General features: G+C 40.9%; 2 protein-coding genes across 2 annotated transcripts; one reads left to right on the top strand and one right to left on the bottom strand.

The window, feature by feature from the left end:
- Positions 1-59,162: 59,162 nt before the first annotated feature.
- LOC124172748 lies at positions 59,163-102,812 on the top strand. The gene is made up of 3 exons (XM_046552234.1): positions 59,163-64,022; positions 101,009-101,220; positions 102,523-102,812. Exons 1-3 carry the CDS (start codon positions 59,163-59,165, stop codon positions 102,689-102,691), a joined length of 5,241 nt encoding a protein of 1,746 aa, XP_046408190.1. The 3' UTR covers positions 102,692-102,812.
- Positions 102,813-118,280: 15,468 nt separating this feature from the next.
- LOC124172747 (chaoptin-like) lies at positions 118,281-128,227 on the bottom strand. The gene is made up of 4 exons (XM_046552232.1): positions 126,861-128,227; positions 121,327-121,975; positions 120,753-120,766; positions 118,281-118,449 (listed from the first exon to the last, which is right to left on the bottom strand). Exons 1-4 carry the CDS (start codon positions 128,225-128,227, stop codon positions 118,281-118,283), a joined length of 2,199 nt encoding a protein of 732 aa, XP_046408188.1.
- Between the last annotated feature and the right edge of the window lie 15,952 nt (positions 128,228-144,179).

Here is a 144,179-nt window from a genome sequence, read left to right as displayed (position 1 = left end):
GTGCCTTTAATACCATAAGAAATTTTTTGGCATCGATATATCATCCTATTGAAGCAATATGGATACGTGTTTCTGATCTATAGCATGAATCCATTGTTGTTTACTTACATAACATTAATGTAATTGTTGCATCGCTCATAACCCAATGCAACAAAGGAATTCGTTTTTTTTAACCTTTACCATAGAGAATACCTCAAAGTAAACGGATTAAGGTATTCAATGGTAAGCCTTATTAAATAAAAAAGATATTGGCGAATAATCGATTTCAAGAAAAGTCAATTTAATGTAGCTTGTAAGAAATTAAATCAAGTATTATGCCTCCCATTTTCAAATGAGACCTTTATAATAAAGACCCTCTTTGCTCGCTGGGGGGGCTCTGCCCCCCCTAACCCCCCCCCCCCCCGAAAAAGGCCTGCGGCCTGTTATGCTCACTGTAGGAGGTCTTACACTTTTTGTTTGCTACTTGTTACTTGAGGATCGTTTACTTTTAAGCTCGCTAGCTTAGGTATAAGCAATATTTCCACTTTCATATAAAACGAGCGCATGGTACGTAGGCTACAATATGAATGTAAATATTTCTAGAAGAGAAACGTTTTTCTGAGGGGCTAAAAAAGTAAAATAAATTTCTACGAGTTTCTCGAACTTATTCAATTGAAATAGAAAAAACGTGGAGACCCCGTTCCACTGTAACACCTAATGCATACGTAATATCATAACATAACGACTTTACGAATTTCAATGAAAAACACGTTTATTAATTATTTTCCACAAAACTCAACCAAATTCTTGATATGCGAATAAGATGTAAAAGCTGTTCCACTTCGTAAGCGAATTACGTTGGGACTGAATATCAATATCTAGAAACAAATGCACCTTAGCATGAATTGGGGCTAGTATGACGAATTTTATCGAAATATAATTTATCCTGATCGCGAATGATTTCACTTCAGAAATACCTCTAATTAAAGTTTTAATGAATCGGGATACACAAATATCTCAGCTTAAATATCCAACGCAATGCGTAATAAAACTGGTTAGTAACGGATCACAGCCATTGGTGTACAAGACACTGTGAATGTCAAGATTTCGATAATTTTCACAGTTCAATAACTTAGTTACTCGAGGAAACGTGATTTTCGCAAGACAAATAATTGAATAAGAAATACCTTTATTTGCACTTATCTTCCATATTGTGTTATTCTCTGCCTATTCACTCCTGCAGCTCACGGATAACATTGTATGTACATTAAAAAGGACATTAACGGAAAAAAGAACGTAAACAAAAATAAAAAGTTATCACTATCACAAAAAATGAAAATAAAATCCTTTTTACCTACCTATATTATGTAAGACTTGTTTGAAAGTTTTTATACTACAATCGTGTATCCCCAACCAGATGCGAACTATGGTAAACAGTACAAATCATATTTCTAAAATGGCATTTAGTGCACTTGTTAAGTTTGAAATTAATAACCACCACACTTTCGATGTATTATACCAAAAACAACAACTAACTTCCTACGTTATAATTCTCCACTTTTCATTTGAATGTGCTTTAATTCAAACGGATGTTTGTTCTTGCGGAAAGAAGACGAAAAGAAATACACACTTAAAATATTATTTTCCTTATTCCCTTCCTTATATTTATCACTTTTTCGTTTTAATTCCTTCATCTTATTTACCAATTTAGATCCTCTTGTTTACATAAACAAATATGTTGCTATGATTGTTCGTTGTATGACTGCCACGCCGCCATTGGAATTTGGTGGCTAATTTTTGATCTAATCCCAATACTCAATTTTATATGAATAGACAGATAAATAAATGTAAATTTAATGTTTTCATAATTTTTCCTGGAGTTTCAGACAATTTTAGAGGGGGTCTTCGTTAGACATTTTGTCGTATCTCGTTTCGTTTACCCCAACCATTTGTATGAGTGAGTAAGTGAATGATTGAAAGAATGAATGAATGAGTGGTCGTTAGGGGACTTTATGATACATAGATTACATCCTAAAATACTCGTTTTTCTGGCTCAAAAAGAGTCGTATTTAGAAGTATTTGAGGCTTTTCGCCTTTATTTTACATTGATATTGAATATCGATAAAAGAAATGGAAACAATGGTTAGCATGGAGACTGAAAGATAAATAAAATCTTATCTTACCAATACGGTATTACGCTTGAAGTTTCTGATAGATACGGGTAATACTATGGGCGAAAAGTAAATTTAACGACATAAATTCATATCGATATGCATTATTAAGGATATTTTTCTCATCAAAATAATGTATAAGATTGCATAGTTCATTGATGTCTCAGCACACAGTTATAATTTTTATTCTAGTACCTAAAATAATAAGGTTGCAAAATGATCTATCATAATCACTTGTTTATCGATTATAACTTTGGTTCTAAATGTACGATTCGTTAAGTTAAACTTTTATCTTATTTCAAATAATGACTGATATTTTATCTATATGTTTCATTATCAGACTTTGTTCAAAAATATAGTTAGTCACGAATTTGACGTGACTTATAAGATTGGTATCGATATAACTCGATCGTGTATCGATCGTGTGGAATGGCCTTCGTTGCAAAAGTTGAACTCATTCTTCTGGCTCTAACGGTTAGTATGCATTAAGGTCGCATGCTCCTGAAGAAAATGGCGACAATTAATTTTCAAGTACAGGATAAATTTCGGATTTTAATAATCAACTGACCCAAAGGGTTTAACCCATTCCCGGCCGAGTAAATAAATACCTGACAATATATATTTTTTCTCATCATTTTACCTAATAACATGCTTCATAAGGTAAATTGAAAACATGGAACTTCAAAAAAATTTGCTTATGGCAAAAAAAATGTTGCGTTTTTGCAACGTTGGCCGAAACCAGTATCCTATCTATATACAGCCGGCGTGGTGACTGACTCACTCATGGATACAAATTCCCGACCACTTCTAGAAGTGCTGGAGAGCTGAAATTTGGCACGCGTGCGGGGAACCCGAAATGATCCGGAGGAAAAATCCGAAAACCGGAAGTTTCCGCCACGTGGCGTTGCTAGGACGACAAAATGGCCGAAATCGCGCTTTTTCCGGGGATCGTCTTTCGGTTTTTATTTTACTGCGCGCGAACCGTGCGTGCCACACGGATCATTAATGCATTTCCTGAAAGCTGTTAAACGTGGGCACGTTATTACGTAATGATATTAATTTGTTTTTAAGAAAATTGCAGCCAAAATGGCGTCCAAAAATTCGTTTTTCGAATAAAATATCATAACTTCCGCTCCCCTAGTCGTAATTACAGGTGTAGGATATTGAAAATGATTATTATATATGCTCATAACATAGTCTACGAAATGTAGGTAACGTTTTTCTTTCATCGTCCTTGGTTACTGAGAATAAAATTAAAATATTCCGAAAATCACCGAAAATTACGATTTTCAAAAGATTAACAAAAGGTTTTGTCAATTTTAACTCAACCGATTTCTTTCAAACTTTGTAGTTACATACAGCTATGCAATTTCTTTCAGAAAACATAAACATTTTAATAATTATTTAATGGATTTAACCGCGAAAAAATAATAATGGCGGGCACTGCTAACATTTTTCAGGGACTGGTTTGCTTTTTATTGTATTACTTTCGAAATATGGATGTCATAGGGCACAATTCTTTTAGACATGACAGTAAATGAATGTGACCATATAGTACCGTCATCTTTTAACCCCCCGAAACCCCCTAAAAAATTAAAATTAGCATATAAGTAGCCTTGTCGGGTACCTTTCGTCACAATTCCGCCGCTTTTCCAATCCTTACCACTCATCGCTACGGAATTGATGTGGACGATTGATGACCGCTGGCAGTAAAAACCTATAAACCCCCGGTAAACCCACATACACCCCCCCCCCCCAAAAAATAAAATTTTCAAATAAGTCTACTTTTTCGGTACTTTTCGTGACTATTCCACCGCCCCCAACGACTCATCCCCCCGAAATGGATGTTATGTGAATGGATGGTGACCGCCAGGAGTACACACATTTAAACCCCCGGTATCCCCGTGAAATCCCCCCCAAATGTAAAATGTGTCATTTAGTCTCCTATTTGGAAACTTCTCGCAAACATTACGCCGCACTACCCGTCCCCTTTGAGCTCTAGATCCGGAATATTTGGTGAGGGCGAGCCACCGTAAACCATACGGGAAAAAATACCAGAACACCCCCGATTACCTCCTGGAACATCGCCGAAAAAAAATAAAACAAATTTAAACTCGCCTTTCCGAATAGTTTTCGACACAATTTAACCGGTGCCCCTACCACTTATTAAAACCCCGATAACCCCGTGAAACCTCCCAAAAAATTTCTAATAAATAGCCTCTCCAGGGAAAAGAATCGTAAGACCACTCTTCCGGTCCCCTAGGACTTATCGGCACGGAATTTATGAGAACTATTAGTGACCACTGGTTTAACACAAGTATAAAACCCCCGGTATTCCGTAGGAACCCCCCGAAAAAAAATGAAAAACTTGCCATTAAGTCTTCTTTTATGGGTACTTGTCGCCACTATTAATCCGCATTGCACTACCTTTTACAATCATCGCTACATGATCACTGTGGACTTTTGGTGACCGCATGCATAACACATTAAAATCCCTGAATCCCCCTGGGCACCCCTCTCGGTGGGGAAGACCATTTATAAGGACTAGGCGGAGCAGCCGCGGGGGGGCTCCTCAACCCCAAGGCGGCGAAGCCGCCCCACAACGAGGAACTGGCGTAGGCGAGGGGGAGCTTCAGCAACCCCCGGGCGGCGTAGCCGCCCCGATGTTCAAGCGGCGCAACCGCTGTGGACTCCCCCCACCTCTGGGCGGCGAAGCCTCCCCTTAAACGAATGACGGTGAAACAGTTCCGAAATGCCCTCGCCCTCTGGCACACTAAACCCCCAGGCGGCGAAGCCGCCCTTCAGCGAGGAACGGCGAAGCCGTTCCGAGGAATGAGTGGGGCACCTCCCTACCCCCTGGCCGGCGAAGCCGGCCCCTAGCCGTGTTGAGATTATTCGAACTTCAAAAGTCTTCGAACGACCACAAATGTAGACGGCGAAGCCGGAACCGGGGTTTTAAGGGGCGGAGCCCCTTAACGAGCGCGCGGAGCGTGCGAGTCCTATCTATATACAGCCGGCGTGGTGACTGACTCACTCATGGATACAAATTCCCGACCACTTCTAGAAGTGCTGGAGAGCTGAAAATTGGCACGCGTGCGGGGATTCCGAAATGATCCGGAGGAAAAATCCGAAAACTGGAAGTTTCCGCCACGTGTCGTCGCTAGGACGACAAAATGGCCGAAATCGCGCCTTTTCTGGGGACCGTCTTTCGGTTTTTATTTTACTGCGCGGGAACTGTGCGTGCCACACGAATTATTATTGCATTTTTTAAAAGCTGATAAACGTGGCCAAGTGACTGTGCAATGCTTTTATTTTCATTTTAAGAAAATTGCAGCCAAAATGGCGTCCAAAAAGTGGTTTTTCGAAAATATTTTCATAACTTCCGCTCCCCTCGACTTAATTTCAAGTGTATGATAACGAAAATGATTATTATATATGCTCATAACATCGTCTACGAAATGTAGGTAACAATTTTCTTTCGTCGTCCTTGGTTACTCAGAAAAAAAATAAAATATTCCGAAAATCACCGAAAATTACGATTTCCAAAAGATTAACACAAGATTATGTCAATTTTAACCTGACCGATTTTTTTCAAACTTTATAGTTACATACACTTATTTATTGTTTTTCAGAAAACATGAACGTTTAATAAATGATTCAATGTGTTTAACCTTAAAAAAATAAAAATGGCGGGCACTACTCACTTTTTTCGGGGACTGGTTTGCTTTTTATTGTATTACTCTCGAAATATGGATGTCATAGGGCACACTTCTGTTAGATATGACAGTAAATGAATGTGACCATATAGTATTGTCATCTTTAAACCCCCCGAAACCCCCTAAAAATTAAAATTTGCACATAAGTAACCTTTTCGGGTACTTTTCGTCACAATTCCGCCGCTTTTCCAATCCTTACCACTCATCGCTACGGAATTGATGTGGACGATTGATCACCGCTGGCAGTAAAAACCTATAAACCCCCGGTAAACCCTCATACACCCCCCCAAAAATTAAAATTTTGCATATAAGTCTACTATTTTAATACTTTTCGTGACTATTCCACCGCCCCCAACGACTCATCCCCACGGAATTTATGTAAATGGATGGTGACCGCCAGGAGTACACACATTTAAACCCCCGATATCCCCCTGAAATCCCTCCCAATCGTAAAATGTGTCATTTAGTCTCCTATTTGGGTACTTCTCGCAAACATTACGCCACACTACCCGTCCCCTCTGAGCTCTAGATCCAGAATATTTGGTGAGGGCGAGCAACCGTAAACCATACGGGAAAAAATACCAGAAACCTTTTGCTTTTCCGCCGAGTCGCCTTTCCGAGTAGTTTTCGTCACAATTTAACCGGTGCCCCAACCACTTATTAAAACCCCCGATTACCCCGTGAAACCTCCCAAAAAATGTCTAATAAATCGCCTCCCCAGGTAAAAGAATCGTCAGAGCACTGTTCCGGACCCCTAGGACTTATCGGCACGGAATTTATGAGAACGATTTGTGACCAATGGTTTAACACAAGTATAAACCCCCCGGTATTCCGTTGGAACCCCCGCAAAAAATGAAAAACTTGCCATTAAGTCTTCTTTTATGGGTACTTGTCGCCACTATTACTCCGCATTGCACTATCCTTTACAACCATCGCTACGTGATCACTGTGGACGATTAGTGACCGCATGCATAACACATTAAAACCCCCGAATCCCCCTGGGCACCCCTCTCGGTGGAGAAGAGCATTAATGAAGACTAAGCGGAGCAGCCGCGGGGGGGCTCCTCGACCCTAAGGCGGCGAGGCCGCCCCACAACGAGGAACGGCGAAGCCGTTCCGAGGAGTGACTGGCGTAGGCGAGGGGGAGCTTCAGTAACCCTCGGGCGGCGAAGCCGCCCCGATGTTCAAGCGGCGCAGCCGCTGTAGACTCCACCCATCTCAACTCACACTCAAGCCCTGGGCGGCGAAGCCGCCCTCCAGCGAGGAACGGCGAAGCCGTTTTGAGGAATGAGTGGGGCGCCTCCCTACCCCCTGGCCGGCGAAGCCGGCCCCTAGCTGAGGTGAGATTATTCGAACTTTAAAAGTCTTCGAGCGACCACAAATGTAGACGGCGAAGCCGGAACCGGGGTTTTTAAGGGGCGGAGCCCCTTAACGAGCGCGCGGAGCGTGCGAGTCCTATCTATATACAGCCCTTGTGGTGACTGACTCACTCATGGATACAAATTCCCGACCACTTCTAGAAGTGCTGGAGAGCTGAAATTTGGCACGCGTGCGGGGAACCGGAAATGATTCGGAGGAAAAATCCGAAAACCGGAAGTTTCCGCCACGTGTCGTCGCTAGGACGACAAAATGGCCGAAATCGCGCTTTTTCCGGGGACCGTCTTCCGGTTTTTATTTTACTGCGCGCGAACCGTGCGTGCCACACGGATCGTTAATGCATTTTTTGAAAGCTGGTAAATGTAGTAACGTAATTATTTTATCATATAAGTTTCTTTTTAAGATATTTGCTGCAAAAATGGCGTCCAAAAATTGGTTTTTCGAAAAATATTTCATAACTTCCGCTCCCCTAGTCGTAATTACAGGTGTAGGATATTGAAAATGATTATTATATATGCTCATAACATAGTCTACGAAATGTAGGTAACGTTTTTCTTTCATCGTCCTTGGTTACTGAGAATAAAATTAAAATATTCCGAAAATCACCGAAAATTACGATTTTCAAAAGATTAACAAAAGGTTTTGTCAATTTTAACTCAACCGATTTCTTTCAAACTTTGTAGTTACATACAGCTATGCAATTTCTTTCAGAAAACATAAACATTTTAATAATTATTTAATGGATTTAACCGCGAAAAAATAATAATGGCGGGCACTGCTAACATTTTTCAGGGACTGGTTTGCTTTTTATTGTATTACTTTCGAAATATGGATGTCATAGGGCACAATTCTTTTAGACATGACAGTAAATGAATGTGACCATATAGTACCGTCATCTTTTAACCCCCCGAAACCCCCTAAAAAATTAAAATTAGCATATAAGTAGCCTTGTCGGGTAACTTTCGTCACAATTCCGCCGCTTTTCCAATCCTTACCACTCATCGCTACGGAATTGATGTGGACGATTGATGACCGCTGGCAGTAAAAACCTATAAACCCCCGGTAAACCCACATACACCCCCCCCCCCCCAAAAAATAAAATTTTCAAATAAGTCTACTTTTTCGGTACTTTTCGTGACTATTCCACCGCCCCCAACGACTCATCCCCCCGAAATGGATGTTATGCGAATGGATGGTGACCGCCAGGAGTACACACATTTAAACCCCCGGTATCCCCGTGAAATCCCCCCCAAATGTAAAATGTGTCATTTAGTCTCCTATTTGGAAACTTCTCGCAAACATTACGCCGCACTACCCGTCCCCTTTGAGCTCTAGATCCGGAATATTTGGTGAGGGCGAGCCACCGTAAACCATACGGGAAAAAATACCAGAACACCCCCGATTACCTCCTGGAACATCGCCGAAAAAAAATAAAACAAATTTAAACTCGCCTTTCCGAATAGTTTTCGACACAATTTAACCGGTGCCCCTACCACTTATTAAAACCCCGATAACCCCGTGAAACCTCCCAAAAAATTTCTAATAAATAGCCTCTCCAGGGAAAAGAATCGTAAGACCACTCTTCCGGTCCCCTAGGACTTATCGGCACGGAATTTATGAGAACTATTAGTGACCACTGGTTTAACACAAGTATAAAACCCCCGGTATTCCGTAGGAACCCCCCGAAAAAAAATGAAAAACTTGCCATTAAGTCTTCTTTTATGGGTACTTGTCGCCACTATTAATCCGCATTGCACTACCTTTTACAATCATCGCTACATGATCACTGTGGACTTTTGGTGACCGCATGCATAACACATTAAAATCCCTGAATCCCCCTGGGCACCCCTCTCGGTGGGGAAGACCATTTATAAGGACTAGGCGGAGCAGCCGCGGGGGGGCTCCTCAACCCCAAGGCGGCGAAGCCGCCCCACAACGAGGAACTGGCGTAGGCGAGGGGGAGCTTCAGCAACCCCCGGGCGGCGTAGCCGCCCCGATGTTCAAGCGGCGCAACCGCTGTGGACTCCCCCCACCTCTGGGCGGCGAAGCCTCCCCTTAAACGAATGACGGTGAAACAGTTCCGAAATGCCCTCGCCCTCTGGCACACTAAACCCCCAGGCGGCGAAGCCGCCCTTCAGCGAGGAACGGCGAAGCCGTTCCGAGGAATGAGTGGGGCACCTCCCTACCCCCTGGCCGGCGAAGCCGGCCCCTAGCCGTGTTGAGATTATTCGAACTTCAAAAGTCTTCGAACGACCACAAATGTAGACGGCGAAGCCGGAACCGGGGTTTTAAGGGGCGGAGCCCCTTAACGAGCGCGCGGAGCGTGCGAGTCCCATCCATATACAGCCCTTGTGGTGACTGACTCATGGATACAAATTCCCGACCACTTCTAGAAGTGCTGGAGAGCTGAAATTCGGCACGCGTACGGGGAACCCGAAATGATCCGGAGGAAAAATCCGAAAACCGGAAGTTTCCGCCACGTGTCGTCGCTAGGACGACAAAATGGCCGAAATCGGGCTTTTTCCGGTGACCGTATTTCGGTTTTTATTTTACTGCGCGCGAACCGTGCGTGCCACCCAAGTTGTTAATGCATTTTTTGAAAGCTGATGAACGTAGGCACGTAATTAAGTAAATTTATTAGTTTCCATTTGAGAAAGTTACAGCTAAAATGGCATCCAAAAATTGATTTTTCGAAAAAAAATCAAACTTTCCCCTCCCCTCGACTTAATTTAAGGTGTTGGATAACGAAAATGATTATTATATATGCTCATCACTTCGTCTACGAAATGTAGGTAACAATTTTCTTTCATCGTGCTTGGTTACTCAGAAAAAAATTAAAGTATTCCGAAAATCACCGAAAATTACGATTTCCAAAAGATTAACACAAGGTTTTGTCAATTTTTACCCGACTGATTTCTTTCAAACTTTGTAGTTACATACAACTATGAATTGTCTTTCAGAAAACATAAACATCTAGTAAATGATTTCATGGATTTAAACGCGAAAAAATAAAAATGGCGGGCACTACTCACTTTTTTCGGGGACTGGTTTCCTTTTTTTTGTATTACTCCTGAAATATGGAGTTCATAGGGCACACTTCTGTTAGATATGACAGCAAATGAATGTGACCATATGGTATCGTCATATTTAAACCCCCCGAAACCCTCTAAAAATTAAAATTTGCATATAAGTAGCCTTTTCGGGTATTTTTCGTCACGATTCCGCCACTATCCCAAGCCTTGCCACTCATCACTACGGTATTGATGTCGACGACTGATGACCCCTGGTAGGACAAACCTATAAACCCCCGGTAAACCCACATACACCCCCCTAAAAATAAAATTTTGCATATTACTCTACTTTTTGTGTACTTTTCGTGAGTATACCACCGCCCCCAACGTTTCATCCCCACGGAAATTATTTGAACGGATGGTGACCACCTGCAATACACACATAAACCCCCGGAATCCCCCTGAATTACCCCCCAACTGTAAAATGTGCCATTAAGTCTCCCATTTGGGAACTTATCTCAAACATTACGCCGCACTTCCCGTCCCCTCTGAGCTCTAGATCCGGAATATTTTGTGAGGGCGAGCCACCGTAAACCATACGGGAAAAATACCAGAAAACCCCCGATCACCTCCTGGAACATCACCAAAAAAAATCCTCAATCCCAAGGCGACGAAGCCGCCCCAGAACGTGGAACGGCGAAGCCGTTCCGCGGAGTAACTGGCGTAGGCGAGGAGAAACTTCAGTAACCCTCGGGCGGCGAAGCCGCCCCGATGTTCAAGCGGCGCAGAAGCTGTGGACTCCCCTCAAACGAAAAACGGTGAAACAGCTCCGAAATGCCTTTGCCCTCTGGGCGGCTATGGCGACCTTAGACGAGGAACGGCGAAGCCGTTCCGAGTATTAAGCGGGGAAGCCCCGGGGGGGCACACTGAACCCCTGGGCGGCGAAGCCGCCCTTCAGCGAGGAACGGCGAAGCCGTTCCGAGGAATGGGTGGGGCGCCTCCCTACCCCCTGGCCGGCGAAGACTAGCTGAGGTGAGATTATTCGAACTTAAAAAGTCTTCGAGCGAACACAAATAGACGGCGAAGCCGGAACCAGGGTTTTTAAGGGGCGGAGCCCCTTAACGAGCGCGCGGAGCGTGCGAGTCCTATCTATATACAGCCCTTGTGGTGACTGACTCACTCATGGATACAAATTCCCGACCACTTCTAGAAGTGCTGGAGAGCTGAAATTTGGCACGCGTGCGGGGAACCGGAAATGATTCGGAGGAAAAATCCGAAAACCGGAAGTTTCCGCCACGTGTCGTCGCTAGGACGACAAAATGGCCGAAATCGCGCTTTTTCCGGGGACCGTCTTCCGGTTTTTATTTTACTGCGCGCGAACCGTGCGTGCCACACGGATCGTTAATGCATTTTTTGAAAGCTGGTAAATGTAGTAACGTAATTATTTTATCATATAAGTTTCTTTTTAAGATATTTGCTGCAAAAATGGCGTCCAAAAATTGGTTTTTCGAAAAATATTTCATAACTTCCGCTCCCCTAGTCGTAATTACAGGTGTAGGATATTGAAAATGATTATTATATATGCTCATAACATAGTCTACGAAATGTAGGTAACGTTTTTCTTTCATCGTCCTTGGTTACTGAGAATAAAATTAAAATATTCCGAAAATCACCGAAAATTACGATTTTCAAAAGATTAACAAAAGGTTTTGTCAATTTTAACTCAACCGATTTCTTTCAAACTTTGTAGTTACATACAGCTATGCAATTTCTTTCAGAAAACATAAACATTTTAATAATTATTTAATGGATTTAACCGCGAAAAAATAATAATGGCGGGCACTGCTAACATTTTTCAGGGACTGGTTTGCTTTTTATTGTATTACTTTCGAAATATGGATGTCATAGGGCACAATTCTTTTAGACATGACAGTAAATGAATGTGACCATATAGTACCGTCATCTTTTAACCCCCCGAAACCCCCTAAAAAATTAAAATTAGCATATAAGTAGCCTTGTCGGGTAACTTTCGTCACAATTCCGCCGCTTTTCCAATCCTTACCACTCATCGCTACGGAATTGATGTGGACGATTGATGACCGCTGGCAGTAAAAACCTATAAACCCCCGGTAAACCCACATACACCCCCCCCCCCCAAAAAATAAAATTTTCAAATAAGTCTACTTTTTCGGTACTTTTCGTGACTATTCCACCGCCCCCAACGACTCATCCCCCCGAAATGGATGTTATGTGAATGGATGGTGACCGCCAGGAGTACACACATTTAAACCCCCGGTATCCCCGTGAAATCCCCCCCAAATGTAAAATGTGTCATTTAGTCTCCTATTTGGAAACTTCTCGCAAACATTACGCCGCACTACCCGTCCCCTTTGAGCTCTAGATCCGGAATATTTGGTGAGGGCGAGCCACCGTAAACCATACGGGAAAAAATACCAGAACACCCCCGATTACCTCCTGGAACATCGCCGAAAAAAAATAAAACAAATTTAAACTCGCCTTTCCGAATAGTTTTCGACACAATTTAACCGGTGCCCCTACCACTTATTAAAACCCCGATAACCCCGTGAAACCTCCCAAAAAATTTCTAATAAATAGCCTCTCCAGGGAAAAGAATCGTAAGACCACTCTTCCGGTCCCCTAGGACTTATCGGCACGGAATTTATGAGAACTATTAGTGACCACTGGTTTAACACAAGTATAAAACCCCCGGTATTCCGTAGGAACCCCCCGAAAAAAAATGAAAAACTTGCCATTAAGTCTTCTTTTATGGGTACTTGTCGCCACTATTAATCCGCATTGCACTACCTTTTACAATCATCGCTACATGATCACTGTGGACTTTTGGTGACCGCATGCATAACACATTAAAATCCCTGAATCCCCCTGGGCACCCCTCTCGGTGGGGAAGACCATTTATAAGGACTAGGCGGAGCAGCCGCGGGGGGGCTCCTCAACCCCAAGGCGGCGAAGCCGCCCCACAACGAGGAACTGGCGTAGGCGAGGGGGAGCTTCAGCAACCCCCGGGCGGCGTAGCCGCCCCGATGTTCAAGCGGCGCAACCGCTGTGGACTCCCCCCACCTCTGGGCGGCGAAGCCTCCCCTTAAACGAATGACGGTGAAACAGTTCCGAAATGCCCTCGCCCTCTGGCACACTAAACCCCCAGGCGGCGAAGCCGCCCTTCAGCGAGGAACGGCGAAGCCGTTCCGAGGAATGAGTGGGGCACCTCCCTACCCCCTGGCCGGCGAAGCCGGCCCCTAGCCGTGTTGAGATTATTCGAACTTCAAAAGTCTTCGAACGACCACAAATGTAGACGGCGAAGCCGGAACCGGGGTTTTAAGGGGCGGAGCCCCTTAACGAGCGCGCGGAGCGTGCGAGTCCCATCCATATACAGCCCTTGTGGTGACTGACTCATGGATACAAATTCCCGACCACTTCTAGAAGTGCTGGAGAGCTGAAATTCGGCACGCGTACGGGGAACCCGAAATGATCCGGAGGAAAAATCCGAAAACCGGAAGTTTCCGCCACGTGTCGTCGCTAGGACGACAAAATGGCCGAAATCGGGCTTTTTCCGGTGACCGTATTTCGGTTTTTATTTTACTGCGCGCGAACCGTGCGTGCCACCCAAGTTGTTAATGCATTTTTTGAAAGCTGATGAACGTAGGCACGTAATTAAGTAAATTTATTAGTTTCCATTTGAGAAAGTTACAGCTAAAATGGCATCCAAAAATTGATTTTTCGAAAAAAAATCAAACTTTCCCCTCCCCTCGACTTAATTTAAGGTGTTGGATAACGAAAATGATTATTATATATGCTCATCACTTCGTCTACGAAATGTAGGTAACAATTTTCTTTCATCGTGCTTGGTTACTCAGAAAAAAATTAAAGTATTCCGAAAATCACCGAAAATTACGATTTCCAAAAGATTAACACAAGGTTTTGTCAATTTTTACCCGACTGATTTCTTTCAAACTTTGTAGTTACATACAACTATGAATTGTCTTTCAGAAAACATAAACATCTAGTAAATGATTTCATGGATTTAAACGCGAAAAAATAAAAATGGCGGGCACTACTCACTTTTTTCGGGGACTGGTTTCCTTTTTTTTGTATTACTCCTGAAATATGGAGTTCATAGGGCACACTTCTGTTAGATATGACAGCAAATGAATGTGACCATATGGTATCGTCATATTTAAACCCCCCGAAACCCTCTAAAAATTAAAATTTGCATATAAGTAGCCTTTTCGGGTATTTTTCGTCACGATTCCGCCACTATCCCAAGCCTTGCCACTCATCACTACGGTATTGATGTCGACGACTGATGACCCCTGGTAGGACAAACCTATAAACCCCCGGTAAACCCACATGCACCCCCCTAAAAATAAAATTTTGCATATTACTCTACTTTTTGTGTACTTTTCGTGAGTATACCACCGCCCCCAACGTTTCATCCCCACGGAAATTATTTGAACGGATGGTGACCACCTGCAATACACACATAAACCCCCGGAATCCCCCTGAATTACCCCCCAAATGTAAAATGTGCCATTAAGTCTCCCATTTGGGAACTTATCTCAAACATTACGCCGCACTTCCCGTCCCCTCTGAGCTCTAGATCCGGAATATTTTGTGAGGGCGAGCCACCGTAAACCATACGGGAAAAATACCAGAAAACCCCCGATCACCTCCTGGAACATCACCAAAAAAAATCCTCAATCCCAAGGCGACGAAGCCGCCCCAGAACGTGGAACGGCGAAGCCGTTCCGCGGAGTAACTGGCGTAGGCGAGGAGAAACTTCAGTAACCCTCGGGCGGCGAAGCCGCCCCGATGTTCAAGCGGCGCAGAAGCTGTGGACTCCCCTCAAACGAAAAACGGTGAAACAGCTCCGAAATGCCTTTGCCCTCTGGGCGGCTATGGCGACCTTAGACGAGGAACGGCGAAGCCGTTCCGAGTATTAAGCGGGGAAGCCCCGGGGGGGCACACTGAACCCCTGGGCGGCGAAGCCGCCCTTCAGCGAGGAACGGCGAAGCCGTTCCGAGGAATGGGTGGGGCGCCTCCCTACCCCCTGGCCGGCGAAGACTAGCTGAGGTGAGATTATTCGAACTTAAAAAGTCTTCGAGCGAACACAAATAGACGGCGAAGCCGGAACCAGGGTTTTTAAGGGGCGGAGCCCCTTAACGAGCGCGCGGAGCGTGCGAGTCCTATCTATATACAGCCGGCGTGGTGACTGACTCACTCATGGATACAAATTCCCGACCACTTCTAGAAGTGCTGGAGAGCTGAAATTTGGCACGCGTGCGGGGAACCCGAAATGATCCGGAGGAAAAATCCGAAAACCGGAAGTTTCCGCCACGTGGCGTTGCTAGGACGACAAAATGGCCGAAATCGCGCTTTTTCCGGGGATCGTCTTTCGGTTTTTATTTTACTGCGCGCGAACCGTGCGTGCCACACGGATCATTAATGCATTTCCTGAAAGCTGTTAAACGTGGGCACGTTATTACGTAATGATATTAATTTGTTTTTAAGAAAATTGCAGCCAAAATGGCGTCCAAAAATTCGTTTTTCGAATAAAATATCATAACTTCCGCTCCCTTCGACTTAATTTAAGGTGTAGGATAACGAAAATGATTATTATATATGCTTATAACATCTTCTAAGAAATCTAGGTAACAATTTTCTTTCGTCGTCCTTGGTTACTCAGAAAAAAATTAAAATATTCCGAAAATCACCGAAAATTACGATTTCCAAAAGATTAACACTAGATTTTGTCAATTTTTACCTGACCGATTTCTTTCAAACTTTGTAGTTACATACAGCAATGCATTGTCTTTTATTAAACATAAACATTTTATAAATGATTCAATGGATTAAACCGCGAAAAAATAAAAATGGCGGGCACTACTCACTTTTTTCAGGGACTGGATTGCTTTTTATTGTATTACTCTCGAAATATGGATGTCGTAGGGCATACTTCTTTTAGATATGACAGTATATGAATGTGACCATATACTATCGTCATCTTTAAACCCCCCGAAACCCCCTAAAAATTAAAATTTGCATATAATTAGCCTTTTCGGGTGCTTTCGTCACAATTCCGCCGCTTTTCCAATCCTTACCACTCATCGCTACGGAATTGATGTGGACGATTGATGACCGCTGGCAGTAAAAATCTATAAACCCCCGGTAAACCCACATACCTACCCCCCAAAAATAAAATTTTGCATTTAAGTCTACTTTTTGTGTACTTTTCGTGACTATTCCACCGCCCCCAACGACTCATCCCCCCGAAATTTATGTGAATGGATGGTGACCGCCAGGAGTACACACATTTAAACCCCCGGTATCCCCGTGAAATCCCCCCCAAATGTAAAATGTGTCATTTAGTCTCCTATTTGGGAACTTCTCGCAAACATTACGCCGCACTACCCGTCCCCTCTGAGCTCTAGATCCGGAATATTTGGTGAGGGCGAGCCACCGTAAACCATACGGGAAAAAATACCAGAACACCCCCGATTACCTCCTGGAACATCGCCGAAAAAAAATAAAACAAATTTAAACTCGGCTTTCCGAATAGTTTTCGACACAATTTAACCGGTGCCCCTACCACTTATTAAAACCCCCGATAACCCCGTGAAACCTCCCAAAAAATTTCTAATAAATAGCCTCTCCAGGGAAAAGAATCGTAAGACCACTCTTCCGGTCCCCTAGGACTTATCGGCACGGAATTTATGAGAACTATTAGTGACCACTGGTTTAACACAAGTATAAAACCGCCGGTATTCCGTAGGAACCCCCCGAAAAAAAAATGAAAAACTTGCCATTAAGTCTTCTTTTATGGGTACTTGTCGCCACTATTAATCCGTATTGCACTACCTTTTAAAATCATCGCTACATGATCACTGTGGACTTTTGGTGACCGCATGCATAACACATTAAAATCCCCGAATCCCCCTGGGCACCCCTCTCGGCGGGGAAGACCGATTATAAGGACTAGGCGGAGCAGCCGCGGGGGGGCTCCTCAACCCCAAGGCGGCGAAGCCGCCCCACAACGAGGAACTGGCGTAGGCGAGGGGGAGCTACAGCAACCCCCGGGCGGCGTAGCCGCCCCGATGTTCAAGCGGCGCAACCGCTGTGGACTCCCCCCACCTCTGGGCGGCGAAGCCGCCCCTTAAACGAATAACGGTGAAACAGTTCCGAAATGCCCTCGCCCTCTGGCACACTAAACCCCCAGGCGGCGAAGCCGCCCTTCAGCGAGGAACGGCGAAGCCGTTCCGAGGAATGAGTGGGGCACCTCCCTACCCCCTGGCCGGCGAAGCCGGCCCCTAGCCGTGTTGAGATTATTCGAACTTCAAAAGTCTTCGAACGACCACAAATGTAGACGGCGAAGCCGGAACCGGGGTTTTAAGGGGCGGAGCCCCTTAACGAGCGCGCGGAGCGTGCGAGTCCCATCCATATACAGCCCTTGTGGTGACTGACTCATGGATACAAATTCCCGACCACTTCTAGAAGTGCTGGAGAGCTGAAATTCGGCACGCGTACGGGGAACCCGAAATGATCCGGAGGAAAAATCCGAAAACCGGAAGTTTCCGCCACGTGTCGTCGCTAGGACGACAAAATGGCCGAAATCGGGCTTTTTCCGGTGACCGTATTTCGGTTTTTATTTTACTGCGCGCGAACCGTGCGTGCCACCCAAGTTGTTAATGCATTTTTTGAAAGCTGATGAACGTAGGCACGTAATTAAGTAAATTTATTAGTTTCCATTTGAGAAAGTTACAGCTAAAATGGCATCCAAAAATTGATTTTTCGAAAAAAAATCAAACTTTCCCCTCCCCTCGACTTAATTTAAGGTGTTGGATAACGAAAATGATTATTATATATGCTCATCACTTCGTCTACGAAATGTAGGTAACAATTTTCTTTCATCGTGCTTGGTTACTCAGAAAAAAATTAAAGTATTCCGAAAATCACCGAAAATTACGATTTCCAAAAGATTAACACAAGGTTTTGTCAATTTTTACCCGACTGATTTCTTTCAAACTTTGTAGTTACATACAACTATGAATTGTCTTTCAGAAAACATAAACATCTAGTAAATGATTTCATGGATTTAAACGCGAAAAAATAAAAATGGCGGGCACTACTCACTTTTTTCGGGGACTGGTTTCCTTTTTTTTGTATTACTCCTGAAATATGGAGTTCATAGGGCACACTTCTGTTAGATATGACAGCAAATGAATGTGACCATATGGTATCGTCATATTTAAACCCCCCGAAACCCTCTAAAAATTAAAATTTGCATATAAGTAGCCTTTTCGGGTATTTTTCGTCACGATTCCGCCACTATCCCAAGCCTTGCCACTCATCACTACGGTATTGATGTCGACGACTGATGACCCCTGGTAGGACAAACCTATAAACCCCCGGTAAACCCACATGCACCCCCCTAAAAATAAAATTTTGCATATTACTCTACTTTTTGTGTACTTTTCGTGAGTATACCACCGCCCCCAACGTTTCATCCCCACGGAAATTATTTGAACGGATGGTGACCACCTGCAATACACACATAAACCCCCGGAATCCCCCTGAATTACCCCCCAAATGTAAAATGTGCCATTAAGTCTCCCATTTGGGAACTTATCTCAAACATTACGCCGCACTTCCCGTCCCCTCTGAGCTCTAGATCCGGAATATTTTGTGAGGGCGAGCCACCGTAAACCATACGGGAAAAATACCAGAAAACCCCCGATCACCTCCTGGAACATCACCAAAAAAAATCCTCAATCCCAAGGCGACGAAGCCGCCCCAGAACGTGGAACGGCGAAGCCGTTCCGCGGAGTAACTGGCGTAGGCGAGGAGAAACTTCAGTAACCCTCGGGCGGCGAAGCCGCCCCGATGTTCAAGCGGCGCAGAAGCTGTGGACTCCCCTCAAACGAAAAACGGTGAAACAGCTCCGAAATGCCTTTGCCCTCTGGGCGGCTATGGCGACCTTAGACGAGGAACGGCGAAGCCGTTCCGAGTATTAAGCGGGGAAGCCCCGGGGGGGCACACTGAACCCCTGGGCGGCGAAGCCGCCCTTCAGCGAGGAACGGCGAAGCCGTTCCGAGGAATGGGTGGGGCGCCTCCCTACCCCCTGGCCGGCGAAGACTAGCTGAGGTGAGATTATTCGAACTTAAAAAGTCTTCGAGCGAACACAAATAGACGGCGAAGCCGGAACCAGGGTTTTTAAGGGGCGGAGCCCCTTAACGAGCGCGCGGAGCGTGCGAGTCTATAATATATACAACCCGATGTGTGACAGATAGCACACTCACTGATTCACTCACTCATTCACGTATACAAATTCCCGACCACTTCCGGACGTGCTGGGAAGGCGAAATTTTTACGGGTCGTGAAGAAAAAATATTCATCGGGGGGAAAAGTCCGAAAACTCGAAAAAGTCGATCGGTTTTCGAGATATATCGATCCGAATTAACATTGGAGCCTTATGGGACTAAAACATATTCCATTTTTTGCCTACATAAAAATGTCACGGGATCATGAAATGTCACTGACGGAAACTAGATTTTTTGGCCGATTTTTTTATGTGAAACATTTTGCCATATTTTGTTTATAAGTATTTTTTATAATTTTTTTAAATTTCCAATGCTTTTCTTATGGGCCTATCTTTGGATTTTTTTAAAACCAACTTATAATCGTTGTAGGAATAAGTCCTTAACTTATGAGATACTAGATTTTTTGGTTGATTTTTTGGTGTGGTTGCCTTTGCAATTTTTTGTTTAAAAGTATTTTTTTTAACAATTTAAAATTTCCAATGCTTTTCTTATGGGCTCACTTTGGGAATTTTTTTGACCAATTTGCAATAATCGTAGGACCAATTCAATTTCATGCAAGATACTAGATTTTTTTCTTAATTTTTTGGCTATCCTTTCATATCCACATGTTAATCGAACTTCGAGTAATTAACGATTATGTATTTTCATTGAATTTGCGACTCCTACAACGTTTGGTAACTTACAACACATCCGCCGTGAAGTTTGCATTCCCTCAACACACGATTTTAAATTTTTCGGAATTTTTTTTTACCACTTCCCGACGTGGTACGGACACCAAATTCAGGTGATTGACGTCTTTCTCGTGCCCCTACGCGCCGCTTCCAGGAGAACGCAGAATAATTAATTTTAACGGGTGACACCGTCGAAAAAGCATGCTTACACTACAGCTACAGAGCCGAAATTTTTATCCAAGGTAAACGATGCCGCGTTATACAGAACAAGCACTTTAGGTCCCCCGAAAACCCCCTGTGAACCCCCCAAAAAAATAAAAATTACTTAATAAGTCGTATATTTCGTGTACCATTCATCCCAGTTGTATCGTTTTTATTGATTCCGAATGGGAATTGTGTCGGCTAAATTCACCCGTCATGTTCAATTATCCTGCCCCAATTACACACCCGCAATAAAACTTCAAATTTTTAAATGTACATTTCTTAACAAAATAGTAGAGTAAAAAAGGGGTTCCAGGACAAGGACACCTAAAACCGATTTCTTTAAAACACTTCCCCATAAGGTACGGCTACGAAATTCACAATAGTGATGCCTTATTACAGCGCCTATGCACCGCTATGTGGAGAACACGGAATTGGTAATCTAAATGTGAGTAATACGGGAGAATTCATTGTTCCCCTACAGTAAGTTCGCTGGAATTTTTACTGTAGGTAGACAAAGACATTTTATGCAAGAAAACCCCTCGATGTTTCACGTGGCTTCCAAGAAGACCAGGGAAAAAATTATTTCTTTTCTGTGAATAGCATGTTCTTCGGTGTTTTCGCATATTTTAGCAGTAATTCCCTTCTCCTATGACTCATCGCTAAGGAATTTATTTGGATGATTGTGACCGTTGCCAGTACACTCATAAAAATCCCATTGCATTGCGAATTTCGTTCTGTAAAATGTATTTAGCCAAGCAATGTGTGTGCAATCTAAATATATTTTTTTTAATTGATATAGGTTAATAAATTGGCAGTATTAAAGTTATTTTTTGACTAAAATTAATACAATATTATTCGAAAAATTATTTAAAAATTAAGTCATACGTTTACCATTCTGTCGTATTCTGCGTACTAACAAGCATATAATCAATCTTACACATTTAATTGTTGTTACGAAACAAAAATTTGCTGCCACAAACTTCCCCTCGCAAAGTTTAAGCCATTTAATTAAGATAATCACATGGCCACGCGCCGGGTTCCATAGTCTGTACTCTACACGCTCATTATGTTTCAATTAAAAACATGAATATTTTTATACGAATGTGTTTAGTTATGAAATTGAACTAAGAGTATTTATTTTCAAGTTTCAAAAATTGTTTATACGTTTTGTTATTAACTATTCAAATTTTGAATGGGCCATTAAAAGACGTTTTAAATTTCACTTGTAATTTCAACACTTTCCATGTATATATTTCGACGAATCCGATAATCTTCCGGTGAAAAGTACAATATGTAGTTCGATATGTTTCATGAGGAATGTGGGCTTGGTTTGGAGACGTTTGCGTGGAAGAGTCCTATTGGTTTACAGCGCGTTGAATCGGCTGTTTGGTTTACGGAGGAGTCGGTTGATAGTGTGCTGGGACGTGGAGGGTGCACCACGCACCCTTTTCTCAAGTTGGTTATTGGCTCACGTCCGTGATTTACAATGTTTCTTCCTTCACTGTACAAACGACACGTTGTATCTTTCTATTGTGTTTAATGCTTCCAACCGTGAGGCGGATCGGGGGATGCCATACTAGACTAGTACGTATTTAGTAGGCTTCGATGCTTTGAATGTTTCATACATCTGTCCAACAGACTGCACATAAAAAGTTGGCAAGTCCGAGAGCCTGGTTTAAAAGCAGCAATGGAGATTAGGAAGAAATCTATTCAGGAGGAATTAAGGTCTCACCTAGGCCTCATTGTTGAGAGACCAAAGCAAAGTTTCGAGAGTAGCAGTGACGGAAACACAGCTCGTCGTTTCTTTGAAAATAGCAGCGTTTCTGCGTCCATTACTGACTTGGACTTAAATTTGATTAAACTTATGCATACCATTTTGTAAGTAATATCCTGCGGCCACCAAATACATGTCGACATATTTGAAGAGTATGCAATTGAAACTGCCCGTTTATTCGTGCGCTAATATCCCTGGCTCAACATGCCAACAACGGTGCATAAACTACTTGAACATTGAAAGGAATTAATTAATAGAAGTTCCATATTGCCCATTGGACGGATGTCAGAAGAAGCCCAGGAGGCGTGCAACCCTTTCATTGACATTTATAAAGTGTTCAAAGTTCGGACTTTACTCTCCGGCTGTGGCGCCGTGCGCACGATTTGGACTGCTCGTCGCATAATATGCTCAGCAGTCCATACCACCTTTTCCGGTATAGTCCACAAATTTCCACAGGGAAGAATGACGCCTCGGTAGCTTAACTGGCTAAAGCACTCGGCCGGAAATCGAGGGATCCGGGTTCGAATCCCGGTCAAGGCGAATGATTTTTTCTCTGTGGATTTTTCGCACAAATTTTTTATTCATCTATGTTATTCCAATATTCACTCATATTTTTGTAAACTTAAAACTACTTACTTTGCCTATATTTATTCTGCCTTATTTATTCTGAACTTCTTTTAATTTATATATCATAATTCATCTTTCACCATGCTTTTTTTAAATTATGACTTCAGAATCGCACTCAGCAACCTCAAAAACATATAAAACGTCATCTTTCAGATTTCGCCCACTGTGCGGCGTGCTGGTGAAATGAAACCTGTGAAGTTTAAACTTAGGCGCCTGATGTCAATTCCTTGCGCAGCAGCTTACTTCTATCGGAGTCGCAGACGCCTAAATGAACGATCGATTTTGAATTATGATTACAGTACACTGGGCGCTTCCATTTTATTTTACTTGAATTTGAATAAATTGGAATAAGTGTTGAAAATATAAATATGGTTTCACTATACGTATTTCGGATAACGTAGCCATGGAGAAATGAATTATCTGGAATGGAATGTCGTTCAATTTTCGCTGTTAAAAGTTTTATTAATTAAGAATTTTGATATCATTGTAACACTGAGCTGCTTTCATGTGCTTCTCAGTTGAACGAATTTTGATCAAAATAATTTAATCTAATAATACCATATCATGCCAATAAATTGCAGTTTCACTAAAAAAAGGCAATGACTGCTTAGTATTTGCAGTGGGGGGGGGTAATATTTTAAGCGATATTACATTATGTGTATGGATCTCAATTTTAATATGGTTTCACTATACGTATTTCGGATAAAGTGGTCATGGAGAAATGAATTATCTTGAATGGAATGTCGTTTAATTTTCGCTGTTAAAAGTTTTATTAATTAAGAATTTTGATATCATTGTAACACTGAGCTGCTTTCATGTGCTTCTCAGTTGAACGAATTTTGATCAAAATAATCTAATGTAATAATACCATATCATGCCAATAAATTGCGGTTTCACTAAAAAAAGGCAATGACTGCTTAGTATTTGCAGTGGAGGGGGGGGGGGAATATTTTAAGCGATATTATATTACGTGTATGGATCTCAATTTTAATGTCGTTATTTCCTGAAAAACATTGCAAAGCTTTAAGGAAATCAATTCATAATTGCATTATTCCTTTTAAATAAATATCATCATTTTGTATCCATCCCTCCTTTCACAACAGTCGTAGGCAATTACAATAACATCGTCTCCGAAGTTTTAGGGGACACTTCAAGCAAATTATTAAATTATTGCGCTTTTATATTTCTTTAAAACGGAAGTTAATATTTAGAAATTGATTGGAAGTTTCGGAAATTCTTAAAGTATCCATCAACTGTTAATTTATCATTAGTGTAACGGAAATGGAAAGGTTGGGCAAAAAATGTGCATGCTTTCTTCCATTTACATAAACGGTTGAAAATTATTCTATACACTTCCTTTCCACCGTGTGATGAGCATGTACGAATCCAATTGCGTGCTGTATATTCGTGATTTATTAACCCCTGCCAAACATACCAGAGGTGGCTCATACTGCAGCTGTTCGGTGGTTGTCAGCCGCCATGACTCCTCCCACGGAAGGCGGGGTTTACGTGGTGGGAGCTACGTCACACGTCCGTCCGGCGTATAGTGGGAAGGTTTGAAGGTTTAGGAGTGGGGGAAGCGGCGGAGAAGGGGTGCTACGTAGCATGCGAACGTCATCTGCATCTCAGCAAGGACGTTGGAAGGATATCGTGCGCTCCTGTAGAAACCCTGCCGAAGTCCATTACCCGTTGCCGACGATGGAAGGGCCAGTTATGTACGGACATCAGCTCCTGGGCGACTCCCATATGGTGCGCCTGGGTGCGTATTTGGGGTGGCGGATGGAGGGAGGTAAGTACATACTTATACTATGATGAAGTACCTTTTCCAATAACTTCTCTTCCTGCTTATCCCCTGTGATTTCTCACAACAGTTCGCCCTGCCCGCATCGGGTTATGTGTATCGGGGCAGACAGTCCTCCAATTGAGGAGACTCGTGGATGACCACGGTTATTTTGCGAAGCCTGTGATCGTCCTTATCGGGTCGAACGACCTCCGTAATGTAAGTGTTCCTATTTCCACTTTTCCGTGAAAGAGAGCGTCAGCGGATTCCAACTCCTCTCTCGCGGAGAATAACGTATTATTTCTCCCCTTTCATCCAGGATTGCGTATATCGAACGTTGAGGGCCGATATACATCGATTAATAATGAAGCTGCGGGTGTTGGCCCCTGCAGTTACCTTCCTGACAATACCTCCAGCGCCAGCTATGTGGCGTAATGTCATATACAGGAGACACGTACTGGCGCTGGGACGGTGGCTACACCGGTATTACAGATGTAAGATATTACACAGTATTCGCACTCACGTATGCCGGATGACGTTAACCGTTCCTCTCATAACTGACTTCCTTTACAGGGGGGATCCGGGTCGTAGACATCACAACTCCTTTTCTTGTCCATCACGGTGGGGTAGACGACACATTTTTTGAGAGGTTAGTATTTCATTCTCATATGCTTTTCCAATGCCCAATGAAGGTTGTTTTCATTTCCTTTCCTTCTTCCGTACAGGTATATGGGTAAAGGTAATCGTCGCCGTCCCGACGGTGTCCACCTTAATCAGAGGGGGATGGAGGTGGTGATGGAATGCTTGGAGAGGAGTGTATGGTAGAGAGTGCTTGCACGTGTGAATGTGATGCGTGAATGGCTGTGTGTGTCTTTGTGTTTGTCGGTTACAAGTAGGCCTATGTGCCAGTTGAAAAATATTGTCTTCACGTTCGCTGTGCTCTCTCGGCCGGTAAACTTGGGGATATTTTCAACTGGGGCGTGGGGATCCCTTTTCCGTTACGTCTACGTATAAAAAAGGGAAACGCGCCTTGCCAGTTACCTCTCGGGTGGCGTGGAAAAACTGGTATAAACTCATTGAAACTTCAAATGGATGACTTTTAACTTTATCAAAAACATTCTACCCCTGATATTACAAGCACAAATAGGCCCAGTGCAGAAAAGGTGGTAACAATTATTAAATATGAAGTAAGTTGTGTATTAACACTTTCATAGGTCGCAAATTACGTACATGATTTCAAAATTTAAACAAAACTGTATTAAAACTATGAATTGCAGCTTCACTGGAATTAGGCACTGATTGCTTAATGTCAGAAGTGAAGAGGGCGGAATATTTTAAACGATAGGGGAGACTGGGGCACAGTGGGACAGTTTTAGCATTTTATTTTAAATTTTCCTCAGATTAATTGGTAAACGAAAAATTTTGGTCTCACTGCTTGGAGAATATATTCTAAAACTTATAAAAAAAACCGCAAGTAATACATTTCACTCAAAACAGTTGAAATAGTTACGTTTCTTCTTCGATGAAAAATGTCCCACTCTGCCCCAGGCAGGGACAGGCTTGCGTTGGTAAACAAAATACAAATTTTAAATTAATTGAGGGCAAAAAATGAATTTATTTACATTAATAGGTTAAATATATATGCAAGCGTGCTTATTTATCAATGAAATTATTATTCAAGATACATGCGCGGATGAAAAATATTAAGTCATGTTATTATCAATTTTAAATCACTGCTTGCAATTATTTCCATCAAAATATCATTATTTTAATGGCTTAAGTCCTTTGAACTGTGCTTAATGCTCAATTTAGTGACTTTATTCTAAAATTAATGCCTTTTCTTCCATTTCCAATCCCCTTTCGTAGGCCTTTCATATAAAAATCTTAAATTTTCTTGACATTTTAACCACAAATTTCACGAACCTTTCCGTAACACCAGGGAAAAATATTTCTTTTCTGTAAATACCTTGCTTTTCTGTCGCTTTCGCATAATGTAGTACTAATTCCGTAACCCTTTGCATCATCGCTGAGGAATTCCTTTGGACGATAGTGACCAATAACGATGGGGGACAGCTGTCAGTATGCATTTCTTGGTGAGGAGTGACAATCCTGGCACGAAAGCCGCCCTTTATTACAGCGTCGTTGCACCCGTACTTTGCAGTCATGCATCCAGCCACAAGTTAACCGTTTACTTCATTATCATTTCACAGAATTTACTAGTTATGGCGTACTTTATTAAGGAATTTCCCAGGAAATTAATGAAGACATGATGCATTGCTGTTAGTTGGAAAAATTGCCCCTGACGCTCATCTATTGGCTCCTCGGTATGTGACGTCATTCTGGTCTATCTCATCAGCGTGCAAGGTTTTTATCGTGTTATGATCGTGTTTATGATTCAATAAACTACGTGTGCATTGGAAAAAGTTGGTGGATCTGATCTGTGTAAAGGGAAATACGTTTAAGTGCTTATCATGGAATCAGGTTTCGTGAGGGTTTCTTCAAATAATATCCCGAAGGTGGATTCTTCAATGATTGACCGCGCTGATTATGTTGGACTATACCTACATGCCTCGGCACGAAGTTTTAATGTTGAACTGGAGCTTTTTTGTTGTCTTGTCTCATTCATAATAAAGAGAAATGGACGGGAAACCTCATCGGAAATTAGGTCTAACATAAGTGAATTAAGTAAGATTGTTTACAGTACGTAATTGGCCAAAAGTTTGTTAGCACGATACGAAGGTTTACGGAAGTAAAAGTGCCGGTAGGTAGATAACTATCGATATTTGTATTATTGTCATTTCAAATACCGATCATAATTTAATTTATCTATTTAACTATTTTCTATTCTATTATTATTTAACCTACTGACTCGCGAAAAATAAATTTTCATATTCAGTTATGGCCCGTGGTGACTGGATGAATATCCATGGTTAATTATTAAATTGCCGTTACTGAGCTGAGTTCTTCTTCTTCTGGGCTATTTAAGGTTTTAAGCGTAAGCACAAATAACTAAAGTTACATTTTGGTCCAGTTTAAGCAGTAATCTGATCTTCATTTCTTAAAAAAACGCACTTTACTCGACGTATTTGTTCTTTCGTAGAATTAATGTATTCAAAAGCGGAGTTCTGATTATCTCAATGTTTCTACAAGTTATTTTCAGATCGCTAACATAGATATGTCAGTCAGATGTACATTTCCTTGGTTGAGGTTTATGAATAGCATTTGTGAGGTATATCTAAAAATTGGTTATTGAAAACTTGGTCCCGATGAATGACGGAAATCTCTCGGGCTGGAAATCAAATGTTTGATAGTTAGATCAGACGATTACTTTTCATTCATTCGGTTTCAATATGCTTCTCGAAGCATTTGTTAGCACAATTTAATAATTGGTTCATTTTATATTTCTTCACAGCATAAGTTTATTGGTTTTCAAGGTACAAGTGTCTTGTTATGACCGGTTATGACTATCCATTAATCGAGGAATCCCTCCGCGCGGTGCATTTCCAAAAAGTAGTCCCGACTTGTGATACGTAATAATGACCTTATTTCACATCCGATTTGGAAAATTTTAGCATCACCGTGTTTGGAATTAAATTACAAACATTTTGAATATCCAAACTATCCCTTTTTATCGAAAATTAATTTTCCGTTTTTCAGTTAGTAGTACGGGTACAGTTACGAAGTTAGTTACTAATTAGTGACTTAGTTTTCACGAATTAAGTCGTACTATTTTCAAGGATCATCACTGTTTAAGTGTCTCTTAATTTTAATGTCACTATAAATCTGCAAACGGACGCAAATGCGAGAACCGAGGAGTAAGAAATACGATTAGGTAGTTCGAGGTAGAAAAGTTGATAGAGTCTTGTCGTCAGCGTAACCGAGAAACAAATGAATTAAAAGATGTAGATGATGGCATGTACACACTTTAAATGTAGTTCATAAGGCATTCCATGGCTTCTTTCCAAACTCAGTATACGCTGTAGAGGGGCTCACCCTAAAGAACAAGGAATGCCTGAGAACACGTCGAACAAAATGACGTCACAGCCTTGAGAATATGGCCGACTGGTGTTTCAGCGCATCATTAATTTTGCAAATTTTAATAATTAATATCTCGCTTAAAAAGTACCTCTCTATTCTCAGACTCGGAATTTAGCCTAATTGAGGTGTAAATTCTTTTTTAAGATCACTTCCCAAAAATGTGCACATATTCTATTCGAAGGGTGAAATTCCGCATATTTTCAGTTTACACATACACATTTAAAATTCCACGTGGCGGTAACCCATTTTTCGTCGCAAGCGAAAGGGGTTTTCCCTTTCCGGGGGCTCAAAGTCAACAAAGAGCCGATGGAGTGTTCAATGACCTTGCCGGCGCGGCGCGGATTAGGGGTGTCCGTTGGGTCGGGGCGGCCGCCCGCCATTGCGAAATCCCTAACCCGGCGTAGACTGGGGTTTTCCAAGTTTTTGAATGGGGAGGAGGGGTGGTGGGAGATGCTTTCTCTGAGGCGGGTACACCTGCATAGGGAGATATGCCCTAAACATGAAACACATTGCCGACAAACACATTCCCCAATACTATGTAACCTACTTAATGCATTTACAATATTTATTCACCAACGACATAGCAGCGTAGAGTTATTAATGTCATTCACAGTAACTCAGCAGTAGAACATATTAGCAAACAGTAACTCTTGAAATCCGCCAGTAATTAAAAATGGGACTTGTAGCTGGAATTAATTTTTCCTCGTCATAAATCGAATGCGTGGAAAGGAATACTTCTTCGCCCATGGACGGACGACCGAGAACCGTTGTTACTTACGCAAGGATTTATGCCAGTGGCGCCGACTCCATGGGGCCTGAGGGGGCCCGAGCCCCCTCAAAGATTCGTTGGGGGGGGGCGGAGTCCCCTCAATATTTCTAGAAAATAATTAAGTTATATTATGCTTTGTGAAATCACAAAAATATATTGGTAATTTTTATTTCCCATTTTTGACGATAGTTACCTTTTAAAATAAATTCAACAATGTGTTAAAACAAATAATTATAAGGTGAAGCAGGTTGACTGAATCAGGTGGTGTGAATCATGATAGTGTTTCGGTGCTGCGACACACTTTGAATTTAACCTCTTCCCGGGGCAAGACCTCGGATATGGGCCCCCCCAATATTTTTTATAAGTCGGCGCCCCTGATTTATGCTGATCAGATTATCTAATTAATATTTACGTGTTTCCTCAGATATGTATATGATGACACAATGAATTTGCTAACTCTGTATTTTGTATTTGCAATTTTTTTTATTGAATTGCATCTTCGTTGAAATGTCTCCTTCCCTCCGGGCCTCCTCTGTTTACGTGAAACATCAAAGTGGATAATTGTTCATTGAACCTAAATTTTAATCTTGAAATTGCGTTCCTCCATCCATCATGAGAAATCTCAATTTTTAAACGAAGTTATTACGTCAATATCAGCCCAAGTAAGCGTCAAAATTACTCACGTTGACATAAGGACGGAAATTTCTAAAAACGTTATAATTGATCGCAGAACTTCGTTCAAAAATTGTTATCGCTGCTCTGAAGACGAACGATACCATTCTTGTTTCACATTTCTCGAGAAACGAACACAACTTTATTTCGCTAAAGGGATGAATAAACAATAACTGACCGCCGACCCAACCCACACTGCTCGTGTGGTCGTTCACAGTCCCCGTTGACTGGAAGGGCCCGGGGCGATTACTTCCCAAGAGGGAGTAATCCCCGTCCTTAAGGGCCTTCTTTCTTTATGTGAAATAGCTATGTGGCTAATTGTTGTTTGAACTTTAATTTCATTCTTGGAATTGAATTCCTCCATTCATCATGACAAATCTCAAATTTTGAACGAAGTTCTACCGACAATATTAGCGACAGTAAGCAGCAAATTTATTCATGTTGACTTCAGGGCGAAAATGGGTAAAATCGTTGAAATTGATCGCAGAACTTCGTTTAAAAATTGTTATGGCTGCTTTGAAGATGAACAATGGCATTCATGATTAACATTTTTCGAGAAACGAACAATAATTTATCTCGCAAAACTACTGCATAAACAATTCGTCACGGTCGGCCCACGAGCCTCTGGGGTTCCTTCACAGACCTGCGATACAGGTACCTGCTCAGCCCTCGGGCGATTCCACCGTAATACATCCGCTACGCTCCTGCGTTATGGCCTGCTTACCTTATATCAAATATCTATGTGGATATTTATCCAGTAAACGTAAATTGCAGACTTGCAATCGAAGTCCTCGTTTCATTATGAGAATTTCGAAACTTTGTACGACGTTCTAACGTCAATTTCAACCTATGTATGCAAGAACATTTTCCTTATTGACGCTCCGGCGGAACACCATACAAAGGTTGATAGTTACATTAGAATTTTTTTAGTGTAAGCGCTACTCTTAACACGAACAATTCCATCCTTGAGTTATCTTTTTCTAGAAGGAAACGTGAAAATATTTCGCAAAACTCCTAGATTGACAATTTATGAGCGCGGACGCTTTTCGCTTTGAGAGTCGTTGGGAGACAGGGGTTACGACTTACTTTCTAACCTTTTCCATGTTTATTTTATCTATATAATTATTTCGCTACGATTTCCTATAAATACATATCTTTGGTAATGCTCTTCCTATGTCATGTATTTCTTCTTATCGTCTGTATTTCATCTTCAAATTATTTGGGGACACTTCATGCCAATTTTTAAAAAAACCCTGACAAGAATTCGAAGGGTGATATTCCGCATATTTTCAGTTTACACATACACATTTAAAATTCCACGTGGCGGTAACCCATTTTTCGTCGCAAGCGAAAGGGGTTTTTCCTTTCCGAGGGCTCAAAGTCAACAAAGAGCCGATGCAGTGTTCAATGACCTTGCCGGCGCGGCGCAGCTGCAGGGGTTTCCGTTGGGCCGAGGCGGCCGCCCGCCATTGCGAAATCTCTAACCCGGCGTAGACTGGGGTTTTCCAAGTTTTTGAATGGGGAGGAGGGGTGGTGGGAGATGCTTTCTCTGAGGCGGGTACACCTGCATAGGGAGGTATGCCCTAAACATGAAACACATTGCCGACAAACACATTCCCCAATACTATGTAACCTACTTAATGCAATTACAATGTTTAATCACCAACGACATAGCAGCGTAGAGTAATTAATGTCATTCACAGTAACTCAGCAGTAGAACATATTAGCAAACAGTAACTCTTGAAATCCGCCAATAATTAAAAATGGTACTTGTTGCTGGAATTAATTTTTCCTCGTCATAATTCGAATGCGTGGAAAGGAATACTTCTTCGCCCATGGACGGACGACCGAGAACCGTTGTTACTTACGCAAGGATTTATGCCAGTGGCGCCGACTCCATGGGGCCTGAGGGGGCCCGAGCCCCCTCAAAGATTCGTTGGGGGGGGGGCGGAGTCCCCTCAATATTTCAAGAAAATAATTAAGTTATATTATGCTTTGTGAAATCACAGAAATATATTGGTAATTTTTATTTCCCATTTTTGACGATAGTTACCTTTTAAAATAAATTCAACAATGTGTTAAAACAAATAATTATAAGGTGAAGCAGGTTGACTGAATCAGGTGGTGTGAATCATGATAGTGTTTCGGTGCTGCGACACACTTTGAATTTAACCTCTTCCCGGGGCAAGACCTCGGATATGGGCCCCCCCAATATTTTTTATAAGTCGGCGCCCCTGATTTATGCTGATCAGATTATCTAATTAATATTTACGTGTTTCCTCAGATATGTATATGATGACACAATGAATTTGCTAACTCTGTATTTTGTATTTGCAATTACTTTTATTGAATTGCATCTTCGTGGAAATGTCTCCTTCCCCCCGGGCCTCCTCTGTTTACGTGAAACAGCTAAGTGGATAATTGTTCATTGAACCTAAATTTTCATCTTGAAATGACGTTCCTCCATTCATCATGAGAAATCTTAAATTTTAAACGAAGTTATAACGTCGACATCAGCCCAAGTAAGCGTCAAAATTACTCACGTTGACATAAGGGCGGAAATTTCTAAAAACGTTATAATTGATCGCAGAACTTCGTTCAAAAATTGTTATCGCTGCTCTGAAGACGAACGATACCATTCTTGTTTCACATTTCTCGAGAAACTAACACAACCGTATTTCGCTGAAGGGATGAATAAACAATAACTGACCGCCGACCCAACCCACACGGCCCGTGTGGTCGTTCACAGACCCCGTTGACTGGAAGGGCCCGGGGCGATTACTTCCCAAGAGGGAGAAATCTCCGTCCTTAAGGGCCTTCTTTCTTTATGTGAAAACGCTATGTGGCTAATTGTTGATTGAACTTTAATTTCATTCTTGGAATTGAATTCCTCGATTCATCATAAGATATCTCAAATTTTGAACGAAGTTCTACCGACAATATTAGCGACAGTTAGCAGTAAATTTATTCATGTTGACTTCAGGGCGGAAATGGGTAAAATCGTTGAAATTGATCGCAGAACTCCGTTTAAAAATTGATATGGCTGCTTTGAAGATGAACAATGGCATTCATGATTTACATTTTTCGAGAAACGAACTATAATTTATCTCGCAAAAGTACTGCATAAACAATTCGCCACGGCCGGCCCACGAGCCTCTGGGGTTCGTTCACAGACCAGCGATACAGGTACCTGCTCAGCCCTCGGGCGATTCCACCGTAATACATCCGTTACGCTCCTGCGTTATGGCCTGCTTACCTTATATCAAATATCTATGTGGATATTTGTCCAGTAAACGTAAATTGCAGACTTGCAATCGAATTCCTCGTTTCATTATGAGAATTTCGAAACTTTGAACGAAGTTCTAACGTCAATTTCAACCTATATAAGCAAGAACATTTTCCATATTGATGCTCCGGCGGAACACCACAACAAGATTGATAGTTACATAAGAATTATTTTTAGTGCAAGCGCTACTCTTAACACGAACAATTACATCCTTGAGTTATATTTTTCTAGAAGGGAACATGAAAATATTTCGGTAAACTCTTGGAGTGACAATTTATGAGCGCGGACGCTTACCGCTTTCAGAGTCGTTGGGAGACAGGGGTAACGAATTACTTTCTAACCTTTTCGATGTTTATTTTAAATATATAATTATTTCGCTACGGATTTCCTTTAAATACATATCTTTGTGCATGCTTTTCCAATGTCATGTGTTTCTTCTTATCGTCTGTATTTCCCTCCGGGCCTCCTCTGTTTACGTGAAACAGCTATGTGTATAATTGTTCATTGAACCTAAATTTTAATCTTGAAATTGCGTTCCTCCATTCATCATGAGAAATCTTAAATTTTAAACGAAGTTATAACGTCAATATCAGCCCAAGTAAGCGTCAAAGTTACTCACGTTGACGAAAGGGCGGAAATTTCTAAAAACGTTATAATTGATCGCAGAACTTCGTTCAAAAATTGTTATCGCTGCTCTGAAGACGAACGATACCATTCTTGTTTCACATTTCTCGAGAAACGAACACAACCGTATTTCGCTGAAGGGATGAATAAACAATAACTGACCGCCGACCCAACCCACACGGCCCGTGTGGTCGTTCACAGACCCCGTTGACTGGAAGGCCCCGGGGCGATTACTTCCCAAGAGGGAGTAATCCCCGTCCTTAACGGCCTTCTTTCTTTATTTGAAATAGCTATGTGGCTAATTGTTGATTGAACTTTAATTTCATTCTTGGAATTGAATTCCTCGATTCATCATAAGATATCTCAAATTTTGAACGAAGTTCTACCGACAATATTAGCGACAGTAAGCAGTAAATTTATTCATGTTGACTTCAGGGCGGAAATGGGTAAAATCGTTGAAATTGATCGCAGAACTCCGTTTAAAAATTGATATGGCTGCTTTGAAGATGAACAATGGCATTCATGATTTACATTTTTCGAGAAACGAACTATAATTTATCTCGCAAAAGTACTGCATAAACAATTCGCCACGGCCGGCCCACGAGCCTCTGGGGTTCGTTCACAGACCTGCGATACAGGTACCTGCTCAGCCCTCGGGCGATTCCACCGTAATACATCCGTTACGCTCCTGCGTTATGGCCTGCTTACCTTATATCAAATATCTATGTGGATAATTGTCCAGTAAACGTACATTGCAGACTTGCAATCGAAGTCCTCGTTTCATTATGAGAATTTCGAAACTTTGAACGACGTTCTAACGTCAATTTCAGCCTGTATAAGTGACAGAAAATAATCAACAGAAAGTAAAATTTATAAATATTGCTACGAATGACTCTCATTATGCAATCGCTGAGCACTGCAAGAGGTGCACTGAAAGGTTTCTTTCTTTGAGTGCATTCCATGGAGAATGGACTTAAATCGCGTGCTTAAAGTGGGGAAACGGACTCTTTTACTAACTAACAAGCTCTATTTCTAAGCAAGAGCCCTCGATGATCCATGGCCTCCACTTCCTAACCTGCCAAACATATTTAAAGGCATTCTGATAACGGTCGTTTTATAGTATTGTTGTAGTGCCGAGCCCTTCGAAGTTCATTTGGTTTGAACTCCTGCTACCTTTAAAAGTTTCGGAAGGCATATTACTCACATCAAATAATGTATTCTTTCTAAGAAGTACAGTTCATTTTAATCTATGCCTTTTGCTCAATTTAAAGTATTGATTTAAATCTCTTACCTATAGATCAACGTCATTATTCTTAATAAACTGCCCTTCTGACAAAGTGGTTATTTTTCAGAAATATTTTACCATACAAACATAGCATAAACAAAAGCAACACAATTTACGCTTTTCCCAACTAACATACTGCAATTAGCACTGTCAGCAATAAAAGGGCACTGTTTTTCATTCACTATCTGACGAGTTCTTATCACTTTCACTGTCTGAGATAAAGCATTGTTTTCCTTTCTCAAAAAGAAATGCATTACATTTTTCGGCAAACTGTATGTTTCCTCCGGTTTAATTGGTGTAATTTTTTTAATTATCAGTTACGACATTAGGAGGTGTCTAAGGAATAAATCCTGATTTGTGGCCACTCGTGCTATTTCTGTAGCCAACCCTTCACGGATCTTTCTCAAGTCCTAATACCGTGCCTATATTGCCTCATCTGTAAGTTGTCGCAATCAAGAAAGGACTCTTTTGCAATGTCAGCTCCTTGACTGAAGACCTTATGTACGGTTGGTGGCATACCATAATTGTATTTAAAGCGTCAGTGAGGGAGAGAGAAAATTAAATTATTTGGAGAGGAAATCTAGATTAATTATGATTCCTTTTGAATACTCGTACCTGTTTCATGCTTCTCCTAACGAACAGCATTTTTTACCTAAACAAGAAGGCACAAAGGTGCTCACGAGCAATAATTCATGAGACATAGGCCCACGTTCCCACCTGCGATTATATTGCGCATGTCCTAACTGCTGTCAAAGCCGTGTTTGCAAATTAAAGTGCACTTTATATGCGACGTGAAACTTGGATCTGTGGAAATGCACGTTAACATTCGAGTCGCAGTAATAAGCAAAACCATTTTTGAAAACTTCTTATATAACCTCTGCTACCTTAATTTCACTCGGGTAAATGAAATCATATGCTCGCGTCACTCTCTCATCGCTGGGGTTAATATTATATCCCTGACATTTCAGATTTTCGAAGACCCTTGCACCGATTTTTTGTGAGCTGCATGGACACAATTACTTAGTGAGAGGGCCTCTTAATCTGACATAACATAATACTCGGGGTTGCATTTTATCCACTTGGCAAGAGTTCTTCTTGCCTCCGAGGATGGTCACTGTATCTTCCTTTTGCATTCGTTTTCCTACTATTCGTTCCCTTGATACAACCCTGAAAACATGAATTGACGTCCATCTGCACTGGCTAAACTAGAGCAATATGTAAATTGTGCTGCATAAGGAATAGTTATTAACGGCGGGGTCAGTTCGTCACTGTAATGGAATTGTCAACGAAGGTTATGGCGTTCATACAAACGGATGTAATTTCAACCATGAACGATGTATGGTGTTCATTTTTTGAGCATGCAATTACACGTAAATGAAAGTGAATATGATGCAGTTAATGAATGTTATTATGAATTTTCTGTTTATCAAAAAAATTCTTCCCCTGATATTACAAGCACAAATAGGCCCAGTGCAGAAAAGGTGGTAACTATTATTAAATATGAAGTAAGTTGTGTATTAACACTTTCATAAGTCGCTAATTAAGTACATGATTTCAAAATGTAAATGAAACTGTATAAAAATTATGAATTGCAGCTTCACTGGAATTAGGCACTGATTGCTTAATGTCAGCAGTGAAGAGGGCGGAATATTTTAAACGATAGGGGAGACTGGGGCACAGTGGGACAGTTTTAGCATTTTATTTTTATTTTCCTCAGAAAAATTGGTATATTATATTACGTGTATGGATCTCAATTTTAATATTGTTATTTCCTGAAAAACATTGCAAAGCTTTTAGGCAATCAATTCATAATTGCATTAATTCTTTTAAATAAATATCATCACTTTTGTATCCATTCAAAATTCATATCAGTAACAGCGTTTGTTTATGAAGGAATTTCTAAGGAAATCCAAGAGGTGCTCTTAATTAATTACATTTTGTGCTGTAATTGCTGTGTACATTATTGTCAGTGTCGGCGTCTTCAGAAGTGGTGAATTGCCAAAAGGCGCGAGAGAATGCATTGCTCTGAGTTGGAAAAATAGCCCCTGCTGCGATCGCATGCTCCGTAGGGAATTACAATGCTTACATGCGGAACGATATTTACCGTGTAAAACGGCCTTCGTCCATGCGCGAAAAGGCGATGTAGTAATTATCAACGCTTACGTCATATTTGCGTAGTAATCAAGACATTGGCTCAAATGCGAGCGATAACTTCATGGGTAATTCAAATCAAGGGATACCAAAAAATATCATGTACGGCAGAGGTGAATTATCAAATACATGTTACCCAAAAATTAATGAATGTGAGTATTTTCTTCCATGTCGGCATCTCGGCGACTCTGATGATGGTCGCGTATTGCAATCTCGTCAGTTTCACGTCCTAAGTTTTATCATTGGTTTTCAACTGTCACTAACGTATACATTACATTAAAAGCTATACCATTTTCAGTTTCGCATTAGCAACTAGCTACCGCCAATCGTAATGCCGTATATGTTATACACTTTCTTCAATTTTTTTAAATAATACCAGCGAGAAAATTACTTTCTTCATGAAATACTCTTAATTAATGATATTTTGTGCTGTAAGTGCTGTGTACATTGCTGTCAGTGTCGGCGTCTTGAGAAGTGGTGAATTGCCAAAAGGCGCGAGAGAATGCATTGCTCTGAGTTGGAAAAATAGCCCCTGCTGCGATCGCATGCTCCGTAGGGAATTACAATGCTTACATGCGGAACGATATTTACCGTGTAAAACGGGAAATATTTTACCATACAAACATAGCATAAACAAAAGCAACACAATTTACACTTTTCCCAACTAACATACTGCAATTAGCACTGTCAACAATAAAAGGTTACTGTTTTTCATTCACTATCTGACGACTTTCTATCACTTTCACTGTCTGAGCTGAAGCATTGTTTTCCTTTTTCAAAGACAGATCCATTACATTTTTCGGCAAGCTGTATGTTTCCTCCAGTTTAATTGGTGTAATTTTAGTAATTATCTGTTATGACTTTAAGAGGTGACTAGATACAACTCTGACAACATGAATTGACTTACATTTGCACCGGCTAAACTAGAGCAACATGTAAATTTTGCAGCATAAGGAATAGTCATTAACGGCGCGGTCAGTTTGTGACTGGAATGGAAATGTCAACGAAGGTTATTGCGTTCATACAAACGGATGTAATTTCAGCCATGAACGATTTATGGTGTTCATTTTTTGAACTTGAAATTACACGTAAATGAAAGTGAATAGGATGCAGTTAATGAATGTTATTATGAATTTTCTGTCACACAGTATAGTTATATTACAGTGGCAGAATTTTCCTTCGGGAATGAAAATGTCCGAGCGGACTCCGAATCAAATATCCCTCTTGGCCTTTACTCTATTAAACCTATCCATCATTTAGTGTAACGTTCATTACTCAGAAAAACGGAAAACATTGACACCAACTGTCATCATTTCACTGTCCAAAAAAGCGTTTAACGGTACATTGACGTATATATTCACCGTTTTCATGTTCAACACAAGTCCCTCGCTCTTTCTGCATGTCTGTGACTTATTTACCACGACCCTTTCCGCCTTCCTACGCTTAAGGCGCGCTTACCATACTCAATTGAAAGACATTCCCTTTATTGTATGATTACATCTTACAACAATAACTCTGAGAATTACTCTGCTCCTCCGTCTTCAACTTACATCGTAATCATTATTTTACGTAGTTTGACGTAGCGATGCTATTTACCGCTACTTGCGGGAGAACTTTCTTCTTTTTCATTACCTTCGATTATAATGAGTTGACGACCAAACTTGGGTTGTTCTATCCAATCAAATGCACAACGACCCACTTCACGTGCATACCATACTGATGACTAGGAACACAGAGATTATGGTAATAGTCGTTTTTGCATGGCAGAAAAGTGTTTGATATAAATAACTGATTTAATTCAATACCACAGTGAGTTCGGTAACTTTAATCGAAGTTATGATTCCTTTTACGAAGGTGATTGCTGGTTTGGTTATTTTTTTCAAACTTTGTATTGTTATGGATACATTCATGGTTTGGTTTGATGGTATTCACAGCTTCGTAACTTATCAAACGGTTTGTCGTCCCTCTTTCCTTTATACCAAATCAGATTTGCATTTGAAAGATTCTTAAATAAGTCTTACCTTAAATATATGTTAGTAAAAATGATTATGTTTTCATTATCTTGGATGGCGATAACGTTTTCATTTTGTTCACGTTGTTTTTTTTTCTATTTGCAATGTTACCGTGGAGCGACAATGAGTCACACACGGTGACATCCGATGACCTCGCTTCAAACATTCCCTTAAGGGTTACAGGAAAGTTTGAAAATATAATTCTTCATTTAAATCGTATCTTCTTATACCTGTAAGAAAATTTTCCGTCACTGGTCATTTACGAAACTGAAAAGGGAAAACTTTATCTGAAGAACTGTACTGGAAAGATAAACTTGGTAGGAAATGGCGTCAAGTTGATGACAAATTGTCAGCATACTACATACACGGACAGCATATTCGCCTCAAAGTATCTTTCATAATTTTATTTTTAACCACCTAAAATCGATCTATTTAAGAAATTACGTACATAGAGCCTTAGGATGAAATAAAAATTATCGATTTTCATTTTTCTTCATTTTTCCATTAACCTCATGCACTGTCTTCATTTTTTCCCACATATCCAGCAATTTAAGTTAATCATGCCATGGATCGGTTATCGTCTTCATGTGTAACGTCTTCAATGCGGCACGCAGGATGTACGAGACGGGGGAAAAAACCTTGACAAGACATCGAAGGAGGAAAATCCGCATATTTTCGGTTTTCACATACACATTTCAAATTCCACGTGCCGGCATCCCCTTTCAGTCGCAAGTGAGGGTTTTTCCTTTCCGAAGGCTCACCGTCAACAAAGAGGCTATGTTGTGCTCAGTGACCTGGGCGGCGCGGCGCCGGGGTGACGTTGGGTGGGGTTGGGTGGCCGTTGCGGCCGTTGGGGTCCCCTTGCAAAATCCCTAACCGTGCGTACACTGGGGTTTTCCAAGTTTTTGAATGGGTGGGGGGTGGTGGGAGACTCATTGTCTTAGTCGGGTACACCACTTGGTAGGAAATGGCGTCAAGTTGATGCCAAATAGTCAGCATACTACATACACGGACAGCATATTCGCCTCAAAATATCTTGCATAATTTTCTTTTTAATCAGCTAAAATTGATCTATTTAAGAAATTACGTATATAGAACCTTGGATTAAGTTCTCATCACAAAGGGTAATAATTATGAGGAGTTACGGACCTGAAGAGGAAAACCTACTGCACTTGTAATTACATTCACCAGTGATTCTAATTGGAGTACCTCCAAGGAAACGCAATGATTCGTCCTACCGCGCTAACCACGCGGGATTCCCGTCGCACGATCACTTACATTTCAAATTGTTGCAAAAAAGGCTCAAATTTAACAGCTGGTAACCTCTTAACACATAAATTTAAATAAATAAAAAATATTAAAGTAGAATACGGCTGTGCGGAGGATAAAAGAAACCTTCGGACAGTGGAGGGACTTGAACACGGTACCCCCGCAGAGCCAGCCACGTACTCTTCCACTGTGCTACTTCTCCCTCAACGTCTGACGGCGATAATTAAGAATTTCCATATCATTGTAACACTGAGCTGCTTTCATGTGCTTCTCAGTTGAACGAATGTTGATGAAAATAATCACTTGCTCGGTATCTTAGTCTTTTATTCCTTCACATGATTATAACTTGATCACGGAGGCGTTCGCATACTTTATATGTCGGCTGGTTAGTGAACACAATAGGAATATTATGATGTTGTCGCCTGCGACTTATCTATGGTATCGTCCTGATAAGTTATTATTATCTAATTATTATTATGTTTCTAACTCGGTCTTTGTATTTCTAATCAGGCATTCCAAACACAAATTCAGTTAGGATTTCCTTACTTCCTACTTATTCGGCTTCAAAGGTTTTATGAAATGAGCTGCAGTTCCATTGATGCCCTAAACGTAAAACAATTTGCCAACAAACAAATTCCCCAATACAATGTAACCTACTTAATGCAAGTACAATATTTAATTAATTATGCTAAGTATCCCACATTATCCCGAACTCATCAGTGTACATGCAAATGATTGCAGCTTAATACGGTAACTTAATCATCAAGGACATAGCAGCGTAGAGTTATTAATCTCATTCACACTAACTCAGCAGTAGAAAATATTATCAAACAATACCTGTTGAAATCCGACAATCATAAAAAATTGGACTTTTCACTGGATTTAAGTTTCCCTTGTCATACTTCGAATACGTTGAAAGGAATACATCTTTACCGATTGACGGACGTCCGAGAACACTAGGGTTGTTGGTACTTACGCAAGGATTAATGCTGATCAGATTAACTAATTCATATTTACGTGTTTGCTTAGAAATGTATATGAAGAAACAATGGAAACATCAAAGGTGCCTCGTATCTTATATCGTACATGTTGTATTAAAACATCGACCCGAGTCGATTGATGTACACATACGTATACGGCGGAGTATTTTAAGCGATATTATATTACGTGTATGGATCTCTTTTTTAATATTGTTATTTCCTGAAAAACATTGCAAACCTTTAAGGCAATCAATTCATAATTGCATTAATTCTTTTAAATAAATAACATCATTTTGTATCCATTCCTCGTTTTAAAACATTCGTAGACAATTACATTACCACAATGTCACATTCAAAGACAGCGAACGATGTCGCGTTGGCTAGGATTGGTTGGCTGTAGCGAGGTAGGGCGTGGAATGGGTGCTTTTCAACTCGCATGGGGGGGGAAGGTGTTGAGGGTGGCACGTCAGAGCAGGGCGTCACTTCCAAATCAGTACTCGAGAGAAACGCATCCTTTGTGCCAGTGTCCTCTCATTTGCATTGAGTGAAGTGAACTTATCTGTGGGGTAAATACCTGCAGTTGCCTTTTCCAGGAACATCCAGCAGATTCTTCCGTGTGAGGAGGGACGTGTCTTGGGGCTGTAAATCACCGCACTGATTTCTGGTTAGTACAACGATTTCTCTCTTCTTTGTTATTGCTGTGGATGCCACGTTACGTTTGGGGAAGAAATTATATTTCCTCCGATGTCGCCCGCGATTCCGAGATATGTACTTAACTGTAGAAATTCTTTTCAACTTCATGTAGTTCGACGTTGCGATGCTACTTTTTGCCGCTTGCGCGAGAAATTTCTTCGCTTTCATAATTTTCCATTTCAATGAGTTGACGACAGAACTTAGGTAGTTCCATTCAATCAAATGTACGACGAGCTACTTTACGTGATAACCATACTTATGACTACCGATAAAGAGATGATGATAATAGCAGTTTTTCGTGGCTAAATTGCGTTTTGCAGTCACTGGTAACGAAGCGGATTGCCTTACAATGCAATGAGTCCATAAACATCAAATACAACAGCTGTGAGCTCGTCCCAATGAAATTAATCGATTCAAACGCAGTACTCCTGTAATCCTGGAACAAATACCATTCAACTGCGTTCGGGTTGTAGATCGTTGTGACGATAAATCAGTAGCAGTTGGGGAAATAAAAAAAATTGGTCAATATTGTAACGCGTTCGCTTAACTCCTTCATCTATGCATGTAAATACGATGGTGAAGCGAAGTTCACCAGGTCATCTGGTTTTAAATAAATAAAAGATGGTATCAGTTTTCCACAATTTTAACTGCGTACTAACTGTTTCGGCTATATGACCCATTATCTGGTATGAGGCACTGCAGAGTCGAGGCAATGGGAAAAGTTACTGGTAGGCACGGTAAAAAATTTGATTGAAACTATGAAACAGTTGTGGTGGGAGTATTTTTCTTAAATATTCCTATACTTTGATGTATATTATTCAGCACTTCATTTACTTTACCAACCTACTTGATATATATTTCCTCAAATATTTTCATCTTTCATGACATGGTCATTTTTACGAAAGAGTTTGGTAAAAAAAATTAATCCATTCCATATGATTGTGTGTTCGGTAACTTTCATCGAAGTTACCATTCCTTTTACGAATGTGATTCCTTGTTTGTTTGGTTTTTATTATAAAACTCTATATTGTAATGGTTAAATATGGTTTGATGGCATTTACAGCTTCGTAACTTACCGAACGGTCAGTCGTTCCTATTTCCTTTGTAACAATACAGATTTACAGTGAAAAGATTCTTAAACAGGTCTTATATGAAAGATAGATTGCTATACATTATTTTGTTTTCATTATTTGGGATGGCAACAACGTCTTCATTTTCTTTACGTTCATTTTTCTGTTTATTTCCTCTTCAAACTCCAATGTCATCATAAGCTGGTGCATCAAAGACAATCATTAAATACCGCATAATCGTGGGTAACACAGCTGTAAGAAGATGTTTGTGTATTTCGGCACGTTAAAACTTTAATAGGAGGTAATCCTGAGGTATAATCATTCACAATCCTGTTTCCTAACATGTCATAAAAGTCGTCATACTTTACCCAATCCATGCCAAGAATATCACAAAGTTCCATGCTAAGAATAACTGGATGTTCAATTCATCTCTGTCTATGAGAAATAGGCTAAAAAGAAAGTAATCTTGCACTTTCTTAATTTACACTTGATATTCATGAGGAGTAACTACGTAATGCAATTGCGTGCATCAATTATTCCTCTTAAGGTTACAAAGGGAAACTTTAGGTAAGAACTTTGAAAACTATTGCATAAATAGTGATTAATAACTGCCTATGAAAGGCAACGGATAGGCCTTCGTCAGTAAACAAAGTTAGTGGGCGGAAAGACGCAGCCGTAGAAATGGCAGATATACATTTCGTCATTAAGAGTAAAAATACTGCAAAACAATAGCTAAAAATGCATTTCACCTAAAGAACAATGCCTCTGAGATACGACATGCCATAAAAATTTCATACCGTTCATTGTTCATGCGTGTTAAAAGGCAGCGCTGCATTCCACTGGCGATTCGCCGGCTCTTTAGTTTACGGCAAAATCCCGCAGTCCAGCGAATCGCCGTCTCTTTCAGCCAAACGGTTAATGTCCTGCGACTTCAAAACGCAAACGTTCGACGTCATTTCGTGTTGCACTTTGCCCTTGAAGATTATTCAGCATAACTGAGAAATAAACTTGGACTGTGGGATTTAAAGTTTTCTCCCTAATATGAAAGCTGTGTGCAGGTGATATTTCGTGGAAAATTAGCTGCTTATTATTTCAGTCATAGGTTTCGAAAAACATCACTCTGTTGCTGCTATAACCACGGGCTAACTCTATGTACAACGGGTACACATTTTATTACTCAACTTGTTTCCATACAAATGTTCGTTTGCGATTACTTGCGTTACATCCATTGCAGTCCGATGGAGGCAGCGTACATTTTATTTCACGACTTAAAATGAAACATTACACCCTTTCCATCATATCAGCACACGGGTATTATGACTGCTAATTGGATTTTTATTACCCGGCATGTACACATAACGTTATTTAATGCATGTTAAGTAGGAAGTATTATTCCTGAAGTAATAAATTTGGAAAGCGAACATCAATCACTTTTGTCGGATGTAGAATAAACTGTCTACGAGGTAGATGTGGTGAAGAGTGCCCCCATATATTTTGTAAAATAATGAATACACTTGCAGTAAAGCACAAGCTAGGTGTTTCCCCAAAGTTCAAGGCCTCAACAATAGCAATTACCTCCAATAAGTATTGAAATGCGCTTTTTCGTATTTTAACCATATCTCCCATTTCTCATAACGTTTTCTTGATTTCAATCGTTATACAGTATAACGACCTATTATTCCATTTCTTTTCAAATTTATGTGTTCGAAAACGAATTAATGAAGTAGGTTTTAAATATTCAAAATTAATGTAAAAACGTAAGGTTACAACAGACACGCCCAAAAATTATGTTTTGAGCCATACATTGCCATGTATACCTAATTTTTCCATATCTTTAACATTGGTGAAACATGATCAACAATAGGAGTAATTGCTATGCGCCATTTACATTTATGCATTCCACGAGGTATTGTATTTCCACGATGAAATCGATGAGTGATTATTGACCCGTTTCCAATATCATTCATTGACTATAAATACTAACAACAACAATGTCCATCACACTCAAAATGACAGTAGTTAATTCTCATAACCGTTTTCTTTATTTCGTCAACCTTTGAGGCATACAAGGTCTGTCGCAAAAGTATTTTCTCATATCTGATGACTAGAATGATTAATTGGTGATAGTTGGTGCATTGTCTTCTTTAAGTCTTCCTGACCTTGCATTGAGGCCGTTTATATAGGTCACATCATAGCGTAGGTTATCAATAAAAACTTTCGTTGAAATTGTGAGAATCACAATTTGGGAATAGAGCACGGGATATTTTGTGATCTCCCATCCTTGCATTCTAGCAACTCACCGCTTTACACGACAAAAATTTCACTGCACTTTCGTACGCTTGTCACATCGCGCAATTTCGTTCCCTCAGTCACACTGGTATACTCATTTACGTCAAAAAATATCATTAACCTAAACGGCGTCATTTACTTTTTAAAACTTCTTTCATCAAACTCAGCTGAATTTTTGTCCCGTTACATCCTCGCAGTGACCGGCACACTATTAAAAACTTGTCAATAGTTAGTCCTTGCTTTCCATATCCAGATGAAAGTCCTCATGGAATACATATATGCAAATGGCGCAAACAGTTACCCCTGCTTTTAAACGTGTTCAACCTATTTTAATGATAAGGAAAAATTAGGAATATATAACTAATTACAGGTCACCACGTACATTTTTTTCGGCGTGTTCGGCATATAGATTTCAAAATCGATAAAAATTATTTATGGAAATGAAATATATGGACATTTAAAAAACTATAAATCGTGTTGCAATATTTTTTGGCGAGCACATACTCTTTCATGCGCTCTATGTGTACATTTTCTACTCAAATATCATAGCGCAATTTTCCCCACCTTATCCTGCTACACACTTTCACAGTCTCGTTTCATTTGCGTTCATTTCTCCCCCTCCACGTTATTGTTAACGTTATGTGAAAACATATACTTCCTGGAAATTTTATAATGCCTAATTAAAAGTATAAGCTTTAATACTTACATGTCATATAATAAAATTATACCTCAAAGTTGAATATTAAAACGTTATTGAATCTTCCCGAAGTACGTCGTTTCCCACAGCTGGTAATCTGACTCATTTAAGTGCAATTACCGACCCCTTCATCTTCCAGATGCAAATCCTTCGCGTGTTATCATTTACATGCAAGAGAATGGGTTCATCAACATATTCTCGGGTGAGCACGTCTGTTTTCCATCTCCATGTGATTTATACGATCATCTTAAAACATCATTCGCAGCAATTCCTTTCCCTTTGCCAATATCAGCTACAAATTATATTCTGCAGAAAGCATTGGAAATGCCATTCGATGAAGCAGAGAATTTGAATGGGGGATAGGAATTTCCTTAGTCAACATGAATTGGTGTGAGCTACCACCCCTTCTTTGGCCTACCGCTGACCACCACATTCGTTACTCCATTGTCTTCCTGTCGCCAACCGTCCCTCATTGCGCCCGGAATATATATATATATATATATATATGAAACTTACCTGTTTAGTACTAAGCTACTCTCGTTATTCACACTCATTTACCAATAACTTAGAAATAAATTGGCAGTGCATCCATGTGGATATGGATATTTTAACGTAATCGATCGTCGTTTTTGATATCATTTCGGATATCCATTACGTTTTACAGCGAATTCCTCTTCACATTATGAGGTCTCTTCAGTTAAAGAGGTACTGCAGAAGGAGATAACATCCGGATTACGTACATCACTTTTCTCCTTGCGAAAGTACATTCTTATTCATTCAACTAACTTGGTTTGAGGTAAATTTATTAATACATTCAATTACTGCATCCCAATTACTTTCATCGAATTCGATATTCATCGAAATTGACTATTGGCGATTGATATCGCTAACTGCCATCCTTCGTATTTACGCTCAAACTTCATTTGATATTTTACTCCTCTCCTGTCCTGACTGCCTAAGTTACGAGGGTAACCGAAAGAGGGCCACTTCCGACGGTGGACGGGGTGCAGTGGTGGGCTGCTGAGCTCTGCAGCGTGGAGAGGGATGTTTTGAGCACATGCGGTGGGACTACTGGTTTTGGAGCCAAGTAAGCTGGAAACCTAGCGTACAAGTCTGTAATATACCAAAACGCATTCTCCGTGTCAATCTTCTACGATTCGTTTGACAACTTGTGAGGCGATATATGCGGTTGACCTATGCAGGAACATGAAGCAGCATCTTCCCTACGAGGAGGGAAGTACATAGATGCAAATGGTGGAAAGCAGTGATTCGTCTTTTTCACAGTGTCCCACCAATGTTAAAAATCTGAAAGAATTAGGAATATACTTTGACGAAGGGATAAAAACATCTATTTTTTCGGCGTGACTACTGCTTCCTCAATTTCTTAATTTCATTTGCAATATTTCAAAGGCACGTAAAAGTTTACTTTTCGATCTAAAATTTTTCAAAAAATCACGACGGTACAACGTAATTGTATTTACATTTTAAAATCAAGATAACGATTTCACAAAAATAAAAACTGGGGATATACTCAAGACACTAAAAATCGTGTTTCAATTTTTTCTTTATTATCCATTGTTAAGGCCTGAAACTTTGGGGGAAACACATAATTTTTGATGCAATTCAAGTGCATATTTTTCATTTTTCAAAACATCGGGGGGCACTTCTCACCCTCTTAACCGGCTACACCCCTTGGCCTTACTTGCTCTACGTACACCTTCCACCAAAAGAAGGGTGGGGTGGAAAGGATGAAAAGGGAGTGGGAGAGACAGTATCACTGAAAACGTGGGTAATACGTAAGGTATTTGAAGGAGAGGGGACGAGGGATTACGTAAAGGCCATTACTCTTCCCCCCTCCTTCACAGACCTTAGGTATTACCCAGCTTTTTAATCACACTGTCTCCCCCCTCCCTTTTCATCCATTCCACCCAACACTTCTCTTGCTGGACGGCGTATGTGTAGAACGAGGAAGGCCAATTTCCCATCGTCATAATGAGAGTACATGTCCAAACCGGGTCGGTACTTATGTAAATATAATTGTGTGGAAGTTTAATATTTTAGTATATTCTCATCAATATCCGTTTGTATATTTCCCTCTCTCCACAACAACGTTTACGGCGATCAATCGATATTCATGTTTAAAACGGAAACTTCATACCGAATATCTTTCGAATGCAATTCTCATGTCATCCATCCGTTACTCTTGCAGTGTTACGAATGTTCACTCCCCGTACCGTTTTCAGAATTTGCACCTCGCGCAATGAATTCGTTAATACGTATCGGCGTCGCAACCCGAATGCATAACCTACTACATGAAGCATTACTCAAAATCATCCTGAACGTTACTCCTGTGTGTAGAATGAGTATATGAAGAAAATTACTTCATTCCCCATACAGGCCAGGATAGAAAGCTCAAAATGTGCAAAACTAGGGGTGAGTCGATTCCAAATGTCGAATCTCGATTCCACCGATTCTCTGGCATGGAATCGGAATCGAGAATCGATTGCCGTCCGTCGTCCGTCGTAATGCAATCCACCCCCAGGGCGCTAACCCGCACCGCGGCGCCGATGAGGTACGGCCCGCACCACTTACTAGAGACTTCCCCTCCACCCCTCCCTTCCGTCGGCAAAGAATTTGCTCCTGCTGGCAAGATTTATATGCTAGTGGTACAGAACTGAAAAGGATGTTACCCTTGTGTCATGATAAATGTTTTTTAAGCCTACAATGTCAATCTTAACCCTTCAACGCCGTCCTATGTACTGTGCGCCGACCCCACATTGTTGCCACCATACGACCGCGCACCATTGCCGCATGATTTGTTCAAAACTGCTCTTTATGTACAACATTTTATAAGTATTTCATACAATTGCGTTTGTCTGAAGGATTGAAGAAAATGAGCAGGGCTTCCAGGGCCATAACAGTTGATAGAAATATTCAAGGAATAAGAAACGAGGCAATCTGTTCACATTTGTAGATCAATGTGGAGAGATAGTTATTTCTTATGTATAGCGCGCAAAGGATAGGAAGTGCTAAGTTTTTTTGGATTTACGGAGAAAAGCGGTGAAAAAACTAGTTTATCATGAATACACGAGACGTTCATTTTATGAATAGGCTAACAAGAAAAAGTATGAAATCAAGACTAAATTCAGGCACTGAACTGGTTGGAAAAGAAAGTGAAGAAATACTTGGCTTTAAGTTACCTGCAGTGAGAGAAGTACTGTGTGTTCTTTATATAACATAATGGGTTTGTAATGTATAAACTTGGTGCGAGGAAAACAGTAAGAAATGCGTTTCATCCATGGACCAAAACGAGAATTCCTGTTATTACGGAATATAAGGCGTTCGGAAAGTTAAAAAATTACACAACGAAGGGATGAACTTGCGACGACATAAAGAGAGAATTGAATCTACCGTAGAGATTTAGAGAAGAGAATCTTTCACAACAAAACTTAATGATTTGTTTGACATTGCAAGGGGCGGTGCCATTGAATTTTTGACGCACGCAGTTTATCTCTCGGATAAATGTGCGTGGGATGACGAAGTAAAATTCTTATGCAATTGAATAGGAGCACGAAATTCAGTTATTGGTGGAATATATTTTAATATGCTCAAGAAGAAAGAAAAAGTTGTGGTTCTCCGCTCCTTGTGCTGTATCTGCTCCCAACAGTGACTTTCAGATCGTAACATTACGAAAGTGTTAACCTGTACATAGCGAAAGGAGTACAAAAGAGGTTTTCAAACCACTTGTGGTACCTGAATGAGGAGTTGGTAGGCCTGTCATTCTTTGGCGGATCTTTTTCTGGGTGTGAATACGAAAACGTGATACGCAATATAAGGACACGTGAGGAAAAAATATGATCTACCATAGATGGCATTCTATAAGCGTAGAGACCTGACCACGGTATGTATATCAAATGTTGTCACTACTAATTCAAGAAAGCTATGTAATGCATTGGAAAAATGAGCTGTATTCTTTGATTTGCCCACGCAAGAATGGTATAAACATCATGATTACAAGAAGGATTTGCAAATTATTCGGGGTCTTCAAGCTATAGGTGATTGTGCAGAGAGAGGCGTGAAACTAATACAAGATTTTAAGTCAACCACGTAAAAGGAAGAGAGCTTTTAAAATTAATTACTAACAATAAGTGTGAATTTTCATCGTAGCACAACCCCTAACGTCCGCAAATACACTGTAAATGCCAAATATGACGTGTCAGTAAAAAATTACAAATACGAAAATGTATTTTGTTTTGGTTAATATGAACTGAAATTCATGGACAAGTGAAATTACGAGTAAATTGATCACTTTGATTGGAAGCATTTCATGGCAATTAAATTCTTTCTAACGTAAGCACATTTCTTCCAAGACTACATCTTACTAGCAGGAGCAAAGTCTTCGCCGATAGAGGGGAGGGGGTGAAGGGGAAGTCTCTAGTAAGTGGTGCGGGCCGTACCTCATCGGCGCCGCGGTGCGGGGTAGCGCCCTGGGGGTCGATTGCATTACGACGGACGATATCTCGTAAACGCTTACAGATAGGTAAAAACAAAAAGAAAATCGGCCCTGAGGGCTTTACTTTTACGTTTCACATGGAAATGGCACTTAATCGACCCAAAAAATCTCAATTGAGGGTCCTCAGTGCTTAGGGCCCTTGGGGCACGGGTTGCCGTTATTTTAAAGTAACCAAATTTTAACACGTGAATATAAATCACATTTCGACCATTTTGAGACTAGAAAAACATAACTTTTCTCAATTCTGAAAAATAAGGAGCAACTCTCAGAGAGAAAAAATTGGAAACCACGGGATCGTGAAGCAATGCATGTGTTTTCCTTTCTTTTATTAACAGCTGGTCACGGCAAATGAAATTATTGCGATTGTGAATCACATTCCAAGAATTCGTCTGGACCACCAATTTTAAAGTAAAATAGATGGAAATTAGAGATGGATCGAATCGCAGATTTCATGAACTCGAATATCGATTTCGAATATTAAATCATTGCTTGAATATTCGAATATAGTTGGATCCGGATTTAACGTCTTCGCTTTCAACGTTTTTCCGCATTTAGCGTTCATTTTTTTCGGTCCCGATTCATTCCCTATTACGACATTGTAAAAATTATCCGTATTTAGTGTTTCCGCATTTTGCGTTTTTCCGCATTTATGGCCGTAAAAATATTTCCCCCACAAGATCTTTTTGCCCGATTTCACGTTATTTCCTGACGGCTCGTGCAAATTATTATCCAAATCTTCCAATTTATGCTCATCAACAAGATCAGTCTCATGAAAGTTTACCAAGAGTCGATAGAATCTACCGGGGAACGATTCTTGAACTGCTTTCTTCCGCGACTGCAGCGCGTGGACCTTCAACTCGAAAGCTGGGTGATTTGTCTTCTCGTTATGTATCGCTTCCCTTCCGATCCAAACACCAGACACTTTTTGTATCAAATCCGCTCTAATGGAGCTAAGTCATTCCTTGATAACCTCTAACTACCTTATCCTTCACTTCGTGAACTTCAATGATACGTGACGACTGATGACACGAGTTATCCTCGGAGGGCCGCTACAATGACGGTTTCCTCGTAATGTTTTGAACTGACGGCTTATGCCCCTGTCAACTCTACTCCCTACGGGTAGTCCATTGTTAGCCCAATATTTTTCCAGTCGGCTACTTACTCTTTTCAAAAGAGGCCCAATATCATTTGCGCAGTTCTCTACAGGATTCTTTCTGTAATCCATTCCAAGGACAGTTTCCACGGAGGAACATCGAAAGAACCGAGGAAGTGTTTCCCCTGTCATGATCATGAGTGAAAGCATTCTATCCTAACGGAACAACATTATTTTGCATCGTAATCGAGATATCCCGGAGCCCATACACCGACATGCGGCTGGATGATTTCACTGTCCATTCATAGATATTTATCTGGTGCTATTTTATGTCATAGTGGAATGACAATCGCAGTTTCCACAATGAGCCTCCTGTGCGCACATTTTGGATTACGAGGTCATCCGAAAAAAGGAGAATATTTTTTCTAGTATGCGTACAAGTCGATGGTGATTCAACTACATGATAACACCAGATTCGTTGTCATATATCCGCGGCCTCACGCAGGTAGAATGGAGCCCCTAGAAGTTGCTTACGCGGCGCGCTGATCACCTTCACTCCGACTCAACATGTTACTCGGCCGTCCTCGCCATGTCCATGACTAAATAAATCCCCCATGCTAGAAAAAAATCACCGCATAATCACGGTTAAATAGATGAGAGCGGAAATGTACGAAAATCAAGCAGGAATCCCTTGGTGCTTGACTTCGACGTCATAACTCGGACGAAATTTTCAAACTCCAGAGGCACTGACAATTTTTCAGATGAAATCCAGTTCTATGGAAGATTAAACCTTTTCACTTAACAAAGTTTAGCAAATCGTTATTCAAGGTCCAACCGTATTTCATTAAAACCTGACGGACTGCCACCTCCCCGAAATATAAAAAACAATTACCGTCCTTCACGAAAGAAATCAAAATATTGAAAATTCAGGAATTTACAAAATTTTTCTTTGATAATGTTAGTTATTTTCCATTACAAAAAGTGTTAACATTAGTTTAAAACCCATTATTCAGTGCCCGGTATTTCATGCAATTCCCCCCCCCCCTGGTTTTCAGCTCCCCCTGCACGAAATTCCTGCCTACGCCACTGCACCTTCCCCTCCACCTCTCCCTTTTCGCGCTTCTGCTGCCCACCCCTTCCTCATGCTGAGCGGTTCAGCACCTCGTCGCACGTGACGTTACTGCTGTTTTAAATACTGTTAATTGTGTTCCTGATTGCGGAGTTGCAATTTAATTTAATGATACACCCATTAAATAGGCTGTCATTGCGTATAAACTAATTTCACCACCCTTCATAATGGAAAATACTTCATTTTTCAATTATTCATTTACTTCATTTTCGTTAATTCATGATTTTTAAATACTTTGTTTCCTTTTGTGAAGGAAAGTTATTGTGTTCATATATTTTGGGGGGTTCTCTCGCTATGCCACTGCTCAGTGGTTCATCCTCAGATATTTCCTATTTTTATTTCCAAACCAAAGTGTAACAGTTTACGTTCTGAGCATGTAAAGATGTTTTTATAAAACAACTTTATAGGCTATAACAATGACTTTTGATTTATAAAAATATTAATATGTGTACGAAAATCTAAAAAGCATTCCATTATTTGCATGTACCCACAATAACCTTGAATAATGACTTTGTTCAATGGTAGGAATTTGAAAATGCCTTTGAAATCTAGAATATGAGAATCGAAGTATCAGGCTCCAAATATCCTGGATCCGTCCATCCGTAGTTATTTCATTCCATTCCACTTCCACATTTTCATTACAGCAATGCTACAGATAAATCAAAATCCAACCTGTACGTGGAATTACAATCGATGGAATCGGAATCGATAATCGGGAAACGATTTTAAGGAATCGGAAGTGGAATCGGAATCGAAAATAAGTGGAATCGACTCATGCCTATGCTAAACCTAGCAATTTCTGAAGTTGTAGTGCACTCCGACAATGGGTGGAAACCACCCCCTGGGTAAAACCGCCCGTAGAAATGATACAAATTTCAGTCCTTGGTCTGCTCCCTACCTGCTGTTAACATTTCCAGTAAATCCATTCAGTTTGAAGAAATTGCTAGCCAAACACCTTCCTACATTTCCAGGACTAGAACGTCGAAAACCAACACTGCCGTTTCATCCTCTCCAAAATGGCACATTACGATGCCTCTGTCAGGGGTACCTTCCCTTCCTCGTAAAACAACTGTCATTACTATCACCCTCTTCCATCGAATTTGCAATGACTTCATATTCAGTTGATTATTTCAGTTGAACGGAAGTCATTGACGCCGACTGCATTTCCTTAGATGTATGCTTGCGGCGTAATGACCACTTTACCTTTCACACTTCTTTCATGTAACTTGTGCTTTTTGTTACTGCAGTCGACAGACATTTGACATTCATTTAAATGCAATTTCAATGACATCTTATACATCGTTACACATCTTTGTATCCCCTTCTTCACGTCCTACAAAAGCCGAATCCTTGACGTTCATCCGTCTCACATAACCATCACGCCCCTTATCCCCATTTTTACGGTGCCCTACACACACTCAAAACTGGGATATTCCTTCCCATGTCTTCTCATATTGTATTAAACAGACGTTCGCGTTCCTCTCTACAACTTTCGTCGTACTGATGAAGCACTTGCGTTATGCTGGTGACGAACACCAGAGAAATATTGCTTGAAATATTGATCACCGGCTGCTTTCTTACTCCGTTACCTTCCTTTCCCCCTTTCTCCGTGTAAGTGGCCTTTTTCCTACGGAATGTCGTTCATTCTCCAGGGCGCACAGTGGGCTAGAATCGAAATAAGCTGGCTAAAACCTCAAAATCGATTTTTTTGAGATAGGAAGTTGAAACTTCGCATACACATTCTCAAATAAATTGTGCATAACTCTTCAGATTATTTTGGTCCTGTGTTTTCACTTTAACAATATATGTGAGGTCAAAGTTGAGCAAATTTAGCGAAAAACGACCACCCTCGTTTTTTTCTGAAAACTGCCGACTTTATCCTCGTGCAGTGGTTTTATAAATAGTTTTATCGACAAAGCTGTTATACCATCTTAATTGACACTTTTTATTATTTCATTTGAAGGGTTTTTAAAGATTTTGTTTCATCAATAACCATAGATACATAACAAAATGGCGGAGCCTGTTTTCAACCCATTTCTTGACATAAACGTAGAAAAAAAGGTGACATTATCAACGGCTTACACTAAGTAACTTATATCATGTCGTTCTTAGAAGCTTCTTTATTGTGAATCTAAAGTAAAACCTTGCACCAATTTGAAACCCCGAATTTTAAATCGTTTCCTCGAACGCAAGGACGACTCCGGTTCTGGCCGGCGGCGGCGGAGAGTACGGCGACGCGGCAAGCGGGTGGATGCAATATGGTCTCATTCACTTTTGTGAGTGGATAACAGATATATTAGTGACAGAAAATAATCACCAGAAAGTAAAATTAATGAATATTGCTACGAATGACTCTCATTATGCATTCGCTGGGCACTGCAAGAGGTGCACTGATAGGTTTCTTTCTTTGAGTGCATTCCATGGATAATGGACTTTAATCGCGTGATTAAAGTGGGGAAACGGACTCTTTAATTAACAAACAAGCTCTATTTCAAGGCAAGAGCCCTGGATGATCCATGCCCTCCACTTCCTAATCTGCCATACATATTTAAAGGCCTTCTGACAACGGTCGTTTTATAGTATTGTTGTAGTGCCGAGCCCATCGAACTTGTTTTTGGTTGAACTCCTGCTACCTTTAAAAGTTTCGGAAGGCATATTACTCACATCGAATAACGTATTCTTTCTAAGAAATACAGTTCATTTTCATCTATGCCTTGTGCTCAATTATAACTATTTATTTAAATCTCTTACCTATATATCAACGTCATTATTCTTAATAAACTGCGCTGCTGACAAAATGGTTATTTTTCAGAAAAATTTAACCATACAAACATAACATAAAGAAAAGCAACACAATTTACACTTTTCCCAACTTACATACTGCAATAAGCACTGTCAGTAATAAAAGGTTCCTGTTTTTCATTCACTATCAGACGAGTTTTTATCACTTTCACTGTCTGAGCTAAAGCATTGTTTTCCTTTTTCAAAAACAGATCCATTACATTTTTCGGCAAGCTGTGTCTTTCCTCCAGTTTAATTGGCGTAATTTTTGTCATTATCAGTTATGACATTAGGAGTTGTCTTCGGAATAAATCACTATTTGTGGCCACTCGTGCCATTTTTCTTGTCAACCGATCACGGAACTTTCTCACGTCTTATACCGTGCCTGTATTGCTTCCCCAGACAGTTGTCGCAATTAAGAATGGACTCTTGCAAACTCAGCTCCTTGAATGATTACCTTATTAACGGTTGGTGGCATACCATAATTGCATTTAAAGCGTCAGTGAGAGAGAGAGAGAAAATTAAATTATTTGGAGAGGAAATCTAGAATATTTGTGATGACTTTTGAATATCCGTGCCTGTTTCATGCTTCGGCTAACGAACAGCATTTTTTACCTAAACAAGAAGGCACAAAGGTGCTCACGAGTAATAATTCTTGAGACATAGGCCCTCGTTCCCACGTGCGATTATATTGCGCATGTCCTAACTGCTGTCAAAGCCGTGTTTGCAAATTAAAGTGCACTTTATATGCGACGCGAAACTTGGATCTGTGGAAATGCACGTTAAGATTCGAGTCGCAGTAAGATGCAGAACCAATTTCGGAAACTTCTTATGTAACCTCTGCTACAATAATTTCACTCGGGTAAATGAAATCATGTGCTCGCGTCACTCTCTCATTGCCTGGGTTAATATTATATCCCTGGCATTTCAGATTTTCGAAGACCCATGCACTGAAATTTTGTGAGCTGCATGGACACAATTACTTAGTGAGAGGGCCTCTTAATCTGACATAACATAATACTCGGGGTTGCATTTTATCCACTTGGCAAGTGTTCTTCTTGCCTCCGAGGATGGTCACTGTATCTTCCTTTTGCATTCGTTTTCCACCTATTCCTTCTCTAGATATAACCCTGAAAACATGAATTGACGTCTATCTGCACTGGCTAAACAAGAGCCACATGGAAACTGTTCTGCATAAGGAATAGTTATTAGTAGCTTTAAATCGAGAATATAAACTAAATAACCTTACTGGATACGAATAATGAACTCTTCAAGCACCAAGACAGTACTTGATTTGACACAATTCGGCAAAATCAAGTACTGTATTGAGCCATTTCCCATCACGTTTAAGGAATATATTAATTGTTATTGTTAAACAGTTTATTGCTTAGTAAAAGAGTCCGTTTTCCCACTTTAAGCACGCGATTTAAGTCAATTCTCCATGGAATGCACTCAAAGAAAGAAACCTTTCAGTGCACCTCTTGCAGTGCCCAGCGATTGCATAATGAGAGTCATTCGTAGTAATATTAATTAATTTTACTTTCTGGTGATTATTTTCTGTCACTTATATATCTGTTATCCACTCACAAAAGTGAATGAGACCATATTGCATCCACCCGCTTGCCGCGTCGCCGTACTCTCCGCCGCCGCCGGCCAGAACCGGAGTCGTCCTTGCGCTCGAAAAATCGATTTAAAAATCGGGGTTTCAAATTGGTGCAAGGTTTTACTTTAGATTCACAATAAAGAAGCTTCTAAGAACGACATGATATAAGTTACTTAGTGTAAGCCGGTGAAAATGTCAACTTTCTTTCTACGTTTATGTCAAGAAATGGGTTGAAAACAGGCTCCGCCATTTTGTTATGTATCTATGATTATTGATGAAACAAAATCTTTAAAAACCCTTCAAATGAAATAATAAAAAGTGTCAATTAAGATGGTATAACAGGTTTGTCGATAAAACTATTTATAAAACCACTGCACGAGGATAAAGTCGGCAATTTTCAGAAAAAAACGAGGGTGGTAGTTTTTCGCTAAATTTCCTCAACTTTGACCTCACATACATTGTTAAAGTGAAAACACAGGGCCGAAATAATGTGAGTAGTTATGCACAATTTATTTGAGAATGTGTATGCGAAGTTTCAACTTTCTATCTCAAAAAAATCGATTTTGAGCTTTTAGCCACCTTTTTTCGATTCCAGGCCCACTGTGGGGCGTTCCGCTCGCATTCCCGTTAATTCCCTACGCTCTGACTATGGGGACGATTATCTTTCTACGTAGACTCTATTGTTTCATTTTTCGCGTTCCCTTACACTCGCAATCCTTCATTCATTACGTAGCTTACCCCTACTCCTTCACTGACGTATCAATGTCGTCACACTCACTTACCTTCGTCGTGTACAAAAGTTTTCTGTTAAAACTGTCACATTTACATAATTACATCCGTCAACAGCATTCACAAAAGATAACATGCTTCATTACCTACTTCCATCGACATACGCCACAAGGTCTTCATGCATGCACTTCATATGTTCCTATTTCTTTTCCATGTTCTTGTATTAAAGTTTATTCCAGCTAATAATTACACTTCACCTATGCCCACTAAAATACATTACATCATTCTTACGATATTAAATATTGCCGTGATTACCTACCGCCGATCGGATTTTTGCAATACTTTTAACGAACTCACTTCGTATGCAGCACTTCAACACTTCTTCCATTGTGACATTGCAATTCTCATTTGCAGGTTACACCGAGGACTCCCTCACCTGGTGTTCGACATTCCCTACATTTCCTTGTCTCTTCCAATAAGTAAGTATTAACACATTCTGCCTCTGATACTTTTCCGCCTTCCGCGATGCATACGCGCACTAGGGGGTTCTCCTGCGTTGCTGCGGGGTCTTTCCATCAGGGCAACTACGACCTTTTCGGTTGGAGTGCAGGTTCACAATGTGTAGTGAACTCCTCCTGCGCGGCAGTTTGGGGCTTCATCGACGGAAAATTCAATACGGACGTAATAAATTCACTCCTTTTCTGCGGAAACAGGATATATAGAACTTTGCGTGATGATTCTAAAAAGGGCATAGAACGTTACCTTTACCCGGAAGAATTACCCGGGTCCTTAGAAGTTATGGGAAACGTAGTCAACATGGACGCATCAGACGTGCACTACGGCATATATCCACTCAATGTCTCAGATGTCGAGGGATATGTCATGTCACTATCACATGTCCTTGAGAACCTCCTATCACAAACCCAAAATGACATTGCATTCCTTTTCACCGGTCGTCTCCGTTCAGTTACCTTTTGGCGCCGATGTGGCAACATTTACTTATTCGACTCTCACGCTGTGGACTACGACTACCGAACCTGTGTCGACGGTAGGGCCAGCTTGTTTAAATGCGAAACGTACGCATCTCTGGCCTCTATGCTTCTTTCATTCAACAACTACAGCCCTGATGATAACCAATACACCATTACACGGCTCATTTTCACACGCCCAGCGGACGTTTCTTCTTCTGCAGCATGTAGCCAAAGGACGATCGGCGCTACGGAAATTACAGGTATTCGTTCACGGAGCAGCGTCACTCAGGATCCCAAACTGCTTCACATGAAACCTGTTGTCTTATTATTTAGGTTAGATAACCCACTCACTGCTCCTCCCATGACCGGAAAAAGAATGGGTCGTCCCAAGAAGGTCAAACGCGGAAGACCGAAGGTACTGGATACCACGAGAGACGAGCAGTTAGCGGCCGCAAAAAAAAAATATGCAACAAAGAGACCAGACGTTAACCTGCGCTCAGTTCGTCGCTACAGCCAAGACAATCCAGAAGTGAATAGGGGAGCCGTGAGGAGGTACGCCGCCGATCACCCGGAGGTTAACAGGGAAGCCGTGAGAAGGTACGTCGCCGAGCACCCGGAGGTTAACAGGGAAGCCGTGAGAAGGTACGTCGCCGAGCACCCGGAGGTTCACAGGGAAGCCGTGAGAAGGTACGTCGCCGAGCACCCGGAGGTTAACAGGGAAGCCGTGAGAAGGTACGTCGCCGAGCACCCGGAGGTTAACAAGGAAGCCGTAAGGAAGTACGCCACTACGCATCCGAGGGTTCACACGAGTGCTATCAGTCGATTGCAGGAGATCAATCCAGAGTCATCGCGGCAGACGTCGGTGAGGTACAGGTTGCGTAATCCGGATTTACAGACCATGAGGCACATTCCCGCTGCTCTCGGAAAAAAGATAGTTAGCAATGGCCCCATGGCCTATTGGAATACAGCGGCACTGGACGACGTCGCGCCTTTCAAGTTGAAGAGGGTGTCTCTTTGGGAAGAGGGCGTGCATCGATGCTCTCACTGTGGCGCTAGGCTTTTCGACGAGGAGAAAGAACGTAGAAAGTGGTGCTGCGGGGAGGGATCGTTTAATGTGCAGCGGCTGCCTTCCCTAGACGCACCGTTTTATTCGAATAGAACATTCTTGGGTAGATCGCGAGCGTACAACGACCTGTTCGCCTTCTGCGCGCTAGAGGTCAGTGGTGGGTACAGGCACCCAAGTGGGCTGTCTTTCTTCAAGATAGAAGGTAGGATGTACCATCATGTGCACGCTCTGGAAGCTCGAGGACAAAGGTTCACCACGAGAGGAGGTAACACTCAGTTCGTGAACCGCTGCCGCCTTTACATAGACGACGGCGAAGAACGAAGAAACATAGCGCTGGGAAGAACGCTCAGCACGGACGTCATTGAAGACATTGAGTGTTACATCACAAGTGTGAATCCGTTCATCGAGGAATTCCGTCGCCTGAGTGCGGAGCCATCAATCGACGCGCACCTCACTTTCGAAGTGACGAGTAGATCCACTCACGGTCCGAGACTTGGAGATAGACAAACTGGTATCGAGGTGCACGCCGCCATGAGCACGGAGGACGCAGCATACGATCCTAGAAAATTGACAATATGGAAGAGGAGTGACCGAAGACCGTCCTCAATAGACCTATTGAGTCCTCTTATGGAGCCGTTCCAATATCCGTTGCTCTACCCCCACGGTAATTTGGGTTGGCACGTGGGAATGAAGGATAACCAAGGAAGAAAACTCACGCAGTTCAACTACGCAAGATGCCTACTGCTGTCAGAATGCCGATTTTCCCACTTGGGGCGTTTGTCGCAGGCGTGGCAAGTAGAAATGTTCGCCCGGTACGAAGAAGAGCGCCTACGTTTCATCCGCTATTCTCAGATGCGATCCTCCTCCGCAACCGCCACGCGGATCGCACCTCTCGACGAACTCATAGACGTAGGAAGGCAGGAACAAGGACAGGTTCGACGAGATATCGAGGGTGACGAAACAGTTCAAGGAGAAGGTGGCGTGCGTCCGGGGAAAGTATACCTTCCGAGCACGTTCACCGGAGGACCCCGGTACATGAAGGTCCACTACGAGAACGCCATGGCTCTAGTATCGCGGTTGGGAGCGCCGACTTACTTTCTCACGTTTACCTATAGCGCTCACTGGGAGGAAAATAGAAAGGCGTGCCCCCACGGAAGCAAGCGCAGTGATCCTTCCACAGCCTGCAGGATATTTAGCATAAAGCTCGGGGAATTGATAAGAGACTTGCGTAGTGGAGCATTTTTTGGGCGCCCCGCCTACTTCGTCTACGTCATCGAAATGCAAATGCGGGGTTTGCCTCACGCGCACATAGTTTTCAAGGTACACGGAGGGGAACCGGTACAAGCGGCAGAAATCGACGAGGTAATTCGCGCAGACATTCCATCCGAAGACGAGGCCGGTGGACGACTTAGAAAGTTAGTTTTGCAACACATGATCCACGGCCCATGCGGTACCGACTACCGCACCGACTTTCCATGTTGGGATGACGCGAAAGGTTGTTGCGGTAAATTCTATCCCAAACCCTCTTGCGAAACAACCCACGTGGACGAAAGAGGTTTCGTTCAGTATAGGCGCAATTATTCTAATCAGGGGATTATCACCACGCGACGCAGGGAAATTACAGTGCACGACGGATGGGTGGTCCCGTACAACGCCGCGCTGATGTTGAAGTACGAGGCACACATAAATTTAGAACTTGCATCCACTCGCCGCGTAGTTAAATATTTGTTTAAATACCTCATGAAGGGTGGCTCACTGCAAAACGTCACCGTGACCCCGATAGGATTGCAAGAGAACGAGGTCGAGCAGTATGCCACAAAGCGCATGATCGGCGCCAGCGACGCCTGCTGGCGTCTGCTTGAGTTCCCCATTTCTAAATTGGAGCCCACCGTGGAATGCCTTCCCGTCCACTTGGAAGGGAAACAACAAGTCATATACAGGTCTCGCGAAAGTAATTTGACAGACATCGCGTCTTCCGCCTCTTCCAAATTAATGATTTACTTCGACCGTCCGCGAGACCCCATTTTCGACGACTTGACGTACCAGAGTTTCTACGAGACGTGCATAGTCCACTCCCGTCCTCCGCGCACTGAGGTCTATTTCGAGCACCCCGACGGCGTGCATTACGTTACCGCTCGCCAGCGCGGGGAAAAAGTCTGTAGGTTGCTTTGGATTTCACCTAACCGAGGCGAACAGTATTACTTAAGGATCCTTCTCATGACCACTCCTTGCCGTGGTTACGCCGACCTTTTGTCCCGCGGGGTAGGTCATTGCCGCACGTTTCAGGAAGTCGCGCGTACTTTAGGCTTGATCGAGGACGAGGAGGAATTCAGCGATGCCATGAAAGAGGCCTCGGCGTTCATGCTTGCAAATGCATTGCGGTCATTCTTCGTTCTTCTCTGCAATGTAGGCGCACCAGCGGCCATCCTTTGGGAGAAATTTAAGGATGCCCTGAGTGAGGATCATTTAGACCGGCATCCCGAAAACCCCGAGGTAGCGTACCGATTAACTCTTTTAGCTATCGATAGGAGCCTCAGGCGTCAGGGTTCTTGTCTCACCGATCACGGGCTTCCGCACGTCGACGACGACACTACCGAATTGAGTAGAGAGCAGGTTCGTTACGGCAGGGAACAGTTGAGGTCTTTCGTGGAGGAGTGGGAGCCAAGGCTTTCCGAGGACCAGAAACGTGTTTTCTCCCACGTCAAAACCCTCATCCAGGATGAAAAAAGAGGGGATAGAATATTGTTCCTCGACGGGCCGGGCGGCTATGGAAAAACCGCACTCATCAGCGTCATTCTAGCGTACGCGCGCGGACACGGATTTGTTGCTTTGGCAGTTGCAAGCTCGGGGATCGCGGCGTCCAACATGGAAGGAGGGACTACGGCCCACAGCATGTTCCGCCTCCCCCTCGATTTAGGGGACGGAACTGGATATTGGAACGTGAGCAACGGTTCGCAGCGGGCTCAACTCGTGAGAGAAGCAAAAATCATTATCTTCGACGAGGCACCGATGGCTCACCACTTTTTGTTTCAAATTATAGATAGGTCACTTAGGGATCTTATGGATAATGATTTGCCGTTCGGAGGAAAGATATTCGTCTGTTCCGGTGACTTTAGGCAAATCCCACCCGTCGTGGAAAAAGCGCGCACCCCCGCAGATGTAGCGCGTGTTTCCCTGCGGTCGTCACCGATGTGGAGGATCTTCAAGGTATTTTCCTTGACAACGCCACAACGAACGAGTAACTGCAAGGATTACTCCGACTTCCTCCTCCAGGTTGGCAACGGCACCATCGACTCCATCCCCTTCGGCGAGGGACGGCTACAAGAGACGCTGATACCACTTCGAGGACTAAGGGCTGTGACATCTCTGCGGCAACTTATCGACGAGGTCTTTCCACCCTGCGTTCTGAGCCAACCCGAGCTCTGCGCAAAGAGAGCGATTCTTTCCACGTTGAATGTAAACGTCAAGGAAATAAATGAGTTAGTTCTCGACTCTTACGAAGGATGCCTGCATGAGCTGCGGAGCGCCGACAGCGTCTACAAAGAAGACGACGAGGGACTCGATGTGGACATCCAACTGTTGAACAAGGCATCCGGAAAAGGCATTCCGGACCACGTTTTGCGCCTCAAGGTCGGATCGGTATGCCTAATCATCAGGAATTTGAATATTGCAGACGGACTGGTGAATGGGACCAAAGTCATCGTGACCGCTATTACACGCCGCCTCGTCACGGTCCGAATTCCCGGGAAGACACACCTCATCGGCATACCCCGGATCAGTTTCATATTCCCATTCACCGAAGGTTCTCCGCTTAAAATACTCCGCCGCCAGTTCCCCTTGGCCTTAGCATACTCCATGACAGGACATAAGAGCCAGGGCCAGACGATAGAGTACGTCGGAGTGGACCTCAGAACCGACTGTTTCACTCACGGTCTACTCTACGTGTTATTGAGCCGCGTGAGAAGGCCGGAAGACATAATCGTACTCGTTCCGCCGAAGAAACTCATCGATGGGATACCTTACGCCAAAAACGTCGTTTTCCCAGAGCTTTTACTATGAGGAATTGTTCATGGATTTCACACATCTCTTTGCGATGACCCCAAGCGTGCCTTGCATCGTCAGCGGTATATACCATTAGGGAGACTAGGTGCCGTGTCTACAGGCCGGTCTCCGGATTTGTAGAGTAGGGAGAAGGCTACCTTGGGTGTTTCCACCGCGTGGAGAGTACATTTCCGCAAAGACATACAATCGCCTGCTTAATGGGAAGTCACCGAATCCGATATCGTCGCTGGATTAAATATCACTAACGATTACGCAAACGAGTGCCTACATCGCCTACTATCTCGTATGACTACAGTGGAGTGGTGTGAGTGTGACGACCCTCGCCGGCCTTCCATCGCCATCGGTATATATCGTAGGGAGACCCGTGCCGTTTCTACAGGCCGGTCTCCGGGATCGAGGAGTAGGGAGAAGGCCACATAGGGTTTCCCCACTACACGCACAGTCCATTTCTACGAAGAATATTTCTCCACCGATTCCAAGATCGTCGCTGGATTGCATTTAATTTACGAGGATGCAAAAAATTATCTCCATACTCCGTCATTTCCGTGATTTCAGTGGAGAAGGGTGGCAAAAGAACCTGGCTTGCCTTCCATCGTCATCGGTATATACCATCACCAAGACCAAGCGCCGTAACCACAGGCCGGTCTCCGGATTATTCGAGTAGGGACAAGGTCACCAGGGACGTTTGCGAGGAAATAACTCATGGAAAATGGGCCTAAAAATTAACTTCTTATAGCCCTTCACCTACACGCTGCGTTACAATGTCACCGTCATAGGTGCACACTTACAATAACTTACCGAAAATTAGAAAATGCAAAAAAATGAACCCATAAAAACTATGATCATCCAACCTATGCATGTTACCTTTTCAGTTTGGAAATATAGCATTAAGAAGTACGCATGAACAAGAGAAAATATACAAAAATTAACCATTATTAGTTCCATTAACATTGAACTGTAATATAGTTGTTTCTTTCTCCCTTCTTGTACCACATTTTCTGCATTTAATATATACTTCATTTTAAAGGAACTGCTATGATATCTTTTGTGATATATGTTCACCGTGTTATGCCTATATTTAAATATTTCTCAGTGTTATGCTACTCAACATTCCCACACCATATCACCGCATTCCAACTGTTTACAACCTTGTAAATCACAATCTGCATGCGTATCAATTTATCAACTTGGAGCCGTCTTACTACCGTACATAAATTGTTGCAATTAAGTTACGAAATACGACTAATGTTCTCTCTATCTCAGCATTGCTTGAAATTCCTGTCACAGGATCTCAGCTACTCCTGCCACACCGACGAGAATGTATATGTACCTAAACTTGATTTGCATGATCACTGACGCCTTGTATTTATTTCTACGTTCTCTATTACGAGTAATACGTGTGCGTCATTCAATATCAGAGACATCTGTCTGTGTACATTTAGCTAATACTTAGTAGTAGTTGTAGTGCATGCCCCTCTCAAATCCTAACTGCAGCCTCAACGTGGCGAGGGGGTGGCAACAATCGAAAGCCATTTCACGGACTTTTCAATTAGTGCTACGTCTTTACGACGCAAGCATAACCAATTCCGATTCCGTATTCATTTCGCAGGTGAACACTGCATAAAATTACTTAAGGCAGACTTTGCGTTCCTCTCCACGAACGATTTCTCGTGGATTCCAATGTCTTTCTTCACCGTATTTGGCTTCCGATTGGCAAATGCAGTGGGTGATAACATCTGTACGCTCGATAGAAAGAGAAAAAGATTGCTTACTTTGAGCGAAAATTTCTTCTTCGTACTTCTTTGCCGCGGTAAAACTTACGATGCAAACCGGACAACGGGATATATCACGTGAATCCCAACCATTATCCTTATTGTCAACGTACGTGCACAATGCACCAGTTTCCATCTCCGAAATCTTTCCCGAAAAGTATTATCGCAGTGAGAGATCGCCAGGAGATATAGGCGGGGGAGGAAAACGGTGCTTCTTCGCCACAGGGGCGATTTCAACGATCGACAAGGGGAACGCAACCCTCGCAGATAGAAAATTTCTAACATATATTTTAGAGCACTGCAGAACGAGGTACGGGCTTCAAACTCACCTGGTCGATGCCTTTCCCCTCGGAGTACTTACCCATTGATGCATGACGCGATATTGTTCACACCGGGGGACATGCCGTCGCCCGACGAAGTCGGGGAACGGCGAAGCCGTCCAGGGAAGCGGCCGGCGCAGCCGGCCGCGGGGGGGTTCTAGGGGGCGTAGCCCCCTAGCGAGCGCGCGCAGCGCGGCGAGTCCTATCTATATACAGCCGGCGTGGTGACTGACTCACTCATGGATACAAATTCCCGACCACTTCTAGAAGTGCTGGAGAGCTGAAATTTGGCACGCGTGCGGGGAACCCGAAATGATCCGGAGGAAAAATCCGAAAACCGGAAGTTTCCGCCACGTGGCGTTGCTAGGACGACAAAATGGCCGAAATCGCGCTTTTTCCGGGGATCGTCTTTCGGTTTTTATTTTACTGCGCGCGAACCGTGCGTGCCACACGGATCATTAATGCATTTCCTGAAAGCTGTTAAACGTGGGCACGTTATTACGTAATGATATTAATTTGTTTTTAAGAAAATTGCAGCCAAAATGGCGTCCAAAAATTCGTTTTTCGAATAAAATATCATAACTTCCGCTCCCTTCGACTTAATTTAAGGTGTAGGATAACGAAAATGATTATTATATATGCTTATAACATCTTCTAAGAAATCTAGGTAACAATTTTCTTTCGTCGTCCTTGGTTACTCAGAAAAAAATTAAAATATTCCGAAAATCACCGAAAATTACGATTTCCAAAAGATTAACACTAGATTTTGTCAATTTTTACCTGACCGATTTCTTTCAAACTTTGTAGTTACATACAGCAATGCATTGTCTTTTATTAAACATAAACATTTTATAAATGATTCAATGGATTAAACCGCGAAAAAATAAAAATGGCGGGCACTACTCACTTTTTTCAGGGACTGGATTGCTTTTTATTGTATTACTCTCGAAATATGGATGTCGTAGGGCATACTTCTTTTAGATATGACAGTATATGAATGTGACCATATACTATCGTCATCTTTAAACCCCCCGAAACCCCCTAAAAATTAAAATTTGCATATAATTAGCCTTTTCGGGTGCTTTCGTCACAATTCCGCCGCTTTTCCAATCCTTACCACTCATCGCTACGGAATTGATGTGGACGATTGATGACCGCTGGCAGTAAAAATCTATAAACCCCCGGTAAACCCACATACCTACCCCCCAAAAATAAAATTTTGCATTTAAGTCTACTTTTTGTGTACTTTTCGTGACTATTCCACCGCCCCCAACGACTCATCCCCCCGAAATTTATGTGAATGGATGGTGACCGCCAGGAGTACACACATTTAAACCCCCGGTATCCCCGTGAAATCCCCCCCAAATGTAAAATGTGTCATTTAGTCTCCTATTTGGGAACTTCTCGCAAACATTACGCCGCACTACCCATCCCCTCTGAGCTCTAGATCCGGAATATTTGGTGAGGGCGAGCCACCGTAAACCATACGGGAAAAAATACCAGAACACCCCCGATTACCTCCTGGAACATCGCCGAAAAAAAATAAAACAAATTTAAACTCGGCTTTCCGAATAGTTTTCGACACAATTTAACCGGTGCCCCTACCACTTATTAAAACCCCCGATAACCCCGTGAAACCTCCCAAAAAATTTCTAATAAATAGCCTCTCCAGGGAAAAGAATCGTAAGACCACTCTTCCGGTCCCCTAGGACTTATCGGCACGGAATTTATGAGAACTATTAGTGACCACTGGTTTAACACAAGTATAAAACCGCCGGTATTCCGTAGGAACCCCCCGAAAAAAAAATGAAAAACTTGCCATTAAGTCTTCTTTTATGGGTACTTGTCGCCACTATTAATCCGTATTGCACTACCTTTTAAAATCATCGCTACATGATCACTGTGGACTTTTGGTGACCGCATGCATAACACATTAAAATCCCCGAATCCCCCTGGGCACCCCTCTCGGCGGGGAAGACCGATTATAAGGACTAGGCGGAGCAGCCGCGGGGGGGCTCCTCAACCCCAAGGCGGCGAAGCCGCCCCACAACGAGGAACTGGCGTAGACGAGGGGGAGCTACAGCAACCCCCGGGCGGCGTAGCCGCCCCGATGTTCAAGCGGCGCAACCGCTGTGGACTCCCCCCACCTCTGGGCGGCGAAGCCGCCCCTTAAACGAATAACGGTGAAACAGTTCCGAAATGCCCTCGCCCTCTGGCACACTAAACCCCCAGGCGGCGAAGCCGCCCTTCAGCGAGGAACGGCGAAGCCGTTCCGAGGAATGAGTGGGGCACCTCCCTACCCCCTGGCCGGCGAAGCCGGCCCCTAGCCGTGTTGAGATTATTCGAACTTCAAAAGTCTTCGAACGACCACAAATGTAGACGGCGAAGCCGGAACCGGGGTTTTAAGGGGCGGAGCCCCTTAACGAGCGCGCGGAGCGTGCGAGTCCTATCTATATACAGCCGGCGTGGTGACTGACTCACTCATGGATACAAATTCCCGACCACTTCTAGAAGTGCTGGAGAGCTGAAATTTGGCACGCGTGCGGGGAACCCGAAATGATCCGGAGGAAAAATCCGAAAACCGGAAGTTTCCGCCACGTGGCGTTGCTAGGACGACAAAATGGCCGAAATCGCGCTTTTTCCGGGGATCGTCTTTCGGTTTTTATTTTACTGCGCGCGAACCGTGCGTGCCACACGGATCATTAATGCATTTCCTGAAAGCTGTTAAACGTGGGCACGTTATTACGTAATGATATTAATTTGTTTTTAAGAAAATTGCAGCCAAAATGGCGTCCAAAAATTCGTTTTTCGAATAAAATATCATAACTTCCGCTCCCTTCGACTTAATTTAAGGTGTAGGATAACGAAAATGATTATTATATATGCTTATAACATCTTCTAAGAAATCTAGGTAACAATTTTCTTTCGTCGTCCTTGGTTACTCAGAAAAAAATTAAAATATTCCGAAAATCACCGAAAATTACGATTTCCAAAAGATTAACACTAGATTTTGTCAATTTTTACCTGACCGATTTCTTTCAAACTTTGTAGTTACATACAGCAATGCATTGTCTTTTATTAAACATAAACATTTTATAAATGATTCAATGGATTAAACCGCGAAAAAATAAAAATGGCGGGCACTACTCACTTTTTTCAGGGACTGGATTGCTTTTTATTGTATTACTCTCGAAATATGGATGTCGTAGGGCATACTTCTTTTAGATATGACAGTATATGAATGTGACCATATACTATCGTCATCTTTAAACCCCCCGAAACCCCCTAAAAATTAAAATTTGCATATAATTAGCCTTTTCGGGTGCTTTCGTCACAATTCCGCCGCTTTTCCAATCCTTACCACTCATCGCTACGGAATTGATGTGGACGATTGATGACCGCTGGCAGTAAAAATCTATAAACCCCCGGTAAACCCACATACCTACCCCCCAAAAATAAAATTTTGCATTTAAGTCTACTTTTTGTGTACTTTTCGTGACTATTCCACCGCCCCCAACGACTCATCCCCCCGAAATTTATGTGAATGGATGGTGACCGCCAGGAGTACACACATTTAAACCCCCGGTATCCCCGTGAAATCCCCCCCAAATGTAAAATGTGTCATTTAGTCTCCTATTTGGGAACTTCTCGCAAACATTACGCCGCACTACCCGTCCCCTCTGAGCTCTAGATCCGGAATATTTGGTGAGGGCGAGCCACCGTAAACCATACGGGAAAAAATACCAGAACACCCCCGATTACCTCCTGGAACATCGCCGAAAAAAAATAAAACAAATTTAAACTCGGCTTTCCGAATAGTTTTCGACACAATTTAACCGGTGCCCCTACCACTTATTAAAACCCCCGATAACCCCGTGAAACCTCCCAAAAAATTTCTAATAAATAGCCTCTCCAGGGAAAAGAATCGTAAGACCACTCTTCCGGTCCCCTAGGACTTATCGGCACGGAATTTATGAGAACTATTAGTGACCACTGGTTTAACACAAGTATAAAACCGCCGGTATTCCGTAGGAACCCCCCGAAAAAAAAATGAAAAACTTGCCATTAAGTCTTCTTTTATGGGTACTTGTCGCCACTATTAATCCGTATTGCACTACCTTTTAAAATCATCGCTACATGATCACTGTGGACTTTTGGTGACCGCATGCATAACACATTAAAATCCCCGAATCCCCCTGGGCACCCCTCTCGGCGGGGAAGACCGATTATAAGGACTAGGCGGAGCAGCCGCGGGGGGGCTCCTCAACCCCAAGGCGGCGAAGCCGCCCCACAACGAGGAACTGGCGTAGGCGAGGGGGAGCTACAGCAACCCCCGGGCGGCGTAGCCGCCCCGATGTTCAAGCGGCGCAACCGCTGTGGACTCCCCCCACCTCTGGGCGGCGAAGCCGCCCCTTAAACGAATAACGGTGAAACAGTTCCGAAATGCCCTCGCCCTCTGGCACACTAAACCCCCAGGCGGCGAAGCCGCCCTTCAGCGAGGAACGGCGAAGCCGTTCCGAGGAATGAGTGGGGCACCTCCCTTCCCCCTGGCCGGCGAAGCCGGCCCCTAGCCGAGTTGAGATTATTCGAACTTCAAAAGTCTTCGAACGACCACAAATGTAGACGGCGAAGCCGGAACCGGGGTTTTAAGGGGCGGAGCCCCTTAACGAGCGCGCGGAGCGTGCGAGTCCTATCTATATACAGCCGGCGTGGTGACTGACTCACTCATGGATACAAATTCCCGACCACTTCTAGAAGTGCTGGAGAGCTGAAATTTGGCACGCGTGCGGGGAACCCGAAATGATCCGGAGGAAAAATCCGAAAACCGGAAGTTTCCGCCACGTGGCGTTGCTAGGACGACAAAATGGCCGAAATCGCGCTTTTTCCGGGGATCGTCTTTCGGTTTTTATTTTACTGCGCGCGAACCGTGCGTGCCACACGGATCATTAATGCATTTCCTGAAAGCTGTTAAACGTGGGCACGTTATTACGTAATGATATTAATTTGTTTTTAAGAAAATTGCAGCCAAAATGGCGTCCAAAAATTCGTTTTTCGAATAAAATATCATAACTTCCGCTCCCTTCGACTTAATTTAAGGTGTAGGATAACGAAAATGATTATTATATATGCTTATAACATCTTCTAAGAAATCTAGGTAACAATTTTCTTTCGTCGTCCTTGGTTACTCAGAAAAAAATTAAAATATTCCGAAAATCACCGAAAATTACGATTTCCAAAAGATTAACACTAGATTTTGTCAATTTTTACCTGACCGATTTCTTTCAAACTTTGTAGTTACATACAGCAATGCATTGTCTTTTATTAAACATAAACATTTTATAAATGATTCAATGGATTAAACCGCGAAAAAATAAAAATGGCGGGCACTACTCACTTTTTTCAGGGACTGGATTGCTTTTTATTGTATTACTCTCGAAATATGGATGTCGTAGGGCATACTTCTTTTAGATATGACAGTATATGAATGTGACCATATACTATCGTCATCTTTAAACCCCCCGAAACCCCCTAAAAATTAAAATTTGCATATAATTAGCCTTTTCGGGTGCTTTCGTCACAATTCCGCCGCTTTTCCAATCCTTACCACTCATCGCTACGGAATTGATGTGGACGATTGATGACCGCTGGCAGTAAAAATCTATAAACCCCCGGTAAACCCACATACCTACCCCCCAAAAATAAAATTTTGCATTTAAGTCTACTTTTTGTGTACTTTTCGTGACTATTCCACCGCCCCCAACGACTCATCCCCCCGAAATTTATGTGAATGGATGGTGACCGCCAGGAGTACACACATTTAAACCCCCGGTATCCCCGTGAAATCCCCCCCAAATGTAAAATGTGTCATTTAGTCTCCTATTTGGGAACTTCTCGCAAACATTACGCCGCACTACCCGTCCCCTCTGAGCTCTAGATCCGGAATATTTGGTGAGGGCGAGCCACCGTAAACCATACGGGAAAAAATACCAGAACACCCCCGATTACCTCCTGGAACATCGCCGAAAAAAAATAAAACAAATTTAAACTCGGCTTTCCGAATAGTTTTCGACACAATTTAACCGGTGCCCCTACCACTTATTAAAACCCCCGATAACCCCGTGAAACCTCCCAAAAAATTTCTAATAAATAGCCTCTCCAGGGAAAAGAATCGTAAGACCACTCTTCCGGTCCCCTAGGACTTATCGGCACGGAATTTATGAGAACTATTAGTGACCACTGGTTTAACACAAGTATAAAACCGCCGGTATTCCGTAGGAACCCCCCGAAAAAAAAATGAAAAACTTGCCATTAAGTCTTCTTTTATGGGTACTTGTCGCCACTATTAATCCGTATTGCACTACCTTTTAAAATCATCGCTACATGATCACTGTGGACTTTTGGTGACCGCATGCATAACACATTAAAATCCCCGAATCCCCCTGGGCACCCCTCTCGGCGGGGAAGACCGATTATAAGGACTAGGCGGAGCAGCCGCGGGGGGGCTCCTCAACCCCAAGGCGGCGAAGCCGCCCCACAACGAGGAACTGGCGTAGGCGAGGGGGAGCTACAGCAACCCCCGGGCGGCGTAGCCGCCCCGATGTTCAAGCGGCGCAACCGCTGTGGACTCCCCCCACCTCTGGGCGGCGAAGCCGCCCCTTAAACGAATAACGGTGAAACAGTTCCGAAATGCCCTCGCCCTCTGGCACACTAAACCCCCAGGCGGCGAAGCCGCCCTTCAGCGAGGAACGGCGAAGCCGTTCCGAGGAATGAGTGGGGCACCTCCCTACCCCCTGGCCGGCGAAGCCGGCCCCTAGCCGTGTTGAGATTATTCGAACTTCAAAAGTCTTCGAACGACCACAAATGTAGACGGCGAAGCCGGAACCGGGGTTTTAAGGGGCGGAGCCCCTTAACGAGCGCGCGGAGCGTGCGAGTCCTATCTATATACAGCCCTTGTGGTGACTGACTCACTCATGGATACAAATTCCCGACCACTTCTAGAAGTGCTGGAGAGCTGAAATTTGGCACGCGTGCGGGGAACCGGAAATGATTCGGAGGAAAAATCCGAAAACCGGAAGTTTCCGCCACGTGTCGTCGCTAGGACGACAAAATGGCCGAAATCGCGCTTTTTCCGGGGACCGTCTTCCGGTTTTTATTTTACTGCGCGCGAACCGTGCGTGCCACACGGATCGTTAATGCATTTTTTGAAAGCTGGTAAATGTAGTAACGTAATTATTTTATCATATAAGTTTCTTTTTAAGATATTTGCTGCAAAAATGGCGTCCAAAAATTGGTTTTTCGAAAAATATTTCATAACTTCCGCTCCCCTAGTCGTAATTACAGGTGTAGGATATTGAAAATGATTATTATATATGCTCATAACATAGTCTACGAAATGTAGGTAACGTTTTTCTTTCATCGTCCTTGGTTACTGAGAATAAAATTAAAATATTCCGAAAATCACCGAAAATTACGATTTTCAAAAGATTAACAAAAGGTTTTGTCAATTTTAACTCAACCGATTTCTTTCAAACTTTGTAGTTACATACAGCTATGCAATTTCTTTCAGAAAACTTAAACATTTTAATAATTATTTAATGGATTTAACCGCGAAAAAATAATAATGGCGGGCACTGCTAACATTTTTCAGGGACTGGTTTGCTTTTTATTGTATTACTTTCGAAATATGGATGTCATAGGGCACAATTCTTTTAGACATGACAGTAAATGAATGTGACCATATAGTACCGTCATCTTTTAACCCCCCGAAACCCCCTAAAAAATTAAAATTAGCATATAAGTAGCCTTGTCGGGTAACTTTCGTCACAATTCCGCCGCTTTTCCAATCCTTACCACTCATCGCTACGGAATTGATGTGGACGATTGATGACCGCTGGCAGTAAAAACCTATAAACCCCCGGTAAACCCACATACACCCCCCCCCCCCAAAAAATAAAATTTTCAAATAAGTCTACTTTTTCGGTACTTTTCGTGACTATTCCACCGCCCCCAACGACTCATCCCCCCGAAATGGATGTTATGTGAATGGATGGTGACCGCCAGGAGTACACACATTTAAACCCCCGGTATCCCCGTGAAATCCCCCCCAAATGTAAAATGTGTCATTTAGTCTCCTATTTGGAAACTTCTCGCAAACATTACGCCGCACTACCCGTCCCCTTTGAGCTCTAGATCCGGAATATTTGGTGAGGGCGAGCCACCGTAAACCATACGGGAAAAAATACCAGAACACCCCCGATTACCTCCTGGAACATCGCCGAAAAAAAATAAAACAAATTTAAACTCGCCTTTCCGAATAGTTTTCGACACAATTTAACCGGTGCCCCTACCACTTATTAAAACCCCGATAACCCCGTGAAACCTCCCAAAAAATTTCTAATAAATAGCCTCTCCAGGGAAAAGAATCGTAAGACCACTCTTCCGGTCCCCTAGGACTTATCGGCACGGAATTTATGAGAACTATTAGTGACCACTGGTTTAACACAAGTATAAAACCCCCGGTATTCCGTAGGAACCCCCCGAAAAAAAATGAAAAACTTGCCATTAAGTCTTCTTTTATGGGTACTTGTCGCCACTATTAATCCGCATTGCACTACCTTTTACAATCATCGCTACATGATCACTGTGGACTTTTGGTGACCGCATGCATAACACATTAAAATCCCTGAATCCCCCTGGGCACCCCTCTCGGTGGGGAAGACCATTTATAAGGACTAGGCGGAGCAGCCGCGGGGGGGCTCCTCAACCCCAAGGCGGCGAAGCCGCCCCACAACGAGGAACTGGCGTAGGCGAGGGGGAGCTTCAGCAACCCCCGGGCGGCGTAGCCGCCCCGATGTTCAAGCGGCGCAACCGCTGTGGACTCCCCCCACCTCTGGGCGGCGAAGCCTCCCCTTAAACGAATGACGGTGAAACAGTTCCGAAATGCCCTCGCCCTCTGGCACACTAAACCCCCAGGCGGCGAAGCCGCCCTTCAGCGAGGAACGGCGAAGCCGTTCCGAGGAATGAGTGGGGCACCTCCCTACCCCCTGGCCGGCGAAGCCGGCCCCTAGCCGTGTTGAGATTATTCGAACTTCAAAAGTCTTCGAACGACCACAAATGTAGACGGCGAAGCCGGAACCGGGGTTTTAAGGGGCGGAGCCCCTTAACGAGCGCGCGGAGCGTGCGAGTCCCATCCATATACAGCCCTTGTGGTGACTGACTCATGGATACAAATTCCCGACCACTTCTAGAAGTGCTGGAGAGCTGAAATTCGGCACGCGTACGGGGAACCCGAAATGATCCGGAGGAAAAATCCGAAAACCGGAAGTTTCCGCCACGTGTCGTCGCTAGGACGACAAAATGGCCGAAATCGGGCTTTTTCCGGTGACCGTATTTCGGTTTTTATTTTACTGCGCGCGAACCGTGCGTGCCACCCAAGTTGTTAATGCATTTTTTGAAAGCTGATGAACGTAGGCACGTAATTAAGTAAATTTATTAGTTTCCATTTGAGAAAGTTACAGCTAAAATGGCATCCAAAAATTGATTTTTCGAAAAAAAATCAAACTTTCCCCTCCCCTCGACTTAATTTAAGGTGTTGGATAACGAAAATGATTATTATATATGCTCATCACTTCGTCTACGAAATGTAGGTAACAATTTTCTTTCATCGTGCTTGGTTACTCAGAAAAAAATTAAAGTATTCCGAAAATCACCGAAAATTACGATTTCCAAAAGATTAACACAAGGTTTTGTCAATTTTTACCCGACTGATTTCTTTCAAACTTTGTAGTTACATACAACTATGAATTGTCTTTCAGAAAACATAAACATCTAGTAAATGATTTCATGGATTTAAACGCGAAAAAATAAAAATGGCGGGCACTACTCACTTTTTTCGGGGACTGGTTTCCTTTTTTTTGTATTACTCCTGAAATATGGAGTTCATAGGGCACACTTCTGTTAGATATGACAGCAAATGAATGTGACCATATGGTATCGTCATATTTAAACCCCCCGAAACCCTCTAAAAATTAAAATTTGCATATAAGTAGCCTTTTCGGGTATTTTTCGTCACGATTCCGCCACTATCCCAAGCCTTGCCACTCATCACTACGGTATTGATGTCGACGACTGATGACCCCTGGTAGGACAAACCTATAAACCCCCGGTAAACCCACATGCACCCCCCTAAAAATAAAATTTTGCATATTACTCTACTTTTTGTGTACTTTTCGTGAGTATACCACCGCCCCCAACGTTTCATCCCCACGGAAATTATTTGAACGGATGGTGACCACCTGCAATACACACATAAACCCCCGGAATCCCCCTGAATTACCCCCCAAATGTAAAATGTGCCATTAAGTCTCCCATTTGGGAACTTATCTCAAACATTACGCCGCACTTCCCGTCCCCTCTGAGCTCTAGATCCGGAATATTTTGTGAGGGCGAGCCACCGTAAACCATACGGGAAAAATACCAGAAAACCCCCGATCACCTCCTGGAACATCACCAAAAAAAATCCTCAATCCCAAGGCGACGAAGCCGCCCCAGAACGTGGAACGGCGAAGCCGTTCCGCGGAGTAACTGGCGTAGGCGAGGAGAAACTTCAGTAACCCTCGGGCGGCGAAGCCGCCCCGATGTTCAAGCGGCGCAGAAGCTGTGGACTCCCCTCAAACGAAAAACGGTGAAACAGCTCCGAAATGCCTTTGCCCTCTGGGCGGCTATGGCGACCTTAGACGAGGAACGGCGAAGCCGTTCCGAGTATTAAGCGGGGAAGCCCCGGGGGGGCACACTGAACCCCTGGGCGGCGAAGCCGCCCTTCAGCGAGGAACGGCGAAGCCGTTCCGAGGAATGGGTGGGGCGCCTCCCTACCCCCTGGCCGGCGAAGACTAGCTGAGGTGAGATTATTCGAACTTAAAAAGTCTTCGAGCGAACACAAATAGACGGCGAAGCCGGAACCAGGGTTTTTAAGGGGCGGAGCCCCTTAACGAGCGCGCGGAGCGTGCGAGTCCTATCTATATACAGCCCTTGTGGTGACTGACTCACTCATGGATACAAATTCCCGACCACTTCTAGAAGTGCTGGAGAGCTGAAATTTGGCACGCGTGCGGGGAACCGGAAATGATTCGGAGGAAAAATCCGAAAACCGGAAGTTTCCGCCACGTGTCGTCGCTAGGACGACAAAATGGCCGAAATCGCGCTTTTTCCGGGGACCGTCTTCCGGTTTTTATTTTACTGCGCGCGAACCGTGCGTGCCACACGGATCGTTAATGCATTTTTTGAAAGCTGGTAAATGTAGTAACGTAATTATTTTATCATATAAGTTTCTTTTTAAGATATTTGCTGCAAAAATGGCGTCCAAAAATTGGTTTTTCGAAAAATATTTCATAACTTCCGCTCCCCTAGTCGTAATTACAGGTGTAGGATATTGAAAATGATTATTATATATGCTCATAACATAGTCTACGAAATGTAGGTAACGTTTTTCTTTCATCGTCCTTGGTTACTGAGAATAAAATTAAAATATTCCGAAAATCACCGAAAATTACGATTTTCAAAAGATTAACAAAAGGTTTTGTCAATTTTAACTCAACCGATTTCTTTCAAACTTTGTAGTTACATACAGCTATGCAATTTCTTTCAGAAAACTTAAACATTTTAATAATTATTTAATGGATTTAACCGCGAAAAAATAATAATGGCGGGCACTGCTAACATTTTTCAGGGACTGGTTTGCTTTTTATTGTATTACTTTCGAAATATGGATGTCATAGGGCACAATTCTTTTAGACATGACAGTAAATGAATGTGACCATATAGTACCGTCATCTTTTAACCCCCCGAAACCCCCTAAAAAATTAAAATTAGCATATAAGTAGCCTTGTCGGGTAACTTTCGTCACAATTCCGCCGCTTTTCCAATCCTTACCACTCATCGCTACGGAATTGATGTGGACGATTGATGACCGCTGGCAGTAAAAACCTATAAACCCCCGGTAAACCCACATACACCCCCCCCCCCCAAAAAATAAAATTTTCAAATAAGTCTACTTTTTCGGTACTTTTCGTGACTATTCCACCGCCCCCAACGACTCATCCCCCCGAAATGGATGTTATGTGAATGGATGGTGACCGCCAGGAGTACACACATTTAAACCCCCGGTATCCCCGTGAAATCCCCCCCAAATGTAAAATGTGTCATTTAGTCTCCTATTTGGAAACTTCTCGCAAACATTACGCCGCACTACCCGTCCCCTTTGAGCTCTAGATCCGGAATATTTGGTGAGGGCGAGCCACCGTAAACCATACGGGAAAAAATACCAGAACACCCCCGATTACCTCCTGGAACATCGCCGAAAAAAAATAAAACAAATTTAAACTCGCCTTTCCGAATAGTTTTCGACACAATTTAACCGGTGCCCCTACCACTTATTAAAACCCCGATAACCCCGTGAAACCTCCCAAAAAATTTCTAATAAATAGCCTCTCCAGGGAAAAGAATCGTAAGACCACTCTTCCGGTCCCCTAGGACTTATCGGCACGGAATTTATGAGAACTATTAGTGACCACTGGTTTAACACAAGTATAAAACCCCCGGTATTCCGTAGGAACCCCCCGAAAAAAAATGAAAAACTTGCCATTAAGTCTTCTTTTATGGGTACTTGTCGCCACTATTAATCCGCATTGCACTACCTTTTACAATCATCGCTACATGATCACTGTGGACTTTTGGTGACCGCATGCATAACACATTAAAATCCCTGAATCCCCCTGGGCACCCCTCTCGGTGGGGACGACCATTTATAAGGACTAGGCGGAGCAGCCGCGGGGGGGCTCCTCAACCCCAAGGCGGCGAAGCCGCCCCACAACGAGGAACTGGCGTAGGCGAGGGGGAGCTTCAGCAACCCCCGGGCGGCGTAGCCGCCCCGATGTTCAAGCGGCGCAACCGCTGTGGACTCCCCCCACCTCTGGGCGGCGAAGCCTCCCCTTAAACGAATGACGGTGAAACAGTTCCGAAATGCCCTCGCCCTCTGGCACACTAAACCCCCAGGCGGCGAAGCCGCCCTTCAGCGAGGAACGGCGAAGCCGTTCCGAGGAATGAGTGGGGCACCTCCCTACCCCCTGGCCGGCGAAGCCGGCCCCTAGCCGTGTTGAGATTATTCGAACTTCAAAAGTCTTCGAACGACCACAAATGTAGACGGCGAAGCCGGAACCGGGGTTTTAAGGGGCGGAGCCCCTTAACGAGCGCGCGGAGCGTGCGAGTCCCATCCATATACAGCCCTTGTGGTGACTGACTCATGGATACAAATTCCCGACCACTTCTAGAAGTGCTGGAGAGCTGAAATTCGGCACGCGTACGGGGAACCCGAAATGATCCGGAGGAAAAATCCGAAAACCGGAAGTTTCCGCCACGTGTCGTCGCTAGGACGACAAAATGGCCGAAATCGGGCTTTTTCCGGTGACCGTATTTCGGTTTTTATTTTACTGCGCGCGAACCGTGCGTGCCACCCAAGTTGTTAATGCATTTTTTGAAAGCTGATGAACGTAGGCACGTAATTAAGTAAATTTATTAGTTTCCATTTGAGAAAGTTACAGCTAAAATGGCATCCAAAAATTGATTTTTCGAAAAAAAATCAAACTTTCCCCTCCCCTCGACTTAATTTAAGGTGTTGGATAACGAAAATGATTATTATATATGCTCATCACTTCGTCTACGAAATGTAGGTAACAATTTTCTTTCATCGTGCTTGGTTACTCAGAAAAAAATTAAAGTATTCCGAAAATCACCGAAAATTACGATTTCCAAAAGATTAACACAAGGTTTTGTCAATTTTTACCCGACTGATTTCTTTCAAACTTTGTAGTTACATACAACTATGAATTGTCTTTCAGAAAACATAAACATCTAGTAAATGATTTCATGGATTTAAACGCGAAAAAATAAAAATGGCGGGCACTACTCACTTTTTTCGGGGACTGGTTTCCTTTTTTTTGTATTACTCCTGAAATATGGAGTTCATAGGGCACACTTCTGTTAGATATGACAGCAAATGAATGTGACCATATGGTATCGTCATATTTAAACCCCCCGAAACCCTCTAAAAATTAAAATTTGCATATAAGTAGCCTTTTCGGGTATTTTTCGTCACGATTCCGCCACTATCCCAAGCCTTGCCACTCATCACTACGGTATTGATGTCGACGACTGATGACCCCTGGTAGGACAAACCTATAAACCCCCGGTAAACCCACATGCACCCCCCTAAAAATAAAATTTTGCATATTACTCTACTTTTTGTGTACTTTTCGTGAGTATACCACCGCCCCCAACGTTTCATCCCCACGGAAATTATTTGAACGGATGGTGACCACCTGCAATACACACATAAACCCCCGGAATCCCCCTGAATTACCCCCCAAATGTAAAATGTGCCATTAAGTCTCCCATTTGGGAACTTATCTCAAACATTACGCCGCACTTCCCGTCCCCTCTGAGCTCTAGATCCGGAATATTTTGTGAGGGCGAGCCACCGTAAACCATACGGGAAAAATACCAGAAAACCCCCGATCACCTCCTGGAACATCACCAAAAAAAATCCTCAATCCCAAGGCGACGAAGCCGCCCCAGAACGTGGAACGGCGAAGCCGTTCCGCGGAGTAACTGGCGTAGGCGAGGAGAAACTTCAGTAACCCTCGGGCGGCGAAGCCGCCCCGATGTTCAAGCGGCGCAGAAGCTGTGGACTCCCCTCAAACGAAAAACGGTGAAACAGCTCCGAAATGCCTTTGCCCTCTGGGCGGCTATGGCGACCTTAGACGAGGAACGGCGAAGCCGTTCCGAGTATTAAGCGGGGAAGCCCCGGGGGGGCACACTGAACCCCTGGGCGGCGAAGCCGCCCTTCAGCGAGGAACGGCGAAGCCGTTCCGAGGAATGGGTGGGGCGCCTCCCTACCCCCTGGCCGGCGAAGACTAGCTGAGGTGAGATTATTCGAACTTAAAAAGTCTTCGAGCGAACACAAATAGACGGCGAAGCCGGAACCAGGGTTTTTAAGGGGCGGAGCCCCTTAACGAGCGCGCGGAGCGTGCGAGTCTATAATATATACAACCCGATGTGTGACAGATAGCACACTCACTGATTCACTCACTCATTCACGTATACAAATTCCCGACCACTTCCGGACGTGCTGGGAAGACGAAATTTTTACAGGTCGTGGAGAAAAAATATTCATCGGGGGGAAAAGTCCGAAAACTCGAAAAAGTCGATCGGTTTTCGAGATATATCGATCCGAATTAACATTGGAGCCTTATGGGACTAAAACATATTCCATTTTTTGCCTACTTGAAAATGTCACGGGAACATGAAATGTCACTGAGGGAAACTAGATTTTTTGGCCGATTTTTTGATGTGAAACATTTTGCCATATTTTGTTTATAAGTATTTTTTATAATTTTTTTAAATTTCCAATGCTTTTCTTATGGGCCTATCTTTGGATTTTTTTAAAACCAACTTTTAATCGTTGTACGAATAAGTCCTTAACTTATGAGATACTAGATTTTTTGGTTGATTTTTTGGTGTGGTTGCCTTTGCAATTTTTTGTTTAAAAGTATTTTTTTTAACAATTTAAAATTTCCAATGCTTTTCTTATGGGCTCACTTTGGGAATTTTTTTGACCAATTTGCAATAATTGTAGGACCAATTCAATTTCATGCAAGATACTAGATTTTTTTCTTAATTTTTTGGCTATCCTTTGATATCCACATGTTAATCAAACTTCGAGTAATTAACGATTATGTATTTTCATTGAATTTGCGACTCCTACAACGTTTGGTAACTTACAACACATCCGCCGTGAAGTTTGCATTCCCTCAACACACGATTTTAAATTTTTCGGAATTTTTTTTTACCACTTCCCGACGTGGTACGGACACCAAATTCAGGTGATTGACTTCTTTCTCGTGCCCCTACGCGCCGCTACCAGGAGAACGCAGAATAATTAATTTTAACGGGTGACACCGTCGAAAAAGCATGCTTACACTACAGCTACAGAGCCGAAATTTTTATCCAAGGTAAACGATGCCGCGTTATACGGGACAAGCAAATAAAATCCCCCGATAACTCCCTGTGAACCCCCCAAAAAAATAAAAATTACTTAATAAGTCGTATATTTCGTGCACCATTCATCCCAGTTGTATCGTTTTTATTGATTCGAAATGGGAATTTTGTCGGCTATATTTAACCGTTATGTTCCATTATCCATGCACATTTACACACCCGCAATAAAAATTCTAAATTTTAAATGTGCATTTATTAACAAAATAGTAGAGAGAAAATGAGGACTCTGGCACATGTACACCTTAACGCATTTTTTAAAACCACTTCCCCGTAAGGTACGGCCACAAAATTCGCGTGAGTAATGCCTTATTACAGGTACTATGCACCGCTATGTGGAGAACACAGAATGGGTAATCTAAATGTGAGTAATACGGGAAACTTCATTGTTCCCCTACAGTTACATCGCTGGAATTTTTACTGTAGGTAGACAAAGACCTTTTATGCAAGAAAACCCCTCGATATTTCACGTGGCTTCCAAGAAGACCAGGGAAAAATTTATTTTTTTTCTGTGAATAGCATGTTCTTCGGTGTTTTCGCATATTTTAGCAGTAATTCCCTTCTCCTATGACTCATCGCTAAGGAACTTATTTGGATGATTGCGACCGTTGTCAGTATACTCATAAAAACCCCTGATAACCCCCCGGACCCCCTTCAAAACATCGTCATAAGCTAAAATGCCACAATCACGGCTAGCATGCGTCTACATTCAGCCAAATTATCCCCCGGCAGCCTTTGTAAACGATCGGGGAAAGCTGTTAGTACGCAGTGCTCTGTGACGAGTGAAAACCCTGGCGGCGAAGCTGCCCCCGCCCCAGGAACGACGGAGACATTCCAAGGAGTCAGACGCGCGGAAAACCTCCGAGAACCCTCGGGCGGCAAATCCGCTCAAACACGTGGAGCAGCCGAATGGGTGTCTTACGAGGGGGGAGGGCACCGATAACCCTTGGGCGGCTAAGCCGCCCAAATACGAGGAACGGCGACGCCGTTCCGAGGAGTCGACGGTTCGGGGGGACAAAGTAAACCTTGGGCGGCGGAGCCGCCCCATCACGCGGAAGGGCGATGCCGTTCCCAGGAGTCGACGGCTCGGGGGGACACAGTAAACCTTGGGCGGCGAAGCCGCCCTATCACGTGGAAGGGCGACGCCGTTCCCAGGAGTCGACGCCTCGGGGGAACACGGGTAAACCCTGGGCGGCGAGCCCGCCCCATTACGAGGAAGCTTACGACGGAGGGCGCCGATAACCCTTGGGCGGCGAAGCCGCCCTCACGCGAGGAACGGCGCAGCCGTTCCAAGGAGGCGATGGCGCGGGGAAATAGGTAAACCTCGGGTGGCGAAGCCGCCCCATCACGGCGAGATAATCCTTGGGCGGCGAAGCCGCCCACAGGCGAGGAACGGCGCAGCCGTTCCGAGTTGTCGAAGGCGCGCGGGAACACCGGTAAACCTTGGGCGGCGAAGCCGCCCCGCCACTAGGAAGGGCGATGCCGTTCCCTGTAGTCCACGCCTCGGGGGGACTCGGGTAACCCTTGGGCGGCGAAGTCGCCCTAACACGATGAGCGGCGAAGCCGTTCCGAGGTGCTAGCTGGTGTCTGTTGGAGGGCTGCCTCAATATATGGGCGGCGGAGCCGACCCACAACGAGAAAGGGCGAAGCCGTTCCGAGGAGACCCGGGTGGGACGGCGAAGCCGTCCGGTGGGGGCGGCGAGGAACGGCGCAGCCGTTCCGAGTTGTCGCAGTCTCGGGGGAACACCGGTACACGTTGGGCGGCGAAGCCGCCCCGGCACGAGGAAGGGCGATGCCGTTCCCAGGAGTCCACGCCTAGGGGGGACTCGGTTAACCCTTGTGCGGCGAAGCCGCCCTCACACGATGAACGGCGAAGCCGTTCCAAGGAACCAGCTGCTGTCTGTCGGAGGGCTACCTAAATATATGGGCGGCGAAGACGACCCCTCGGCGAGGAACGGCGAAGACGACCCCTCGGCGAGGAACGGCGAAGCCGTTCCGAGCAGTCGAGGGGTGGACGGCGAAGCCGTCCGGCGGGGGCAGCCGGCGAAGCCGGATGCGGGGGGTTTTAGGGGGCGTAGCCCCCTAACGAGCGCGCGCAGCGCGGCGAGTCCTATCTATATACAGCCGGCGTGGTGACTGACTCACTCATGGATACAAATTCCCGACCACTTCTAGAAGTGCTGGAGAGCTGAAATTTGGCACGCGTGCGGGGAACCCGAAATGATCCGGAGGAAAAATCCGAAAACCGGAAGTTTCCGCCACGTGGCGTTGCTAGGACGACAAAATGGCCGAAATCGCGCTTTTTCCGGGGATCGTCTTTCGGTTTTTATTTTACTGCGCGCGAACCGTGCGTGCCACACGGATCATTAATGCATTTCCTGAAAGCTGTTAAACGTGGGCACGTTATTACGTAATGATATTAATTTGTTTTTAAGAAAATTGCAGCCAAAATGGCGTCCAAAAATTCGTTTTTCGAATAAAATATCATAACTTCCGCTCCCTTCGACTTAATTTAAGGTGTAGGATAACGAAAATGATTATTATATATGCTTATAACATCTTCTAAGAAATCTAGGTAACAATTTTCTTTCGTCGTCCTTGGTTACTCAGAAAAAAATTAAAATATTCCGAAAATCACCGAAAATTACGATTTCCAAAAGATTAACACTAGATTTTGTCAATTTTTACCTGACCGATTTCTTTCAAACTTTGTAGTTACATACAGCAATGCATTGTCTTTTATTAAACATAAACATTTTATAAATGATTCAATGGATTAAACCGCGAAAAAATAAAAATGGCGGGCACTACTCACTTTTTTCAGGGACTGGATTGCTTTTTATTGTATTGCTCTCGAAATATGGATGTCGTAGGGCATACTTCTTTTAGATATGACAGTATATGAATGTGACCATATACTATCGTCATCTTTAAACCCCCCGAAACCCCCTAAAAATTAAAATTTGCATATAATTAGCCTTTTCGGGTGCTTTCGTCACAATTCCGCCGCTTTTCCAATCCTTACCACTCATCGCTACGGAATTGATGTGGACGATTGATGACCGCTGGCAGTAAAAATCTATAAACCCCCGGTAAACCCACATACCTACCCCCCAAAAATAAAATTTTGCATTTAAGTCTACTTTTTGTGTACTTTTCGTGACTATTCCACCGCCCCCAACGACTCATCCCCCCGAAATTTATGTGAATGGATGGTGACCGCCAGGAGTACACACATTTAAACCCCCGGTATCCCCGTGAAATCCCCCCCAAATGTAAAATGTGTCATTTAGTCTCCTATTTGGGAACTTCTCGCAAACATTACGCCGCACTACCCGTCCCCTCTGAGCTCTAGATCCGGAATATTTGGTGAGGGCGAGCCACCGTAAACCATACGGGAAAAAATACCAGAACACCCCCGATTACCTCCTGGAACATCGCCGAAAAAAAATAAAACAAATTTAAACTCGGCTTTCCGAATAGTTTTCGACACAATTTAACCGGTGCCCCTACCACTTATTAAAACCCCCGATAACCCCGTGAAACCTCCCAAAAAATTTCTAATAAATAGCCTCTCCAGGGAAAAGAATCGTAAGACCACTCTTCCGGTCCCCTAGGACTTATCGGCACGGAATTTATGAGAACTATTAGTGACCACTGGTTTAACACAAGTATAAAACCCCCGGTATTCCGTAGGAACCCCCCGAAAAAAAAATGAAAAACTTGCCATTAAGTCTTCTTTTATGGGTACTTGTCGCCACTATTAATCCGTATTGCACTACCTTTTAAAATCATCGCTACATGATCACTGTGGACTTTTGGTGACCGCATGCATAACACATTAAAATCCCCGAATCCCCCTGGGCACCCCTCTCGGCGGGGAAGACCGATTATAAGGACTAGGCGGAGCAGCCGCGGGGGGGCTCCTCAACCCCAAGGCGGCGAAGCCGCCCCACAACGAGGAACTGGCGTAGGCGAGGGGGAGCTACAGCAACCCCCGGGCGGCGTAGCCGCCCCGATGTTCAAGCGGCGCAACCGCTGTGGACTCCCCCCACCTCTGGGCGGCGAAGCCGCCCCTTAAACGAATAACGGTGAAACAGTTCCGAAATGCCCTCGCCCTCTGGCACACTAAACCCCCAGGCGGCGAAGCCGCCCTTCAGCGAGGAACGGCGAAGCCGTTCCGAGGAATGAGTGGGGCACCTCCCTACCCCCTGGCCGGCGAAGCCGGCCCCTAGCCGTGTTGAGATTATTCGAACTTCAAAAGTCTTCGAACGACCACAAATGTAGACGGCGAAGCCGGAACCGGGGTTTTAAGGGGCGGAGCCCCTTAACGAGCGCGCGGAGCGTGCGAGTCTGTATGCAGTTATACAACCCGCACTACAATACATTGCCGTCTCATACGAATATGCTGTTTTTACTGTCGTATGTAACCCTATACCTTTTTATGCCACGTATATGACAAATAACGTCATATTGGATAAATAAAATCCTTAGATATTATGTTTGCAATGAGATGTTGTTGTTATTTGACCTAAATCCACTATAAATTAGACATGCTTTACGGTTTGAAAGAAATAAGTCAAAGCCAAAATGTTCTCAGAAGAGCATCTATTTCACATTTTTTCATTGACTTTAATTTTATCATTGCAGATTGAATTACAATAATTAATGGCTAGTTATGAAATACTCAAGCATTTTAGGCAAGCATTTTCTGCTGGCTTTTGCACTGTTTAGGCAACTACTGCATTTTTTTAACTTTATGGCCAAATTCGTCCTTTCATGCTTTACGGATCCGCGATGAATTACATGGCTTACCTTTTTCTTTGTTTATGTACGTGATTCGCACAGGGGTACGCCATCTACTGACTGATTTACTTAACCTTTTATATGCGTCCCTGCTAGATACGATTTGAAGTCTACCAGTGAAATTTACTTCCGTTCCATAATCTGTAGAATCTCCTGGCGTTAGTTCAAACGCTGTTCATTAAGTTGATAAGCTATGACCTTTTTTCCCCTGAATTCCAGTGCGGTAATTTGCATTTGCATTATCAAGTAGGTCCGAACCTCCTATGTATTTACTATGCTCCCCAATAACACGAAGCTGTGGAATAATATTTTCTTTTTTCTGCTGAAACTTTTCCCTGTGCCCAATGGAAGCGAAAAACTTGAATTGATGTCTACAGGGACAATCTATTTATCATTCCATCGAGCAACACTAAGACCTCCAGCTTTATTGAACGTTTGTTTCTCACGGTTTCACGTCGATGGTTTTATTATGTTCTATCAGGCACTCCTCCGTTATATTTTCACGGATGGCTTCAGTGACAAATAATCCTTTTTCTTTCAAAAAAAAATAGTCTTCAAGATGAAAAGAAGTTATCGAAAAACATACGATGATTCGAGGGATCAGGGATAACCTTGAGAAATTCCAAAATAACTCTTGCTTCCAAGCCTAAATTTCGATAGAAGTAATTTTCTATCGCCTGGTAAGGTACCATTTGCTCATTATTTCAACATTCCTGCGCAAACATTCCGAATTGTAATAATTTTTATTTCAAGTCGTCAAATTGAGGTAATAATTTACAAATCTGTATTTTTTTTCCAGACAGGAATTGTCTGAAAAGTGTAGATTATTTTTTATTAATCTAAATATGTTTTGGTTCAATCATTTCCGAACCAAATCTACGCCTTATCGTCCTCTTTCACCTAATATCTTGTTGTGGAAGTCGGTGATATCTCTGAATCGTGAAGTAAGGAAGGGCTAATTCGGATTGAATGTACAAAGTTTTGTGTTCCATTGCACCCGTAATGATTTCATGTATTTCATAAATAGTCATTGTATGTTATAATTCAATCTGTTGTGATAAAAATGCCAAATAAAACTGGAAAATACGTTATCTTTTGTAAAAATATTCACATTGACTATTTCTTTCAAGCCGTAATGCATCTCTAATTTATATTGGATTTAGGTAAAATAATGCAGCATCTCATTGGAAATATAATATCTAAGAATTTTAACTATCAAATATGACGCTATCTGTCAAATACGCGGCATAAAAAGGCGTAGGATAATATCTGACAGTAAAAACGGCATAACCTACGAGACGGAAATATGTGGTTAGGCGGGTTGCATAGCTGCCTGTAGATACAGGATTCGGCCAAAGTTGCGAAAACGCAACATTATATTCCGGATATGATTTTCGCTTAATATTGACTCCCTTACGAAATATAAGCTTTAATATCTATTCATTGAAGTTTCTACGTCCACATGGACGAATAAAAAACTTAATAAAGGGAATAGTTACTCTTAGTTACTCTCTTTTTTATCCTGCTTAACAGGAGATTATAATTAGACTCGAAAATCGAGACATTTTGAGTATTTTTATAAATATCGAAATACTTATTAAATGTCATTATAATCTCACTAAAAATCAGTTCAAACTTATTTCCGTTGAAAAAAGTGAATTCTACATGAATAAAATTCAACCGAGACATTTTTTTTTGCATTTCTCAATAATGTTGCGTTTTCGCAACGTTGGATGTAAATGGGTCAATGGAAAAGTAAAATAAACCATGAGGATATCAAGTGCCCTCACCGGTTTTCATATGCCGTTTTTTCACATGCGACAGTGGCATAGAAATACAAACTACGTAACCAGTTCCATATTTCTCGTCCATCAACATTATTACCCTTAACCAGTGACGTGCAATTCTCGTTACACTACCAGTGACGTGCGGTCTGGGTGACCGCCACAAAACAAAAATTCGTTAAACGTTGCAAAGTCCTTTTCATTGATTAATTTACTGTTTCTTTGATTTCTCAACTATTATTTGACGTGTGTGTTAATCTTCTCAACTATTATTGTTATTATAAACTCCCCATACAAACCAACTTTTTCAGTAAAAATTGTTAATTTAAACAGGATCAAAAATTGATATAAAACACTTGAGTTGCTATTAATATTGTAATTTTTAATTAATTACAAATTATCCACGTGATGCAGCTAAAAAAGATTCCTTAATAAATAAATAAATGCTGTAAATCTTTAAAACTCATATTTATTGATTAGTTTACAGTTTCTTTGACTCCTCAACTATTATAAAACATACAATTAATATTATGCATTCCCAATAGGAACCAACTTTTTCAAAAAAATTATCATTTGAAACAGGATCAAGAAACTGATAAAGAAACACTAGAGCTATTATTTTAATTAAGGTACTTTTTAAATTAAGTACTTAATTATCCACGTTATGCAACTAAAAAGGCTTCTTAAAAAATTATTGATTATTAGTAATATTCTTGAAAAATCATAATATTGTTTCCATCATTATTTGGAATCATTTCAACCAGCATTGCGTTTATTGTTTTTTTCCAATTTATAGAGTTGAGGTCTCACACAGACCGCTATTAAAATTCGGTTGCAAATTTTCGGAAATAAACAATAAGAAAGTTAAATTTTAACTTTCCTATGTCGTTATGATACAAGATGATGATGCTTAATAGGACTCTGGATATTTTGTAACATCAATTTTAAAAATATTCATAATTTTAGAAACGCAGCGATCTCTCAGACGTCTCGCACGTCACTGGTTACGGGTTAACTAAAGTTTTATCTGTTTGGATAGGAAAATTGTAGTAAATCTTAAATGCGCTTTATTGAACCACTGTATTGGGTTTGTATTCATAGTATGGGATCTTGGTACCTATTAATTATTATACAACGTTAGCTCTTCGCCGAAATAAGCTGAGATCACTAAGACGTAATTTTCCGATCAGCATGTGGACTTAAGAAGAACTCTATCTCGATGAAAACGAGTTGGAAAGCATTGACGATGATACGTTTCTCAAACATTAACAATAATAATTTTTTTTCCTAAAATTTTCTTCTGTTTTAACTGGGTTGTTTTATAGTAAAGAGTCACCAAGGTAACTCTTTACTTTTGTTTTCGTTAAAAAATTTCTCGTAACATGGCAGGTTGAAATCATTGAAGCCCTCTGCAATTTTATGAATATATGTGATTAATGTTGATTATTTTGAAACTATTTTGTTCAGGTTTTCCGATGATATCGGTGACAGAGATAACAAATGGATCTATATAAACCAGTTTCACATAATCCATATTTTTTTATTACTATTGCGATTCTTGGTACTCATTTCTACTTCCAAATATTGTCTTTCCGACGTTATACGAAAGCGGTACAGCAGTATCAGCTCCGTAACATGTTTCATAGTGTTTCTCGTATATTTATTACAATTGGTATTTAATTTTTTATCAGTATTCATTACATTTCAGGTTCAAAGAATGCCTGGAGCTCCAAAGCGCAGTGGCTTCATTGTAAGCATGGGACAGAGATACCTTTGCTTCGTTATAATCGTGATATTCGTCGTGGGCTGCTCTTCCGAAAGATCATCACTTGATAGCGAAGATGGAGGAATGAACGGCTTCCATTGTCAAGAAGATCCCAGATGCCTCTGTTTCAAAGTGAAGAATAGGGTATATTATGAAATGTTCTGTGAAGATAAAGTCTTATTAAGCCGAATAATGGTCACTAATAAGTCTCTGTACTATAAAATGGAATGCTATGCACAATCAGAGGTGGACCCTTATCATTATCTCTACATGATCATGTTTGCCAACTTCCCATCGTATAACTATACGGTCGCAAACAACGCCCACTTGATGGTGATTAAATGCTCAGCTTCGTCTAGCAATCAATCAGTCCCACTTGGAGATGGAAGTTCTGGTGCCATCGGTGGCTGGAGGGACATTCCACTGGAAAAATTAACAATAATCTGCAAGTCAAAAACTCTCCACTTTTCCATGCGTCGATGGAGTGCCTTGGAAAATCTGAAGGAACTCAACATCATCTGTCCAAATTTGTCGATGCTTGACGAGAACCTTTTCTCAAGGATATCAAAACGGCTAGAATTCCTTAAAATCACGAACACGGAAATACAATATTTAGAAGAAAGAATTTTGGCGGACGCAAAATTCATAAGGATTTTAGATCTTAGCCGAAATAAGCTCAGATCATTTAGTCGTACTTTTCTGAGCAGTATGCGGGATCTAGAAGAACTATATCTCGCTTTTAACGAGATATAAAGCGTTGACGATGACATTTTTCTCACAACAGAAAATTTAACTATTCTCGGTTTAGAAAAAAACTCACTCAAAAGAATACCGACGAGTTTATGCAAGCTAAAGAAACTTATACGTCTCTATGCAGAATATAATCAGATCACTTTCATTCCCCAAGAATGTTTAAACAGTCTCCCATCCCTGAATACTTTTACCCTTCAAGGTAACAAACTTGTAGCACTGGGACTCCCGTTGGTTAGCATAACACCCACCCACTACAAAGTATTGAGTTCGGATATAAAGTTTCCAAACTCATCTTCAATTGTTGAGCAGTCTGAAAACTTAAATAATGCGAGGATCAGCTGGTCTTCGATCCAGCAAATATCCCTGGACAATAACTCCTTATCGTCCCTGCCGGATGAAGCCTTCCACGGGATGGTCAACCTCGAATACTTGAATATATCCAGCAACAATATTGCGTACTTGCCTGATAACATATTTTCCCGGAACAACAATTTAACCGTACTCCTGGCTTCGAACAATCTCTTCACCAACATTCCGTCGACATTGCTGAAAAACAAAACCAGACTAATCACACTGGACCTTTCCTACAACCTTATTGAGACTCTAGACTTGGATTTCTTCAGTGATTCATCTTCATTATGCTACGTACATATCAACAACAACAGGTTAGGCATTTCGTTGTTTCCGTAGTTATTCGGGATGGGTCGAGTCGAGTGATATCGGTCACGGATCCTTATTTCACCCTATTTACTGCCAGCCCATTTCGGGTGGGATGCACGAAGACTGCCGAGGCCATTTTCCTGAATAAGCAACATTTCAGATTAAAACGTCGTTCAGCTACTTAATTTTATTTAATACATATAGATTTTTTCCCAATTCTTAACGTATATTTATATCTTTGTAACGTTTTTAAATATCCTCTAATAACTTAACACATAATTTCAGTACAATTAAAAAACAAGATCTATATTTTGAAACTTGGGAGCAAAAAACAACATCAAAAAGCTACCATGACTATCACAGTCCCATTTATATTATCCGTACTACCACTCACTGAACCACCGCCATGAACTGCACCAGTGTGGGGGTTATGAGCTCTTCGTATCCCTTTCCTCCGCTGTCTCTCTCTCTCGTAGACGCCTCCTTCTTCTCCGCATCTTTAATTCCTCCTGCCGATCATGTGCTCAGCCGTATTACTTCCTCCGGTCGCACAATACACCACTCTTTGATTTTTCTCCCGATCCTTTCTATCACGTCCATCTCTTCCTCCTCTCCATGCACGACTCCCCTCTTTCCGTTCACAACAATCTCCCCCGTCCCTCACTACCATTTTTAGTGTTTAATTATTTACAAACAACATGGTGGCTTGTTTACATTATGTTACACCTTATAACCATAGATAGATTATGAGGGTTTACATAAACTATAGCCATTGAAAAGGCCAAAATCATGAAAAATGAGAAATAATTCGGGCCCCCGGAAGTTTTCGTGCAACCATAATCAAACGCCGAGTGAATAGTTTAAAAATATTTAAGATTTCTCGAAGGAAAAAAACTTAATTTCAGGTTTGCAGGAAAATGATATTTTTTCCCGGTATTGACACAATTACCATAAACGTTCCTCATTATCCTTTTTTTAACTTAGCTAAGGGTTCAGAATCGGCAATTAACCAGGGGATTGATCAAGGTAGCAAGTACAGTGGAGCCCCGCTAATCCGAAATAATTGGGACATTTCGGATTAGCGAATATTTCGGATTAAGCGGACTGTTATTAATTTAACGATTAATTCTTAAATACAACGTGCAACTACATACATTAATCGCCGAAACGCCGTTTCACGTCCATACGGTATGAGGAACAACCAACTTCATTATGTAGCCGTACGGCAACGCTCTGCACGGCTACCGCTTGAGTTCGTAGTTGCAAAGAAATCCGATAGGTAGCAGCACAACCTACGCTGTTCTTCTCTCTGAAAAAAATGTTACGAACTTTTTTAAACAAATGTAGTTTTGTTCTGTGACACTGTTTTATTTTGTTTATTACATTTTTCAACCTAAAAACATACCGTAATTTTCAAAAATAAATTTAACCATATTTTTTTATAGATTTTATAAAGTTTTGTTTTTTCCTGATTTCGATTTTGGATTAAGCGGATTTTCGGATTACCGGATTTCGGATTAGCGGAGCTTCACTGTAATTAAGAGCATGCATTGTAGTATTCTCATGTTTAGAAATTATCTTGCTCGACTCGATACTCGCGAGTAGACATGGACTCGACTCGATACTCGACTCGACATTTAAATGAGCTACTCACACAATCCTAACTTTTAGAATAAGCTAACACAGTCAAATGTCTTTATAACGAAAGTCAGTGCAACAAAATATTCAGTATAACGAAAGTATTTTCCGTCCTCCATAACGAAACTTTCCTTATAACGGAATTCCAGATTAACGAACGAGTTTTGGCGATCCGCAGGATTTCGTTACAAAGACATTTCACTTTAAGTGAAAACATATATATATATATATATATATATATATAGATACACACTCACACGATAGCAGGAAAGAGACAGGAACATGCGTTTCGGGGCACGCTGAGCCCAAGTGAAATAAGCCAATATGGCCGATACACTACTTCATTCATTCACACGACGCCTTAAGCGCAAATATGCATATAAATTCACAGGTAAGGAAAGAAAGGGAAAGGAACATGGAATAGAAAAAGGACAAGGACAACGGTGCTGTGGTAGATGGAAAAAGCCAGAAATCAGAGGGTAAAAATGCGGCCTGATGTGAATTTATATGCATATATATATATATATGCATATATATATATATATATATATATATATATAAATAAATGCCATGATAGGCCACAAAAACACAGACACAAATAAAAGAGGACTCACACGTTAGTTTCTTTCAAATTTTCGACCTCTTAGGGTCTTCGTCGGGAGGGAGGCAAGAAGAGACTCTCTCTATATATATATATATAAACAATTTTATCATTTCTCTACAGGTTCCGACATTTGCCAAACAAGATATTTCAGCCATTCAAAGCACAGGACGGGTCATGTGACGAGTTTGTTCTCGATATGAGCGAGAATCATCTGGAGGATGTACCGGAATTGTCTATTCCTGGGTTGACACACCTAATCCTATCCAAAAATCGTCTGACATTGATTAAACCGGATATGTTTACGCAAGCGCCACGTCTGCAGGAGGTCAATCTGTCCCACAACCTTATTAGTACCATAGAAAATCCATTGGAGCTTGACGAATATAAAGTTCTCTTTAGCAAGTATTTGATCAATTTGTCAATTATCGACCTATCTTCAAACCGATTAACGGTTTATCCAAGACTATTGCCCGTCCTGAAAACCTTAAAACACCTCAACTTAATCGGAAACTTTATCACGGATTTCGCTTTTGAACCTGAAATACGAGGGATGCATTATGCTGATCTCGCATTGGAGACATTGGACGTGTCTCGAAACCGTTTAAAGTCGGTTGAATTCTTCGATCATTGGCTCTGGGACTCTGGGAAGATGATGTACGAGGACCTCTCGTACAACCTTATTGACCTGGGGGAATGCATCGCGCATATGCATAAAGAAAGGTCTGTGTGGGGCTGCTTGTCGTTCCTACATGATCTGACAGCATTGGAGGTGAGAGACATTGGATTACTCCCCATTCTTTCTCCATGCTTATTTTCAGCTGTTATTCACCCATTACCCTAACCTTACATTAACCTAATATTACATTTACCTTTCCTTACATTACCCTATACGTCTAAACCAAAATATTCCTAAAATCCTTCATCGTCTCTGCTATGACGACTAAATCAACGCGCAGTTTCCATGGATTTCCGGGGTCCTCCCAATGTTGCGTGAACGTTACGCTTCCATTATTCTCAAACAATTTGAGAAGAACTTTTTTTCAAATTTCATCAATTTAGTCGCAATGACCTAGAATACAAATGCATAATTGTATTTTCAGAGAGATAAAATCATAGAATGCCTCAGATTTTACATGAAATATATACTTAGAAGATAGCCTATAATAACGACTTACATATAAATTAAAAGGTCACTGTCAAAACAGCAAATACGGGGTTGCGTTCACGCAAAATTGGGAAGAAATGGGTTAAGCATGTTCATTTTTTCCCCTTGGATGTCCACTCCCGAGGCCTTTTCTATGAGTTCATTAATGGCTTTCTTGATGTAAAAGATGAAAATTACTAATGACGAAGCAAATACCTTGTCTCATCCCTTTCCTGATTCTTCCTTGTTCACAGCTACGTTTTATCACCGCTGCTCGGTTTTCGTATAAACTCTGGAATATTATCCTGTCATTGTAAAGATTTTCAATTTATTTCAGGATTCCCATGATTTTTTTCCTATCCACGTTGCCAAACGTCTTCTCTAACTCCACGAACGCAGCCAACGATAGATGGGTTAGCGGAAAAAGCATATACAAGTGGTCTGCATAGAGAAAGCCCAATTTCATCCCACATATAGCTGATTTCGGCGGCCACTGGTCTCTTTTTCGAGAAATTTAACGGAGTATTCCCCATCGTAAAAATGAAACTTTTAACCTGAAAAGAGACTAACAATACGCAAACAATTGAACTTGCTTTGAAAACTTTCTTTTGATTTCTGGCCTGCCTTGAATTTAATTCTTTTAAGGATGGTAGCTTCAACGATGGTTTTTTTACGCTACCATAAGCTCCTATTTATTTTGTGTTATTTTGTGCACATTTAAGTTGGAGTAATAAATTCATTCATTCATATCTCAAGATGTGGCCCAAAAGGTTTTTCTCTCTTCTTGTTGAGGTTCTTTTGAGGCTACTATTCCTCCATCTATTAATTATTGCCTAAAGTCGGAAAGTTTCCATCAATTGATAGGGTATAAATAACCCTTATTTATGCCAAGCGCTACCTGCTAGCAGGGTACTCTACGTTACCGCCATTCACGGCTGCAAGCTGACTGCATCGTAGCGGCGTTCTTAGCCTCGCACCCAGGTGGCCGAACTCAGTAGCTGTTAGACGTCACACGGGCTTCTCCCAGCGTTCATACTTAGCCGTTGCGTGTACTTATCATGTCTTCCGTCATCACCATCCGGTCATCATCAACATCACTGTTCAACAATCCCAAGATTGGTTCAACGCAATTCTCCACTTAATTCTAATATCAGCAAAAATACCAACGCAATTTTTCTCTTTCACATCCTTCTTCACTTGTTCCATATATTTAATTGGAAGTCTTCCTTTTCCATTCTTGCCATCCACTTTTCCAAATGTCTTCATCGGACTATCATAACTCAAGATTTGGCCAATTAGGTTTTTCTGTCTTCTTTTGAAGGTTCTCCTGAGGCTACTATTCTCTCCATCTACTCTTAGGACATCCACATCTCCAACTCGGTCGATCCATTTGAGACTCATCATTCTTCAGTAGGGCTGCATTCGAAGACCTCTATCCTTGCTTTCTTCACTGCTGTCACTCTCTATACATATCACTCTGGTACAATAGCGTAATCCAAATATTTGTTTTTATAAATTGTTTCTTTACTTTCACATTTAAGTTTCTCGTTGTTAGAAGGTCTCTATTTTGGTGTCCCGCTATCTTTGCTTTGGCTTTTCTGCTGATAATTTCTTTCTTACTTTTCAAGTCGTTGGTGATCTTGCCTTCCAAATTTAACTATTCATCCGCCACTCTGCTACTGCATCCACTTAATGTTTAACTAAATAATATTTATAGATTACATTGTCATGTTAATAAAATGCGTTTAACTCATTCTTAACCAGAGCTGTATCTGGGAGAAACTAAATTTCAAGACTTTTTAATTGGAAAACTTGAAATTTTTACAAACAATTATAATTACCTTGCAGCTATATATTTTGTCATTAAATTATACACTAAAAATAATATTTGGTTTAGATATCTCCTAAATAGAGCTGAAATTTTAAACATTTTTGATGTTGCTTGGAAGCAACATTGGGTTATAAAGTGTTGGTTCCCCAAATCATACCTTATTTCCCCGTTAAACTCATATCAAATAGTATGTGAGCGACGCGAGTGGCGACTTTCGTAAACTCGTCTAAATAGGCAGTGGGTGACAACACTTTGAGAGGCCGACTTTAGCAACCATATTTGTAATATTAATGATAATATCTGTAATATGTAATTGCAGGTCATCATACTATCCCACAATCAAATTGCCTACGTACCCATGGAATTCCAGCACTATCTGCCAAACCTGCGTTACGTCGACCTAAGCCACAACAAAATCAAACGACTGTGGTACGGAGACCTCCTTTTCACCAGGGCACGGGACACCATGGACCTAGAATCGTTCATGTTGTTAAAATACATTGAAAACTATCATCTTTTGGCCTTCAATCATTTTCCAGGTTCGAAGAATCTGACAATCGACCTCAGACACAACTCCATCTCCTCTCTGCAACTCCCGGACGATAAGGTAACGTAGCATGTTGTATTAATATTATAATTGTTTTCAGCCATTTAAAGTAGGTCTCTATGGAGTAGTTAAAATCAGTCTTAGAGCCTCCCCTTCCTTTGAGCACTTCAACACAACCAAGAGATATGCTACGCGTTGAACGTGAACCGTTCATTCTGCAAACTACTAATAAATCATTTATTCTACTCGAAATCTACATGTAGACGAGAATATTATGTAGTCGTGAACGATCAGCCTGTCTCTTTGCTGGCCTTTCCGAATATTTTTTGTTTTCTGTTCCATCATATCCAGTCCAATCTTTTTAGCTTCTTTTATAAAAGTTATGGCCAGGCATTCCTAGCTATTTTCATCTGCTGTTAGCAATTGTGCGACGAAATGGAAATTACTTTGCTTTTCTACAAAAACACACACTTTATTGCCGACTAGTTTCGGTTACACTGTACCATTTTCAAGACAAGTGATACACATAAGAATTTGCCGGTATATATACTCTGTGGTCGGGTGATTGGAGGGGAAGGGGAGAGGTAAGTGACGGGAAGGGTGAAGGTGGGAAGGGATAGGGGAAAAACCAGAGGTAGTTACAAAGAGGAGCGTGGGTTGGCGTCACAAGGATTTTTGGGGTGTAATAGTGGAATATCTAGGAAGATTCTTCTATTAGAGTTACGGCCAGGCATTCCTAGCTATTTTTATCTGCTGTTAGCAATTGTACGACATCTACAAAGGCTAGGACATTGACTTTGAAAACTGCAACTACACAATACATAAATGAATGAAATGCGACGCCAATGTCTGAGTGCATCAAAATAATAGAGATTGATTACTCAAACTTAAGTTATTGAATGACTAAACTCACCTCAGTCCTAATAAGTCTCCTAATAGTCCTTAGTCTCCTAATTCACAAATAATCTGCACATGATTCCCCACTCCCATGGTTCCTTTGGTTACCGCCGGTGGCAATAAATAGCAGCGCTCCAGTCGCTAGAATACAAGTCAAAATACGCAACAACCCGAGAGAGGTATGCTACAAGTTGAATATAAACGTTTACTTATGTTTTTTTTCTCTACTTATCTTGACCTCGTTTAATACATGCTATAAAATTTCTTTGAGTTTAGTTCAATCTAAACTCCAGGAATTATTATAACATATAATCGTTTATTGCTCAAACTCAGGTTCTATCAATATTATATCATATCTTATACTAAAAAAACGAAGTTACCTTACCAGTGCAATTAACAGTACCAACACTTACCAGTGAAATGAACTCCCTTCAAAACGATATTCAGCTGTTTATGTGCGTGTTCCAGTGGCTAAGTTGCTGGAATACCATTCTGAAGTTTCATGTTCGATTCTTGTCTGCAGTAAATTTATTTCTCATGACTTTCATCATACTTTTCATTTGCAGAAACTTGCTTTTCACAATAATATTCATTGTGTTAACTGAAAATTGTAATTCTGCGCTGGGAAATGTTTTTGTACATTTGCGACGTCTGATTTTCTCCCATTTTTTCACACGTAGGCTACCTTTGAATTATTTCATTTTGAAGTTGCAACGGGACGCATTTTTAAGATACTTATGCTATCTTTCATAATGCAAAGAGTATTTTTTACTCATTCTTATCATTCATGCCTGGATTTTCAATTGGATTACGTTACTAGTTGAAATTTTAACACCTTTAACAGTAGGAAAAAATATAACTCGAAAAGCTATGTTCTTCAATGATTAAAATTGGTGATTCTCTTGATGGAAATAGCAAAGTTTAGCAACAAGACGTTATTTCTCTCAGCCTCTGCCTGTAGAGTTACCACTCAGTGAAGGGATGGGTAAAAGTCCCCAACTCCGAAGGAAGAAAACATTTTCGCCTTGGCTCGCCCTATCTGGATTTAAAACGGTTCTTTTTCAACCAATTGGATTGGACGGCAATTTTTTTATACATAGAAACTTACCTTTCTGTAGTTATTGCTGCCTTATTTTCCGTATCATGGTTGATGCAAGGAGTTACCATCACTACAATTCATCATCATCACTGGTCAACAATCCTAGGATTGGTTTGACGCAGCTCTCCACTCAGTTCTCCTATCAGCTAATCTTTTCACTCCTACGTATTTCTTCTCTTTCACATCTCTCTTTACTTGTTCCATATATTTTGTTCGAGGTCTTCCTTTTCCATTCTTGCCTTCCACCTGTCCTTCGACGATTGTCTTCATCAGGCCATCATGTCTCAAGATGTGGCCTATAAGGTTGTTCCGTCTTCTCATTAAGGTTTTCATGAGGCTTCTCTTCTCTCCTACCCTTCTTAGGACTTCCTCGTTACTAACTCGGTCGATCCATTTGATTTTCATCATTCTTCTGTAGCACCACATTTCAAAGGCCTCTATCCTTGCTATCTCCGCTGCGGTCATTGTCCATGCCTCACTTCCGTATAGGAGCATACTCCAGATGTAGGTTCTTATAAATTGTTTCTTTACATCCATATTTAAGTTTCCCGCTGTAAGCAGGTCTCTCTTTTGGTGGAATGCTCTCTTCGCCTGGGCTATTCTGCTGATAATTTCTTTCTTGCTTCTCCCGTCACTAGTTATCTTGCTTCCCAAATAACAGAATTCATCCACTTCTATCAGTTTTTGCCTCCCTATTTTACAATACTATAAACAGATTAATTTGTTTCAATTCCATAACCTTAGTAAAATGATATTTATTCATTTTTTTATATAGAAAATAATCTTTCAGGTCTGAAGAGGATATATTATCACCTGTGTTCTTTTCTCCCTCTCAGATTGAAGTGGTTATCCCTGGCTGCGACATAGACAGCAAGTTCTCCCGTGTCAAATTACTTCTGGGACACAACCCTTTCGTGTGCGACTGCGAAGTCTTCAAGGTCCTGCGGTACGCCTCCAAGGAAATGAGGCCAACGTCTGCGTTGGAGAGGCTCAATGGACACAAGCTGGTAGTGCCAGCGGTCATCGACATTCAGGACCTCCGCTGCTTGTAAGCAACAATTTGAAACTCAAATCACCGATTGCGGCGCTGAAGGCAGTGACGTAATTTGCCAACATGGCCGACGCATCGAGGATATTGTTGTGATGACTACATAGGTGTAACAGGATAATTCGTTGAGCCATTTGCAAAAATCAATGTATAAAATATCAAAGAAGATTTCTATTGCCTTAAAGGTGGCATTTCGATTCCTGGGGACTACGACATATAGCGGTTAACATTAAGAAATTCATAAATTTTTGCTGAAATATCCTCTACTAAAACACGGAGATTTATCAAAGGGTTCCTAATGACAATAAATGCGTGATTCATATTTTAAAAAACATTATTCTTAGGTGGCTAGAAAAGAAAAGTGCAATGCGTCGGTTACCCCAAGTGCATTTAACAAACAAACCACCGTCCCAGTAAATGGTGAATTTAAGCAATGAATGGCAACTAAAAGGCACTTTACATGAAATTGAATGCATAAAATATATTATTTACGACGTTATGACTGCTTAATGCCAAAAATATAATTAGAAAAATCAATAAATTCCCAGAGAAACCAATGATTTGTGATAATATTTGGTAATAATTGCACAAAAACAACATAAATTAATTTCCGGATTACCAAGAGTTTGTACATCGGTGCTGAGAGCAAAGCGTAGATACTTTCTACTATAATAAAAGTTATTATTATTGTTTATTCTTACGGGTGTTAACCCAATGTACAGAAAAAGTGTTACATTAAATAGCATATAGACATAGCGTTACATAATTAAATACATATAAAAAGTATACAAACATTAAAAAGCATAATGTAACACATTTATAAACTGAAGGGTAGTGAAAGATCATGTCATTAATATAAAACGTTATTGATAACAAACATATAAGAAGCATACAAACATAAATAAGACTTATACTAGTACGTTAAAAAAGCAGCGTAGCGAAAGATAACATTTGATAATATAAAAAATAAAGTATACAAATATTAAAAGCATTATTCAACACGCTTAAAAAAGTAAAATGTAGCGAAAGATAACATGTGATCAATATAAAAAGCTATTATATGACATATGATTAAAATCACGTTAAGAACTGTAAAATATACCAATACCAAAAAACAAGCTCAAATATACACCATATTGTTCGTTAATTAATGATGGAGAGAGGAAATATATATTCTGTTGGTCCATTTAGTTTTTACAGTGTGTTTTTACATTGACATAAAGATCAAGTTTCGTGCGAAGTGAGTTCGTGAGTTTTTTAATTTTCCGAATGATTTTCTAATGAATGTTTTCGTGTTTACAGGAAGCCAGACTCGATCAAGGGGAAAGCGGTCGCGGATGTGGAGTCATGGGCTTTTCATTGGCTGCCCATGATTGGATTTTGTTTGAATGATACTGGAGTTAATTCAGCGTCCGGACGCAAGGCAACAAGCTCCACTGAAGCAGAAGGAATAGTTGAACCACCGGCATAGTTGAACCACCGGTGGTTTTCCGGCGATAAATTGTGTAATTTGCTGAACATTTTCGATTAATAAATTTTTTACTATTTTTTTGCAGAGAATTTCTTCGTAAGTTTCCAAACTCTTTGCTCGACCGGGAATTACATTTGTAATTTTTTAATACCTAGGTTTATTCGGCGCAACAATGGAAAAACCCTCAAAGGGTCTAACAGGTTAAGGTGACACTTGTAAGAATCTCTTCCGGAGCTCCATAGGTTCGCGTAATAAATATAGTTATACTCATTGTGTATTTGACTACAACAATGAATCATTTCATATTGTTTAAACGTCGCCCCACCACAATACCTGCTTCGAATATGGAAATAATCGTGTTAGTGGTTTATATTAAGTAAGAGGATTAGTTTGAATTAGTAAAACAGTTTCGGCTGTTATGTGGTGAAAGTTCTTTATTACTTTTCACTAATAAAATTTTGACAATTTTTTATCCATAGAATTTCCACGTAAATTTCAGAAATATTTCTTCTATCATCGGATGTGTAGGATGGTTATTTTAACCTAGACTCTATAGTCGCAATGTTGCTACAAAGCTGAAATTAAAGGAGATGTATGAAATTCTGCCAAAATATATGTATAGTTTCACACATTCTTAACTCGACTATAACAATGAATCATTAAAAATTATTTAAGCGTCGTCATGAGGGAATGAACATGGATATCCCCATCAGCAAAGTGACTACAGTGAAATGTCTTTGTAGCGAAATCCCACGGACCACCGAAGTACGATCATTTTACTAAAATTTCGCTATACGGGAATTTTCGTTTTATAGAAACTTTCGTTATACGGAATGAAAAATAATTTCGTTATACCGAATATGTCGCTATTTATCATAGCCTATGGAAATCTAAAAAAAAACAAAGTACAAAAGTATATTTTCATGGATTCCCCAAGAGCAAGGTTACTTTCACGAAATAGAGTTTGTAGATTAATAGTATTCTCGCGAACGATGGGTAAACTCCGAAGATAATCACCGGATGTATGCTAGTCGTTGTGGTAATAGTTTTCTCTTAACTTAGCGTAGTTGCAGATCAAAAAATGGCCACCTGCATGTATCATTCAAAGGAATAAGTCAAAAGAGTTGTCAACACATAATGGCGCCGCTCTGATCTCGCTAAAAGCTCTGAATTGGTGCCTCTTGATATTGCAAACCTCCTCGGGGTTACGTGACGAGTCAGCTTTGTTTGCACCTAACCGCGACGACAGGAAGTTCGCATCTGGCACGGACGCGAGGATTGCGCTGAGCTGTCTTCAGATAGGACGGTAGTTCCGGGAAGGGACATAGACGAGAGAGTTCAACCATCGACAGAAGCCACTGGGGAGTCAGAGTTATCACACCAAATTTGCAATTATGAAGGTAAGTCCTACCCGTAGCTTTCTCTATTAATACTTTATACGGTCCGGTCTCTTATTCTGTGCATTTTATGAGCTGGCAAAGTTAATTTCCCTTGGTAATACCAAAAGTAAATGCCATATAAATTAGTTTAGCAGTTTCTCTGGCCAAACAATTTTTAATGCGTGCCTTAAAAGTGATAAGAGGAATTTTATCGTATCTACGAGGGCCATCCAGAAAGTAAGTTACGTTTTTCTTTTTTAAATCGAGTTTTTATTGAAAAAAATTCAAACTTGCAGGAAATGTTTTTGACAATATGTATTATTTTTCCACATAATCTTCAGAGACCTCAATACACTTCGTATACCGAGAAATCAGCTTTGAAATCCCCTCCTCATAGAAGCTTCCCGCCACCACCTTGGTCCAGTTGGTGATTGCTTCTTTCACTTCCTCGTCAATTGTGAAACGTTAATCCCTCTTTCATTTTGGTGAACAGATGAAAGTCTGAAGGGGCCAAGTCGGGACTGTAAGGTGGATGGGTCAGAGCATCCCAACCGAACTGATCCAAAAGTTCCGTAGTGGATCGAGCGACGTGAGGCCTTGCGTTGTCGTGGAGAAGGCACACACCAGAGGTCAGCATTCCTCTTCTCTTGTTTTGGATTGCCCGACGAAGCTTCTTCAGAGTCTCACAATACCGGGAGGCGTTAATTGTTTCTCCTTGAGGCAAGAAATCAATCAGGGGGATCCATTTTTGGTCCCAGAAAACAGAGGTCATGATCTTCCTGGTGGACTTGACAACTTTGAATTTTTTCGCACTTGGGGAGGTGGTGTGTTTCCACTGCATGGATTGTCTTTTGTTCTCCAGGGTATAGTGTGACACCCAGGTTTCATCTCCAGTGTCTATGGACTTGAGAAAAGGATCCCCTTCCATTCTGTAGCGGCCCAAAAATTCACGAGCTGCAGCCACTCGTTGTGACTTGTGTTCGGGCGTCAGCTCTCTCGGAACCCGTCGGGCGCAAACTTTTCAAAAATCGAGTTTTTCCGAGACAATCTCATGAACGATGGATCGTGAGATCTCAGGGAAACACTCATGGAGTTCGTCCACAGTGGAACGGCGATCTTTGCGTACAGCACTGTCGACTTTTGCCACAACTTCTTTGGCTTTCCTCGAGAGATGCAGAGACTCGGATGCGCTACCATCTTTTCTCAACATCAAGCATCCTATCCAGTCTAAGAAGGCGAAGAGAATTCTCCGCCGTGCGAACTTTGCTCTACTGAGAGAACGAGTGCAGTACACACGCAAAGCTCTTCATTTTTGTTCAACGGAACTCTACCACCTACACCTAGAGCTTAGCAGCAAATTGATACCAGAGGATTGGGAGACATTGGAGAGAATTACCTTCCAATCGTCCTCCACCACCTTTACAGCTATGAGAGAGAAGCAATTAAAGAAGTTCGAAAATTTGGTGGAAAAACAACGTCCTTCACCCGAATCCACCTTCAATAAAACAGATCGTGTGGTTATAAATCTATCTTAGTGATTCTGCAACCTCCATACTATCCAACGGACTTAACTTTGCCATAGCACCCAGAAGTATACCGAAGGAGGAAATAATCACTGGGGTAGAAAATGCTTTACGCAAGCTAAGGAAATCAGAGGCCGATGAAATCAGGGAAGAAGTCAGCCATATCATCAGGAAAGCGAGGCCTCCAAAACCCAATTTGACCAGGGCAGAGAGAGAGGCCGTCTGTGAACTCGGGAAAATTGATGATTCACTGATATTGCCAGCTGACAAAGGGAACGCAACTGAGATCATCTCTAAGGAGGACTACCGAAAGAAGGTTTGCGGTTTGCTAGACGACCCCACCTACAAAGAACTTAACTCTGATCCTACGGCAAAAATCCAGAGGAACATCAAGGACCTCATGAAGCATTCGTCAATACCCCAAGAGGAGAGACGATCACTGATCCAGTCGGCTCCTAAACCTCCACGACTTTATGGCGTGCCTAAGATTCACAAGGATGGGATACCACTCCGGCCTATCGTAAGTGCTATTGATTCACCGACGCATTAGCTTGCAAAGTATCTTGCCCATAGCCTTCGGCCATTCTCGGGCCTAACTGCAACCTATGTGAAGAACTCCTTCCATTTCATCAATATTATAAAGAAATATAAGATTACGGAAGAGGATCTCCTTGTTAGTTTTGACGTGGTGTCTTTGTTCACCAAAATACCTATTGAAGATGCCATCGAAGTCATTAAGACTCTGACAGAAAAAGGCCTTCCGAAAGACATTCCGAAAATGGTGTAGTTTTGCCTTTGTAATTGCTATTTCTCTTGGGGAGGGAAATTATATGAACAAACGAAAGGGGCATCCATGGGCTCTCCTTTATCACCTGTCGTCGCAGATCTTTATATGGAAGAATTTGAACGAAAAGCCCTGGATTCTTTCCCTATGAAGCCGAAACTCTTCGTGAGATATGATGACGACACCTTCGTCATATGGCCTCATGGAACAGATAAACTTAAAAGATTCCTTGAACATCTTAATAGCCAAAATAATTCCATCCAGTTCACTATGGAAATGGAAGAAAATAACCAACTTCCCTTTTTGGACGTTCTCGTCAATCAATCAAGAAATCAGATGGCACATTGGGACATTCAGTCTATCGTAAGGAAACGCATACTGATCGCTATTTGAATGCCAAGTCACACCATCATCCCAGGCAAAAAGCATCAGTTATTAAAACTCTATATCATAGGGCATATTCCATATTGGATACAGATTCGCTCGCTAGAGAGAAACAACACCTCCTTACCACGCTCCAAGAAAATCGCTACGATCGGGTACTGATTCAAAAAATCGCGCGTGGGGAAGAAGAGAAAAGAGATGTGGCCTTGGACATTGCAAAGGAAGACCAGCAAAAGGCAAAGGCACATGCTCTCTTGCCATACGTGGCTGGAACGTCGGAAAGAATTGCTCGAGTTCTCGCCAAATATGACGTTCTGACGCGATTTATAAGTTTGAAGAAGACCTCTGACCTCCTCCGGAGTGAAAAAGATCGTCATCCATCAGATATCTATGAAGGAGTGTATGAAGTAACGTGTTCCTGCGGTTTATCATACATCGGGCAAACATCTAGATCATTTAAATGCAGAATTAAAGAACATCTCAAGGCAACCGAAAAGAAAAATTTTCGTCTTCCTGCGGTTGCAGAGCATGCATGGTCGGAACCTGGGCACGTCATACTTTTCAAGGAATCGAAAATCATCGCCAGGGAAAATAAATATTTCCCTAGGCTGATAAGGGAGGCGATTGAAATAGCGAGTCACCCAAACAACTTCAATAGGGAAGACGGCTATCCTTTATCCTCATCTTTCAAACGGCTTTTCCAACAATGGAATTAAAAATCAACATCCGCCTGACTAGCTGTAAATAAATAAGGATCACCGATCTGCAAATCATTTGGACCCGAAGACGGGAGCTGGAACGCGCCCGAAACTGTCGTCCGCAAAAAACATGTATCAACGCGGTGTAAACCCGGAAAACCATCACCAATTTGAAAATTTATATAAATTTTTATTAACAAGGTGCAAGGCTGGTTTTGGTGTTGTTTTAATGGAAAACAGTTCAAGTTTTGACCGCCACGTGTCGTCGCTAGGACGACAAAATGGCCGAAATCGCCGTTTTTCCGGGGACCGTCTTGCGGTTTTTATTTTACTGCGCGCAAACCGTGCATGCTACACGGGTCATTGTTGTACATATACAAAGCCAGTAAATGTCGCCACTTCCTTATGTAATTTTTGAAGTTTATTTCTACGTAAAACGCTTTCAAAATGGCGTCCAAAAATTGATTTCTCGGAAAATGTTTCATACTTTCCACTGCCATCGACCTAATTTTAGCTTTTGCACAACGAAAATGATTATTATATATGCTTACATTATTCTCCATTTAACTTTAGCAACAATTTATTTTGTCACCATTGGTTAGCGAGAAAAAAATTAAAATATGCCAAAAATCACCAAAAAGTACAATTTCCAAAAGATCAACACAAGATTTCGCATAGTTTTACACGAGTGATTTCGTTTAGACTTAGTATATACATGAAGCTATGCATTTTGTTTTAGAAAATTTAACAGTTTTACGATATTGCCATCGATAAACCAGCAAAACATTAAAAATGGCGGACATTTCCCATTTTTTCCCGGGAGTCCGTTTTCTATTTGTCGTTATACAGGCAATTCATTTCCATCACTCGGACCGTTGTTGTATATTATGAAAGCCAATAAATGTCGCTACCTATTTATGTAAGTTTTTAAGTTAGTTTCTAAGTTCAACGCTTTCAAAATGGCGTCCAAAAATTAATTTCTCGGTAAATATTTCATACTTTCCACTGCCGTCGGCCTAAATTTGTGAGTTGGACATCGAAAATGATTATTATATATGCTCATTACATTTTCTACGAAATGTAGGCAACAATTATCTTTCGTCTTCCTTAGTTACTCTGAAAAATATATTTAAATATTCCGAAAATCACCGAAAATTGCGACTTCCAAAAGATTAACACAGGAATTTGTCAATTTTAACCTCACCGATTTCTCCCAAACCTCGTAGTTACGTACAGCTATGCATTATCTTTCAGAAAAAATAAATATTTAATAAACGATTTTATCGATATTACCGCGAAAAAATAAAAATGGCGGGCACTACTAATTTTTTCCGGGGAGAGATTTACATTTTATTGTATTACTCTCGAAATACGGATGTCATAGGGGCAACTTCTCTTAAATATGATAGTAAATGGATGTGACCATATAACATCGTCATCCCTAAACCCCCTGAAGCCCCCTAAAAAATTAAAATTTGCATATAAGTTGCCTTTTCGGGTACTTTTCGTCACAATTCCGCCGCATTTCCAAGCCTTACCACTCACCGCTATGGAATTGATGGGGACGATTGATGACCCCTGGCGGTACAAACCTATGAACCCCCGGTGAACCCACGTACACCTCCCAAAAAATAAAATTTTGCATATAAGTCTACTTTTTGGGTACTTTTCGTGACTATTCCACCGCTGGTTCTTACCCCAACGACTCATCCCTTCGGAATTTATGTGAACGGATGGCGACCGCCAGGAGTACACACATTTAAACCCCCGGTATCCCCTGAAATCCCCCCAAATGTAAAATGTGCCATTGAGTCTCCTAGTTGGGAACTTCTCGCAAACATTACGCCGCACTACCCGTCCCCTCTGAGCTTTAAAGCCTGGTTACACGGTACATTAACACGTACAAGTTAATTTACGTTTGCGTGAATGATTTTGGTGGACCGGAACGGAACATGTACGAATGCATGAACCAAATTAGAACAGGTTATATTTTACGTTCATGCATTCGCACAAGTTGGGTGGTTACGCGGTACATTTTGGCGTTCACTCTAGCATTCATACATTTAGACATTAACCCGTGCGTGTTAATGTACCGTGTAAACAGGCCTTTAGATCCAGAATGGTTGGTTAAGGCGGGCCACGGTAAACCATACGGGAAAAAATACCAGAAAACCCGCGATCACCTCCTGGAACCTCGTCGAAAAAAAAAATTAAATTCGCCTTTCCGAGTAGTTTTCGTCACAATTTAGCCGGTGCCACTACTGCTTATTAAAACCCCCGATAACCCTGTGAAACCTCCCAAAAAATTTCTAATAAATCGCCTCTCCGGGTAAAAGAATCCCCAGAAGTCCGCCTCTATTTCAGATACGTGATCACTGTGGATGATTGGTGACCGAGTATTAAGCGGGGTAGCCCCGGGGGGGCACACTCAACCCCTGGACGGCGAAGCCGTTCAGAGGAATTAATGGGGCGCCTCCCTACCCCCTGGCCGGCGAAGCCGGCCCCTAGCTGAGGTGAGATTATTCGAACTTCGAAAGTCCTCGAACGACCACAAATGTTGACGGCGAAGCAGGAACAGGGGTTTTTAAGGGGCGGAGCCCCTTAACGAGCGCGCGAAGCGCAGCAAGTATAGCTACAGTCACTTTCAAAAGTTTTAGGACAAAGTTTGCGGCGCCACTTCTGCTTCTCAAGAAAATTTAGTTTCCCTTACTCCATTTTTTTTCCTTGCTCACGCACTGCAACTATTTCGCTTCCATGTGAAGATATATGAACAAAGATGGAGTAGTTACTTGCTAAATTTATCGTTTTCTTTCGATCTTTGATGGATTTAATGATTAATTTCGTGTGCATACTCTGTGTCCTTGCTCCGGTTTTCACTGCTGGTCTGATGTTATGTATTACAAAACTCTCAATGTCATAAGACGTGGTGGCGTAGTGGACTTAATGCGACGTCGTCATAGTAAAGGTCGTTGGATCGATTCCCCTGCTCGGAATTAAGATTTCATCATTTTTTTTCCTTAGTAACTCCTTTCGTATTTAATAATGGGTTTCAAATAATTTAAATTCGCTGTAACCGTTATATATTTTTTTAATGGTAAATGGTTATAAACTTTTTTAAATACAAGTTAAGAATTGGGCAAGGGTTGACGTATCATTTTTATGGATTGCTAGTACCCATTTTGAAAATTAGGGATTTGCATAAGGGGTAACCGTAACCCGACGGTAAGGGGCGCATTCAAACCCAGCGTTGGTATTAACTTAATGATTTTAGATTGACAATGAAGGGTCACGCATAGTAGTTGATTATTGCATTAATTGATTTAGAAAGCTGTTGATTATTATGATTTTCTGCAATGAGCACCACGCTTCATCACACGTCTCTTGAGACGGGTGATAAATGACAATGTTCATCACCACAAACCTCAGTCTAGGGATTTGAAATAGAGCTTCGAAATTAAACTTTTAAGCGCACTATTTATAAAAATTCCCTGGGCAAGACCCCCGGTATGGGCTTCCCCAATATTTTTTTATGAGTCGGCACCCCTGCATATATATCATTATTAAAGATGGCGGAAATAAGGAATTCGCCAATATTTGAATCCTCTTTCAAGTACTGTGTTAAGGCGAACGACAAATAACTTCACTTGCGCGTTCAGAGCACTTTAAAAAAGATAGGGAGTAGAGAAAGCTGGCATCGGCTTTCTCTTGTGCTTAACGAAAGGCGCCAAGGATCTGAACGTCACATGCGACGGACAGATATTTTGTACTTGCAGCGCTACCCACACACCACACAGGATGGGAACAACATTCAACAGAAAAATGTCCACCACCACCAGATTTTTGAAAAAAGCCCTCGGAGAGAATTACCTATTCACTGTCAAAACGAAAATCTGTTTCCGTGAAATTACCCACACATGCTATACACTTACCGTAGCAGGCATATAGCGCTAGAGGGTAGTAGAGCTCAATAACCCAGTACCACTCTTAAATAATTTCAAGTTTTTTTTAACTTAACTGAGAATCGTTTCACAGATAAACCTTTAAATATTGAAAAACGAAAACTAAAGGAATGAAGTAAATTCTATTACCATGACAAATTATAAAATGAATCCCAGGAAAGTTAAATTTGTGGATATCAATCATCTCTCCCCGAATGATCAAATAAAAATGACTTAAAGTGAAAATAATAATTAAATAAATAATAAAAAATAATTACTTGCGAACCCAGAAACTTATGGAAAACTTTAAAATTGTTAATTTGATTGCCGTGTTTTTTTTTCAGTACATACGCATAAAAAATAATTGTAAATTTTCGTAAAATCTTTTATCGACCAATAAAAGTAAAAAAATCAAAACATGATACAAAAATGGCAAAGCTTGCAAATTATTCTTCGTAAGGCGTAAGCGTTGGTTTTATCTAATTAATAGCGAGTAATACCGCCATTATTTTCTATGACCGCCTCCAGTCTGGAGCTCATAGAACGAACTACAATCTCCCACACCTGAGAACGGCGTCCAATCGATTGCCATATTTGGCGCACATGACCATCTAGCGCATCCAGATTGCACTCATTCCCATTCTCTCACCACTACACTCCAAAGGTTTTATAAGGGATTCAAGTCTGGGGAATTAGATGGCCATGGCAAAACATGAATCCGTGGATGCTCTTCAAAAAAATTAGAAACGATATTTGCCCTATGGATTGGGCAATTGTCCTTGAGGAAAGTCACTTCCTCGCCAGGTGGAACGACCGTTTCAATATACGGCAGAAGATGGTTCGTCAGGATACCCACGTACTCCTCTGCATTCAGTCTTGGAGACGTGGAAACTATAGGTCCAGGCCCTGCAGCCGTCATTGCACCCCAATAACTTTTGCTGAGGCGTCCTGAGTTATTCCTTGTAAGGATGTGCCGCTGATTGTATCTATGAACGTAATATGTTCGTGTTGCATTAATCAATTCCATCATGATTGACAAAACAATAGAAATAAATATTAGCAATTTAAGAAATGAAAGAAATGCTTTCATACCGTATATTCCTTGCCCTCCGCAGTTCTATTCTTCCTTCCTGATTGCTGCGAAAAGTTTTTTCGCCCGCGAAAATAGTTAAGTCCCAAAAAACCTGGTCGTTTACTACATTATTTCTGCTGAAAAACAACCTCGAATGCTTCTGCTGCTCAGTTAAGAAAGGCTTTAGGGCAGGTTTGTGGTGTTGTATGCCATGCGCAATCACCCGCCTTCTAATTGTTGCGTAGCTGCAACCAAATTGCGCCTCCCTGGAAATCGCAGCTACTCCGCCAACACTGAGAGGTTTACCCTCAATAAATGGCGAATCCTGTTGTCCTCCAAATCGTTGGTGGCCCGAGGTCTGCCGCTTCTTCGCCCGTCCTTCAGGAATTCGTCGCCTTCCCTAAAACGCCGTACCCAGTAATACACGGTATTCCGGGACAAATTGAGCTGGCCAGCTACTTGGGCAACTGTTTTACCGCCCTCCTTCATGCCAATTATCTGTCCGCGTAAGGCTGGACTCAATCGCGTGCTCCTCTGCTCTTCCATAGCCCAGAAGTTCAAGACTGGTTCTGAGTTATCGATGAAGTTGTTTCTGAACCACGTGCTTTTTTTAGTTCGCTGTTCCATGGTTCACGGTTCTCAGGTCCTGTTCCCATGATTACCACTTCAAAACCATGGGTATTTTTCATTCCTACCTGTTAGTAATGCGTGGCATGGATAAGTGATTAGAACGTTAGTTTGCTGATCTGGAGTCTTAGGTTCGCATCCCCTTCGAAGCTAATATTTTTTCTTAGCTCACCCGGCGAACTTCGCACCGCCTAGCAATCAATGAACATTAATTTGAAGTAAATCAACATTCAGCCCTGATGATGAGTGCCAAGACGGTACTTGAAAAGTTGGCCGTTGTAAAAACATTAACCCGGTGGGAATCCCGAGTAGAGTTTACCGACATTATTCGCTGGGAAAGTATAAAATCATTTTTCACAATGAACATTTTGGTTACAGCATTTATAAATAACTAGCTGACCCGGCGAACTTCGTACCGCCTAACATTCAATGAACTTATAGTTTAGTTACACCGTTTATAAATAAAGAGCGGCTGTATCGTTTTAATCATATTTGATTTATTATAAATTAAATGAGAAAATATTGATGAAATAAAAATTATACGCATTCAGTTGTTGGCTATTTGTGTTATTAACCGTAAAAAAATGTTTCTAGGTCTAAGTCCGTAGCGTAAACTTGGCTCGTACACGGGGCAGGTTAACGCAACGCTAGACCGACGCATGACTGATGCTCAAAATAGTGTAAGAAAAGCCCCTATGAAGCAGCATTCGTATCAAATGACTTTAGGCGCGCCAATTGTAGTATCTCTGTTTGGAAAAAATCCACTGCGTAAACGTGCTGCATGCGTAAACGCACCACGGTGTGCCCTACACATTCGGGTTTAATGTCTTGCGTCAAGCGCCTTCTTATAAACAACAGTTTTTGTTTTGTTATCAGGCGCAAGATAAAGCGAATGAAGCTAAATAAAAATAGCGAAGCGAAGCAGGGACGCAGCGAGGGGGGTTTTTGGGTGTTAAAACCCCCCCAAAAGCTCAGAGAATCTTTTTATAAAACATTTGGTTATTAATATTAGGGGGACGGATGAGTCACAAAATATTTAACTGTTCACTCAGCCGCAAAACCTACCATTTTGAACCTTTTATCCTAAAAAATGTCTGGGGAGGGCCCCCACACCTCTCGCTTACCTTGGCGAGTTTTCTATACCCTACAAACCCGCCAGTATTAGCTGCGCCTATCCTTAATTCCTAGCTGCGCCCTTGAAGCGAAGGAAGAAATACAGCGGATGGTTTACCGACTCGTAAACACACCACATATTATTTACCATGAGAAATTCATGGGTTTTCATTGACACATGAGAACAAACATCACAAAAACTGAATGACTGACCATGCGATTTGTTAATCGTTATTACGAATGCAACACGAATTGGAAATTGAATACGTTTAAGCTCAAAAGGGCATATAAGTTGGGATCATGGAATCTTCGGATTGAGAACTTCCTCATCTTTGAATTTTCCTTTGAGTATAGTGGCGTGAATCACTTTCATAATCAGTTTTTTAAATAACCAAACACGTTCCGTTGGATAGTTTTGGTTGGTTTAGGTTTCGAAAGATCATCAAGATTTTTAACATGTTTGAACATTTAAATTTTTTTCAAAAAAAGATCAGTCAATAAATTAGTAAAAACGAAAAAATATCTTATTTTTTGACCGTCTTAACAATCGACTCCTAAAAACATATCTCTAAGATAAAATTGAATTTTTTTTGTGAACTTTTCCTATTTTTTAATGTCCTATATGTTACCCGGGGCTGAGACGAATCCAAAGAGCCTAATGTCACTAAAATCGGTGCAGCCGTTCTCGAGTTATAAGTGTTCTAACTAACACGATTTTCGACTTTCTTTTATATATATATAGATAGAAGATGAGCGGCGGAACCGATTTGAATAATTTTTGACTTATTATAATATCGTAAGGAAAAAATTCAATAAAACTACAACAATTAGTATTACAATTGCTAGTCAGAAAGGCATTTTCTCTATCTACATTGGGTTGACCAGGGCTTGTTACGCAGAATTTCTTTCTGTGAATTTTCTTATTTTTATGTTTTAACTTATCAAAATTTAGACATTGTGGTTTTATAAAGCAGTTGATAAAGTCCAAATTGTGGAGAGCCATTTATAACTCGGTTTGGTAAAAGTGCACTCCGTAAACGTGCCCCGTACGTAAACGAACCCCAGTGTACACAACACATTTGGGTTTATTCTGCACTAGCACCTTCTGATATACAACAGTTTTCGCTTTGTTATTAGACGCACGAACAAATGAAGCGGATAGTTTACCAACACTGAACATGACACATATAATTATTCATGAGAAAAACATGGATTTCCTAAATTCAGACTACAAACACTCGGCGGTTGGCATAGTAATTAGCTAATCATCATCGCGAATGAAACACGAAGCCGAAATTTGAATTTATTCGAACTCATAGGGCATATCAGATGGGATCATGGGAATCCTTGGAATGAGAATATCCTCATCTTTGAATTTTCCTTTGAATATAACCGCGTGAATCACATTGATTATCGTTTTTTTTATCACCTAATATGTTCCATTGCGGTGGTAAGCCAGTAGTCACATCTAAGAAGTTTAAATATGCAGATGGATAGTTGGTGACTTCATCTATTTTTGTAACACAGTCAATACATTTGAGTAAATTCAGATTACCAATTATTTGCAAATTTCGAAGTTTCGAAGAAGTAATCCACGTCTTCGTCCTGAGCCGCCAAAATTGCTCGTTCGCTCTAAAATTTGTGATTGTTGTGCTCATCACTCATGTTCGAGAGCACTTTGTTCATCTTTCGATGAAACGAAATTGCAAAAATGCCGAGGATAAGAAATAAATCCGCTCGATTCGTCGACAAGAACACGGCCTTTACCGATAGTCAAAAATTTTTATGAGGCTCAGTCATTAAATTGGTAAAAACTAAACAGATCATTTTGTAAGTAGAATGACCGACTTGAACTTGAGCTGTTGAAGTCCTAAAAATGTCCCCTAGCATCCATATTAATTTCTTCCATGAACTGATATTATTTTTAATTGTTAATTCTGCTATTCGAGGTTGATACGAATCCAAAAAATTCTATTCATCTAGAAAATCGTTCAAATATATGTAGCCGTTCTCGAGTTATAAATAGTGTAACTAACACGATTTACGACTTTTTTATGAATATAAATATACTTAGATTAAATAAATAACATAGAAACACTGAAAAAGGGACACTCACAAAATGTTTTTCAGACGTTTCTACGGGGTTACCCACCATTCTCAATGAGTGAGTAAGGATTCCTGATGTCTTCTGTGGAGTATAGGGGGGGGAGGTTGAAGGGGTAGGTGGAGGTGAGGGGGAAATGGGGAGGGATTGGCTGGTGGCTACTGAGCGACGTTCAGCCCTGGCGGTTTGAACGCTGTTTCCACCCAGGTGTGCTGGGTGAATTTTCTGGTAGTATTTCGATTAAGGAAAGGGAAAAGCACTTCCCGAAGGAACTATTTTGTGTTGGAGTACTGGTTCAACGAATGGGGGGGGGGGGAATTGGTGGAGAGGCGATGGTTGTTCATTTAAATGGATACCGTGGTGCATTCTCCAATGTAGTAGGCAGGGCAGAAATTGTAGGATAGTCGGTAGATGGAATTAAAGGAAGTATTTAAAGGAAAAAGGAGAAGAGGAAGATTTGTTGATGACTGGTGGGGAGGTGGAGAGAAACCAGAAGCAGAACTTGCATCTTGGGCGGTTCATGTTGAGGAGGAAGAAGATAGGGGGGCAGTGTGGGGGTGAGAGGGGCGGGTGGATCGGAATATTTGCGCACGTTGGGTGCCTTTCTTTAGGTGATAGAAGGGCGGGAAGGGAGGAGATTGGAAATACTTTGGTTTGCGCTGATGATGGGGTAGAGGTCTCCTAAGATATTTTTTATTTCTTAGGGCTGTTTAGGCCTTCCTCTAATTCATTGGTTAAAATTCTAGATTGTGCATTCGCAATAGGGTATAACATCAACAGGTTTCCATTATCAGCTCGCCGATTACTTGGATGAATCCGTTCTGACAAATTAGTTGGATCTTTGCATTGATTAAAAACTAGAAAACACATTCAACGCAAAACCCAAATGAAGTAGTATGTGATGATTATAAAGGCTATTTGCTGTATATAAGTCAAGTTAGACGTCATATAATGACACACATATCACCCGTCTCAAGGGACGGGTGAAAAAGTATGGAGCTCATTGCAGAAAATCATAATAATCAACAGCTTTCTAAATCAATTAATGCAATAATCAACTACTATGCGTGACCCTTCATTGTCAATCTAAAATCATTAAGTTAATACCAACGCTGGGTTTGAATGCGCCCCTTACCGTCGGGTTACGGTTACCCCTTATGCAAATCCCTAATTTTCAAAATGGGTACTAGCAATCCATAAAAATGATACGTCAACCCTTGCCCAATTCTTAACTTGTATTTAAAAAAGTTTATAACCATTTACCATTAAAAAAATATATAACGGTTACAGCGAATTTAAATTATTTGAAACCCATTATTAAATACGAAAGGAGTTACTAAGGACAAAAAATTATGAGATCTTAATTCCGAGCAGGGGAATCGATCCAACGACCTTTACTATGACGACGTCGCATTAAGTCCACTACGCCACCACGTCTTATGACATTGAGAGTTTTGTAATACATAACATCAGACCAGCAGTGAAAACCGGAGCAAGGACACAGAGTATGCACACGAAATTAATCATTAAATCCATCAAAGATCGAAAGAAAACGATAAATTTAGCAAGTAACTACTCCATCTTTGTTCATATATCTTCACATGGAAGCGAAATAGTTGCAGTGCGTGAGCAAGGAAAAAAAATGGAGTAAGGGAAACTAAATTTTCTTGAGAAGCAGAAGTGGCGCCGCAAACTTTGTCCTAAAACTTTTGAAAGTGACTGTACATATAATACACGGCCCAATTCAGCTCGAAATAATTTCATACAAATCTCTCAATCAAAGTTCAGTGTAATACCTCTTTGGCGCCGGTTAAGCCTAGCTTAAAAAAAAAACTTAAAAATATAATTGCTGGTTAAGGAAAAAGTTTTGTAAATTACAAAGAAATAACGTGGAAAAACACTGTCAAAATTTTATTTATCAAGGATGTTCGGCAGATTCTGCATAGTATCGCCAGAAACCACGAGTGCTATGTCGGTGGATCAACCACTGCTTCCATTTCGGTGGTGTTGGTCGCCGTGTGCCCGGACAGTGGCTCAACTCCAGTGTCATATCCACAAAGACCAATCATTGGCAACCAATGATAAGCCCAAGACTCCACTTCCGCAACGGCCTTCCCGTTGACCGAGTCTGGCTTCCTGTAAACACGAAAAAATTAATTAGAATTTCAAACGGAAAATTAGAATCCAAATTGATCCCCTAAGATTGCACGTGATGGAAAGGATGGATATCCTACTCAGACTCACGTTTTTTTTATTTTTATCCTTCAAGTATCATTTTATGTCATTTAAACCTACCGCTACTTTTCTTTGCACTTCGTAGTACATGATTCTGCCTCCGCCGGACACATGTGTTTTGTTTTACATTCGTAAAACAAGATGGATGACACAACGGCAGGCAAGATGATTGAGCGTCGTCAAGTATTTTCACTAAGCCATGTATTCAGTTGTTTAAATCTAATTAATAATGTTTAGAAAGAATATATTGGTTGAAAATAATGAATGACGATGGAGTATTCTTGATGATAATAATTTCTTAATATTATCGCAGTGCATAAAAATTATGTTCTAAAATCTAAAATCGTAGTGCATGGTCGTGTACACAACTGTGAACTGTTTGTTACCTTATAAATGTTCATTTCAATGTTCACACTAATGATATTTTCCATCCTCCCTGATTATATAAGAAGCCTGAAACATAGTTAATCAGTCCCACGGACCTGAAGAATCAATAACCAATTAAAATCACGTCGTTTCCACTGCTCATTTCCCTAAAAAACTCAATATCCCTAGAACATCCAGACAACATTGCCTGGGTTAACAATTGACATCCGTGCAATATCCATGTCAATCCAATCCATGTCGCATGGATATCAGTGGAGGAGGATAATCTTGAGGGGAGAATGTTAGATTCGGTGATAGAGAAAGCACTTCTTGATACGAAGGCTAGGAAAGCTGTAGGCACGGACAATATCACGTGTAAGCTTCTGAAGAATGCAGGGAAGGAGAGTAAGAAAAGGGTTTTCGAACTAGTGCGCAGGATCTATGAGGAGGGATGTTGGCCGGAGGATTTCGCGAAGACGGTTGATTCCGCTACCGAAAACGAAGAGAGCGGTGGATTGCGGAGATTATAGGAACATCAGCCTAATACCACATGCGGCGAAAGTGGCATTGAGGATATTGAACAGACGAATGGAGGCGAGGGCAAACGAATAATTGGGCGAAGATCAGTTTGGTTTTAGAAAAGGGAAGCCAACTCGTGATGCAATTGCAATAATGATGTCCCTCGTGGAGAGGAAACAAGAATATTACCAGGACGTAAATGCGTGTTTCGTGGATTTTTAAAAAGCGTTAGATAGGGTGAACTGGGTGAAGTGCATGGATATTCTCAAGAGAATGGGTGTAGATTCGAGGGATAGACGACTGATTCGTAATCTGTATATGGCCCAGACTGCGCAAGTGAGGGTATCAGACGGATAATGTGGGTGGATACGCATTGGCCAAGGTTTGAGGCAAGGCTGTCCTCTATCGCCGCTGCTTTTTAACGTATACTCTGAGGAGATGGTGAGAAAATCGTGGGACTAGTTGGAAGTTTGAGTGAAAGAGGGAGGAATTATGTTTAAAGCGGTATGGTTCGCAGATAATCAGACGCTGATTAGCCAGTCAGCGAGTGGACTGTAGGCTGCAGTGGATGCGTTAGACGAGCTGAGCGAGGAGCATGGGATGAGGCTTAATCACAAGAAGACTAAGGTAATGCGATTTTTAAAGCAACGCAAGCGAGGAATGTGAGATTCAAGAGTAGGAGAGGGAGGAAAGGAGAGCAGTTAGAGGAAAAGGGACGAGAGATGAATGGAGGCATTCGAGATATGGGTATGGAGAAGGTTAAATGGACATTGAGGAAAAGGAACGACGAAGTGCAGGATATGGTGGGGAAGATGAGGCAGCTTTTAGATAAGATACGGAGGAGACAGAAGGTATGGATGGAGGGAGTACTCAGCGGGGAGGGGATGTTGGAAAAGGTGTTAGAGGGTAGAATGTTAGGAAAACGAGGGAGGGGAAGGAAAAGAGTAGGATTTTTTAGATAGATTGAAAGGGAGTAGGCATTACAGTGAATTGAAGAAGGCAGTGCAGGAAGGAAAGGGGGGCTCCCAGATCACTTCTTTAGTACTGCATAGAAACAAACCTTAATTGGTTGAGTACTATAGTATTTATAACTTTTGAAAATATTGTAAACAAATTTGTGGGATAAAATTTGAAAAACTATGTACGTCTACAAATAAAATACAAATAGGCACCTGATGACAAGCATTGATAAGATTAGCAGGGCCTGGAATTTAATAATATCTTGATATTTTAAAACACATAAAGTGTTTTATTCTTTTCTTCACTTTGTTTTGTTTGCGTGAGAAGACGTTTGATTCTTTGATCACAGTTATAATTACTTTGTAAAAACTTCCTATAAAATAAGTAAAATAACTCATTATTTATTATTATTATTGTTATTATTATGCTTTTTCTTAAATTTTCTTCAGTTTTCACTGAGTAGAGTAACCTGCTCGTGAGAGTGGGAAAACCAGCTGAATAGCTACCGAATTATCGGATAATCGGGAGTACATGATTTAACCGTCACAGTACCACCGAAATTTGGTGGTACTAGCGAAAAGTGATCACCTAAATGTAAGAGTTTAGTAGCAGTTTATGACAAAACACAATCTGAAGTTGATATTTGAGATATCAATGTAATGTCATTTTCATTCTACTAAAAATGAATTATTTGTCCATTGCAATATTCTATTACACTGGATAAAGGATAAATATCATTATAATAACAATATTCGTTTGAATATTTGGTCTACGCTCAAGCCGATATATCGGCTCCTGGCTCTTTTATCCCGTGGAGCAAAAGCCGATACATCGGCCCGTGGCACTAGGAGGGTTAAGCTACCATCCTGTGTACTCCAGGATCATTCGATTTTGGCAATGAAAAAATTATCGGAAACCACCCCATTTTCTCACCTCTAATGCTGGAAGCCTGCGTAAGGACGTCAAGCACCCCCAAACGAGCCTTGGGAAATACACATGCTCGAAGCATCCATCCAGCTCGATCCGGTTGCGGGAGAGGTCCACGTACCTCGTCTTCTCAAAGTGCCATAGCCTATCGCCGAAAAATTCGACCGATTTTAAACTGTTTCCAGACATGTCAAACGTCTCGAATGGGAGACATTTTACTTCTCTCGCTCTTCTTTCAGGTTTAAATGCAAACTGCGTGATATAGTTATTGCTAACGTTGAGGTGTTTTAAGGTTTTCGCGAAAAAAGCAATGCTTGGCAACACTGTTAAACGGTTAGACGATAGGTCGATAACTTCCAAATTGAGCAAATAATTTTCAAAGAGTACATGGTATTCGTCAAGCTCCAATCGACCATCTATGGTGTGAATCAGATTGTGCGATATGTTGACCTCCTTCAGATTCCCTGCTTGCCATAATATGTCATATTTTATCCAGGTCAGATTATTTTCGGATAGGCTCAGGTTTGTTAACAGCGGAAGCGACAATTCAGGTACATCCTCCAGAAGATTTCTGCTCATATCAAGGACAAATTCTTTGCATCCCCACCGCTTTCCTTCGAATGGCTTGAATATCTTGTTCGGCAAATGGCGGATCCTGCAATGAAACATAAAAATTAGGGTTGTTCGAGAATCACATATTGATCTAGAGTTGGGTATCGAGTCGAGTTTGGTAATTTCTTGGTAATGAAAAATAAACAATATACACGCTCCAATATATTCCTCTTAAAAGAGTGGTGTCGCGAAATTAATATACCGAAATCTAAGCCTGACACGTAAAAAAAATCATCAGGATATTTATATCTTATAAAGACCATTATATATATTTTAGTTTTGTATTATTTATTATCCTATATTTTACAGCAATTCGATATATTATAAGAAAAAGCATATTCAATATATATCGAATGTGAGACTATGTACAGGACATATTTCCATTGGGCACTCTGAGAAATACCAAGATGTAACCATTCATCAAATTTCATTGGTGCAAGGTATATACTAATTAAGTTATTCCAATTTACGTACTTGCCTTAATAATCGAATCAATATTTCGATTATACTGCCATCAATACTGTAAAATCCGCAGTACTATGGATTTTAATTCCAGTCTATGGTCATCTACTCTATAATTCCTGGTCAACAATGCCCGTGGATGTAAAATCCTATATGTTATAGCAATTCGATATATTTTAGAAAAAAGGAGATTCGATATATATCGAATGTGAGACCACATACAGAATATATTTCCATTGGGCACTGTGAGGAATACCAAGATGTAACCATTCATCAAATTTCATTGGTCCAAGGTACACACTAATAAAGTTATGCCAATTTGCGTATTTGCCTTAATTTTGCGAATGAGGAGCGTTGATGTGGAATATAGAGATCAGGTGGATATGAATTTTAGAGATCAGATTGAGGAGCATTTTGAGATGAATTGTCTCAAAATGTGGAAGAATTGGCATTTTCCGCGAAAACCTTAAAGTATCATATTTTTCATCCCTTCCTTCAGAAAACTTAACAACCGCAACCATTATATGGGAGTTTAATTATAGAAAGTGGGGAAGGGTATAGTAAACTTTGCAAAAGGAATTACGAGCACATTGCGCTGAAATGGAAAAAAGTTGGAGAAAACCTCAAAATCGATATTTTTTTTTGAGTGCGGAAATTGAAACTTTGCACAGATTTTGCCAATACATTAGTGAATTTTTTTGTGCTAAGCCTTTTCATAGGAATTTTTTTTAAAGAAATTGCTTGGCCTCAAAAATTTGAACAAATTTCGCAAATATTGCTCTCATTTAACTTTTTTTTTGAAATTCAACAACTTTAAACTAATGCCACACCTTCTGTAGTAATTCAATAGAAACAAAAATTTACAATACTATTATGAAAGTTATTACTGTTAATTCTTGGCAACATCCACGACTCATTTGTATTATTTATAAGCGATACGATATGAAATGGAGGACTCTGTTTTTCGTCGAAATTTTGTGTACGTGTAGGATAATAAAGAAAAGGATCACGGAGTTACCTCGAGATTTTTACAACTCATACACAACAAAATCTATAGAGTATGATACCAGCGGGGGAATTACGACCACCAGTGACGCCGAAATTGAGATCGGTTTTTTGAGGTAACTCCCTGGTCTTTTTGAAGTGAAAACTTCTTTAGCGGCGTTAAGCACTTTAGCGGGATGGGGAAAAAAGCATAGAATTCGCGTGAGCGTCACCGACCCGACACCGCGATCGCTACAGCGAGATTTACATTTCCGTCTTAAAATTCGTCTCTCAGTATCACATCCTCGGTAGTATAGTGGTCATTTTCCCCGTCTGTCACGCGGGACACTTGGGTTTGATTCCCCGGCGGTGAGAATTTTTCTCTCAATCTCATACAATGAAAAATATTTTACAATGGATATTTCAACTGCGCAGGCTGACTAGGTATAGTAAATAAACTTTGTTAATATAGAGACTGTTAAAGTATTTTTGTTTTAAAAATATTATAGTTGAAAATAAAGATCTATAGTGCATATTGTATAATTTAAGTAAAGATAAAGAGCTTGTGCATGAACGTGCAGAGGAGTGTACACGCTATAAAAATACAGGTCAGTACAGTTGAAGGCAATTTCTTTTATGTGCATAGTGAACAATTATAGGTTTGAAGCATATTAAATAAAGGAAATAAAATCATATTATATTTTAATGTATAAATGATGTTACTTTCTATTCATACACATCGTATTTTTAATTTAATAATAAACAGTTTGCTGAAAAAAAAACAATTTCAATATTGGATGAAAAATGAGTGTAACTGGAAAAATTAGTTCTTTAATAATATTAAATCTATATAAAAAATAAATGGATAATAATTATTACAGTTTTCACTTCTGTCGGCCAGTCCCACGACTGCCCCGTTTTTTTTATAATCCTACGCGAAAAAAAATTTCGACGAAAAACAGGGTCCAATATTTTGTATCGCATTGACGATAAATATCGCAAGAAAGTGAATAAATTAGATGGTATGAAGTTGAAATGAGATGTGATACTAAGGTATTATATCGACCTGAAGACGCCGGTTGGAATACCGGAGAAACTATCGTCGCAAAGAAAATCCACGAGGTGAAACCCAAAAGCATTGAGATATCATCTAGACAACTCCGCAAAAAATACGCATCAACTAAGATTTTATAGTTTTTGAGTATGGGATGAGGATTTATCACAAGAAGACTAAGGTAATGCGGTTTTGTAAAGTATCGCGAGCGAGGAATGTATGACATAAGATCAAAGTAGTTGGGGAAAAACTTGAACAGGTAAAGCAGTTTAACTATTTGGGCAGCACATTAGAGGACAACGGACACAGGAGCAAAGACATCAGGAAGCGAATTGCACTAGCAAAGGAGGCGTTCATGAACAGGAAGGAGCTTCTTAGAGGATCGTTATGTAAGAGTTTAAAGAAAAGGTTAGTGAAGAGTTTGATTTGGAGTGTAGCTCTCTATGGTGCCGAAACATGGACACTGAGGAAAGAAGACGAGAGAAGATTGGAGGCATTCGAGATGTGTGTATGGAGAAGAATGGAGAGGGTGAAAGGGACGGAGAGGATAAGGAACGACGAAGTGCTGGATATGGTGGGTGAGGAGAGGCAGCTTTTGGATGAGATACGGAGGAGACAGAATGTATGGATGGAGGGAGTACTCGGCGGGGAGGGGATGTTGAAAAAGGTGTTAGAGGGTAGAATGTTAGGGAAACGAGGGAGGTGAAGGAAAAGAGTAGGATTTTTGGATAGATTGAAGGGGAGTAGGCCTTATAGTGAATTGAAGAAGGCGGTAATGGAAGGAAAGGAAGGCTCCCAGATCACTTCTTTAGTACTCCATGCAAACCTACCTTAATCGGTAGAATACTCTAATAATAATAATACAATTAATCTGCTTTTAAAGATTCAAGGTCTGGCATCTGTCGAGCACCGTGGCCAACAGCGAGCTGCGAACTGTGCCGCTCGTTCGAAAAATCGATCTTAATTTCGGCGTCTCACGTGGTCGCAATGCTTCTTTTAGTATCATACTCTGTAGATTTTGTTGCGCAAGTAGTGTAAATATCTCGAGGTAACTCGGTGATACTTTTTTAATAATCATACACGAAAATGCACGAATACAAAATTTCGACGAAAAACAGGGTCCGTCATTTTGTGTCGTATCGGCCACAAGTAATGCAACCGAGTCGTTAAAGTTGCCGAGAATTAACAGTAATAAATTTCGTAATAATTAGATTGTAAATTTTTGATTCCATTGAATTATTGCAGAAGCTGTGGCATTAGTTTTTAAAATGCTGAATTTCGAAAAAAAAAATCAATTAGGGCAATGTTTGCGAAATTTGTTCATCTTTGAGGCTAAGTAATTTGCCTGAAAAATTTACCCATAAAAACCGTTTTGCGTCAAAAATGCACTAATTTATTGACATCATCCGTGTAAAGTTTCAATTTTCGCACAAAGAAATTCGATTCTGAGGTTTTGTCCAGCTTTTTTCGATTTAAGCCCACTGTGAGGCGGTCCACTCAGATTACTCCAAATACATCGCCAAGTCGGAAGACGGCAAGACTCAGCGGATGACTAAGAGGTAATCGGCGCCCACCTCGATGACTATGGTGATTGACTGCTACGTATACAGCGAGCTGAAATCCCCAGGTCAAGGCGTTGGAACGACGTATCGACATCAAAAACGACACAATTACCTAAGACGAATCTGAGCTTCTCGCGGTGAATTCCATGGATAAAAGCTTTTCGGGTTTTCAACCTGGTCACAACTCATCATCATCATCAGCCCTGGTGATGTTGGTTATGTCTCCCAACAAAACATCGGCATACGCCATGCAGACTTCGAACCGAAGGGACACCAGAGAAGTGTTATAAACGTCATTACCTGAATAGCATTTCTTTACGGCAAATTTAGGAACTTGAGCCTGAATCACATGATCATTTTTTTCGTCACGAAAGCGATCACTATCGCCATCACTAGGGTGATCGTCAAAATGATCGCCATGGGCAATTCTTTTTCGCGATCGCGATGAAGATTCCCATCGCCGCATTTCATCACTCGTCCTGTCGCCTTTTCCGTCGCTTTATACCGTCCCTAAAACCCCATATCAGCCAATCAGAACGCATGCCCGTATGATGTGATTGCAGCGCAGCGTTTGACAAATGTGGGAACGACATAAATAAGCAAACACGCTGTACATATTTTCGTGATGCGGGTCCTATGACAACGAGCTGTGATGCTGGAAATGATGTGAAATGCGACGGCGGGAGGGACCGTGTGATTAATAAAAATGATCACTAGGGCGATCGCTTTTCGCGACGGGGTAAGTGATCCCGATAGTGATCACTTTCGCGACGAAAAAAATGATAGTGTGATTTAGGCTTTACTGGCCTCGACAGCTCCTTGAACGAAACTACTCGACTCGACCCTGAAAACTACCTGATGCAAACCTGTTGTCGTTGATATATATGTAGCACAATGAAGTCGACGCACTGAAGAAATCCAAGTCTAGCGTTTCAATGAAATTGTGGGATAGGTCCAATTTATCTAGTCTGGTGTTGTTCCTCAGCAGTGCCGCCGGAACGTTGGCGAAGAGACTATTCGAAGCTAGAAGTTCGATCAGATTTTTGTTCCGGGAAAAGATGTCTTGAGGCAAGTAAGTGATTCTGTTGCTGGAAATATTCAAGAATTGAAGTCCGTCCATACCGTAGAAAGCATCATCTGGTAGGGAAGATAAGAGGTTGTTGCCTAGACAAAGATCCTCTATCAATGATGTGCCGATCCATGCATTATTTAAGTTTGCAGGTTTTTCTTGAATTGAAGATGAGTTCGGAAACGTTTCATTGGAACTCAATACTTTTTTGTAGGTTGGTGCCTGTCCCAAAGTTACAAGTTTGTTACCCTTGAGGGAAACAAGAGACAGGCGCGGCATGTTGCACAAACATTCCTGAGGGATGAAAGTTATCCTGTTGTATTCTGCTAAGAGAAATTTAAGTTTTCTTAGGCTACATAAGCTCGTCGGTAATGTTGTGAGCAAGTTTTCTGATAATTGGACATGAGACAACTTCTCCGTTTGGAGGAAAACGTCGTCGTCTAAGCTTTTTATCTCGTTTTTACTGAGATCAATAATCTCTAAACTCCGCATACTGCTCAGAAAACTGCGTCCGAGTGACTTGAGCTTGTTTTTCCGAAGATATAACGACTTCATCGCTTCCATATCCGCGAAAAATCTTTCCGGCAAATCTCGCACCTGTGTACTCTCGATTTGAAGCTTTTCCAGCCGTTTTGATGTCCCAGAGAGAAGGTCCTCGTCTAATTTCGCCAACTTTGGACAGATGAGTATAAGCCTCTTCAGTTGCTTCAGGCCACTCAAATGCTGCTTGGAAAGGTGGACATTTTTCGACTGCTGGCAGATTATCGTGAGAATTTCCAGAGAAAGGTCTCTCCAGCCTCCAATAGAACCTGTACTCAAAGCTCCAAATAACACTGACTGACTACGGGACGGAGCTGAGCAATTAGACACATCCAAACGGGCACTATCTCTGTACATAATGGAAGGCGCTGAGAAGTGGGCGTATAGTATCATTGGGAGGTAATGATATGGGTCTATCTCGATTTCGCCCATGCATTCCATTACATAGTACACCGGCGCACCTAATCCTATCCTTCGGCTTAGAAAAACCTTGTCTTCGCAGACGATAATAGCATTTGGACTCTTCATTTCGAAGCAGAGACACCTGGGCTCAGCTTCACAATGAAAGCCCATCATAACCCCATCTTCTCTATCAGTTGCCAATTTTTCGGAAGAGCAACCCATGATGGATATGACGGTTGTGACGATATAAAAGTATCTCCGTCCTGTGCAGATGCCGCGCTTCGTAGCTCCAGACATTCTTTGAACCTGAAATAAAATTAAAATAATATTAATAATAATCTATACAAGTTAATAAAAAAATCGTGTTACTTACAGCATTTATTACTCGAAAACGTCTGTACTTATTTTAATGATATTTGTTTTTTTTAATTTGTCTCAGCCCCGGATAACAAAATAAATATATAAAATTTCACTAATAAATTGATTGTAATGTTAAGTTATTATATTTTGAGTTGGTTACACTGAAAAAGATATCAAGTTGGTAAATACTGCGTGATTTCTCTTGTTAAAACCAATTTAATGATTGGGCTTCATTTCAACAACTAAATCATTTCAGTAGCAAAAACATATTTTAAACACAAAAATAATATTTAAAGCATTTCATGCAAGCTAACTTCACCTAAAAATCATATATCAACATAAACATCCCTATATGTGTGTAAACAAACCTACAAGCAATTGTTGACTAACAGTAATAGGATGGTCTCCTATTATTTTTTATTGCCTAAATCGAAAGATTATTAATCCTAGAGTACGTATTTCATGCATTTAGATTTTTATATGGCGATATCTATTTTTCGCGATTAAAGGAAACGTAAAAATTTTAAGCGCGCGAAAACGCGACGGCGAATGCCGGGAACGCGAGTATGAATGCCGGGAAAACTCCTTGTGACGCCGTTGTGGTTCCCGCTACCGCAAGTGAGGAGACCTTGGAGCGAGGCTTTGAGCGCTGATACAACGCAGGATGCTAGCAGGTAGCAGAATACCCTGCTAGCTGGTAGCGCTTGGCTTTAATAAGAATTATTAATACCTTATCAAACGAAGAAAACTTTCCGACCTTAGCAAGTTTTAATAGGTGATTATAAAGACATGTTTCCCTGATCTCTGTCCCTCATAGTAAAATAGACTAAACATTTTAGATAAATTCAAGAGCAGTGTCTTTTCTAACGAAGTTGACCATATCTTACGGACGCCAACATACTACGGAAGATCAGATGATATAAATAAAATAAGAGAGATAGATTGTAGAACAGACAGATTCAGAAATTCTTTTTTTCCACGATCAATGGGAGATTAAAATGGCAGCGATAGAACTCATAAATATATTGCATGACTTGTAGGGTAGCCTACTAACCCATGTAAAACCTAATGCATGTTTCTTAATTTTATTATTATTTCTAACAACATATGGTAGTGCAATTTTTTAGTACACGTGACGTTTTTTGGACCGTGTGGTGGTGCATGTGGGAATCCAATTGCATGCTTGCATGCTGGTGATTGATCACCCCCCGGCCAAAAACCATAGAGGTGGGTCTCAGGGTATTATGTAGATGAAGATGTAGAATATTCAACAATTTGCAACCTTTTGTATATTTTTTTCATAACATGATAGCCCAATGGCACTCACAAGCGTACTGGTACAGGGCCTGAATCTACTCACAAACACCACAAGCGTACCGCTACGGAGACTGGTTAGTGACGTCTATCACTTGATCCTACTGATGTCTATCGAGTTTTTTTGTATGTTTTTTGCCAGATAGTGTACCAAATAGTAGCTGCCATCTAGTAGCTATTAAAAAAAATATTCTATGGTAAATTACCTTAGAAATATTTATTCTTTAACCAGATGTAAGAGTACCGAACTCTTAAAAGCAGATATCAAAATTTGATCGAAAATTGAAGCTTTTACGTGGTGGAAGGGCTCCATATTACTAATGAAAAATATTTTGTTCCTTCCACAAAATTCAGTTTTTATTTTATTACCGGTTTCAGCAATTACACCATTTTCAAATATATGATGTATTTGAATATGGTGTAATAGCTGAAACCGGTTATAAAATAGAAACTGTGAATTTTGTGTGGAAGTAGCACAGTGTTTTTTCATTATTATCAAAATTTGGTCAAAATCAGACAACAAATACCCTGTTGATTGTCCTATTTAAAACCAACACTGCTAATGCGTTCAAATTATATAAAGATTTTTGGGGTCGATTTATATCCCAGGGGATGAATACGAATGTATTAATCAATGTACTGATGTAAAATTAATTTTTGAAAGATTCCTGCATTTTCTCACAAAATCATTGTAAAAATCCTTAATGTAGATCAGTCACGGAAGGTTTAATGACAATTTTTCACATTTCTTTACTTTTAATGATTTTCGTCCTCCGACAATGCGCCAACTTTTTTAGTATCGGCTGCATGGACCATTAAATGATTGTTGATGTACCTTAAAGTGTCAGAGCGGTAATATTTCCTCGTACTACTAATGTACTACATATCCTTTATTATGTACACCACAATGTCAAAAGTACACCACAATGACAATATCTGCGAATAAAACTCCTACCCATTTTGATTGAATGAAAGATCTTGGAATTATTGTGGACCAAAAACTTCTGTTCTCTGAACACATTCACGCCATCAAATCAAAATCCATGTCACTCTTGGGGCTACTCTACCGGTTCACAGATATCTCCTGTACTAAGGCCATCCATTTATAATACCCTTAACTCCCACTTTGACAGTCCTGACATTGTTTTCTTCCTCGATAACCCCACCATAAAAATTTAATGTTTTCAAAAACAATTTAAATGTAAAAAATCATTCATGACATAAATAACGACAAAGTGGTTGACCAATGGAAAAGGTACATTTAAAAGTTCATACAAAATCAACATATTTTGGGGTTACTGAGTTATCCCTCACAGTCACGGAAGGCTTAGGCAAGATAAGGCCATTTGAAATTCCAAATGGACAAATTCACGTTAACCGACAAGGACGGATAAGGATAGGGTTGCTTAAACTGTTAACCTTCAGCACGATTGTGGTAAAACATCTGCAATTCAGTTGTATTACAGAAGATTTTACGAAAGAGAAGTCTATTGGATCAGAGTTGTAATAGAGTTTCAAATTTCCTCAAAAAAATTGTCTTATGATTGTTATAAAAAGCTGAGTTACGAATGTGTTAATAATTGTATATCTTTTTTAATCACAAACATATCATCTCTTTTTATCGTTCATTCCTTCTATGTATGCTACGTTAATAATGCAACTACATTGATACATAAATTATCATAAGAAATGATGAATTGACGAAAAATACCATTTCAATCTCAAATTTCACTGAAACACATTAATTTGGCCAATTATTTTTGACGTTTCCATTCAGAATACTGGCTCGGGGTGTATGGAACCACACCGTTATCAATTTATGTGTTAATAAAGGTTCCAAAAACCCGTAAAAATCCCTAAATAAACCAAAGAAACGTAAACGAAGCAGGAAGAATGTAATTTTTAAACATTTGAGCTAAAGGGCGAAATATTCGCATTGCGTAACTAGTTGAACTTAATTACAGTTACAAACACTCGACTCATATGGTGTTACCTCTATAGTTATTGTTAACAGTCAATCATTAATGGATAACTTGTAGCAATGGGCCTGGAATTAGCATTGTTGCTATTCATTATTCAATGGGTTATCACGCGCTGAATAGGAGGGATATTACCTCTTGATACGTATCTTGGCTTGGCATAAAACATTTGCGCGAATAGGCTTCAATAACACTTTGGTTGGTGGTGATATTTCTTGGTGTCCTAACACCCCCTGCCACACGTCTCTAAGGCGGCATTTAGGTTAGTATGTAAATGTATTAAGGCTATACACTTCACGACCTCCTTTTGGTGGAAAGAGCCGCCATTCTTTCAACAAATTCGTCTTCAGTCGGATCTCAGAAGAACCAATAAGTAAGCCTTTAACAATACTTTTCTGATCTTTCTCGTGGCCACAGCGGCGCTGCACAGTGGGCTGAAATCGAAAAAAGCCGGCAAAAGATCGCTGTAGTCTAAAGTACTGCTAAATTAATGAAACTTTTGCGAATTGGCTATTGTATGGACACAATGAAACTTATTTAGGATGACTTAGTCCAGAACATTTTTTAAGAGGGCAATAAAATTTAAAAAATAGAAAAAAAGTTGTACGGGAGCCATAGTTACCAGGGGCAAGACAAAATGTTGCTATAGGCATATCAAAGGAAAAACAGATTTTCTTCCATTTTTAACTATGTTTAAGCTATCTCGTAGCTTCTCACAAGGTGATTGAAAATTGTTACTGAGCCTTTTAAACCTGAAATTTCGGTCATTGAAGCGTAATAAGAAAAATTAATACCATTGACATATTTTTTTATTGCAAGTTTCTCAAAACAAAGGTGTTTCGCATTGAATTCTCTTCTGAGTCAGAGGATGAAGGATCCTCATATTCTAAAGAATTTCCGCTATTCACTAGAAGATTTTTATCCTCCTCGGGTAATTTTTTACTTCACTGGGAATCCCCGCAGAGTAAGAAATGGAAGGATCTAAATATATCGTAGAAATCGCGCACTCACGATTCCATAGATTTTTGTTGATTTTTGGCGAGCTATAAAAAAAGAACAAAAAATGTTGACAAAAAATCAACAACAGATTTACATACCCTGGAAATTCTAAAATGATGATATACTATTCCCGGTTCGAAATGAAAAAGTCGATATTTTGATTTTTGGCCAGCTTTTTTCGATTTAAGTCCACCGTGCATTGTGCTCATAAATATGTGGCACCGTATTTCTCTAGTCTTAAAAGTTATATAGAATGTTTTAATTTAGGTCCGTTCCGGGCCACCAGGGCGACCTTCAACCTGGAGATCTTTGGCACACTCCCGTTCCGAAACTGAAATATTTTACAGTCCGAATACCAATATTGAGCCGTTAAACTTGATTTCAACGATGCCTCATTTGACCCGGTAACGCACGAATTAAAAACTTTCTGCGATTTTTATGGCATTATCATTTATTTAAATCTCATTGAAACTCTTGAGTTATTAGGTGCAAAATTTATTCTTTTGACACTAAGAGTTACGCCTGGCGGTACCATATGGTACCACCAATATCTTTTGCATCATAACATCCCAAATATTAGGCTCACATCAAATGATAATCATGCTTTATACGAGATATACAGGCAACAAAAATCGCAATAACATAATGAAACCTTTGCATTAGCAATACATAGGGCTCAAGTAAAGAAATTGATATCCTTGCTCTAAAAAAATCCATTTTTTGGGCTAGTTGATAATTCTCAAATTTCGAACGCCTCTAAATGCGTCAAATACAGTTTTTAAATGCCAAAATTTTCGGAAAATGTCATTTAAAATGTTCTCAGCTATTTAAAACTCTCAGAAACCCTAATAAATTACGATAAATAATAAAAAAGTTACGTTTAGCATTGCACTCCCAGCTGGTACCATGTTGCACCGCTAGGCGTTGACGGGTGAACAGCATAGCTAACACTGTCTTGAATAAAGAGACTAATAAGTTGAACAAGCACATTTCAATCTGGTTAGATTCAATTTTATCTCGAGAGAATTTCGATTAGAATTTCAAAATTTATTTAATATATTCTAAACCCCTGTCCTCTGGGTAGTCCCCCCCCCCTGATTATTCCGTCCTGCAATTTGCTGGAGCCCTCTGACCACGGAAGCCCACCACCCTTCGACGGGTCTAAAATAGGCCAGTCTTAATTAGAAGATTTCGCTTGTATTTTCTAATCATCTAAATTTCCTGAAGTTTAGGCAAAATGATGCAAAAGTGTATAACCGACGTTACGGTTTATATGTAAGCCATCTTTAGGGCTTTAAGTGAAAAAATGAGTGTGCAATATTGATTCATAAATAAAAGGTTATAAGCAATTTTTTTATGATAGCAAAATAATAATTATAATAATTAAAAAAGGAAAACACAAGAATTTTGACACACCTTACTTTTGCACGAGGTTGTTTATTGATAGTAACTAACTCGTAGCCTAACTTAGTTAATTTCAATGTCTACAAATTAAATAGAAGTTAATTACATTAAGATTCACCATGTCTGATCTTTCATTACAGCTGTTATTGGTTTTACATAGTATAGGAACCGTTCCTTTGAATAATCTCATTTTTTAAATTAATTTCATAATCTAAAATGTCGGTGTTATCGAAAGCGAAAGTATGGCTTTTGTTTAAGCTATGGTTATCAAGGTCGCATAATGTTATACTATTTTGTAAAAATTGCTCGTTGCCTTTTATTTATGCATCAATATTGTACAATCATTGTCTACATTTACAATGCTTAGAGCAGTTTTTCACTGTAAGTAACATTCGACGTTGAACTAATTAAGATTTCTATGTACCTAGTCATGATTTTTTTCCTGATATCAAGGCAAAAAAATTTCTTAAGGCAGTCATGAAAGTCTCCTTAAGAGAGATACAATCAGTCATTTCCTGGATTCTATATTGGGATTATAAACTGTTAGATTGTCGGCTGTTGCAATAAAGCATACATCAAGTCTGGGTTCCGTCTAATAAAGTTAATAACCAGTACAGTACTATAAGACATGACGAGAAATTTGCAACAGGTCTCTAAAGTAACTTCCTGGGATTATCAACTGTTCGATTCTCGCCTGTAATTGGATAAGCATATTGATAATATAGGTTCTGTCTAAAAAAAGGACATAATCAGTATAGTAGTATAAGACATGACGAGGACATTGCGAAAGATATCCAAAGAATCTTTCCTGGGGATAATCTGTTAGATTGTCGGCTGTTGCAATAATGCATATAGAAAGTATGAGTTCCATCTAAAAAAGTAAATAACCAGTACAGTACTAAAAACATGACGAGGAATTAGCGAGAGGTTTCCAAAGTAGAGACCTAGGATAATCGCTTGTAGTTGGATAAGCATATTGAAAATGTGAATCCTGTCTTAAACAGTGAATTATCAGTATTGTACCAACAGTCATGACGAGGACCTGGCCAGAGGTCTACAAAGAAGCCTTCATGGTCGCGTACCGGTCACGGCAGAGTCACAAGAAAAAATATTTAAAAACCAGAGCAGTGTTTTGAAGAATTTAAAGAATCATTGCAAATCTGCTCATCAAAATTCTCTAAAAAATATTCTCATTACCCTTGGAGCGAACCGCGTATCCTTTTTGTGGATTGCCACAAAACCACAGTCGCTCTTTCCGCATAAAATTTGAGAAGGAAGTTGAGGGAAGGAAATAATATGTATCGTGAATCCACATCCGGCGATGATACAATTTTCGAGCATCAGAGTTATTTGTAGAATTGATAAAAATCGATAATGAAATTCATTTCCGATACGACAGAAAGAAAGCGTCAGGCGAATGGGCTAACTATTTTATTTTGAAAATAAATTTTAAGCAACACAGTTCTCCAAATTAAACGCAGACTTACTTAACGCAGACTCCATATTAATTAATTATGTTGTATCAGCTGCGTTAGATCAGCAAAGTATAAAAAACAAATTGTATAGAAATTGCGGAAGGTCAATTGTGATTTCCATTTGGTAACGTGACTGCCACTTAAATAATGGAAGAAAAAATCTGATTATGAAGGACATACAGTATGAGCAGAACATTAGTAGTACAAATGAGTATAACCGCCCTGACACTTTAATGTACATCGACCTGACACATTACTGAACATTATTTCATTTTTCATGTAGCCGATTGTAAATAAATTGACGCATTGTCTGAGCACCATTATATTTTGAAAAAAACTTTAAACAACTTAGTTCTTCAACTTAAACAGGGACTATGCCAGTTAAACTCTGCGGTAGTGTATGCAATTATCCTCTGATATCCCAGCGCCGCATGAAGAAAGAGACTGTGTAGAAACTGCAGAGAATCAGTTGTGAATTCAGTCTGTTATCGCAACAGCTACTCAAATAATGGAGGAAGAATTCGGATCATAAAGACATACATAGTGAGAAGAACATTTTTTAACCGGTCAAATTGACTCCTTTGGCACCAATAGGTACCTATCAGAAAATATGCCTTAGTTTATGCTTGCGATAATGTTTGGATTGTGGTTGGAGAACGAAAATCATCAAAAATCAAAATAGTTTAACCCATTATTTCGCAGACTGTATTCAGGGCCTTTAACTTCGGTTGTATTGCATTTTCCGATTAATTGTGACCAAATTAAGATGAAATTTTGGAAAACAATATTTTCATCATATTATGCGATTTTCAAAATGCAGCGTATACGCAACGCTGGGAAAACTCCGGTAAATAAATATAAAAAAAGTAATTTTTAAAAATAAGGACACATCTTTTATTTTTTATCTTGATTTGCACACTCGACATCTTCGCCGGGAGTTGATCAGTATTCCTTCGGAGGAAATGCCCCATTCTGCCAAAATAAGAACTAGAGATACTTAAAAAAGTCAGTAAATCAAATAAAAAATTATTCTGGGGTAGAAACTTGTTCGGAGAATTAGAATTCAATAATTTTGCGCTAACGCAACGCTGGTGTTTAATGGGTTAACAATTATTAACCACCACTATGGAAGTTATGACCATTTGACATTAAAAAATGGGAAAATTGAGATCTCTGGCACTTCTAGTTTTATCCCTTCCGCGACTTCGCGCGGTAACTCAATTACCGCAAATTACGTTGACGCTGTGCACTTTTTTTGCTTTAGAATTATTTTATCAGTCCGACATTTTTTGTATTATAGCTCAACCTGTGTGTCGTTTGCTAGGCAACGAACGATATTTGAAAACTTCGATTTTTATCGGTGGTGTAACTTAGTTGTCCCGCACAGCTTTTGACGGGAAGGAAAAAACATTTTATGCTAGTAAATAATAGACGCATAGGATTTCTAGCATATTTTTAACGCAGTGTCAAATACAGGGCTCATGAGATGTTTGTGTTATTTTATGAATCCAACCGCGTGAGCGGGGTGAAATATTTATTAAATACTTTGATAAAACATTCCACGCGACCGGGAATCGAACTACGGATCTATAGCATAACGGGCCAATGCGCGGGGCACTATGCTATCCAGATTTATTAGCTCACATGACTGCTGTACCGAAGCCCACGGTACTAGATGTTAGGCCCTCGCCGTCCATCAACAATGATAACGTGAGAGAGTAAGGACTACCAAGAAGGCACAACCGGTTGAGAGCCTCAAACCTGCACTAAAGTCGGGAAAAGCGGCATGCGTAATATTTCAAAAATTTGAATTCGTGTTGCTGGTGGTTCTCGGAATTGCTGTGTAGAAAACATTTTAACTCATTAACATTTTTCCATTGTTTGACGCTACACGGGTATTAGCGAAGACGGAAGAATACCTTCCGCGTCTTATACGTGAATCCATCGAGATTGCGAAAAGACCTAATAACTTTAATAGGGAGGATGGGTATAACCTCAGCCGTATATGGAGAGGGTTCCTAGCACAATATAATGGCCAACGGCTATCGGCTAAAATTCAAATCCGGCACAACAATGGGTAGCGAAAAAAACATATATAAGCTCGGGACGAGTATAAATTCCTTCCATTCTCTTGATAACGCTCCCAGTAGGAGGAGTGAAACGTCGAGTTAAAATGTTTTCTACACAGCAATACCCAAAAACCACCAGCAACATAGATAAAAGAAGCTGTGAAAGTCTTCAGACGAAAATTTGAATTCGTGTTAAAAGAATATTTAGCCCATAATCAGTGACGTGCAATTGCTCTTACACTACCCCCAACGTGCGGTCTGGGAGACTGCAATATAAAAAAAATTCATAAAACGTTGCAAAGTCATTGTCATTGATTAGTTTAATGTTTCTTTGATTTCTCAACTATTATAAAGCTTATATTTAATCCCCAACGTTGCGTAAACGCAGCATTATCGAATCCTAATTCTCAGAACAAGTTTCTACTTCAGAATAAATTTTTCTTCAATTTACTGACTTCTCTAGTTCTAATTTTGTCATTTCCGCAAACATTTTCGTTTATATAATCGTATTTTTATGTCTCATGGCGTTTGGCATAAAAATCGGTGCGCAGATACGAGACACCCTAGGAAAAATGACTTACGTTTAAAGGCAGAATGGGGAATTTCCTCCAAAGGAATACTGATAACTCCCGGCGAAGATGTCGAGTGTGCAAATCAAGATAAAAAATGAAAGATGTGACCTATTTTTTTAAGAATTACTTTTTTTATTCATTCACGGGGTTCTCCCAGCGGTGCGTATACGCAGAATTGTGAAAATCATATGATACCATTAATATAACATTTTCCAGAAATTCATCTTAATTTGGCCAAAATAAATCTGAAAATGCGAAACAAACAGAATTTAAAATCCCTTCATACATTCTGGGGAATAATGGGTTAATATCCTGCATTCCGAATACGAACCAACTTTTTCAGTAAAAATTGTTATTTGAAACAGGATCAAAAAACTGGTATAAAAAATACAAGAGTTTTTACTTTTATTTTAACTATGGTACTTTTTTAAATTAGCAACTTAATCATCAACGTTATGCAAATAAAAATGCTTCCTTACAAATGCTTACAAAACTATTATTCTTGAAAATAACTAGCAATTGTTTTCAACAACTTTCTGATTCATTTCCACCAGCATTACGTTTATTGGTTTTTCCAATTTGGTGACGTGAGGTCTCACAGACCGCTACTCAAAATTCATTTGCGAATTTTCAGAAATGAATAAAAAGAACGTGACATTTAAAGAGTGCTCTATGTCCTTATTATACAAAATTATGATGCTCACGAGGATTATAGAAATTTAGAAATGGCAATTTTGAAAATATTCTTAATTTTAGAAACACAGCGGTCTCTCAGACCGCATGTCACCAGTTACCCCATCAAAACCCTGCGTTGCGTTAGTGCAACATTATTGAATCCTAATACTCCGAACAAGTTTCTACTTGAAAATAACTTTTTATTCGATGTACTGACTTCTTTTAAGTATCTCTAGTTCTATTGTTGAAATGACACTTTGCAATATTTCCACTTATAGATTTATTTTACACTACGAGATTCGTCTATATATCTATAAGTGCAAATATTGCAATGTGTCATTTCAACAATATTACCAACTTCTACCACATCGTGCCTAACATTATACAAGATATCTCTACTTCTAATTTTGTAATTTCCACCAAAATTTTCATTCATATAGCTGTATATCTATCACTGATGGCGTTTGGCATAAAAATCGATGCGCACATACGAAACACCCCAGGGAGAAAGACATACCCCCAGCATGTCCGTTAAAAGGCAGGATGGGGCATTTCCTCCAAATGAATAGTAATAACTCCCGACGAAGATGTCGAGTGTACAAATCAAGGTAAAAAAAATGTACAACCTAATTATTAAAAATTGCTTTTTTTGTATTTATTTACTGGAGTTTACTAGCCTTCTGTACTGGCAGCATTGTGAAATCAAATAATACCATTAATATAACATTTTTCCAGAAATTCATATTAATTTGACCAAAATAAATTGCAAAATGCGAAACAAACAGAATTTAAAATCCCTTCATACATTCTGGGGAATAATGGGTTAATATCCTGCATTCCGAATACGAACCAACTTTTTCAGTAAAAATTGTTATTTGAAACAGGATCAAAAAACTGGTATAAAAAATACAAGAGTTTTTACTTTTATTTTAACTATGGTACTTTTTTAAATTAGCAACTTAATCATCAACGTTATGCAAATAAAAATGCTTCCTTACAAATGTTTACAAAACTATTATTCTTGAAAATAACTAGCAATTGTTTTCAACAACTTTCTGATTCATTTCCACCAACATTAAGTTTATTGCATTTTCCAATTTGTTGACGTGAGGTCTCAGAGACCGCTACCCAAATTCATTTGCGAATTTTCAGAAATGAATATTACGAACGTTGAATTTAAAGAGTGCTATGTCCTTATTATACAAAATTATTACGCTCCCGAGGATTAAAGATATTTTTAAATGGCAATATTGAAAATATTCATTGTTTTAGAAACGCAGCGGTCTCTCAGACAGAGGCAGAGTCACAGGTTAAGGGTTGAAAAAGTACGTTGACGAAAAGAAAAAAATGAGCTCCCTCGTAAGACTTTATTTAAAATACAATACCAGTGTTTGGGATCCTCATGGAATAGAAATGAAAACAGAGGTAGATTGAGTGCAGACAAGAACTGCCAGGTAGTATAGGGGAGTAAAGCATCCCAACAAAGTGTGTGCCCCCGCTATCGCTCCGCGGGATAGTGGGTTTCCTTTCCAGTGGGATTGCTATTCTTTGGTCAGTGAGGGAAATTCAAACAAAGCAAACCATTCCCTATCTTCGCCGTCCAAATAAGCGGCCGACTACTGAGTCTCCCGCAACCCAGAGTATGACTCGCGATGAACTCCGTGGAATAAAGGCGCATTCAACGGCATCGTGTGCGCAATTGGGAACGCTCCTATGAATTTTCCTTCGCCTATTCCAACGAAACGGCAAATACCATAGCAAAACGTGCCATAGCAAGCTTTCTCTTAAGGTTAGCAAGTCAAGGAGAAGATTCAATGGGCCACCTATTTGAATGCAGTTGATATTGAAGACGTTTTAGCTTTTCTAGAAGGACAGACGAGCACATTGCCAGAACGCGTTTTTCTTTTGATGGAGAATGATGTATTCCTATCTTGATAAAAGATTCCTTTGTAAGCAGGCGAAAGGGGGAAAAGTAGTCAGCTTGTTGGAGGCAGGCTTATCCATAGCGAAAACATAGCGAAGGGTGAATAAAAATTAAAGTACCGTGTAGTACTCGGAGAAACGCAACAGGGAGGGTAATGAGGCATCGAAAAATCGGAGAAGACCTTCACCTGAGAGGTGACCGATTAGGACATGGGTTTACAACAGGAGATGTTGATGCAGACGTACAGTACATGAAAGTGCTGCTGAGGTTTCGCATTTAATAAAAGGAGAGATATTATCCCAAATGAAGCGTGAAATCATATGTTCAATATGAGTATATTTTTCGTTCTTCAGTTTTTTGTCCACAATATATTAAATATTTTAGTTGACCCTTAAATATTGTCAAAGTAATTTGATACCAATATTTGGTGCATTTTCAAAATTGGTTTTCAAATAAACTGAAAATAAAGTGAGGTGGAAGTGAGTTGAGAAATAAATGATGAAATGGTGTGATAACGTGGTCCAATAAATATCTCTTATACTTTACCTATGATAAATGTTAAACTATGTCTTATTCAAGATAAAAACACCATATAAAGTATACATACAGCATTTAATGTCACACTTTGAATGCAGTTAATAAAGTCAAAGATTTGGGAGTTACGTTTGACGCAAAAATGACGTAACCCTTAAAAGCTTGTTGAAACTGTTTAACTGTCAATGTTTAGCAAAGAGAAGGCGTGCTAAAGATCTCATGTATTTATTTGACATTATAAATATTGGTGAATGCCAGTTTGTTTTGGCAAGTTTAAACTTTTATGCTTCGGATGTTAATTTGAGGCACAAATCTTTGTTTTACATAAATTATGCTAAACATGATTATGCAAAACATTCACCAATACGTAGAATGTGTATGACATATAATAAATATCGTAATGAACCTAATTTATTTCAACAAAGAAATGAATATTGTAAGGCTCTAATATTTCTAATGAACTACAACGACTAATTTTGATTTGTTATACTCTAAAAAAACTGGAATTGTATTTTTTAATTATGTTTATATAATTTCTAATTAATTGTGTTTTTCCTGTAATTATGTTGTTGGGAAAACAATAAAAACCAATTTAATTAATTTAAAATTAAAACTCAGAAATGGGACCCTAAGGAATCATAGAAAAGAAAACTAACTACGGGTCAGACTTAATTTCAGGCCAGCAAATTGGATGTAAAAATACTTACGGTGAAGTAACTGCTGGCTCTGGTCAATCTAACACGTCTATAGCTCTGCCGGGAGACGACTTCCTATTAGTAGATCGCTTAGGGGGCCTTTTAAGCCCGGTTCTGCGTTGACGCCGCCGCTCGGAAGCCAATCAGTGCCCTTCTTTGAGAGTTGATGATGTCATGTCGCCGGATCACTGCGTCATCGCAGAAAAATCGGATCGTGTCATATTTTAATCTACGATAAGACGGCTGTACGCCGGCGATTTCGGATTGGTGTTTCCTTATGGCGATATTACCCAGACGGCACAGAATCCTCCGTATCTAATTCGTATGCAGATAGTATCCATTGACTACCGCTCCTTCGCTTTTCGTCAATGGATACTATCTGCATACGAATTAGATACGGAGGATTTTGTGCCGTCTGGGAAGATATGCAAATATGCAGGAGGAGCTAGCAAGGGAAAAACGATTGTTACTAATTATATCATTCGCTGTAATTGTGAATTTTAAAGCTAAGTTTTTTATATATTTCCTTAGAATAAGAAAATGTTGACCCTAGATCAAGTTAGAATCAGTTAGGGTCATACATTACACAACACATACCTGTCAATGGTGTCACCAGTTAATACAACGCGGGGGACAACAAAAAATAAATGCAAGGTGACTACTGTCGTTTTAATGCCAATTTATATAATGTAATTGTGCCCTGATGGTCTACTCAGTTTAAGCTATTTGGATAACATGGTCGTTTGATCAATAGTTATCATAAATAAATGATCCTGACAACTTTTCAGGCTGCACATGTTCACTAAATGTGTGGAATTTGTTATTATTCGTATGTTCCGAGCTAGGAAGAAAATATAAAATCTATTCTAAAACGTAGGCAAGTGGCATAATTGCATGCATGGTTACGCGACTCTATGGTCAATATGTTTACTTCAAATATAAGTAATGGTTAAAGAGAATATTTTGAGGATTGATTTAACGTGAAAATTTCATGTTTAGCATACTTATTACGCGGAAACATAATAACGATACAATGTTGTATGTTCCACAGAAGTTTTAATAACCGACCAAGGTTTTGACAATACACTATGTCATTTTCAAAGGTATAGTCGTTGTGTGTTGTAATAGACATTATAGAGTATTGTTGAACCTGAGTCCGTTATTCAAACTTCTGTGGAACATACGACACTGTATCTTTATTTTCTTTCCAGTCACCAAGTCCCACCAAATATTGCCGTCCAGCGTTAAGTAATACGTATTGAGCGTTTGGTTCGAAATCATAAGATGAAATGCTCCCGTACAGACTTTTATAGGCCGACGCAACTCGCCTTGCATCTGTTTTATCAACGCTTAGATGTGAAGGCACTGTTATGCTTCGTTCATATTACGATTGTGCGAACGTTCGTATCTAAAGATAGTTGGCGGAACTAGCTATGTGAATGCATGTCTGGATTACCGTTCACGTCGTTCCTAACTGTGCCACTTAACGATGGTTAGACTCTGGGAGACGGAAAGGTTAAGTAGCAACAGAAAGACGAAAAGTTCGTGAAGCTTCCTTCGCCCTAGTTTTTTTAACGGATTTGTCAAAGCAAATATGAATTTTGGCGTAAGAAAAAAGTATTCGTTAAATACACCTTAAACACGTTGAAGCCTTGCTAACAGTCAATTTCTCGTTCATTTTAGATGTCAGCACTAGAGGGCAGAACAGGTTTTAACCATCGTTGCGTGTATGAACCAAAGTTCTAACGATTGCCGGAACAATCGTAATTTGAACGAGGCATTGGATGAAATAAAATCTATTCGACAGGCGCAGCCGACTCGTCACATTATGCCCCGTTAACATTATACACAGTCCGTCCGATTGTAGCCTCAAACCGTGGTTAACCCTCTTCAGACGGTACGCACAGGTGTATTTCCACGTTTACGTAATCATCACAATTAGTCAACAATCTTGTCTGAGGTTTCAAGCGAGATGGAGTGGAAACGTAACATAATGGAAAATGAAAAAGCAGGAGCGATTTTCACGATTTTTGGAAAAAAAAACTATGGAATTTGCTCCAGCTTTTTAATCTTTCATTGCTAAAAAAATCCTTATTTTGGTGTGACGCAGGTCTCCATTCCTCTCTTACATCCGCTATACTTTTCATAGCGACGTATTTATTCCACCTTACGTC

Source organism: Ischnura elegans, assembly GCF_921293095.1.
Source record: "Ischnura elegans chromosome 13 unlocalized genomic scaffold, ioIscEleg1.1 SUPER_13_unloc_2, whole genome shotgun sequence".
NCBI classification, from domain to species: Eukaryota; Metazoa; Arthropoda; class Insecta; order Odonata; family Coenagrionidae; genus Ischnura; species Ischnura elegans.
The sequence above is the reverse complement of the archived record's forward strand: the minus strand, read 5'-3'. Positions and strand labels throughout refer to the sequence as shown.

Excerpts from the sequence above, each read along its gene's own strand:
- LOC124172748 (XM_046552234.1), top strand. The coding sequence starts at position 59,163 with ATGGACGCATCAGACGTGCACTACGGCATATATCCACTCAATGTCTCA. Across the intron at positions 64,023-101,008 it reads TGCGCCTCAAGGTCGGATCG|ATTGAAGTGGTTATCCCTGG; the intron begins GTATGCCTAATC and ends TCTCCCTCTCAG. Across the intron at positions 101,221-102,522 it reads ATTCAGGACCTCCGCTGCTT|GAAGCCAGACTCGATCAAGG; the intron begins GTAAGCAACAAT and ends TCGTGTTTACAG.
- LOC124172747 (XM_046552232.1), bottom strand. The coding sequence starts at position 128,227 with ATGGGTTGCTCTTCCGAAAAATTGGCAACTGATAGAGAAGATGGGGTT. Across the intron at positions 121,976-126,860 it reads ATATATATCAACGACAACAG|GATCCGCCATTTGCCGAACA; the intron begins GTTTGCATCAGG and ends GTTTCATTGCAG.